This window comes from Indicator indicator, chromosome 23, assembly GCF_027791375.1.
Source record: "Indicator indicator isolate 239-I01 chromosome 23, UM_Iind_1.1, whole genome shotgun sequence".
In the NCBI taxonomy this organism is placed as follows: Eukaryota; Metazoa; Chordata; class Aves; order Piciformes; family Indicatoridae; genus Indicator; species Indicator indicator.
Window position 1 is genome coordinate 6,182,790 of NC_072032.1, and position 115,164 is coordinate 6,297,953.

The 115,164-nt window shown below is 42.4% G+C and overlaps 2 protein-coding genes across 4 annotated transcripts in view; both read right to left on the reverse strand.

Annotated features, from left to right (window-relative positions):
* HGFAC (HGF activator) overlaps positions 1–8,347 on the reverse strand; it is a 43,312-nt gene extending 34,965 nt beyond the window's left edge. The window contains exons 1-4 of the mRNA XM_054391650.1: positions 8,279–8,347; positions 6,514–6,568; positions 4,167–4,263; positions 1,537–1,610 (exon numbers count right to left, since the gene is read on the reverse strand). Coding sequence (XP_054247625.1) covers positions 1,537–1,610; positions 4,167–4,263; positions 6,514–6,568; positions 8,279–8,344 — 292 coding nt within the window. The 5' untranslated portion in view covers positions 8,345–8,347. The remainder of the gene's footprint in view (positions 1–1,536; positions 1,611–4,166; positions 4,264–6,513; positions 6,569–8,278) is intronic.
* A 12,231-nt stretch (positions 8,348–20,578) lies between these two features.
* RGS12 (regulator of G protein signaling 12) lies at positions 20,579–102,037 on the reverse strand. Of its 3 annotated transcripts, XM_054391705.1 has the most exons (18): positions 100,187–102,037; positions 88,211–88,330; positions 67,591–67,612; positions 58,227–58,396; positions 54,820–54,912; positions 53,277–53,420; positions 52,136–52,315; positions 50,075–50,228; positions 48,804–48,880; positions 46,828–47,028; positions 45,629–45,702; positions 43,708–43,834; positions 42,736–42,832; positions 40,231–40,307; positions 39,555–39,708; positions 36,186–36,803; positions 21,094–21,420; positions 20,579–20,643 (listed from the first exon to the last, which is right to left on the reverse strand). In XM_054391705.1, the coding sequence occupies exons 1-18, from the start codon at positions 102,035–102,037 to the stop codon at positions 20,579–20,581; spliced, it is 4,551 nt and encodes a 1,516-aa protein (XP_054247680.1). The 3 variants fall into 3 exon arrangements, with proteins under 3 accessions (XP_054247680.1, XP_054247681.1, XP_054247683.1); XM_054391706.1 differs by lacking the exon at positions 20,579–20,643 and having other exon boundaries at positions 21,040–21,420; positions 36,225–36,803; positions 40,231–40,298; XM_054391708.1 differs by lacking the exons at positions 20,579–20,643; positions 21,094–21,420; positions 39,555–39,708 and having other exon boundaries at positions 36,720–36,803.
* Positions 102,038–115,164: the final 13,127 nt, after the last annotated feature.

A 115,164-nucleotide genomic window follows, 5' to 3' on the forward strand; every position in this document is an offset into this window, starting at 1 on the left:
TCATTAGGCTTGGCAAGCTCCTTCTTTGACTACAGGGAAAGCCTCTTTGACTACAGGGAAAGCCTCTTTGACTCAGCCAGCCACCACCATGGCAGTCAGTGTTTCACTGGAGGACTAAAGCAGCCACAAGTCACAGTTTCCAACCTTTTAAGTTCTGGGAGGGCACTCATGAAGAAGTGCAGCCCTCATCACCTGAGTCTGGTAAGAAGAAAGTGTCTACAAAGTCCATGTTCATGTCTGACATACTTGCATGCCAAAGGCACAGGCATTTGCTCCTTGTTTTGGGCTTAGGTCACTTGTCTCTGATCTGCTCTTAATCTGCTTTAAGGCCAGGCTGGAAAATAAATTTGTTGAGCTCCAAATGATGACTTGTGCACTGCTTCCTTTTAGACCATCAGCATGATTCAGCCAACACTGGCTTTTCAAGCACTCTGGTAGACTGCAGTCAGCTTTGGCCACGAGCCTCCTGACATGGAGGAGAATTCCCTGCAAGGGCACAGTGGAAAATGTCCTTTTTTTAAAAATGGGAAGCAAACATCTAAGAGCATCTGGTTGCACCCTGCAGACTAACCAAGACAGGTGACATTTGAAAGTAGCAAGATGGAGAAGAGGAACATGATCAGCATTTAAGCACAGGTCCAAAAAACCCCCTTGGAGGCATCAAGTCTGATGAGTGCAACACCTGATTTTGTCCCTGTACAATTCTCTCATACACTGAGATTCCCCAACATCCAGCTCATGAAACAAGAGACAAGCACAGGCCAGCCATCAAGGTGCTGCTGAGGACAGGGATGCATGTTCCCCCCTGCCAAACTGCTTGGCACATGGTGCTTTCACCCAGCATGGCAGTTAAATGACTTATATAGAAAGGAGACCTTGCCACAGACCTTGGCTTCCTGTTGTAGACAGACTTCCACTATGAGGTTATTGTAGCACTGGAGTGTGGTGACCACGTGAAGCCCCAGCACTGCTCAGCTCAGTAACCCTTTTGTTGTCCCTCAGTAACTCCTGCAGTGAATGCATCTGCCCTCTGGTCTTGTCTGGCACAACCCAAAGGCCAAGTAAATCTGGTTTGGAAGGTCTGCTCTTCAGCCTGAGGTCTCAAGGAAGGGCAGCTGGAAGTGCTGGTTGTGTGCTGCACAGGGCATGGAATACTTCTGTACCTTCTAAAAAAATAACTGGTCAGACAGAAAGATGTAAGTGCTGAAATGAGGGGACTACTAAAAGGCACATCCAAGCCATGAGAGAGGAGAAGACAAATGCCTCTGTGCTCTGCTCCAGCAGAAGTTCAGTTTTCCATGTTGGCATTACCATAATTTCTCTCCACAGCCTTGTGTTAGTCAAAAAGAGTGAATGAAGGCTGTGTGAATCCCACAACCTGATGCTATGGTCATGCAGAATCACAGAGAGATCCCAAAGACAGTCCATGGGAAGGTTTGCTCTGTGTACACCAAGTGAAAATAACCCTGAAGGCACTGTCCCTCCTTGCTGCAGGGGGCCAGGAGGCTGGAGCAGCCCAGCAGTGGCTCAGCTTACCTGAGTGGTCTTTGGTCAATGAAGTGCAGTGTCCCCATCTTCTGTCCCTGTCATAGTTATGTGTTGTTGAACACCTGGAAAGAATCAAAGGTGTAGTTTAGTGCAGCTTCAGACAACCTGGGTGAACTGCCTGGCCTTTACTCTTTGGCAATCTGGAAATTCTTGCCTTTTTTTTTTTTTTTTTTTTTTTTTTTTTTTTTTTTTGTCCTAATTACCATCTAATTCAAACTCCCTTAACACCAGAGGAATTTTTTTTTTTTTTTTCCAATTAAAGATGCCCTTCCTCATTTCTCTCAAACAAAATACAGATTAGGAAAGAGATGTGGAAGCAGGATCTGAGATCTCCAATGAATCCTCCAGAAAAACCCAACTTTCTATTTCTAAGATTAGAAAATGAAGAACAGAAGTAAAAACCAAAACCAAAGCAAATAAATTATGACTCCCTTATTCATTACAAAACAAGCAAAACAGGACCCAGCCCAAATTTTTTGTGTGCCTGTCAGTTACTTAAATTATCTGTGGAGGTAAGAAACCAGCCACAGAGGGACTTCTCCCTGGCTTTCAGTGGCAAACGTATTTTGCACTCAGTTCCTTTAAACTATTTCTATTTTTTTATCTTGCCAGATAAAAATGAGGAAATCACTGACACAGGGGTGATTTCCAAACCTCTCCTTTTTGCAGAGCAGCAGGCTGAATCCTGCATGCTACACTGCCTGTGGGATCCTTCTGAGGCAAACTCAGGCAGCCCTTTTATCCACACACTCTCCTTGCCCTCATCATTGTGCTAGCTCCAAGCCTCCAGCCTCCCATCATCTCCATCCTAAGTAGCAGCTTGCAGGCAGGACCTTGAAGAGCACAAGCTTTGCCCTCACCTGCTGCTTATCATGTTCCCTGGGATGAGCACCAGCCCAGCAAGGGCAAGTAGCAGTTCACCCAGAAATGTACAAGGTGGCTTTCCTGAGTGCTGTTCTGGGCTCCTTTCCAGACATCTCTGCCTGAAGTCACACGCCAGGTTACTTTTAGCTTATGAAGGAAGAGCAAACACTGGCCAGAAGGTCAGCCACAGGGTGAAATGACCTGTCAAAACCAAACAGCTCCAGCTGTCCTCCTCCTCAGCTCCCCCTTCGTAAATGGCTTTTCAAAAACGGGAAGCATGAGAGCAAGTCGTCCGAGGTCAGCTCTAAAGTGTGCTCTGACCTTGGGTCCCACCCATTCACAGCTTTTTCCATTATTTTTCTTTCCCACTTCTGTGGCCCAACCAGCCAAAGACAAACACACAGAGTGTCAGGTACTAACGAAATCCATCTTAAGCACTGCATGGAGTGATGTGAATCCAAAGGTCAAGCTCTTTCTGGCTGGAGTTCAAAGCCAGGGTTCAGACTAGAACATTAGCCCAGTTCCTTTCCTTTGATTAAGACATTTTTGACTTCTCATTTCCTGGAGGCTTTTCATATTTGGGTTGTATCTGTGGATCTTGGGGAAAATCAGAAGTGGTCTCCTTGCCTGGAGCTGCATCAATTTGTGTAAGAAGAGTTGTGTTGTGTTGCTTACATTCCACCAGCTCTTACACTTCCAACATCAGAAAGATCTTAGAATCATAGAATTCTTGTGGTGATCCTTGAGGTCTTCACCAACCAAGTCCAACAGTCAACCCAACAGTCAACCCTAGCCATTAAACCATGTCCCAAACTTCCATGTCCACACTGCTTTTGGAATGCTTCCAGGGATGGTGACTCAACCACCTCCCTGAGTAGCCTGTTCCAATGCCTGACCACTCTTGCAGGAAAGAAATTCTAATACCCAATCTTAAAATTCTTCAGTCCATCATATATTAAAAAAGAAAGAGAAAGAAAGAGAGAAAGAGTTCTGCCCTGCACGAATGACTAAAACTCCACAAAATATTATCTCCACCCTGAGAAGATGCAAGCTTGAGCCTTCCACACAGCTCACCTGTGCAGGTATTTTCTCATTACTGGTACCTCTCTGTTCCCTGCTTTGCTGCCTTTGATTTCCCTGCACACATGCCCATGCAGTAGGTTTATCTGCAAAGCTGCTCTTGCTTCATCAGTGCTTGCTTCAGCAGGGTTCCCACCTGTCTGTCCCTGCCCCCAGATGAATTCATGAATACTTCTAACAACTTCTGCATTTGTAAAAATAATAACCTTTGCCCAAAAATAAGGAGATCTGGCCTCAAACACTAGTAGAATAAATCATTACCCAACAAAGAGGAGTAATGCCTAACCTATTAATACTGCACTGTCCAAAGGGGACCAAACAGTGCCTTAACCAAGTGTCCTCTCTTACAGATATCTTCATCTCTCTCAGGAGAAGGTTTCTATCAGGTTGTCCCTGCCCTTTCTGTACAAGCTCTTGCCACTCATACACATTGCAATGCCAGTGTGAAGGCCAAAGAGCAAACATTTCTTGAGCTTTCCCTGGCCCTGGAAACCTTTCATCTAAGTTCCCTGCCTCGTGAGCAGGAGCTGACCTCAGAGCCAAGACTCTCAGCAGGACCACTGCATGGCTCTCCATGTGCATGAACGAGCCCAAGTGAATTACCCTAAGGGGAGGACCAAAGCACCAAGGGGATGGCATTATGCTGCTTCCATGTAGGAGCCATGTCAACTTACCATTTCTTTTGGGAAAAGAGGTTTGACAAACAGGAGTGATAAAACCTTCCACCGTACCGGAAAGGAAACCTGCACAGATTTCCATCCTCTGTAAACACTGAAACACAAGGGAAAGAAAGAGTCTCAGCATGCAGCTAAACACCAACCTGTAGATACCTGTGCTATAGCTTATTATTTGAAATTGTGAAGACAGAGATAGAATCATAGAACCCATTGGGAAGGGGCCTTTAAAGGTCATCTAGTCCAACCCCCCTGCAGAGAGCAGAGACATCCCCAACTAGAGCAGGTTGACTCAAGACATTGTTGAACCTGAGCTCAAACATCTCCAGAGATAGGACCTCCACCACCCTCAGATTATGTGTCCAAATAACTTCCTAACATCTTCAAGTTCTTCAGCTGTATTTTGGACCCTGTGTCTCTGCAACTTCTAGTGTGTGAGAAGAGGCTGCAAATCTACATCATGACAGAATCAACAAAGATGAATGGGCTCTGCAGTAGCATAAAGATCACAGAGCACTTCAGCTCAGAAATGTATTGCAGTTTCTGGTACAGCAAATGCCAATTGTCTTCATTAATTGCAATTATCATTTCTAATTATGGAGTATTGCAATAGCATATTAAATTGATTTCTGAAGTAGTATCCTTTCAGGCTCCATATCACATAACATCTGTTTAAAACAATTAAGGCACCAGACAGTACCAACTGAAATAGAAACAGCCCAGGAGGAAGAAGGTTTTAAAGGTTGGGGGAGGTAAAAGACCATTTTGATCATAACACCTCCCCTTTGGGATAAGCAGATTCCTTACAAGTGGGGAGAAACTGATGGGCCTGGTGTCAGAGAAGGGCAAGATTTATGTTCACCCCATCAGTGATGGGCATCTAAGGAAAGGTGGTGGGAGTCTGACAGGAAAAATATCTTTCATGATGAGTCTTGAGAATGAAGGGAAAGGAAGACAAAAATGCAATGACAAACTGTCAGAGCTCAGTTAACCATTAAACTAAAAGCAATCACTTTTGAGAACCAGGGGCAGGAATAGGAAGCAAACCACTGCCTGGAAGAGAAATGGGGCATACAACTGAGCTGGCAGCACAGCCCATTTCCACTTCTCTAGGACAATGTGTGACTGCTCCTTGTCCTGAGCTTACCCCTTCCATGACAGCTGGGGCTCCTGCCCAACGCTAGGGTATCTGTTAACTCTCCCACCCCCAGACTCATTGTCTCAAAGAGCTGCTGAGGCCAGTTACCAGCATTACAGAAAAGAATAACCTGTCCCTGTGGTCCCATCTGTTCCTAAGAGGTTGGCATTGTGGTCACTCTACCTGTCCTAACCGTCCTCTTATCTGTCAGTGTGAAATAGCTACTTCCAGTCCCCCTCCTATCCCTTTTTCAAGCCTGATTCTCATTGTCTGAGCTAAGCAAATGTTCAGATATTTACCTTCTCTGTCTGATACCTCCTGTTATAAGCAGCTAGGGCAGTTGTGAAAACAGACTCCTAGTCATTTCAGACTCACAGAATCATTTCAGTTGTAAAAGACATCCAAGATGACAGAGTCCAACCACCAACATGGTCACTAAACCATGTCCCAAAGTAACATGTTCACGTTTCTTTTTTAACACCTCCAGGGCTGGTGACTTCACCACTTCCATGGGCAACCTGTTCCAAAGCTTTGACCACTCATCATTCAGAGGACATATCACATCCCAAAGCCCATTAAAGACTGTTCTAAGCTATAAGGCACTCCTAATGGCCCGGTTCGTGGAATTCTTGACACCAACAGCAAAGGACAGTAAAAGCTTTAAAAAAAAATGGAAGTCTGCAACACCCATGCACAGCCAAGAGGTCTGTTTGCTTAGGTGACATCACAAAACAACAGCAGTCCAGCAGATTGCATGGTGCTCAAACACTCTCCCACAGAGAGCTGAAGGGCTGTGGCAGAAATGGAACAAGGAGCTTAGATACTTGAAAGTTGCAGGGCAAACACAGCTCTGAGTGAAACAGAGGGAGTTTGTTTCACCTCCAGCCATACCATGTCATGAGTGAACATAAGCCATGCCAGCTGAGCCTAACATCCCATCAGCACCTTCCCATTAATCCACACCTGAAGGAAAATTACCAGAGATTCCTGAAGGAAAATTACCAGAGATTCCTGAACTAATCCCAAATTCCACCACCCCCCCCACCCCCCACCCCCCCCCCCGTGTTGGAATTAATATTGGCATAACCATTCCATAATCCTTTTTTTCATGTTGAAACAAAGACAGGCTTACTGTGGACTTGCACAGCATGGATACAGACAGGCAGATGATTCTTACTGTCATGAAACCTGCGGGGTTTGACTTTGTACCTTGTGGGCGAGTGAACTCATGTTTTGAGCCTCTTCCTGCCCCAGATTTGTAGTGCTACAAAGAGGAAAAAAAAAAAAAAAGAACAAAAGAAAAAAAAAAACAAATGTGGATTGGAAACACAAAATCACTCTGGGAACCATCCTAGAGAGACAAATGTGCTTTGCAGAGTGCCCTGCAGCTGCCTTTCTCCCAGTGTTTCTGCAAGGATCTCTGATGGGACACAGTCTAGGGAGGGAGGGTGGATAAACACTGCCTCATGGAAGGTCTCTGCTAAACCAGGAGAACTCAGCACAGCACACACACAAAAGGCCAGAGCTCTACTCCATGATATCTTTCCATTGCCAAGGGACACAGCCCCTGTTTCTCTCTGCAGGAAGTGTGGAAGCACTCTAGGGCCAGGTCACAGCTACAAAGAGCATCCTGGCTTTTGGCTTTTCCTGTCATGTAGCTGCACCCCCCCAAGGGCATTAGGTAGAAACCACAGCCTCTTGGGGGTTTGCCATTCCCCAGGCTGTGCTGGTTTTAAGCCACAGGAAACAATTTTAAAAACTGGTAAAAGCCATAAAGCTCTGCTACCACCAAAGGTGTGGACAGTTGAACTCCAGTGAAGTACAAATCTCACAGGAACCTAGAGCTGGTGAAGGGACATAACAAGTAAGGGGTGAGACAAAGCTGTTGGTAAGATGAATAGGGAGGGCTGGAGCAGTTCTGAGGAACTACAAAGTGGTGGGGGTTGGAAGGGACCTCTGCAGATCCTCTAGGCCAAGTCTACTGCCAAAGCAGGACCACCTAGAGCAGGTGGCACAGGTTCATGTCCACGCAGGTTTGGAAAGTCTCTAGAGGAGGAGCCTCCACAGCCTCTCTGGGCAGCCTGGGCCAACGCTCTGTCATCCTCAAAGAAGTTTCTCCTTAAGTTCAAGCAAAACCTCCTGTGTTCTAATTTGTACCCATTAGCCCCTGTCCTATCACTGAGCACCAGTGAGAAGAACCCAGCCCCATCCAAGAAAGAGTTTTTGCACCTTTCACTGACTCTGCCAGCACTGAGAAGCCTCCAACAGCTTCAGCAGGGCTGATCTCTTCTTAATCACCACAAATATTGCTCCTGCTCCCACCTGCAGTATCTCAGGAGATACTTCTGTACATCACTGGCATAGTTAGGATCAGAGCATGGTTTAAATACATCTAAAGCTAGTTTTAACTCAGCTGGTGAAATGAGGCTAATCACAAAGGCACACAGCTGGGGACCCAGGCTGTTAGCTGTGCTCTTAGCCTGTGCCATGCCACCACAGCACAGGATGAAAACACTGAAGGGCATGGTATGGAGACAGGGAGAGGTTTGCAAGGAGGTGGTTACCTAGGCTGGCATGTTCAGCTACCAGGCAGCAGCAGTAAAGCCTGGTGGGGTAGCACTTCCCTTCCATGCTGCTGCAGGTACCTGCTTGTGCCAACACATTTCTGAGGTGCATTTTCAATGTGTTTAAATTTCGGTAGTCTTTCCTCCCCTCCTGTTCTTCCTCCCTAGCAAGACACAGATGTAAGCAGTTGCTTTAAATGCAGATATGTATGGGACCAGCCAGCCTACAGGCCCCCTGCTTAGTCAGCACTGCTGTGAGCCTTCATCTAGCAGCTCTCCTTTGGTTTTCATTTGAAGATCTCTTCCTTTTGGTCTGTTGATGACTACACTCATCCAGCCCCAAGGCAACACTGTCCTGCCAGGCAGCACAGAGGTGATCCACCGCTCCAAAACAGAAGAATCAGACTTACCAGCCTTGCACAGTCACTGCTCAGAGCCAGAGCCAAGACAACAGTGAAAGGAGCACAGACTTTCATCTTTGCTCTCCTCTCATGAAGGTTTTGCCTGGCAGAGGGAAAACTTCCAGGGCTGGGCTGAAGCAGGAGGGTGAATCAGACCCAAGCTTTCGCAAGGGACTGGGATTTGCTTGACTTTAGGGGATTTTAGTCTTCTAAGTAAGCAGAGCTTTTATCACTGTTAATCATTAATGTCTTTGTGGGTAGATGGGAATGCCATGGAGCCAGGTACTCTCCCTAAACCACAGAGAGTGAAGAGTTTACCAAGTGCCTGACCCTGTGAGAAGAGCACTGGTGTACTCAGCCAGCATTTAAGAGCACCTGCAGAGGAGCTGAACCAGTGTTGCTTGTAATCAGAAACCATTCACCATCCAGCTGTTTCCCATCTCTCTCTATTCAGGAGCTAATTAAAAGCATGATATAGCAACAACCAGGAGCTCCAAGCAAGCCCACTCAGGAGATGACATGGCATTGCAAAACAGGGCCCAGATCAATGCAGATATCAGACACAAGGATTACTCATTAACAGCTGCTTACCTGCCCAGCTGGGACTTACAACAGCAGGCTTACGACCTTTCAGCAACAGACTGGGAAAATTCAAAGAGAAAGAAAACAGACATTTCTCTGCTAAAACATTTAGGGGACTACAAAGCTGCCTGCTGCATCCAGCTGAGCAAAGCCATCTCTGTCTTCTGGGCACCTGGCTGAGACAGCCACGCTGCAGAAACATTTCTCATAGGGACACAGAGGGTATTGCCAAAACTGAGATTTCACCAGTGGAGTCTGTTTCAGCCCCACCTTGCCCCACAACCAAAATCCACAGGTTTGGCTGGTGTAACTGTGCCTGTGCTTGAGGCTTTTGCCAGCCCTGTCCTGTCAATCAGGGGCCACACCTCTTTCACACCCAAAATCCCCAGAGCCACAACAACAGAAAGAACACCAGAGTTCTGGCTTCAGATGTTCTCTACCCTTTGAAGTTTCACCAGCACAACAATGGAAGGGATGTGATTTTGATTTTTTTTTTTTTTACCCAGCAATACCATGCCAGCATAGCCCATCAGTCCAGTGGAGCTTCCCCAGCACTCTTTTGCCTTGATGGTTTGTAATGTTGGAGAAGATTTCCACTGCCTGTGCCATCACACTGCTCTGTCTGTCGTCACAGCAACAGCTCTTGGTATGGAATCATAGAATTGTTTTAGCTGGTAAAGATCTTTAAGGTTATCCAGTCCCAACCATCAACCCAACACCACCATGCCCACTGAATCCTGTCCCACAGTGCCATGTCTACACATATTTTAAACACCTCCAGGCATGCTGACTCCACCACCTCCCTGGGCATCCTGTTCCAATGCCTGACCACTCTTGCAGTAGCAAAATTGTCCAACCTAAGCCTCCCCTGGTGCAAGTTGAGTCCATTTCCTTTTGTTCTATCACTTAACACTAGGGAAAAGAGACCAAGCCCCACCACACTCCAACCTGCTTTCAGGTGGTTGTGGAGAGGTTAGTACAATTATGAATGTAGGCATTTATGGACACAGCTTTCCTACTGTCAGTGAGCCTTGAAACACCAAGAACCAGGCAAACTTGGAGTTTTCTTTCCAAATTCCAGCAACAAGCAAACAACCAGAAAGAAATTATTTGCCTCTATTCATTATTTGGTTTTGTTGCCTGAAGATTCAAGGCAAATAAAGTTTCAGGATAGACTTGTGGAATAGATCTGTCCTCTCTTCACTCCTTTCAAGCATGGAAATAGGATGTACAGTCTGACCTGCCTGGGGACACCAGGCAAAGTTAGAACACAGATTTCCACTTCCTACCTTCATTCTCAACTTTGGCCATCAGGCTTGCAGCTAGCAATGCCTACACAATGGCTTGTAGGCATTTAGTTATCATCCAGTCTACTGAAACTGGGCAAAAAAAGAAGGCAAGAAAAGAGAAGAAAGAAAAAAAAAAAAAAAGTCAAACAATGAGGTGTTATTCCACCCAGAGTTCCCAAAAGCTCTGTGTAAAGAGAGGAGTGGAGGAGCAAGGACTGGAAAGTGAGGGCAGGGGGAAATTGCTATTTTAAAGCTGTGGAAATATCCTTTTCCATTCATTTCCAGGATAAAAACCACTCACTTCCAAGAGCAGAAGCCTTGTATTTCTGTGGTGACCAAGGCAGGTTGAAGGAAAGCATTTTATCACACCTAAAAGTCAGAAAGATGGCAAGCAAGAGTGCACTCTGTGCCTGTTCCTGGTTTCATAGGCACTGAACTGCCAGCAAGAGTTGCAAAGTGTCCCCTCAGGAGTCACAGCTCTGAGCTTTTAGCTCAACACAAAAGGAAGAAACACCAACAGCAGGGCCCACTTCAGCTGCCAGGACAGCACTGCAGCTGATCCCACCAGGGAAAGCACAGCTGGCCTCTGGTCTACTTTTCTAAGAGAACTCCATTTTTCCTTCCAAAGAAAGGCACATTCTGATCCTTACCTTTGTTGCACACAGTATTGAACACTTCCTGTGGAGTGCACATCATCCAAATGCATTTAGAGCCAGATTCTGCTCCTGCTGAAGTCAATGAAAGCTTTCAAAATAAGACTAGGAACTCTTTATTACATTGGCAGGCTGTAATCTTTCTGTATCAAAGGCTAAAATCCTTCAGTTTCAGCACTTTTTTCCCTTAATATGGACACCAGCATGGGAAAAGGAGAAGGCAAATAAACACTAAATGAGCAGAAAGAGACAGAAGTCCTTGCTGCAGGGGGGCACAGCACATGCTGATAATGCTGCCTCACACATCTGCCTTTTCCTCACTTCCCTCATTGCAATGGCTTTTCATTTCTTTGAATTCAGCAAGAATTAATAAAAGCCCAGATTCTGAATGACTTTGTAGTAACGAAACAACATCCACGACAATCCTAAGTCGTTAAACACCAACAAAAAGTAAATTAACTGAGTCAGCCACCAGTATCAAAGAATAAAATGGTCTTTGTTTTCCTCTCTCACTAGACAGAAGTGGAAAAGACAAGTTTAAACAGACTTGAATCCCTTTGTGTTCACCACTCTGGAGCAGCTCCCAGGAAGGCAGACAGGGGAAAGGCTTGTCCCCTGACTACAACCTCATCTGTTCTCCATTTTCACCTTATTTCACAGAATCACAGATAGCCACAGGTTGGAAAGGACCCTCAAAGGCCATCCAACCACACAGCCATCAGCAGGGACACCTCCAGCTAGATCAGATTGCTCAGAGCCCTATCAAGCCTGACCTTGAATGTCTCCAGGGATGGAGCCTCCACCACCTCTCTGGGCAGCTTGTTCCAGTATTTCACCCTTCTCATTGTGAGAAACTTCCTTCTTCTCTCTAACCTAAACCTACCCTTCCTCTAGTTTCAAGCCACTGCCCCTCCTACAAACTCTTCTAAACAGTCTCTCCCCAGGGTTCTTGTAGGTCCCCTTCAGATCTTGAAAGGCAGCTCTGAGATCCCAGAGCCTTCTTCAGGCTCAACAGCCCAAACTTTCTCAGCCTGTCCCTATAAAGGAAGTGCTCCAGCCCTCTGATGTCTTACAAGGAGCAGCTGAGGGAGATGGGATTAGATGGGAAGAAGAGAAGGCTAAGGGGAGATCTTACTGCTCTCTACAAAAACTTGAAAGGAGGTTGGAATGAGGCTGGTGTTGGTTTCTTCTCCCAAGTAACCAGCAATAGGATGAGAGGAAATGGGTTTAAGTTGTGCCAGGGGAGGTTTAGATTGGTGTCTCCCCCTCCACCTCCTGGAAAGTCCTGAAGGGAAAAAAATATTGACATGGTTTTGGTTTTCAGAGAGGATTGGGGTCCCTGTCCATCCTCTCCTGCCCCAGCTTCCGCTGTTAATTCCTGCAGCCCCCAATTGTGCATAACCTCTCTGGAACTGTAACAGAGCAAGCCAAGCCTTCTCCGAACTGTCCTCCCCTCTCCTGGAGGCAGCAGGGCTGGTGGTAAAAGCCCAGCTGCAAAAGGCTGGTTACTGGGCAGCTGGGATCCAGCAAACATAGATTTGGCACTGCTGAGCCTAGCAGATAATGCTGGGACAGAAAGAAACGCCTGCACCCAAATGTTTCCTCCTCCTCACTCCTTTCACCTCCCACGCTCCTCCAGCACCTCCAGCAGCTCTCCTGGCTTCCCTCACCAGCTCACAGCTCTGGGAGATTCTGCACCAACTTCCTTTCTCTTCTCTCCAGGGATTGAAACTGTTCTCACATCTATTGTGTTATTCATTTCATCTCACTCCCTCATCACCAAGAGGCATGGCCTCTTTGGTCTTGCTCTTCACTGGCATCTTCTCCTGCCACACCACTGGGTCTGCATTCAGGGTTCTTCCTACCTTCAAATAAAAGTATCAGACCATGGGCATCCCTCTCTGGACAGAGGGTTGTTGTATCAATGTTCCTGCCCTAGCCCAGAGCTCCTCAGGCTGTCCTCATCACCTGTGTCCTGCAGCAGCAAGCACAGGACCCCTGAGGATAGAGCTGGACTCTTTTCAGTGGTGCCCAGTGATAGGACAAGGGGCAATGGGTACACCCTAGAACACAGGAGGTTTCACTTGAACCTAAGGTGGAACTTCTTTACTTTGAGGGTGATGGAGCAGTGCCCCAGGCTGCCCAGAGAGGTTGTGGAATCTGCTTCTCTGGAGACTTTCAAAGCCTGCCTGGACACTGTCCTGTGCAACCTGTCCCAGGTGATCAGGCTTTGGCAGGGGGGCTGGACTCAATGATCCCCAGAGGTCCCTTCCAGCCCCCACCCTTCTACAATTCTAAACCACTATGCCTGCAACCCACTGAGGATGTGTTTGCACAGAGAGACTGTTTCTCCTGCTGCATGAATAAGAGTGGAAAGCATTCAGCTGCATTCTCCAGGAGGTTGCTGGGACCCTTTGCTGACAAGCCTGGCTGCAGCAGGCAGCAGGCCTGTGCCCAGAGGCGTGGGATTCTTTTTTAGCCATGTGCTCACTGCAAACTGACAAGAAGAGGTGTAGAGGCACCCACCTTCCAGCGATGCCAACCCGTGTAGGTAACTTCAGCACAGGCTGATTTGCAATTGTTAGGCTTGTACATTTTTAGCTGTGCTCAGATCCCTGCTCTTCCACCCACTTTCCTCATTAGCATATCAGACGCCCCCGTGGCATCCTTACTTAAAAATGGGCTAGAAGTCAGGATGTGAGGAAGGTGGCTCCACTTCTGCAGCTGAAGAAGTCTTACCTTGCCAAGTGGGAAAGAGCACTAGCAGGGAAGAGACAGCCCCATGGGGAGGACAGCAGTGCCACAGCCTGCCTCTGCTTTGGGGTCATTTGCTATGACCCTAAGGTAGGGTGGAGAGCAGAGTTCACCAGCAGTGCAGCCCCAAAAACACCCTGCATGAAAATCAGGGTATGTGTACAGGTATTTTCCATATTTATATGCACGTGTGTGTGGAAAGCAGATGGCTTCTCCAACATTCACCTTCTGCTTTGGATGTAACTCATGCACCTGAAAGCCAGCTGACAGCCCCTGAGCAGCCATTTGGTTGTGGTGACCATGGGAAGCCACAGGGGGAGGTGCCCTCTGCACCCTGCACCCTGTGCTGCCGGGCTCCTGTCACTCTGTGTCACTGCACAGCTGCCCAGGGCAAGCAGAGCTGCTTGGACATTAGATTCTGGAATCTCCCCATCAGGATGCTCACCTTGGATTTACCAGTCTGTGTTGTCCATCTGGTACTCCAGTGTGGGTTTTGCCTAGGCTTTCCCTTGGGTTTTTGCACCACAGATTTAGTGACTATCCTCTAAATGACATCTCCAGCTTCTCTCTTCAGTCTCCTTGCCACCAACCTCTTGTTCCTACACAGGAGCAGGACCCTTGGACATTGGTCCCATGGCCTGGGCTATGTTTGGGAGAGCTGGTAATGGGTAGAGAGAGGGAAGCTTACCTTCTGGAGAGAGGGACATGGATTTTCCTAAGCAGAGCTCCCCTCTCACTGCATATAAAAGGCCTCTACTCATGGTCTCTTCTTCTCTGTCACCTCCCTCTGCTCTCACCTGTCTGTGGTCTCATCCTATTGGAGACTGCTGCACATTTTTTTTTCACCAAATTAGAGATTCCACCCCTGAAAATAACCCAAAGGCCCGTTTTCCTGCACTCCCAAAAGTAAGGTAGGCAGAGATATCCCAGGAAGAACCTTCTGGTGAGCAGCCCTCTCCCAGCTGCACAAGTCCTGACTTCAGAAGTGATTTATGTCCCTCTCACCACCTCACTGCTGTTCAGGAACAGGCTGAAGCTGAAGACTCCACAGCATGACCAGCAGCCCTGCTCTGTTTCCTCCCCTCTCTTTCCCCCCTTTCCCCTGTAGCTCCAGTGCCCCTCCTTGTAATTGCTCAGAAATGTAATTGCTGCTCTGTGTAATTGCTGCAGAAACGATCTGAGCTGTCACTGACTTACATTGTTCACACATCAGGAGGAGCTGGCAGATCAGAGTCACCCCACCTAACTTCAGGGACCTCCTGCATATGTATGTACAGCTGAGGTAGGGATCAAGGTTCCTTCTATAAGCAGCAGAGACCTAGAAATATAGGAGAGCTAAACTCGAGGTACGAGACATGTGTCCAAAAGTGTGTTCCAACTCAAGGATGAAACAAATCATTCCTTAAATCCATGGACTGGAACAGGCTGCCCAGGGAGGTGGTGGAGTCACCATCCCCAGAGGTGTTCAAAAATGTGTGGGCATGGCACCTGGGGACATGGTTTAGTGGCCATGGTGGTGTTGGAATTGATGATCTTAAGAGTTTTTTCCCAACTGAAACAATTCTATGGACTGCATTAAGCAAATAATTCTATGTATATCCATAGACAGCATCAATGATATCTGTGACAAACAGAAAGAGTAACTCCTGTGTTTGGGTACAAAGACAGCTTTGGAGCAGGCATCTAAAGTTAGGCAAGAACATCCTAACTGGGTTCTCCTGAAAGAGAAATCATCAAGTTTTCACACCAGCTCTGTTAAGTTTATTTTTACCTAAACTGGACTTTCTTTCACCCAAGCCTTTAAACTGCACACTTGTCTAGAAAAGAGAATTAAAAGACAAGATCAAAGATCTGTGCCTGCCATCACTGATTAGCTCCTGGTGGCAAACAAGTTTCAGCTAACTGCTTTGTATTGAGAGCTGATCTCAGCCAGGTATTGCTTCACCCTGGCTGTAGAACTAACTTTGGAGATTTCAAAGCATAGAAGAGGTTGAAGTTAATATAGATATTGGAGGTATTTGAGTTCATGTTGTTGCTGGGCACAAAAATCCTGGAAAATGGTTGCAGAAAAGGATGCAAGCCTATAAATGAGGGATAACAGTAATTAAAAGGCAGTTTCTACTTGCCACAGAATCACAGAGTGGTAGGGGTTAGAAGGCACCTCTAGAGATCATGTAGTCCAACTCCCCTACTTAAAGCAGGGTCACCCTCAGCAGATTGCCCAGGATTGCAATGTCCAGGTGAGTTTGGAATCTCTCCAGACAAGGAGACACCACAACCTCTCTGGGCAGCCTACTGCAGGGCTCCAGTACCCTCACACTAAAGTTTCTCCTTAAGTTCAGATGAAACCTCCTGGGTTCTAGTTTGTGTCCATTTCCCTTCTCCTGTCACTGGGCACCACTGAAAAGATTCTGGCTCCATCCTCTTGCCTGGTACCCTTTAGCTGTTGATCACCACCAAGAAGTTCCCCTCCATCTGCTCTTTTCCAGGCTGAACAGATCTGGATTTCTCAGCCTCTCCTCATTAGAGAGGAAAGCTACATGGTTTCATCTTTCCAGGAAGGACTCAGACCATTAAGAAATTCCCCAAGTTATCTCCTGCAGGAATGGCACAAAGACCATGCAGAAGGGAAGCCAGAGGAACATTACATAGTACCTGGAAAACCTTCAGCTACAGCCTCACCTCAGGTTTAGCAATCCCTTTGTGTTGTAGGCATAGAGCAAAAGGAATTAATTAAAGGCTAAAAACCTACCCCACTATTATTAAATTCCAGAGGATGAGTTATTTTTAAGGTATATAAATCTTAGGCAGGGATTCTTAACAGTCCTCTTTTAAAGGAATGTCTTTATGTGAGCTAGGTTTAAGAAGACATCTCTGCAAAAATCTAATCAAATGCAGAAGAGGTTCACATTATCTCATACTTCTGTTGAGCTCTGATGTCCAAGTGGCAGCACTTCTCACAATAACTGAAAAAAAAAAAAAAAAAAAACCAAAACCAAAAACCCAACAACAACAAACCAAAACTTTTCCACATCTTTTCACAGAATCACAAAATGTTAGGGGCTGAAGGGACTTCACAAGATCTTCCAGTCCAACCCCCCTGCCAGAGCAGGATCACGCAGGGCAGGTCACACAGAAATGCATCCAGGTGGGTTTTGATTGTCTCCAGAGAAGGAGGCTCCACAACCTCTCTGGGCAGCCTGCTGCAGGGCTCTGGCACTCTCACAGTGAAAAAGTTTTTCCTTCTGTTCCCATGGAACCTCCTCTGCTCCAGCTTGCCCCCATTGCCCCTTGCCCCTGAGCAGAGCCTGGCTCTGTCCTCCCAGCACTGCCCTGCACATCTTTATGGACATTGAGGTCACCCCTCAGGCTCCTCTGCTCCAAGCTGCAGAGCCCCAGCTCCCTCAGCCTGTCCTCAGCAGGGAGATGTTCCACTGCCTTCAGCATCTTTGTGGCTCTGCTCTGGACTCTTCCAAGCAGTTCCCTGAGGTCTTTCTTGAACTGAGGGGCTCAGAACTGGCCATAATATTCCAGAAATGGCCTCACCAGGGCAGAGTACAGAGGGAGAAGAACCTCTCTCAACCTACTAACCACACCCCTTCTAATACCTACCAGGATGCCATTTTCCCTCTGCTGGAATTAGAAATCAAGGAATCGTTGTCAGTTGCAGTATAAATTATTTACTTACACAATTAACATGTTACATGAGCTCAACACACCTCAGATTCTATAAACTTTTCAGTGCCATACAGGATTTCTCCCTGCTTTGGGGAGAGAGAAATCCACTCTGCATTTCCATATTAGAAAGTCATGACAGAGACATGGAAAGACAAACCCACAAATAAAACAGGAACATGGATCAAATTCTGGACAATGACATTGTAGACTCTACAACAGAATGATCACTTGGGATGGAAACAAAAAATATATATAAACAAGTCCCTTTCCTTCTCTTCCACCCAGACACTTCAGAAAGCATAATGGCTCATGTGCAACACACTGCATCTGCTTACACTGAGCAATGCAGGCAGAACTTGCAGACACCTGACCATAGAATCAAGGTTGGAAAAGGCCTCTAAGATCATTGAGTCCAACCATCAACATACCACCACCATGGCCACTAAATCATGTCCCCAAAGTGCCCTGTCCACAGCTTTCTTGAACACCCCCAGGGACTCCACCACCTCCCTGGGCAGCCTGTTCCAATGCCTGAACACTCTTTCAATAAAGATTTTTTTCCTAATCTCCAACCTCCCCTGGCAAAATTTCAGGCCATTTGCTCTCGTTCTATCACCTCCTAGAGAGAAGAGACCAACTCCCACCTCACTGCAACCTCCTTTCAGGGAGCTGTAGAGTGCAGTGAGGTCTCCCCTCATCCAGCACTTTTCAACAATGGTCTTCTGGAAAAAAAATCAAGACTTAACCCATCTAGAAGTGACAGTTGGTCTACAGCAAAGGAATATTTCCATAAGCTCAATGAAAGCTTTTCCTGTGTTTTAATTGGCATTGGATTTGGGTTCAGTACCCCACCAGGCTCAGCTTGGGGTCCTGCCCCCAGAGCAGAGGCAGAGAGCAGCCCTTGGAAGTGCCACTTGTTTTTGCTGCAGGGCAAACCCCCACACTACCCACAGCCAGCACTGTTGTCACAGGGCTTTGCTGAGATCCCACAGAGCTTGGAAAGCTGCCTGCTGATGCAGAAAATATCCCTGCTTCTAAACCCAACACAATGAGCTGTGCTTGAGACGTAAGGAGGAGCAGCTTGGACCCGCAACGGTTTTGGCTTCTCTCACCTCTTGATAAGGACCTGCCGTTGGGCTGTGGCCTTTGACTAACTGAGCCCTTGGAAACTGTTCAAAACCTCTGAGAAACTGTGAGAAGGTGCTTCAGGGTGTGTTTGCAGCTCAGACACCACAGCCCACTACCACCCACCCACTCAACCTCCTACCTCCCAATACCTCAGGAGAGAGCAGTTTAAATGGCAGCATTCATTGCTGGTGCTCTGCTGGGAAGGTCTGGGACGAGCAGCAGCACCACTGCTGAGAAACAGCTGCAGCAAGGGTTGTACCTTTGTGTCAAAAATCTTGGCTGCTTCCAAACATTCAAAATGAGCTCTTAGCTCCAGGTTATAGAATCATGGAATCGTTTTTCTTGGAAAAGACCTTTAAGACCCTTGAGTCCAACCACAGACCTAAACATTTCTTTACTGAGAGAGTGGTCAGGGATTGGAACAGGCTGCCTGGGAGATGGTGGAGTCACCATTCCTGGAGGTGTTCAAGAAATGTGTGGCCATGGCACCTGGGAACATGGTTTAGTGGCTATGGTGGTGCTGGGTTGATGGTTGGACTCAATGATCTTAGAGGTCTTTTTCAGCCTTAAGCACCCTATGAATGCTGCAAGGTTTTCTCAGTGTTGAGCTTGAGCATTTTTTCTCTCCCTGGCTGTTCCAGTTTCAGCTTTGAACACTGATACAGGTCAGTGGGGCCTCTCCTTTCCATGTAAGAAGATGGGGGAGACTGAAGTCCCCTTTCATTTATCATCATGGGATTAAGGAGACATAAGAGCAACTCTCTGTACAAGCTGAGTTTCAACAGGGGAAAACTGGGAAAGGTAGAGGAGAAATAAAGCCACATAAAATCTGATCATCTTTACAAACTGGCTGGCAAGATAAAGGATGAAGCCATCAAGCAGTGCTTCAGCTGGGCTGCTTTTTTAATTGCAAGTAGATTTCATTAGTAGTGGAAGTCACAGCACAATGAGGCAACTTAAAATCATATTATAATGTGGAAGTCATGCAGCAATTAAAACTGGACAACATCCTTAGTAAAATCTTGGGAAACATCAACCAGAGACAGGATGTCCACATTCATTCTTATTAATTCCATCATCTGTGGCAACTGATTCCAGCAGGTTTAGCTTTTGTATTCTGCCAGAGACTGCAAAGGAGAGCTAGTAGTATTCATTATTTCCAGGTCTAAGGAATGAATTTCCACAAGTCCTAGCTAAGAAGTCATTCTTTAAAACAATATAACTGGGGAAACAGTGCAGCATGGGGAGGAACTGTGTTTGCCATGTCCTTTGGGTTACAGCATTTCCAGGCATTGTGCCAACATTTTTCCCTAGACAATCAGAGAATGGTTTGGGTTGGAAGGGACCTCCAAAGGTCATCCAGCCCAACCCCCCACTGTGGTCCCCAGGGACATCCTCCACTGGAACAGGTTGCTCAAAGCCTTGTCAAGCCTGATCTTGAATGTCTCCAGGGATGGGGCCTCAACTACCTCCTTGGGTGTTCCACCACCCTCATGGTGCAGAACTTGTTCCTAACATTCAAGCTAAATCTTCTCTCATTTCAAACCATTGCCCCTTGTCCTGTCACTGCAGGCCTTTGCAAACAGTCCCTCTGCAGCCTTCTTGTAGCCCCCTTCAGGTACTGGAAGGTTGTTCCAAGGTCTCCCTGGAGCCCTTTCTTTTCCAGGCTGAACAATCCCAGCTCCCTCAGCTGCTCCACACAAGACCTGTTCTCCAGACCCTTCACCAGCTGTCATTTCTTCATGCACCTTCCTGCATGTCCAGGCTCATCACCTCATCTAATGGGCAAGGAGCAAAAGGAGTGAGTGGCAAAAGCAGCAGGTTCAGTAGTCTTCAGCATCTTTCCTCTCTCAAAACTCCACCCAAGGCTAGAATTAACAACCAGAAAAATGAGGGACACTTAACCACTCGTTGAAAGAGCAATCACCCACCTTTGCCCAAAGCTAAAAGACACCACCTTGAGGAGGAACCCCAACAAGCCTTCCACCACTCTGTAATTAGTGGATACATTTCTGGTATGGAGATGTCACCAGCGTTGGCTACAAGAGCAGCTCTTCTTCCCAGCACAGGAAAGCCACAGCTTCTTTTTCCCTTCTTACAGCTTGTACAACAATGGTCTCATTGCATGCATCCACCCAGGCAATGCAGCAGACAACACTGAAATCCTGCCTGGATCTCTTCCCAAATCTTGCAAGACAGATAGGAAGCTATTAAGAAAATAATCCTCATCTTTTTACACCAGTAACTGATTTTACTTCCACTTCAAAACTCTGCTGACACACAGGGAATCCTGCAGGCCAGGAAGAAAATACCCAAACCATTAGAAGATTAAAGGGAAATTATCTTAAATAAAAAGGTTGGATGGGGGGAATTTAAAGAGAGTTTTGTCTTTATTAAAGACAAGAAGGGTGGAGGTGGAAATCATCATTTTAATTGCACTGTGCAATGGAATCATCCCAGGGAAAACAATACAGCAACAGTAGAAGAACAGAACCAAAGAGCCCAACACTTCTGCTGAAATACTATTTTTTTTCATTCTACAGGTTCTAACTGCTATCAAAAGAGATGGCCTGGCAGGCTGACTGACAGCAGCTGGGTACTGAAGACCATTTCTAACTCGCAGAAACATGTCTCTAAGGCTTATCTCCACTGCTGCTGGTGCCAAGCAGAAATATCAGAACTCTGAAGGAAAAGCCTCTTTACACAAAAGTAGCTTTATACTGATTCTCAGTGCCCTTGTTCTTCTCACTCTTGACATTAATCAGAGATGGAAGGTCTGATGTCCTATACACTCCAGTCCTCATCCTTCCTTGGCAAGACCTCAGTTCAGAGATGTAACCTTCAAAGCTGAGGTTGCCCTCAGAATCCTCACAGCAGCGTGTGCCAGGGTCCTCCAGCTTGACTCCATCCACATCAATTATTCTGTTTACTGGGAGCTCTGTCCCAGGGTTCTGTCTCACACCAGGATGATGAAAGCTTCTGCTGCTCTTCACTCTGTGAGAGGAGGCCTGCTCACAGGAGTTTCCTGAAGTCCCTTGTGAATCTTTTTTCTTTCTGTGGTTCACACCTAACAGAAGAATTAAAAACAAAAGAACACAAAACAGGAGAGTTATGTAGCTTCTGCTTTTAGTAATTTTCAGTATTTGACCCTCCTCTGAGGTCCTGATGGTAGCGAGTCAACTGGGGTATTCCTCCAGTCCATCAAGGACACTTTCTGATGTACCAACCAGGGAACTAAGCAGTAGATCTCAAAGATAAATGTAAAATATTAAGATGCATCTGCCTTAATTTAGCATTTTTCAGAGTTTTTAAAAAGCTTCCACTAAAACCAACTCCTTGGTGTGGATGTGTGCACCCCCAGAACAAAACATCTCACACCAGAGGGGAAGAAGAGCACAGAGCTTCTACTGGGGCAGAATGGGACCCATTCCTTAAGTTGAACTGGCTTCCAATACCAGATCCCTGCTGAGGTATCCTTTTCACTTGGCTAGGGAGTAACTCCCCAGCAGACCACAAAAGGATGATTTGAAATTGCAGTTCACTGTCCTGAAGCAGAGCCCTTATGGACTTACAGGACAAGAGCAGAAATCATTTACACCTGCTGAAGAGCTTTAACCATTCCAGAAACACCTGAGTTGCATCTCAGTTTCTATAAACTTTCAAGTTCCTTTTTGGTAGAGTGCTTCTAAAATCACCATTGTTAGGTATTCTCCAGAGCTACTCATACAAAGCCATTGCTATCCCAAATCATCTCCAGATTATAAACCCCTGAGCTCTCAGAAAAGCTCCTTGTGCCTTAGGTGGGACACTGCAACCTGCAGGCACTTGTGAAAGCAAATGCAGGGGATCATAGAATCACTAAGGTTGGAAAAGACCTCTAAGATCATCCAGTCCAACCTTCAACCCAACACCACCATGGCCATTAAACCATGTCCCAAAGTGCCATGGCCACATGGGTTTTGAAAGCCTCCAGCCATGGTGGCTCCACCACTTCCCTGGGCAGCCTGCTCCAATGCCTGACCAATGCTGCTTTGCCTGTCTCTGTAGGCAACAAGAGAAGGATGAAGACTGAGATGACTTCATAATTCACACCACGTTTATTAACATAACTTCTGGAGCTGAGGTGGCCCCAGCATTATGACTTAAAAAAGGGGGTTTTATTAGACCAACTGGAGAGAAGGAGAGAGGGAAGGGAAGAGAGGGAAGGGAAGAGAGGGAAGGGAAGAGAGGGAAGGGAAGAGAGGGAAGGGAAGAGAGGGAAGGGAAGAGAGGGAAGGGAAGAGAGGGAAGGGAAGAGAGGGAAGGGAAGAGAGGGAAGGGAAGAGAGGGAAGGGAAGAGAGAAAGAGAGAAAGAAAGAGAGAAAGAGAGAAAGAGAGAGAGAGAGAAAGAGAGAAAGAGAGAAAGAGAGAAAGAGAGAAAGAGAGAAAGAGAGAAAGAGAGAAAGAGAGAAAGAGAGAGAGAGAGAGAGAGAGAGGAAAGAGAGAAAGAGAGAAGAGAGAAAGAGAGAAAGAGAGAGAGAGAAAGAGAGAAGAGAGAAAGAGAAAGAGAGAAAGAGAAGAGAGAAAGAGAGAAAGAGAGAAAGAGAGAAGAGAGAAAGAGAGAAAGAGGAAAGAGAGAGAGAAAGAGAGAAGAAGAGAGAAAGAGAGAAAGAGAGAGAGAAAGAGAGAAGAGAAAGAGAGAAAGAGAGAAAGAGAGAAAGAGAGAAGAGAAAGAGAGAAAGAGAGAAAGAGAGAAAGAAAGAGAGAGAAAGAAAGAGAGAAAGAGAAAGAAAGAGAGAAAGAGAGAAAGAAGAAGAGAAAGAGAGAAAGAGAGAAAGAAGAGAAAGAGAGAAAGAAGAAAGAGAGAAAGAGAGGAAAGAAGAGAGAAAGAGAGAAAGAGAGAAAGAGGAGAAAGAGAGAAAGAGGGAAAGAGAGAAAGAGAGAAAGAGGAAAGAGAGAAAGAGAGAAAGAGAGAAAGAGAGAAAGAGAAAGAGAGAAAGAGAGAAAGAGAGAAGAGAGAAGAGAGAAAGAGAGAGAAAGAGAGAGAGAGAGAGAAAGAGAAAGAGAGAAAGAGAGAAAGAGAGAAAGAGAAAGAGAGAAAGAGGAGAAAGAGAGAGAGAAGAGAGAAAGAGAGAAAGAAAGAGAGAAGAGAGAGAGAAAGAGAGAAGAAAGAGAGAAAGAGAGAAAGAGAGAAAGGAGAAAGAAGAGAAAGAGAGAAAGAGAGAAAGAAAGAAGAAAGAGAGAAAGAGAGAAAGAAAGAAGAAAGAAGAAAGAAAGAAAGAGAAAGAAAGAAAGAAGAAAGAGAAGAAAGAAAGAAAGAAAGAAAGAAAGAAAGAAAGAAAGAAGAAAGAAAGAAAGAAAGAAAGAAAGAGAAAGAAAGAAAGAAAGAAGAAAGAAAGAAAGAAAGAAGAAAGAAGAAAGAAGAGAAAGAAAGAAAGAAAGAAAGAAGAAAGAAAGAAAGACAGAAATAAAGAAAGAAACAACTAAAGAAAGAAAGAAAGAAAGAAAGAAAGAAAGAGAAAGAAAGAAAAAAAGAAAAAGAAAGAAAGAAAGAAAGAAACAAACTTTCAAGGCACAGAGGCAGACCTGAATAAGGGCTTCTGTTTCATGGAATGGTTTGGGTTGGGAGGGACCTTTCAAGGTCATGCAGTCCAAGCCCCAGCAGTGAGCAGGGACATCTTCAACTGTCTCATGTGGAAGGTCTTTTTCCCACATGTACCAGCTGGTATCCATCTTAATCCAACGTGCCACAACCAAAACATGTTTAGACTCCCTAGCACAGTACACACACAGGCCTCACCAGCATATTTAGCCACACAAACCCCATGAGACTTCTGTGGCTAAGTCCCACAGCTGGCTTTAAAACCCTTTGTCTGTGTTCCACAAAGTTATCTGCACAAGAAAATTAAATTTCAATTTATAATCATTGTAATCAGGATGTTTTTGATATGGAGAAGGGGAAAGATGCAAATTAAAAAGACAAAAGAAAAAAAAAAGAAAAAGGCAATTTCCTACTGTTTCAATCAAATCACTCCAGGGGCTTCTCAAGGTTAAAGCTTTCTATTTAATGGAAATAAGTTTAAATCCTAGGTAGTGCAATACCTTGTTAGTGCTTCAGCTCCACAATAACAATGTGGATATTCCACATCACTACCATTTACTTGCCTTTTTTAACATCCAGGGGAATTAGCTCCAACTCCAAACCAACCAGCTGAGCAAGAGCAGAGGGAAGGCAGAGAGCTTTCTCAGCACAGCTCCAGCCTTCTGAATCACAGCTAACATTTAATGGGGCTCTATTACACCTCATGTCTACATCTTCCCACTGCAGCTGAATATTAGCCTCCTTTTTTAAGTGCTGTTTGCATGGCTGTGGTGTAAAATGCTGCTCTGCTATTCTGAAGTGTTTATCTTAACATGAACCTACTCAAGTATTTATAGCCTGTATTTCTGGGTCCTCCTGTTCCAGGCAGATGAAAAGTAGTAGGATGGAGACTCCCTTTTCACAAGGAGCCACTGGGAAAAGACAAGGGGTGATGGGGACGAGTTACTGCTGGGGAGATTCCAACTGGACTCCAGAACAAAATGTTTCCCCATGAGAACAGCTGGACATTGGAACCATCTCCCAAGGGAAGCAGTGAATTCCCCTCCATTGGACAGTTTTAAGACTCAGCTTGGCAGGGAGCTGGGCCAGCTCCTTTCAGCTGCACCATCACCTAGAAAGGTTGGACCAGATGGTCCTTTTGGTCCCTTGCAACCTGGCATTCTGTGATTCTGTGAAACATACTCATGATCTGCTTAACACACTACTCTATGCCCTCGGAGGAAGATCTCTGATTCTCCTTTCAAGTTGGTTTAAAAGAGAGACTCATTTCTAAATGAGAAACCACCCCAAATCAATTGCACAGAGTCACCCAGCTGGCCTAGGATTGAGAATCCATCCTTCTGCTAAATGTACTGTAAAGAAACAACTTTGATGGTGGCCTAAGGTCTCCTGGCTCTGCTGACTTGAACTAAGCTGAAATGCTTTCCTGGGTCCAAGGATTCAGCCTGCATTAGTAGGGCACAACAGATGAAAGAGCTGGAAACTCCTGCTGAGGAACGCTCTGGAAGGTGGAAGTGCTGCTGTATTTATTTGGTTGCTAAGCCTTTCTCCAGCTAAATATAAGAAATGTCATTAAGTCTTGGAATGATGCTGACACTGAGTCACCACTCCAAGCAACTGGGCTTGCAAGTTCTAACAGGAGCAAAGCAAAAAAAAGGTCAAGGTTAGCTCTTGAGCTTCACAAGACATGAGCCCAGCTGATGAGGCTTTTCTGTTAAAGCCTTTTCCAGGAGCAATCCCTCTGAAGCATCTAATGTATTTCTCCTAGAGGCAGGGCAGTAGCAGAGAAAGTCTTATCTAAAACACTGGTCCAGAAGAATATGGAAAATACTAAAGGACGACAGTGTGAAGATGATTTCTCTTCACCTGGCAGGATAGAAAAGACCTTGGCTCACCTACCCCAGAGAAGGATGATGTCAAGATTAGCACTACACAAAAAAAAAAAAAAAAAAAAAAAAAAGAAAAGAAAAGGAAATAAAATCATTTTAATGTGCCTTTTTCCCCCTTGTTTTCAAATCCAAAGCATTTATGCAGCAAGGCTATTTAGCATAATTAATAGGGAAGAATAGCTGGTGTACAAATGTAGCTAAGGAGGTTTAAAATAGACTCCAGATTTCCATGTACTCAGTGGAGCTTTATAATGAGGATTAGATGATGCCTACAGCACTCCTGCACTGCTCTCCTCATATTCTCTGAGTAACAAACACTGGGCTATGCTGGGCACCAGCTAAGGTGCAGAGAGCTTCCTCAGATACCATTTCTCTTCCCAGCGCCTTGCAGTGAAGTGAGGAGAAGCTCTGTGGACACCTCTGTGCATTCTTTGCCTTGCACAAAGCACGTCAGGCATCATCTTACAGTGTCCTGCATCCAATCTGTCCAACGTCCTACCTGACTTCAGAGGGGCAGGGAAGCCAGTGCTCCCAGCAGGAGCTGCACAGATTGATTTCCAAACAGACTGGAATAGCATCACCATGCCTGCTGTCATCTGCACCTCCCCTGCTAAGCATTCCATGCAGCTCTAAGGGAATTTGCTTGGGTGTCTGATCCCCTTAATATGTTCCAGCTGGTTAAAGATGGGCTGATACAGGTCATCTTCTGTCTTTAAACTGGAGAGCTGCTCCACTACAGACTTGCAGCTAAATGCCTGCTTAGAAGATTAAGGGCACTGGTCTGCATTGTCCAACAGCTGAAGGATCAGGCACTGTTTGGGCTGATCTCCTGACTGCCTTTCCCAACATTTCTCTTTTTCTGATACTTTGGGTTTGTGTATTCTCAAGCTCCCTGACTTACACATTATGGTATGCAGAAGTGTCTTCACAGGAAGACAAAGGGAATCCTTCTTCTCCTGTATAAAATACTCACAGAATGCCAGGTTGGGAGGGACCTCAAGGATCATCTGGTCCAACCTCTAAGTCAGATCTAAGCCAGATCTCAGGAGTCATTGTCTTCCTAGTTTTGGACCAAGGGAGTGTTTGGCCACATTCCAGCCAAAATGAGCTCACAAACTTCCCCTGGCAATTTCAGAAACATCGTTAACTGTCAAATGCAGATGATAGGACCAAATAATCATAACTCCAATGCAGATGTTTGGGATTTAGAGCTCCACCCGCAACACCTTGCCAGGACACTGTTTCTATAACCATAATTCCTAGATCCATTGTGCCAAATTTTAGTTGTGTTTCACTTCTGTAGGCATAACTCAGATCTGAAATCCAGCACATGCAGACTGCTCTGAGCAATCAATACTCAGAACCATTCCACTCACCTCTTATTTATCTTTTTTTTTTTTTTTTAATAAAGGCAGGTAGACATTTGCTAAGCTTCACTGTAAGAGATGAGCTTACACTTCGAAGTCCATCTTGAGTGGATTTCATATACAGCAGAATCCTAAACTGTGCTCCATAATTAACCCAACACTATTTCATGGACCAATACATAAAAAGTGGCTACTAAGAACATGGAGACTCCCTCTTTACAAGGAGTCCCATGGAAAAGACAAGGAGTGATGGGTACAAGTAACTGCTGGGAAGATTCCCATTGGACTTTTCCCCCATAGTTTTCCCAGTAAGAACAGTTGAACATTGGAATGATTCATTCATAGATTCATAGAATGGTTTAGGTTGGGAAGGACCTTGAAGATCATCTAGTTTCAACCCCACCTGCCATGGGCAGGGGCACCTTCCACTAGACCACACTGCTCAAGGCCTCACCCAGCCTGGCCATGAACACCTCCAGGGAGGGATCCCAGGGGAAGCAGTAGATTCCTGAATCTCCATGGGACAGTTTTAAGGCTCAGCTTGACAGGGTGCTGGGCCAGCTCCTTTCAACTCTACTATTACCTAGGAAGGTTGGACCAGATGATCCTTGGGGTCCCTTCCAACCTGGCATTCTGTGATTCCATACAGTCAGACACCTCTTCCATGCAGGTTCAGCATTTCCTTCAACATTCTGCCCTTGCTAAAATCCTGCTGTTCTCATCCACATCACTCACTGTTGGAGAAAGCTCTCAGCTCTGCTGGAAGCTAACATCACTGCTCTGCTGGAAGCTAACATCACTGCTCTGCTGAGTTCCATACCACTGATCCCAGGAGTTCAATGTCTGATGTCAGAGAGGCTCAGATACTCAGCTGAAGACAACGACCTCTGCTTTAACGATTTTGTGCTGACTTGGAGCAGATAAGAATCTGTTTGAAGTATTTCCTAATACCTGTAACTCTCAGGACAAGAAACCACTGACATGTGCAGGAACAGTTCCTGGAATCAGTCATTTACTGGCATAAAGAGCATCCCCAAACCTCATCAGGCATTGTCATCCTCCAAATTAATCCGACTCTGGTGTGTCTTTCAGGCGGGAGATCAAGCAAACACTGCTCTCATCTCTGATTCCATACAACAACTGCCTCAAGGTGGGAACCCAATCCTAGAATGGCTCAGGTTAGAAGGGACCTCAAACATCATCTCCTCCAACCTCCCCACCATGGGCAGGCAAACCTCTCAACTAGACTCAGCTGCTCAAGGACTCATGCAACCTGGCATTCAACACCCCCAGCACAAGGCATTCACAGCCTCCCTGGGCAGCCTATTCCAGAGTCTCACCACCGTTGTACTGAAGAGCTTCTTCCTCAGATCCAGTCTAACCCTGCTCTCCCTCTTTTCTTGTCTCTAGACACCCTCATGGAAAGTCCCTCTGCAGCCTTCCTGTAGGATCCCTTCAGGTACTGGAAGGCAGCTCTATGGTCCCTCCAGAGCCTCCTCTTCTCCAGGCTGAACACCCCCAGCTCCCTCAGCCTGTCCTCATAGCAGAGGTGCTCCAGCCCTTGGATCATCTTTGTGGCCTCTTCTGGACTTGCTCTATCAGGGTCAAAAAAGGAAATACCAAAGGGTGATTGCTGTGGACAGTGCCCTCCTCTATATACATGGCTACAATGACTGCTGAAGGGAATTGCACCCAGCAGCATCTAAAAGCCAGGAACAGTCCAAAAATAAATAAAAATTAAAGTTCTAAATTTTGATTCAGACTCACACAGACTCAGGGAATCGTTTTGCTTGGAAAAGCTAAGATCAAGTCCAACCATTCCCTAACTCTACCAAGGCTGGTGCTAAACCGTGACCCTCAGCACCACATCTTTGCCTCTTTGAAACATCTCCAGGGATGGATGAATCCACCACCTCCCTGGGCAGCCTGTTCGAGGCTTTTAGAGCCCTTTCACTGAAGAAGTTTCTTCTAATAGCCAACCTAGCCCTCCCCTGGGGCAACTCGAGGCCACTTCCCCTCATGCCATCACTTGGTACTAAGGGGAAGAGACCAAGGTCCCCCTGGCTGCAGCCTCTCTCAGGTAGCTGCAGACAGTGTAAGTCTTCCTAGAGGCTGTACCTCCCTGCTTGACTGAGAGGAGCTCACATTTTAAACCAGCATCCCTCCAGGCCTTCCTCTCTTCCTGCTTGTCTGCTCTTAACACAACCCTCCTCCTCTCCTTGTTATTGATCTCAGCCATGTACTAGATGTAATTCTCCCACTTAATCAGGCTCTGATTAAAAGAGGATTAACAGATCTGGGCCTCAGTACTGCTGGATCCCCACGAGTGCTTCTTTATATTGATCCAGAATCCAATTAGCTTCTCTAAAATTCCACAGCAACAGTAAGGATGCAATTAGCTGCAGGACAACAACCTTTGTTAAAAACAATTGTTTACATTCTTATTGCATCTTTTAAATCATAATCCTTTCCTTTTCTTAAATTCCTGTTTCAATTAGCTTTTTCTGTGGCTATCTTGATTCCCATAGGGAGCACAGCTGGACAGCCTCTAAAAAAGACAAAGATGATCAGAGGGCTGGAGAGTCTCAGCATCTCAGCACCTCTCTCCTACAGGCAGAGAGTTGGGGCTGTTCAGCCTGGAGAAGAGAAAGCTCCAGAGCAGCCTTCCAGTACATGAAGGGGGGTGCAGGAGAGCAGTGGAGGGACTTTTAACAAGGGTTTGTAGACACAAGATGAGGGGCAATGGTTTTAAACTAGAGCAGGGTAGATTTACTTGGACATTAGGACAAAGTACTATGGGGGTGGTGAGACACTGGAACAGGTTGCCCAGAGAGGTTGTGGATGCCCCCTCCTTGGAAGTGTTTAAGACCAGGCTGGATGAGGCTGTGAGCAACCTGCTCTAGTGGGACTTTGTCCCTGCCCATGGCAGGGAGGTTGGAACTAGATGATCTTTAAGGTCCCTTCCAATTCAAGCCCTGCTAGGATTCCATGCCATGGATATTAAGGCATTAGGTCAAACATCACATAAAATACTCTAGAATTTATGGCAAAAACAAAGGTTTCTTTGGACTTTTTGAAGATCTATGAAGAATCATTTTTAATCTCCTTAACTATCACATAGGTTATTGAACTTGGAGTTCATTACCCCTGTAAGTGAGGGTCACAGAACTGCCCCTGAAGTTACCTGATCTCCGCTGCTCAGTGGGAGCTTACTGCAGCCTGGCTGTGAATAACAAAGAGGAGCAGTTGGCAGTTTTGGTTTTGTCTTTGAGAACAATGGCCAGCTCCAGGCTCTGAGAGCCCACTCTGCATTTAATTTCTGCATCATTTCTCTTTCAAAGCAAAACCATCCCAGAACTGCTGCTAACCCTCCCATTTCTGAAAGAATGCTTTCCAACAAGAAAGGAAGCAAGTTTATTTTGAGGAGACAATTACCCATCTATTCCTGAAACAAAGCAGTGTCTCCAAAAAAGTAACTGTTTATAGAGTCTAAATTCACTCCTTATCTCCCACAGCCATAGAACCGTAGAATGGCTGAGGCTGAAAGGGACCTCAAATATCATCTCCTCCAACCTCCCTGCCATTGGCAGGGACACCTCTCAAACTGGACTCAGCTGTTCAAAGCCTTATCCTGCCTGGCTCTGAACACCCCCAGGGAGGAGGCAGCCACGACTTCCCTAGGCAGCCTACTCCAGAGTCTGAGAGCTTGTACTGAAGAATTTCTTCCCAAGATCCAGTCTAACCCTGCCCTCCCTCAGCTTCAAATCATTCTCCCTTGTCCTATCTCTAGACACTCTTGTGTAAAGTCCCTCTGCAGCCTTCCTGTAAGATCCCTGAAGTCTTCTCTTCTGCAGGCTGAAGAACCGCAGCTCCCTCAGCCTATCCCCATAGCAGAGGTGCTCCAGCCCTTGATCATCTTTGTGGCCCTCCTCTGGACTCACTCCTGTGTGTCCTTCTCATGCTGGGGACATGTTGGGGGGGGTGGAATTTCAGGACACCAGAGCTGGATGCAGAGCTGGGGTCTCAGCAGAGCAGAGTCAAAGGGCAGAATCCCCTCTCCTGCCCTGCTGCCAACACTCCTCTGGCTGCAGCCCAGCACACAGCTGCTTTCTGGGCTGCAGGAGGGCACTGCTGGCTCCTGGGGAGCTTCTCAGCAACCAACACCCCTAAGGCACTCTCTTCAGGGCTGTTCTCAACCCACTCTACACCCAGCCTGCATTTGTGCCTGGTGTTGGCCTGTTACTGAGGCATCATTCCAGAGTTCACCATGCTTTGCTTTCCCCTGGCTGGCTCTCTATCTTAAACCAATGACCTACACACCTAGCATCAAAAGAGAGCTTTGAATAAACTCTTTATTCAGCTGAATCAATAGATCCAGTCTGTGCATGTACTCCTTACTTGGTTAGAGACATACTCAATTCCATTGAATTCCACAATTCAATTCCATTGAATGCCACAAAAATATTTCTTATCCCTAATGCAAAACAAACAAGCAAAATAAATAAAACAACCAGCAAAAAGCCCCACCAAACAGCAACAAACATTTTTTTTTTTCTGACAGAAGAAAGAAATAAATTGGTGGAATCAGATCTACACTCTGTGCACCTTCAGCCTAGACTGCTGCAAGTTGTCCTATCTGAGGACGAGGTGGCACTGTCTGAAGAAGCCTAATTGCTGCCAAGACTAAATGCCCACCTAATTTGTAGCAGAGGCAACAATTACAATGAACAACTCACTGGCCTCAGTGGAATAGCATTCAATAAATTATGTAATGCAAGGCTTCTGGCTCGATAGCCACAGCTCTGGGGAGGACTCAAGGCTTGAAAGCCTCCCTCCTCCCATGGCAGCTATTTTTCACTTGGGTAATGACCCTAGGAGAACTGGACAACATTCAAAGCACCTAGATTATACCATGCAATGATAAAAAAACACAACAAAAACCCCACTCAATCCAAACCAACCAACAACCCAAAGAGATTAAATCCCTATTTTAACACTTTCGAAAATGAAAAGCATCACTTCAAGCCCATTACACCACACAATAATGAAGTTCTCTCTTCCACAGATGGGTACAAGCACCATGATATGCAGAGACACACAGGAAGCACTTTCCACAACTGGTTGTCAGATTCCAGAAATCCCCAATTTCTGAAGTGGGGAATCTGCCAGAAGTGGCAGGCTTGTTACAAAGATCAACCTTTTCCCTGCTGAGTAATGCAGCTAGAGTCAGTGCTGATTCTTGTCTTGCAGCCTCACTTGGTAATTGCTTCAGAGCTTAACGTTACTGCAGGACAAACACATTTCACCTCTCGAAGGAAGATCTAGAACTGCCTGGATGCTGACCTGTGCAACCTGCTCTAGGTGGTCCTGCTCTGGCAGGGGGTTGGACAAGGTGATCTCCAGAGGTCCCTTCCAACTCCTGTGTTCTGTTACCTGTCTAACAAATGCTTCTTGGAAGCTCTAAGCAACACAAACCTCACTTTGCTGTTTTCCACCACTCAGGTTTTGCTATCTAGGTCTTCAAATGAAAAAAAAAATCCTCCCAAGTTATCCATGACTGGGATGGATATTAGCCTGGCTTTGCTGCAAGAGTCTGTGGCTGGTGAATTGCCAGTGAGGGATTGCTTGGAATCACAGAATCATTTCAATTGGAAAAGACCTTTCATTTCCTCCCCCTCAGCCTTTTTCCCTTCATATATAAACCCAAAGTCCAGCTCATGCCATAAGCAGACATCACTTCACAGCGAGGGTGGTGAGACACTGGAACAGGTTGGCCAGAGAGGTTGTAGATGCCCCCTCCCTGGAGGTGTTCAAGGCCAGGCTGGATGAGGCCTTGGGGGAGGCGTCCCAGACCATGACATGGGGGTTGGAACTGGATGACCTCTGAGGTCCCTCCCAACCCAAACCGATCTATGAATTTCATTTGCCTTCATACCAACCTGAAAGCAGGACTACAGCCCACATTACATGATGCAGTCATCACTTTTCTTTTTACCCCATTATTTTGAGTCCAGTAACCCAATCAGAAATGCATTTTTCCCATTGATAGGATTCTGATTGTGAATGGAGAACCATTAAAGCACTTCAAAAGGCAACCATTATAAATGATTTAGTCCTTTGCAGTATTGATTCTTAACCGGAGATAGTTTCCAGCATCCTTTATTAGAATCGCTGCACATCACTGAAAAGTCTTTCCATGCAAACTCCATGGAATTATGAAAATAGAAAAAGGTTTGTTTCAGCCCACACTTCTTTTTCCCCCCATTAAAATCACCATTCTTTTGTAGAAGGCAGTTCCCATGCAGTGCACTCTGAGAGGAGTGTGGAGTAGCTAGTGAATGCAGCAAGGCTGTAAGCAAAACAAGAAGGCATTTTACACCTTTCCTTCAGACTGTTCTTGTTCCTCCAAAAAAAAAAAAATAGATTTTGGGTTGTCACACAGCTAAGGAAAGCTAAAGATTGTTCTGGAATGATCTGTTTGTTTCATTACTTCAAGGTCTCTCATAGGTGATTAGGACAGAAAAGCAAACCACAATCACCAGTGAAAGCAGAATAGAGCAGCTGGAAAATGTGAAGATTAAAATCTGCAAATTAAAAATAAATAATTCAATGTGTAGGGCAGCAAATTATTTGTTGTGGCAAAGTCTGAATAATTTTCAAAGGGGAACTGCTGCAGGACTTTTTCAGCTGCTTCATTTCCTTCCATGGAGTCCCATGACCACGTGGGAGCACAGTGACTTCTGGAAAACCTCCCTTTTCAGCCCCCTGAGCACAAGGAGCCCTAGGTAACAGCATGAGAAGCCTCTCTGCAGTATTTTTGCTGGTTTTAATTGGGCTTCACAGTACTGTTACGTAGGACCCATGAGAATGGAAAGGGTAGTGTGGTCTCCAGCACCCATCCAACCCTTCATTTCTTACCCAAGCACCAAATCAAGAGGTGGTTATGTTGGTTACTTCACATCAGATGAACCAAGATCACCAGCTCACTTCTTAAAGAGCAGGGAAGAATTGCTTTAGTTTCAAATAAGAAGGAAAGTAGTGAATACAGAGTTTAGCCCAAGAACCCAGAGATGGAAGAGGTTCTCCTTTCAGGAGTTCTTGTTCTGACTCATTTAAAAGAATTTCTTGTCTTATCTGCCTTCTGGTGCACATGTCAAGTGCTATGGATTCCACATGTGACCCAGGAGCATCTCAAGACAGCATCTGCTCTTTGGTCCCTAGATAATTAACAAATATCAAATGCCAGCTTTGCCTCACAGTAATTGTTGGTTCACATCTATTGATCTGTTTGTTACAAGAAGATAATTTCAATCAGAATTCAGAATCCAGGACTGAAAGAACTGTTGTTGTTTGTTTGTTTTGCTTGTTTTAATAACAAAATCAAAAGCTTAAAACCAGTTTGCTTAACTAGGTCTAGAATTTATTACTCCTGAGAGAACAAAGATACAAAATACATGTGAAAACTACACAAAGATTTCTACAAAGTAAAAAGTAGAAAGTGGGAAAAAGGGGGGAAAAGCTACAGCTCAGTGGTTACACAGAAATGTATGGCATGCATTAAAATACTGTCAATTCATGAAGGTTTGGTTTGTTTTGTTTTAAGTGCAAATGGTCTTTTTTTAAACAGTTCCCACTGAAAAAAAAAATGCAAATCAATAGCTAGGGGTTGTACACTTGTCATAGGATCAGAAAGACACCAACACCAATCTATGCATACACACATCAACATGTCTGAAGTACATCTGGTGGCTTTGTCAGTCGTAGGCACTGGGTACAAGTCTGTCCAATACTCAGCTTCAGGAATTAAGTGGTAGAGCATATAGAACATTTCTCAAATACTACTAATAGAAGGAATTCTGCTTTTCAAAATTACCAAGAGGCTGAAATTCGTTTGCATTGCCATTTATAAGCATCCAACAGCCAAAGGAATATTTACAGATCATCAGCCATACAGATCAAGAACAGTATCAAATACTCTGTGTAAAAAGATAAATAACTCCAATGGATATTCCCACGGCACAAAGAAATGTGATCATACAAATCATGGCACCGTATGCTTGTGAAACATCAAAAAATAAATGTAGCACATAGATACCTCTTCTCCTATTTTACAGTAAAATGTACAGTGCAATGACTGGAAAATGTCAATGTCCCAACACCCATTGTCCTCAAACTCTTTGTTTCTGGTAATAGCAATGACTTTTGGAGTCCGTGTCTAGAAAGAAATTCCACACTTCAGCCTCAGGCTAATATTGCTCTGTGATATTGCTAGACCATGACACTTACATCCTTTAAAAAACAACTTGCACATTGTCTTTAAAATTACCTATTTCACATCTGACTACTCTGGGAGAGGCAATTCCTCTGTATAGCAAAGCATAGGTTAAAAAAAAAAACCAAACATAAAACTAACATTTTTATTTTTAGCCACTAAGACCTAATTTATTAGAGAAATGCTTTCTTTTTTTTTTTAATGAAAGCTTCTCCATTTCCAATTTTAATCATAAACACCACTACAATTTTCAACACATAATTAGGGCTCCTGCTAAAGCACTTAAAAAACTTCCAAACCCTAATCACGTATCTCATTACGACAAATGGATCAGAGAATCTGGGATGCAGCAGAGCTATTGAGCTCCAACTGCTGATATCCTGTTTTGTACTCCTAGGGTAAAGAATGAGATAATTACAGCATATGGATGTGTTTTAAAGGTTTGTCTGCACGTGTCCATTTCTGGCCACGTGCCAAAGCCAAACAAAAGGACATTGTTAAAGGCAACCAGAAATCTTACAGTTAGCACAGACTAAGGCATTGAATTTTATTATTATTATTATTATTCTCTCTTTTTTTGTTGTTGTTTGTAAAAAAAAAAAAATTAAGGTGCAGAGAGAATTTTTTTTTCCCCCTTATTTTAATGGGTGCCAAATACTGATTAACAGTGCTAAGGAAAAGTAGTTCTACAGAAAAGGAAAGACTATTAAAATCTAGAAATACCTGAATTGGATCTTTGATATCCAGATTTTTCCTGATTACCTGCCAAAGGAGTTGGGGGTGGATAGTTGGCTTCTGTGAGTTTACTGCTGTCTGACGGTGGGGTGGTTGGTGGCGGCGGTAGCAAAGTGCTGTTAGGGCTGCTAATATCTCCTTCAGCCACAAGAGTCAAGTCTGCCACGTTCTCATCATCTACCATCTGTATGCCTTCAGCCTGCAGTTCTCTTGATTGCCTTTTCCATATTGTTGCACTGCTTTCCTGGGCATGCGGAATCGGAGACAACGCGGGGCTAAAAGGAGCACTGAAAGTCTTCTGGCTGTGGAGGGCTGTCAAAGCTGATTTATGTTTTTCTGAGTAGCTCATTTTCTTAACTGAACTCTCACTTGAGTTTTGGATGGACTCCTGCTTCCCACTCGGTGATGTGCATCCATCCTTGCCATCGTGTTTTGAAACTCGCCTGTTGAGGCCCTTGGGGCCTGCAGGAGTAGATGAGCATGGTTCTGGTGGTCCAGTGGGTGGTAAACGAAGAAAGTCGGGAAGAACAAGGTCTTCTTTCCTTAGCAGTCCACGTTGGTCATCTGCTCTGTTACTTTGTGCTTTGGATATGAGTTCAAAAAATTCTATTGGGGAAAAACCCAAAATTGACAAGTTTTTGTCAGAAAGTGCAATGCCATTACAACGCAAATTTTCAGCACATTTATTTTTCCATGAAGATCTTCAATTCTCTCAATGCTGCCTTGAAAGAAGATCCCATGGTAATGAGGAACTTTTTCAATGGCAGCAGTGCTCGCTAGCATCACTATAATTAAGACCATCAGGACTGCTATTGTCAGAGGTTTGCAGTGTAGAACAGCTGCAGCTCACTGAGCCTTGAGCACATCTTCTATTTTATGCACTTATTAAATCTGTACACACACAAAGGACGTTTGAATTCTTTGCACAAGACAAAGCTCTGCTCTTACTGACACTGGGTGCACATTTCTATATTCTGGATGTTTTGTTGTTTGTTTTTTTTTACCCATCTTAACTCAAAAACAGCCATGCCACATGAAAGTTCAAAGATGCAAAAAGTTGCAAACTTCCTCCTTATATTGAATTGCTCTCAGCTTAGTAATAGTTTATCACAGTTTAACTCCATGGTGTGGTTTTAACCCAGGATGCTGTCATCACAGGGCATGATCAGATGATGATTTAAAGTAACCCCTCTTTACTTTGTGCTGCAGTGAATCAGTAGCATGCAGGCAGTCAACAGCCATCAAAGGAGCCATTCTTAAATGCCATGGGGCAGCTTCTTTATAGAGTCTTTAGCACAACTAGAAGTGATTTTCTGATCATGTCCTTAATGATGTCAAATGGTTTAATATGCTTTTATATATAATAAATAATAGTCATCATCAATCACCACTGTTCTAGAAAGTCTCAAAACTTGGCAACAAGAAACTTAGCAATCAGAAGCCAAGAATAATACCACTCCTCAAAACAGAAGTGTTGCAACAAATCAACAAACTCTTTGGTACTAAAACACCGAAATAGAAAAATATTTCATTCTCCAGCACAGAGAGGCTCTGCATGGCCTCAGGTTTCCAGAAGAAAGCATTGAAACTACAGGATATTAAAAATGCTTTAAAACGGCCATCTCCAACAGATGACTTTGAAATCAAATAGTTTCATCCCAGCTTATAAATACTGTTTGAAGCAGAAGCCGTTGCAAAATGAAGCACAGAACCTTAGTGGCAGCTCTAATTTAGCACAAGATGCACTTGTATGACCTTATCCCTACACCTCTATTTATATTTGGCAGCCTTTGCATTTCTATTTCTAAAAATTTCTTATTTTTCTTTTTTTTTTTTTCTTTTCTCTTATTTAACATGCTTCATCAAATGTCATAAAACCTGAACACAGCCAAGGTGGAAGCTTCAAAATGCTTCTTATTGCCAAAGTTTTGCAAGATGGCAGTATGCATATTAAAACATGCAACATTTCTCATGTGCATCATACAACCAAAAAAAAAAAAAAAAAAAAAGAAAATAAAATAATATGTTCCATTGAAATGTCAGACTTCATAGAACAGTTGTTGGTTGTGAGGTTTGGTTTGTTTTGTTTTTCATTAAAAAACAGTCTATAATATTTGGCAGGGATTTCCCAAACGTGGACAAATGTCACAAAATTCAAAATAAATTTAAAAAAAAAAAAGAAAAGAAAAAAATAAGTGAAAGCCTTGAATTCTGAAGTTTTCAAATTATGTTAATGTTTTACTCAGCCCTAGGAAGAAAAATGAAAATATTAAAATACGGAAAACAAGTTAACAAAATATTAAGCAACAGAAAATAATCTTAAAATGCACTAATAGTTTGTCATAACACTTCAATTAGCAAACATCTATCAAGCAATTAAAGCTTCGGCCACAGCACCTTTTTCAGTTCCCATCAGTGGGCATTTAGTCACAGATGAATACTCAATTTGCTGTGTGGCTGTGCATAACCAGGTGATGGATATGCCCTTTAGGTAACATCAGCAGCAAATTTTAATCTGTGGGGGAAAATCTATCCTCAGATTTCTTTTTTCTACTTGGGAAAATAGGGAGGAACATGCAGGACTAGTAAGCCAGGTAATTGCTTCAGTTAATGCCCTGGGGCAGAGGGGGCCATGTCAAGATTTCTACTTGCTACATCATTTTCATTCCTTCTTTCTCCCATGGACATCATTCTATAAGAATACAAATTCTCCTAGAAGTTTTTTTCCACTGATGTCACCAAATCTATTCAGATGCAATTAAAGGTAAAAAAGGGATTCTGAATATACAAAATTATCAAGAAGCTTTTGCTTACTTTTAATCACCAGAGCAGTTACTGAATGGAAACTAAGCTTTTATTCATGCCCACCACAGCTCCTCATAGCCATCAGCTTGTACTGCCCTGACTGTCAGAGACTTTAGCAGATAATTTTCAAAACTTCTTACCTGAGAAAGTTAGGGTCTACACCCTTTTTGCAGAATGCCTTTCAGTGACTTGAAGACTTATCTAAAGGTGAAGAGAAAGGCAAGCTTCTACATGGCTTGCAAAGGGTATCAAATGGGACATTCAACTGCAATTGAGTAACCCTAATTCCTTCTTACTTTACCTGAATCAGGCAGCTTTCACTTTGCAAAACCCCACCAGGCACCTACATCTGTCTGCAGCTATCCTGAACATTTGTCCCTCAACTTCAGCAGTGGCACAATTCAAACACAGCACCGAACAAAAACAGAAGGATCATGACCATGATTTTCACAGCGCAGCATTAAACACACAGCACCTTTTGCTACACAGACACAAAATCTCATTGCTCTAAGGCTACTTTATGTTAATATGGAAGCTATAAAGTTCACATACCCTCTGCTTCATCCAAATTTATTTTCTGACATTTTTTTTTCCCAATCTTTGCAATAGAGTCTTCTCTCTTTGACAGCCGGACTTCCCTAGCATTTTTTCCATTTTCTCCTTTCATTTTGATAGAATTAGACTTTCCTAGAGTTCTTCCCTCTCCCTGCATTAGAAGGAAAGTTAAGGTACCACTTACATTTAAGCTGTATCATTCTGTACATAATCATATGGTCTAAGTGAATAAACAAAAGTTATTTGGAAAACACAATTGTCTAAGCACCACTACAACAAATGTTTGAGTTTAAACTGGAGTATGGCACAGAACATTTGCCATAGCAGTTCCCCCAAAAGGAATCAACAAATGGAATACTGTTTACTCTGAAGAATTCACATTACAGAAAGGGCCTTTGAATTTCAGACTAATTCAGCTGCTTTCAAATATAGATAAGCCCATGAGACATGACACAACAAAGACAACACAGCCAAAGAGCTTTTTGACTCATAGTCATGAAGACAAAGTTCTCACAAAGAAATGCTGTTGACAGTGGGGAAAATGTCAGATGAATTACAGCTACCCTCAGTCTAGTTACAGCATTTGGCTGATGCATAAGGCAGCTTTTAGGATAGAATTCCAGAAGGAAACAAAAGGTGATCCAAGGGACAAAAATCATTGCAGAAGACTTACGGTGGACACTTGACTTCTTGAAGTGGTTACAGTTGCAGTCGGTTTGCCTGATGCACCTTTCTGTTTATCTGTAAACGCTGAAGAGAAACACACCTTCCATAACTACAAACACATCACTTCCCAGTGAAGTTATATTTAAGCAACAATGATGCACAAACCAGATATTTTTCTTTGAAAAAACCTCAGCACTTTGGCTTGAAAATTAAAGGTGTACTCAGAAAATAAAGAGTGAGCGCAGTTGATATCCCTCTCGCTTTTCACTTCAAACCTACCAGGATCTCCCCTCCATCTTCACATTTTCCTAATGCTGGTAAGAAAAAAGTTGGAGTTTACAGTAAGAGTTAAAGATGCTGATGTTTCACTTTGGTTCTCCTAAATTTTCACTTGATTTAAATCAAACAGCTAATGCTTCATTTTGTAATTCTACAAAGCAGAATTTAAAGGAGAAACAAAAAAACATTCAGCAAAAAAGTCCACTGAAAGGTCATGGTGAATCTTTCCCAATCCGTTCTATCAATCAATTATTTTCCAGACATTGCCATATCCTCCTGGTCAGATTCTAACTGCGGTCATTCAGCCAAGAGAGAAAAGACTCCGGGGGACCTCAGAGCTGCCTTCCAATACCTGAAGGGATCCCATAGGAAGGCTGCAGAGGGACTTTTCATAAGGGTGTCTGGAGACAGGACAGGGGGAATGGTTTGAAGCTGAGGTACAGCAGGGTGAGACTGGATCTTAGGAAGAAGTTCTTCAGTACAAGGGTGGTGAGACTCTGGAAGAGGCTGCCCAGGATGCCTCCTCCCTGGGGGTGTTGAAGGCCAGGTTGGATGAGGCCTTGGGCAGCTGAGTCTAGTCGAGAGGTGTCCCTGCCCATGGTGGGGAGGTTGGAGTAGATGATCTCTAGGGTCCCTTTCCAACCTCAAGCATTCTATCATTCTACAGTTTCTATCATTCTGTGTTATGACAAATAGCTCCTTCAAATTCCATCATCCTACAAGAAATACACTAATTGAAGACTGAGATGCAAACAGAATTATGGCTTTTTTCACTGCCATACAACCACAAACTCAGGCTACTGCTAGAATGCTCCTCTGTGATTTAGACTTTTACAGCAGCTGGCAGCACACAGATTCCAGAGTCTTGTAATACTCTCATCTGTGAGAGTATTTAGATTGATTTCTGTTTTCAATATGACAATTTCTTCTCTTTCCCAAAAAAATGACAAATCTGATTCTCCTCAATAAACCTCCTTCTTTAATAGTCTTACTTCTTTCCCAGAGAGGATCTCTGTTCTTCTACAATTTAATTTAACCACATCTAACTTCATTTTTAAAACCAAGTGTTCTGTGTCTATAAAAAGGTCCCCTAATGAAATCAAACCTTTACTCTCAAGGCTGCTTATATTAAACGAGCATGTTAATTGTGTCAAAAGCTGTTCAGCTGATCAACTTCCATTTTTCAAATTATTTTGTCCAGGGAAATCATAAATAACTTGGTTTTTAGTATTAGCTCCAAAAATCATCACTGAGAACTCGAGATGTAAGCTCTGCTACTTTCCCATACTAAACAAGGGAGTTCTGATAGCAGTAGAGAGAGCTGCTGCACAGACTGCATCTCTTTTACTTACACAGAATGTTTCTTATTAATTAATTAATTGCCAGATTTAGAGAAGCTATGTGGCATTTCATTCTCATTACTATTCCTAGGCACTACATCCCTGAATGTGTGTGAATCTATGGCTGAGTGCAAGTCAAATATTCAAGTATAGCCAGGGTAAAATTTCCCACAGCAACAGTGAAGTGCTTGCTATCAACAAGCTCTGGTGTCCCCATCATGAGAAGGACACAGAGCTCTTGGAGTGAGTCCAGAGAAAGGCCACAAAGATGATCCAAGGACTGGAGCATCTCTGCTATGAGGATAGGCTGAGGGAGGTGGAGTTGTTCAGCCTGGGGAAGAGAAGGCTCCAGGGAGACCTTAGAGCTGCCTTCCAATTACCTGAAGGGATCCTACAGGAAGGCTGCAGAGGGACTTCTCAGAAGGGCGTCTAGAGACAGGACAAAGAGGAATGGTTTGAAGCAGGATTAGACTGGATCTTAGGAAGAAGTTCTTCAGTACGAGGGTGGTGAGACTTTGGAACAGGCTGGCTGCCCAGGGAGGTTGTGGATGCCTGGATGTGGAACATCAAGGGTGTTGAAGGCTGGGTTGGATGAGGCCTTGAGCAGCTGAGTCTAGTTGAGAGGTGTCCCTGCCCATGGCAGGGAGGTTGAAGCAGATGATCTCTGAGGTCCTTTCCAACCTAAGCAGTTCTAGGGTTCTATGAACAGATGGATTTCATCTTCAATCCTTACCAACTGCACTCATATTTAGTTAAAAAGAATATATGCTCCACGTGACACATCTAAATTTCATCACATGTACCTCACTATCTCATCAGGAGAAGAAACTGATTGAAGTAAGACTTATGAAACTGACTGTACATCAGAAATAAAAGTCTTTATGTCAACTTACCTCTACCCTTGGTTGGCTCTTTTTCATCCAGAACCACCCGCTGCCCATCCAGATTAGATATAGGGACACCAAGATCAAGTGGTTCCTGCTCACCATTCTAAAGTCGGATCACAGTTTGTATATAATAGAGAAAAAGCTGTTTTCAGAACAAATTTATGCAGTCTGACATTTTTTGGAGGAGAAAAAAAGCAAAGCATTTTTATATTTTGGTGTAGCCTCAGTATCTTTCTTCTACTATTCTAAAAATATTTATTCAATTTCATTTTTTTGGGGGCAGGGGAAGAATCCACATGGAGAGAAAAAAAAAAAAGATTATCTAGTTTATGAGGGTGCACAAATACTCAACACTGTGTATGTTCAGCAAATCATGTTTTTTGGAGGAAGTCTGAGATGATTTTATATTCTCAGTTGGGTGTGTGTTGGTCATTTTATCATTTTCTTCAATGAAGTGATCTTCATATTTATGTGTTTACCAGTTATTTTATGAAATACGGACAGGTTCAGCCAAGACACTCTAGAAATTCACCAAGAAAGTACCTTTCCATTCCTTGATACTCCATCACAATGGAATCACAGACAAAATGTTGGCCAAGGATTTAGTGGAGCAGACTGCTTTGAGGCCTTTAGTGATTCCCAGGATAATGAAACAATATCTTTAACTAATCTTCATCAATTTTCCCTGGCTGATAATGGGAAAAGTTGCACTCTGGAAGAAGTTAGGTTCAGGTACTATTATTTAGGATGTTTAATTTATTCTGAAGGATAACAGAAACCAGATGCAGACTAAAGCTGTGAGTTAGTTACTATTAAGCACAATAGTTATAGACCAGTATGCATTTTCATCTCAACATGTAGTTATAAATACAGATTACAATGTCTAATTGGAATGATAGGAGTAATTGCATGGACTATCATATGACCTTCTCCAGATAAAAAAAGACTTCAGCTTGAATTACATCAAAAGATACTTACTAGTCTTGCCACAAGTTCATTTAGATTTAAACCATATTTTGCAACCACAGGCCTTAGGACCTCTGTTACAGGTTTGGTGGGTTTAGCCTTCAGCCCAACTGATCGATTGATTGGAACAAGATCCAGCCTGAAACACACCAATCATGATATTAATGAAATACTCCAATAAACAAAATGTGTCTCCTCCCTGGAACTGTTGAAGGCCAGGAGGGATGAGGCTTTGAGCAACCTGGACTAGAGGAAGGGCGTCCCTGCCCATGGCAGGGGCTTGGAACTAATTATCTTGAAGGTTCCTTCCAACCAAAACCATTCTATGACTTTTCCCTTCCACAAGAAACTTAAATAACTGAAATCTGTCTTCCTTGTTTTCTTTGAATTCATCAGCAACTAAACAGAAATGATCCACTTCAGTCATTAGCTGGTAATTGGCACAGAAGTGGCAGACGTTCAGGTAACCAAGCGTATCCACAAAGTAGTCATCTTCTGTCTGAAAACACTCCAAATATTTGAGTGGCTTTGCTTACACATTGTCTACCCACAGAAGGAAACCACCTAGAACATTTCTACATCTTAATTAACACACAAGTAACATATGGCACAGCCCACTTAGAGTTCCTTTTTAATTTGGAATCTCAACAAACTCACACCTCATAAGAGATTGCTCAATCTCCATTTGGAAATCAAATATGCTATACCACAGTCAGTATGAAGAACCTTAAACAGGAACCAGCCCTGCTTCCTAAAGAAAAGCAATATAAAGCCAAAATGAAGAATGCCTGACAAAATACATTTGATCACTCCAAAAGCATCACTCAGTGATGTAATACAAACATTCTACCTCATGAGTTTGTCCTGAACTAATTATTTCAGGAGTTTTCACAGCACTAGTTTGTATTTCTAGAATTTCGGAACATTAAAACATTTTCTGGCATTTTGGGGGAAAAAAAAAAAAACCAAAACATCAAATATAGTACTTTGAAAAATCTGGATAAGAGAAAACAATATTGCACAGCACTGAACATCTACTGAAGTACATTATAGCCATATTAATTATAATATTAAACATTGACTTGGTTAAGATTCAGACCCTACAGCAATCTTTGAATACCTGAAGAAAGCCTACAAGAAAGCTGGTAAGGGACTTCTTACAAGGACTTGTAGTGATAGGACAGGAGGGGATGGATTTAAACTGGAAGAGAGATTTAGACTGCAGATTAGGAAAAAATTCTTTCCAGTGAAGGTGGGGAGACACTGGAACAGGTTGCCCAGGGAGGTTGTAGAGGTAGTAGTAGAGCTGAAATAAGCTGGCCCAGCACCATGTTAGGCTGAATCTTAAAATTGTCCAGTGTGGGGCAATCCACTGTTTCCCTTGGGAGATCCTTCCCTGGAGGTGTTCAAGGCCAGGCTGAATGGGGCCTTGAGCAAGCTGGTCTAATGCAAGTTGTCTCTGCCCACAGCAGGGGGGTTGGAGCTAGATGATCTTTAAGGTCCTTTCCAAGCCAAACCAGTCTAGGATTCTACAATTAAATGTCTCTCTCTTGCACAAGTGTTATTGCAAGCTAAAGTAAAAATGGGGCCTCTACTGTAATAGAAACTCAAACGGTGACTTAACCGCCAGACAGAGAAGTCAGTCATGTTCAGTTACAAATATCAGGTCACCTTCTTTCTTCACATGAAATTCTTTGCTTGATACTAAGGCCTGTTTCTCCTATAGCCTGCATAATGAATGGGAACCTTACGGTCCCTAATGCATCCTAGATTACGATCTAAGATGTTGCATTGCATGGCTAACTGGAATTTTTTTTTTTTTTTACAGGATCCAGACAAATTCTTCTGTGCATTAACAACTGTTTTCTGCACAGGTAATTGACAAAATATTTCAGTGCACTGACAAAGAATGGGGTGGCCAAAGCCCTCTTACCGAAATAAAGTGCGCTTTTCCAACCGTAGGTCCCGAGACTCCAGGATGCTACTGTCTTGGTGCAATACAAGTGGCTACAGAGCACATGTCAGGAACAAAAGGAAAGAGCAAAATAATTTTTAAATGTGTGTAATTACTGCTCAGTGGCTAACTGTGCTGTTTTGTTTTGTTTTTTTTCAGATAACTCAGAAAATGATTCCTATAGTTTGCATGCGTTGAAGTGGATATTCATTTACAACATGCAACGTGATTAAAACGTGGTTTACTTCTGTTTATTTGTGGTTTATTTTATTTATTTCCCTGGAGGTGTTCAAGGCCAGGTTGGATGAGGCCTTGAGCAGCTGAGTCTAGTTGAGAGGCATCCCTGACCATAGCAGGGAGGTTGGAGCGCATAATCTCTGAGCCCCCTTCCAACCTGAGCCGTTCTAGGATTCTATGATTTTTGTCTAGTTGTGAGACAATGACCAAGCTTGAACTTCCACTGCAGCCAGCAGGTATTCTGGAACTCAGTGTTTTAAAACAAGCCTAGGCCCTTCAATTTAAATAAATTATTAGATTGATGCATTAGAAAATATGGCAAGTTAAAAGGCTTTAAAAGAGCAAGCACAACCATGGCCATTCACTGGGTTTTGTCATTGTCATCACCTAGATTGATCACAAGCACAAATTTGAGACAATAAATGTGTCACATCCACAGCTTCTCTTTGGTTTGGAGACACTTCTGTTGGAATAAGAGCCATCACCCTCCCTCTCCCAACAATGCAGATACCTGCCTTGGAAATTTTTCTCAGTATTAAAACATGTACCTTCATTTCAGCATAAATTCATCCCATTCACCTTTGAACAACCGACTGACTTCATGCCTCTTTGCTTTAATGAAGAAACCTATTGCAATACATTTGTTTTCTTCATGGATAATTTCAATTATGTAAAAGCTAACCATTCCCCTGGGTAAATTACATGGACTAGATACCTAAATGAAATTATCATTACAAGGAAATCCTTGTCATAAGCTCTCCTCTGCTTTCTGTCATGCAGACATCACAATACTCCACCACTAAAACACTCCTTCAGTTAACTAGGATTGTAAAGCTATGGATAGAACCAGGAGCTCTCTATTACTACTGAGAGGACAGAATTCCTTATTTAGTAAAATGGCTAAGAAAATGGTTTAAAAAGAGGCAGAGGATATGAAATACCTTATCACCTCCAACCAAAAAAAGGTCCACTGCAGCTATGTTAATGCCATGTTTCTCACAGACCCCAGATAGCACCTCTTTGATGGAGAATCCAGATTTAACAGCCATTTTGCTGGATGAACCATCTGGAAGGTTTACACAGCAGTATTTGGGTGATTTTTCTTTATCTGGTGCAAATGCAGGCAATCTTGAGGGTTCAGACTTGACAGGAAGAAAAACCAAAATATACAAAAAGATGCAAAGTCAGTGTCCCATGTGAAAACTAGGAATATGCATAAACCAAAGAGTCTGTACAAATTAAACCAAGCCAAGAAGCACACTTCTGACCATGATTACAGTTCAGAAACCCTTCCAAATATCATCAATATCTGATAGATTTAAATCTTGAGGGTGAGGGGGGGGAAATCTATTCAGATAAAGACAACAGCACAGCAAAAAATCTGTGAGATGAAGAGATGAAGTTTTAGATAGCAAAACAAAATTCTCAAACTACAGAACCCCTAATCAAAAAGTGTAATAAGTAAATAAAATCTTCTTTAGCTTCCAAATAGTTCAATTAGATAATTGAACTCAATAATGATCTCAATAATGATACTCAATAATGATCTGCTGCTGTAAAAACTACCACTGGCATATTAGGGATCAATCTAAGTGATGAGGAACACCTTTAAATATCAAGTTCCTCAAACAAAATTTCCTCCTTTTTTAACCCAACCTGAATGCTCCACATGCAAATATATCACAGAGAAACTAAACATCTGAAGTAATTAACTCCATAACTGTGCCTTTTCTTTTATGGGAGAGAACAAGAAGTATAATGTTATGGGTTAAGGCCAAAGGACACAGCATTAACCTTCATTCTAGAGTAACACCACTATAAAATATCAAAAGCAGCTCTGAGAATTCAACAAAAAGCTAACTTACAACAAAAATGACACTACAAAAATACTGTTTGCAGCATTTTGTAGGATGTTCAATGTGATTTTTTTCTCTTTCACTTGCTGCTTCTCATCTAAGCCACAGTGACTTTCTGCCTTACTCAGTTGGAGAGGGAGAGAAAAGAGGAGTGTTGCTTTAGGAAAGCTTTGTGTTTTCTGATATTTAAGCTAAGGCTTTTCTGCAACAGAAATTACTTCCTGATCAATATTTGCAGCACAGGAAAAATCACACAGTTGCTAGAATCCAGTCTAGTAGAGTTGCTAGAATCCAGTCTAGTAGAGGGATACCAAGAGCACCAAAAGAACCTGAAATTTTCTTTTCTTATTCTTCTTCCTCCATATCAATGCAGCTAAACTAAATTTGGAGCATTACATTTTTGTTCTATTGTTAATGCTGTTCTAATGTTGTGTTTCATTACTTTTACACTGTGAAGGTAGAACTTGAAGAACAGAAATCATAGTAACTTCACTGATTCTTTTTTCTACATGCTATGACAAAAATCAGTCTTTGCAATAAAATTCCCTACGTCTCCTTTCTCAGATTTTAAGAGCAGAGTTAAGTCAAAATGGCAAGAAGAAAAACTCCCAGTTTTAAAAGAGACAGAAGAATGAAGCAGGACAGACACTGGTATCACAGAAACCAGCCCCACACAACTTGCATGCAGGACAGACAGAGGGAAAGCTTTAAAATGTGGTTGCTCAGAACAGAACCTCAAAGGTGTGGTAGGTGGAAGATGATGTTTTTAAAGAGCTACAATAGCTCCCTTTGTTCTGGAAGTTTACTGGTGGTCTGAAGTCAAGACAGACAAGTTGCAAAGGACACCTCCCTGTTACAAGAACAAAATAAGAAGCAGGAGATGAACACAACCTTAGTTACATTTCTAGTATTTGAGAACTGCTTAATATCATATCTTGCCCTCTAACTGTATCACCTGAAGAGCCTTTCTCAAAGGATTATTTCAAAGAAATTGCTTCACACTACTTGGAAAATCAGTAATTCACTGCTTCCCCACTTCATTAGTAAGAGCCAGCCATTACCAGGTCAAGACTAGCAGTTGATGACATGGAGCCTTGTGATTCCCTCCTGTATGATAATCCATTGGACTGAATAGAATCTGTTTGTGGAAAGAATCAGCAATCAGTATAAAAGAAAGCTTATTTTTATTATCTATTATAATACAGAAAGTTATTTCATTTGTTAGCTCCTCTGGTCAGAAAACAATAATGTTGTTGTTTTGTTTTTAATTGAAGGATAAACACCAACCCTCCATACTTTGCACTGAAGCATGGAAAACCAAAACAACAAGTATTTCTTGGTTATGTAACCCTTGAGTAACCCTTGCTTTTATACTTTAAAGAAATAATAAATTAAGGCTCTTTTTAAAAAGAAATCTTTACATGTTTTTAAAGATTTGAAAATTATTCTCCCTCTTGAGATATTTTGAAGGGAGATAAATGTTTTTAAAATAAGGATGGTGTTAGAAAACTAAACTCCAAGCCAACCTCTGGTCATATTCAGAAGTTTGATTCTATGATCTTTGCAAATGTCTCTGATGAATTTTCACACATAATGAGAACACTTAAACTACCCAGAGGTATCTTGTGGGTCTGGGCTTCAACTAATAAAAATAGAGAAGATGAAGCCACAGTAATTTGAATTTGGTGCTTCTGTGGAATTTCTCTGTTATTTCTAACTCAGTGGAATGAGTTAATGCAAAACTTTCAGCTCTTCCTCCAGAGGCCACAGCCAGGTGCTTTCATAAGGGTACTCTTCCTTAAACTCTCAACATCAGTTCAGTCACAAAGCAGCAGAGTTTAAGAGTTTTCACAGCTCTGAATATTCTTTTTTTGCATTTTAGTCAGAGAAGTGGGAATTATGTAGTAAGTGTGGTCAAAAGTGACCAAAGCTGTGTGGTACTAGTAAAAGAAAGAAAGGCAGGACAATGCAGAGAGAGGCATTTTTCATTAGCTGGAACTATAGCACTATTGGCACACACAGTTCCTCAACTTTTCTGTAAAGGGCTGAAATTCTCTTCTTATAAACAGTAGCTCTCTGCTGGCAAAAGCAAATGCCAGCACATGGAAATGCAGAGCCTACTGCAAAGGAGAAAACGTCTCTTGGAAGACAATAAAAACAAATTTAAATATTTTCAGGCTTTAACCAATTTATTTGCACATTGATACTAGCTCCCCTTTGACCTTCTGACAGTTTCACACCCAAGGAGACATGTAGATACAAACTAAACAGCATGAGATTAGTCACCTTACTGCTGAAACAACTTTGCAAGTGCTGGGATGAGGATACTCACCGTTTGGATAATCACCATTTTCTTTCCTCTTCTGTGATTTTCCCAAACTCTTACTTCTTGACCATGAGAAAAACGTTCCCCTTTTCTTCTTCTCAGTGTCTTCTTCTCCTGACTCTTCATTTAAAGATCTTCCTGACTTTGATTTACCACTTAACTATCACCAAAACACAACGACATGATTGCTTGGATCACACTTGCAAGTGTATTATCGAAAATAAACCATCCCACGCTGCTTCCCAAAACACAAGTGTGATCCTCAGGTTAGCTGTCTCCTTTACCCCACCCACAAGTGTATTTGCCAGCATGTCCTTCAGTAGCAATCAAAAAAAACCCCAAAACCCAGTGGAAACAAAAAGAAATATATAGAGGAAAATGGGCTACTTTGTAAGGAGTACAAAAGGGTAGCTGGAAATAAGCCATAGAGAGCTCCTGAAAACATCAAAAAACTTTCAGCAGCTCACCAGAAATCACAGAATGGTTTAGGTTGGAAGGGACCTGCAAAGCTCATCTAATCCAACCCTTCTGCACTCAGCAGGGACATCCACCACTAGATCAGGCTGCTCAGAGCCTTGCTGAGCTTAAACTTGAACATCTCCAGGGACGGGGCTTCAACCATCTCCCTAGGCAACCTGTCCCAGTGTTCCATCACCCTCATGGTGCTGAACTTGTTCCTAAGATCCAATCTAAACCTGCTCTTCCCTCATTTCAAACCATTGCCCCTCATCCTATCACTCCAGGCCTTTGCAAACAGTCCCTCTGCAGCCTTTTTGTAGCCCCCTTCAGGTACTGGAAGGTTGCTATTAGGTTTCCCTGGAGCCTTCTCCCCTCCAGGCTGACCAACCCCAGCTCCCTCAGCCTGTCCTAATACCAGAACTGCTCCAGCTCCTCACCCCCCCCCAATCATCTTCATGGCCCTAACCTAAGGTAATATGGAGAGGCCCCCTGCCCTGCTACCAAAACACACAATTTCATTGCAGGTATTTTCCCTAGGCTAGGCTTGACCATGACCTACATTTTGAAGCCAGTGATGAAGTACTGCTTAACATTTACAAGCATGATCAAAGTATTTATTAGAGCTGAAGAACACAAACATCAGGAATGTCTGAGATTAAACTAAAGCTGATTTTCACAAGCTACTGCTCCTCTTATATTGTTAGAGGATTCCTTAAAATGCCACTATTAAAAAGGTTCCTAGTCATAAAAATACTTAATAGCAGATGGGCTAATGTGTAGTGATTGACATGGAAAATGCAAAGTTATAATTTACCCAGAGTTATGTAATAGCATGGTGGTGTTATCTACATGACAAAAAAATAAAGTCTAAATAAAGTGTCGAGATCAGCATGAGTAGAGGTCTAATTTTTAAGCAACTGACTCTCTTTTAGACAGAATTATCTTAGAAAACTACCCTCTGTAAAGATGAGTTAGAGTAAGTTCAGCCTTCTCTGATAACTTTTGCTAAAACATCTGCACTCAGCACAGGTTAAAATATCACAGCTTCATTCCAGCACTCAAGCAGAGTGAGCTTCTGAACTGATGCACTGAAATAATCTTTTTTTTTCATCTGTACACATATAATAATACACAAATGCTTGTACACATATAAAAATAACAAAGACTTACAGTTATATTCAGGAAGTCAATAAAAAGCCAGAATCCTGAGTCAAATGCATGGTTTGGAAAAAAAAATTACTGCATATAGATAGATTTTGTAATGATTTTTTGCCTGCACCACTGAACAAGCATTCTAATTGGGTTTTATATAGTATCTTAGACTGGATCTTAGGAAGAAGTTCTTTAGTATGAGGGTGGTGGAACTCTGGAACAGGTTGCCCAGGGAGGTTGTGGCTGCCTCCTCCCTGAGGTACTTCAAGGCCCGGCTGGATGAGGCCTTGAGCAGCTGAGTCTAGTTGAGAGGTGTCCCTGCCCAAGGCAGAGAGCTTGAAGTAGATGATCTCTGAGATCCCTTCCAACCTGAGCCATTCTATGACCTTTGACCTTCTAAAGAACATGAAAATCACTAAGAACACAGTCTTCAGATAATAAGAATACAAAGGTAACCTTTTTTGGCGTTGAGATGTTAGACTTCTCTGAACTGATACTGTGTTTAGAGGTGGGGCTGCTGGGAACACGCTGAGGATCAGGGAGAGCACGACCTTCTACTTCAGATAAGATGCATTCTTGGTACAGGGGGGACTTGAGAAAGCGAGTGTAGCTATCAAACTTCATCAAGTTAAATATCTGAAAATAAAATGCAATGGAGAATGGTTACATAAGCTTAAAACCACACATCAAGAAAATGAAGCAATTTGGCAACAGCCAACTGTCACAAAACTTGGGACTTAACCTGTAAACAGCAGTTGGCATGATTTTTGTTGAGACCTGGTTCAATACACTGCATCAGATGGAGGAAGATACTGCACTAGCTCACACTGCCTCAAAAGCATGACCTGAGGTTGCACGAAGACAGAGATTGTGACCTGTTCATTTATGCAGTCAAGGCTGTATCCTTGATTTCTAAATAGTATTTCTGCTAATAAACTGTTAGGGTAGGAGAGTTACCAAAGAGATTACTTGGGGGGGGGAAAAGAAGGAAATTAACCTCTAGAGAAAAAGATAAAGTGCATCCTTTTGTTACATCACAACATCCTGTTTTTGTGTTCTGAACATCAATAAATATTGAAAATACATCCACTGTAGAGCTCTCCAGACACCAAAAGCTTTAACAAGCTCTCTGTCTGACACTTCTGTTAAAGCATAGACCCTTTAAACTCACCACCCATATTTGACAAGCCATTGTAACTAAAATTAGACACTATTTGTGTAGGCAATTTGTCCACTAAAGAAGAGAATAGGCAACCACATGCACATGCCCTATGCAGACACCATATGCAATGCTGCTGCAACACATGGAGTGATGCATTTGACTTAAGTCTTCCTTTCAATAACAGCATTTTTCAGATTTTTTTTTTAGTTCATGGCAATTCTCTACACATATGCAAACATACAGGAAACCAGCCAAGCAGCCTCCCATCACACAGCTTTTTGTATCATTTGCTAACAGTCTATATGATCTTGCCCTCAATGCCTTTTTATACATAATAAAACATACACCATCTGAAATATTTTTATGAGATTTTAAAGTATTCAAAAGAAAATATTACAGACATATATGTGCAGCAGTCATGCTTGCTATGGTTACCTGAAGCTGCTGTTCCTTGAACATATCTGGATGTGGGGAATTGAGAATATCATCTGCCAGCTGTGCCTGGCTATCAATATTAACTGGGGTTGTAGCTTTGCTACACAAGAACTTGCTGAAGATCTCCCGAGCTCTGTAAGAAAGCTACAGAAAAGAAATGTTAAACACGTGGTTGCTTTAAAACCATGTTTATAGACAGGCACACCACCCCAAACCACACAGCCATTCCACTTTCCTCACTAGATCAGCATTTTTCATTTAACAGCTTTTGTTACTTTCATGCCCCCAAATAAGGGTTACCCTTTCATATTGCAAATATTCATCAAAGATTTCTTAAAGTTGTCATCGAAATAAAAGTGCAAATAAAGTATGAAAGCAGTAAAACTGAAGAAAATCAAATGCTGTCTTACAAAGGACACTAGTTTTTTTTAGATTTTAGACCTTTTACATGACAATCACTGTTTAAATAACTCCTCTAATCTTCTTCTTCTAGAAGCTAGGAAGATTGATGATTATTAACAGTCAAACCCATTCATGCTTTCCTATTAGCTTGTTTGCTCTGCAACACCCACATTCTGGAAATAATGAAGAAACCACCAAACTGTGCTCAGAGCCCTTAAAGGGTGGTGCTCAGAAAACACATTGTTCAAAGACAGAAGGAAGTGAGGGGGAAAAAAACCCCTCAGTGGTCCAGAAAAGAATAAAGAGGGGTTGGGAGATGAAGCTGTTTCCATGGGGTACAGTTGATTCGATTTGTCTGGGGTGTAGACAGAGCTGTTGCCAATCTGCACAGCATTCAAAACTCACAAGTGTAGGACCACAGAGATGGAGATTCTCATCATTTGTGAGCAAATATGATTCCACTTACAAAGGCAGACATAGCTAAGTTAGCTATAAAAACATTACATTGGCTATTGGAGGCAGCCTGGCCAGAAGAACAGAGAGGATAATTGTTACCTTTCCTTGACATGTTAAATTAACTCATTCTGAACTCCCTTGCACTGGGCTACTGCACCTATACTTCTCATCATCCAGCATAACTTAGCTCCTTACTACCACTTCAGCCCAGTTTAGATATATCTAGCATCTTAAACTTGGGACAGTGCTGTCAGGGGACTGAGAAAACTACACCAAGGTTCCAACCCAATTTACTGAAGTCTCATTGCAAAAAGGAAGCACAGCTCCAATAATTGAAGAAGTAACCATTTCTGAAGACCCAACACTGTACCTGAAGTGGACCTACAAGAAGGCTGCAGAGGGACAGTTTGCAAAGGCCTGCAGTGATAGGATGAGAGGCAATGGTTGGAAACTGGACAAGAGGAGATTTAGATTGGATGTTAGGAACAAGTTCTGCACCATGAGGGTGGTGGAACACTGGAAGAGGTTGCCCAAGGAGGTAGTTGAGGCCTCATCCCTAGAGATATTCAAGGTTAAGCTCAACAAGGCTCTGAGCAACCTGATCTAGTGGAGGATGTTCCTGCTAACTGGAGGGATGACCCTTGGTAGTCCCTTCCAACCCAAAGCATTCTATGATTCCACTTACCTCTTTTTTATCATGTGCAGGTACATGGTTAAAATATTCACAGGCTTGCCAAAATAGAATATTTTCTTCGCTAAATTCCTTCCGCAGAAATTCCTAGGGGGGGAATAAAAGAAAAGAAAGAAAGAAGTCTGAAAGAAAAGAAGTTACTTGTTTCAAACAACACTTTTATGATGCTTAATAAGTTTGGATAATGGTAACATTTCAATCCCAGAGGTCAGTTTTCCTCTGAAGTAAATATGCACATCTAATATGCACCTAGTGTTCCTCCTTGTTATCATTCAACATACCTGCAGTGCTTCTGCTCTTTCTCTCCAATTCAGAGGCATCCATGAAGCTACAATCAAACCATTTGCATGTACAAAGATCAAGTTTGAAAACTCATGTTAAGTAGAATAGAAATTAGTGGATGCCCCAAGGGCTGGCACACATCTACTACGAGGATAGGCTGAGAGAGCTCGGGATGTTCAGTCTGGAGAAAAGAAGACTCCAGGGGGACCTCAGAGCTGCCTTCCAACACCTGAAGGGATCCTACAGGAAGGCTGCAGAGGGACTTTTCATGAGGGTGTTCAGAGACAGGACAAGGGGGAATGGTTTGAAGCTGAGGGAGAGCAGGGTTAGACTGGAGCTTAGGAAGAAGTTCTGCAGTACAAAGGTGGTGAGACTCTGGAATAGGCTGCCCAGGGAGGTTGTGGCTGCCTCCTCCCTGGGGGTGCTGAAGGCCAGGTTGGATGAGGCCTTGAGCAGCTGAGTATAGTTTAGAGGCATCCCTGCCCATGGTGAGAAGGTTGGAGCAGATGATCTCTAGGGTTCCCTCCAACCTGAGCCATTTTATGATAATGATTTATATCTGCATTTAAAACTCATCCTGTAAACCAGCTGTCTTTAATTGCAGTTCTACCACTATAATAGACTAGATGTCTGTTGGGCAGTGCCTGTAATTAATTCTATACTCATTACAGCATCTTTCTGCATCAAATAACAACTTGACAACATCTTTTATCACTACTTGCTGATGTGGTTCTCCTTGGAAAATACATTCTTAGAGGAAAATAAAAAGTCCCCCAGTACAACACACAAGAATGAGGACATTTCTCTTAGAGCATCTAAAAATCCAGATGAAGACTGGCACCCCATTCAGTTGGGAAACTGAACAGCCACAAACTGGCCCTGATTCAGATTTGTGGAATACAATGTTCTCTCAGCATGTATATTTTTTTTAAAGCATTTTAACCAAGGAGGAGGAGATAGAAAAAAATAATTAGCTCAGTCCTCTGAACAATGAGGCACTGATATCATTGGAACAATGCTTGTTCATACTTTAGAGCCTTAGGTAGCAGTGTTTAATTGGAAATTTTATTTTAAGTCATCCTCCAAGCCACAACTTAGACTCAAAGGTCACACTGATATCACTCAATCTTCCTTAGCATACACAGCAGTGGCAGAAAGCAGTGTAAGAGGAACCTTCACAGAAATTCCCCAAACTTCACTTTGTGGGTTTAACACTTAGATAGTGTTTAGGGAGTCCTGCTTAAGAAAGAAATGGAGTTAAACTACCATACAGGCAGTCTAAATACACTAGCAAGCTCTCAACTGAAACTAAAAGTTCTTCAGACACCTAACCTGAGACACCAAACATGTAAAAGACACAATCCAGAGAGCAGTCAAGGGACATTTCTACATTTTACATATAATTACAGATTAAAAGAGAATCAAATTAGTGAGCAGGAACCACTCATTGCCTTCACTACGAATCTACAATCAGTCTCCTGCTTCCTTTCTGGACATGCAGTTTGGGCACAGCTGGCTGTACACTGCTTCAGCTTCAGCAGGAGGACTGAGTGGTGCCCCAGTTGGGATATGATGTAGCCTAGCAGCTGTCAAGCATGGCTGGGAAGATGGAGATATTGGCTTGAACCACTTGAGGAGGCAACTTGCAATCAGGTCTCTCATTTCCTGGATGACTGCTCTCTAATCAGTGACTATTTGCACAACATGCAAAATCTTTTCCTTTCAGAGTCATTCCCGCCCTGTGACAAAGCTGTCCTCAGGAAAGGCCTCTGCATGCTGAATTCCACAGGCATGAGGATGCTTTATTATGTAATCATGAATTAAATGTGGATACTTCAATGCTTGAATACTGCACAAATTAGTAACTGCACAGTGTGGTGACAGCCAGCTTGCAAGTAATGGCTGCGGAGATGTGGTGCACACAATAAACCTCAGCACTCTCCAGTTGTTCTTTAAATTGGCTTTCTTTAACACATGCACTTGTGCAATGTTTATTTTAAAAAACACCTCCAGGGAGGGGGCATCCACAATCTTCCTGGGCAGCCAGTGTCTCACCACCCTCACCCTAAAGAATTTCTTGCTAATCTCCAGTCTAAGTATGTCCTCCTCAAGCTTCAATCCATTCCCTCTCGTCCCATCACTACAAGCCCTTGTAAAAAGTCCCTTCCTAGCTTTCTTGTAGCCCCCTTCAGGTACTAGAAGACTGCCCTAAGGTCTCCCTGGAAGAAAAGCTGCTGTATCACTGAAAAAAATCTTCCATGCGGCTTCCAACATCCCAGTGGGTAAATGTAAACAGATGATCAGACCTTAGGAAGCTGTTGTCTTGTACAAACAGAACAAAATGGAATTGGTTTACAAAACAGGGAAGCTTTTGAAAAGTTCAGATACAAAGCACAATGGAGGCTCCACTTTCAGCTGAAACTTTGCTCACCAGCAATGCACAGCAGTGTGTGTGTTACTATCAACTCTTCCTCAGCTGTGAAGCAGTTTAAGCTTAGAAAGGTGCTCAGAGAACAACTGTGTAAGAGTGATCTCCTGTCTCTTGTCCTGTGTAAGGAGAGTGATGAAAATGACCTAACAATACAGGAAAATGACTGAAGCAGTGTAAGGTATTTTGGAAGGTCTCTGACTCTGCCCTGGTGAGACCACACCTGGAATGCTGTGTCCAGTTTTGGGAACTCCAATTCAAGAGAGACAGGGATCTGCCGGAGAGATGTTTGGGGGACTTGAACATCTCTTCTATGAAAAAAGACTGAGAGACCTGGGGTTGTCTGTAAATATCTGAGGGGTCTGTGTCAAGATGAAGGTGCCAGCCTCTTTTCAGTGGTGCCCAGTGACAGGACAAGAAACAATGGGTGCAAGCTGGAACACAGGAGGGTCCATCTCAACACGAGGGGATGCTCCTGTATGGTGGGGGTGACAGAGCTCTGGTGCAAGCTGCCCAGAGAGGTTGTGGAGTCTCCTCCTCTGGAGACTTTCGAAACCTGCCTGGATGCGTCCCTGCGTGACTTGCCCTACCCTAGGTGATCCTGCTCTGACAAGGGGTTGGACTTGATCTCTGGAGATCTTTTCCAACCCCTACCTTTCTGTGATTCTGTGACTACCCCCCCAAAACTTACCGAAAAATATTTAACACCAAGAGGATCCTGAAGAAGACGCTCAAAGGAGACAGCCCAGCTTGCAACTCTCCTTTCTCGAAGGCGTCGGCAGCTCTGGACGCTGGGAAGGCTGGCATTGCTGCTGAGGCTGTTCTCACTGATGCAGTCTTTTAAATCAGTACTATTCAGCTCTGGTAAAGAACAAAGACAAACAAATGATCATTAAGGAATCATTCCCTTTCACCCTTCAGCATCATTTCCTCAGTTTAATTACACCTCCTGCTCAAGATGACAGAAGTGCGGACTTCAAGATCATAGAATCACCGAATGCGTTGGGTTAGAAAAGACCCTCAAAGGTCATCTTGTCCAACCACCCTTCCCCATTTTTATTAGGAGCACCTGCATAGGAAAATCAACCCCAAACATCTCTGAATTTTGTTCTCTTCCATTGCAAAGAAAATTAAATAAGCATCTTAAAAGCAATCCCCTGCCAGCAGCAAAAGGGGCAGGCACAAATCTTTCCTTCTTGCTCTACAACGTGAACTGTTGTTGAGGAAATTTTCTGCTTACGTTCTTCACCTCATGGACTGCACTCCCTCATAAGATTATCCAAGGAAGGTAGACCTTCAAGACCCCCCTTCCCCCCTTGCTCACTAGAAATTGGGCAAAACCCTATTTGGTGATAGGAGACAGGAAAATTTCCTATCCACTTAAAGCAATAAAGACAGGGACTCTGCAAATTTTTTCATGGAAATGAAGATTCCTGTTGGATACTGCAAATTTAGGAATGGAGTCAACTGAGGAAAAGAATACTAAAGAAAATGAGCCAGTAATGGATGGCTTCCTCATCCATGGCAAGCAGAGGTATCAAGCCACAGATCCTCAATTTATCATGGTTTGTGATAAAATCAGGTATCCATGACTCCTTTCCTGACTTGAGCCAACACCATGCAATGCTCTAGGGACTCCAAGCTGAGTAATGACCAGAATCTTTGGATCTGGAGTAAATAAAAGTGCTTGTGGTACTGTGAGAAACACATTAACAGAGAGAACTGAGGAAAACACAACCTTGTGGAGCAGCCTAGCTAATCATTTCAAGCATTAACCTCACCTTATCAGAAAACAGAATACACACCAAAAAGGTGACACTGGTTCAGGGAGGTATAAAAGTGAAAAAAATTGCTCCTCTAAGTAGAAGAGGGAGTTGATCAGCAGGTTCCTACTCATGAACTTCTCATTTATGTGTTCCATGCTGTCTCACAAACCACCACTGTCCCCATCTCTCCATTAACACTAATTTTGTACTCACACACTTCACAGAGGTGATCTGAGGTTTAATTAACTCTGAAGACACAACTAAATAAAGCCCTGAGCTACCTGCTCTGATCCCATAACAGACCCTGCTTTGAGCAGAAGGGATTGCACTAGATAGATGCCAAACTGAATGAGAATCTGTGATGAAGAGATGGAAAAATAGAAGATATTCCATTCTTTGAAAAATCAGCAGTAACAGATAAAAAATAAAATAGATGCTATCTTCAATAATTCCATGCCAAAAGGAAAAGCAAATATACAGCTCACTATAAATGTTAACTAATTGAGAACACTGAATTCACAACCAGAAAGAAATGGCCTGCTCTTCACAGTGGCATTTTTATTGTTCTTTATTTGCCTTAGTTCATCACCTGGACTAACTAAAGCCAGGAGTAATTTCACTAAATTTACTACATAAGATCACCCAAGGTTTCTTTTTCTGTTATATATTTCAAAGCACTTTGCATTTCCAATTACTATGTTGCAAAACATTACTGCTTCTCCATGGAACCATGAACTTTTGGGGGGAAAGGATCATTCAAAGATAGTTACAACCATAAGAAAACATAGATTCAGAGAATTCAAAGAATGGTTTAGGTTGGAAGGGACCTTGAAGATCATTTAGTTTCAACAGCCCCTGCCATGGGCAGGGACACCTTCCACTAGAACAGGTTACTCAAGGCCACATCCCACCTGGCCTGTATCAATTCTTTCAATAAACTGGCAGTTATTTCAGGAATATTATTGCATGAATTTGCTACATTTCATTTGCAGACTATTTTAATAGGTCAATAAGTCAACGTGACACTTTGTGAACAATACTTTAAGCTCTAGAAACTGCGCATGCAGAGTGGTTAGTTTTTAAGGCTTATTCCAGTAAAGTTTGACTTTGCAACAAAACAGAGCACAGGAATTAAACAAGGCTGCTGCAACTCTAAGATGTAAGCTCACATCCATTAATTGCATTTCAAGAACCATCACTGCAAGCTCACAAACTTCAGTGAGGTTGCTTGAAGAGGAAGGGCTGCAGCAGACAAGAGGAGCCTGCTGAGGCTCAGCACTCACTAATCACTTGCCAGTCTACTTGGTCTTGAAAAAATACCAACATTCCACACACAAAAGGACAAAACATAACATTCTGTGATTCTCTCTGTGTGTGAAAAGTTATAAAGATAGCTCTAAAGAAAACAATTTTAAAGTATATATGTAAATATAGTTTTGAAACTATTTTAAATGTATTCTGCAGCTCAGAAATATTTACTAAGATGTAACAGTTAAACACTGTGAATTTCTGTAAGCAAAGCTATTGCTTAAGACAAAATAAGACCAAAATACAGAATTAGATTGGGGAAGAATAAAAATCTAGCAATATTTTCAACAAGGATAATATCTGAGGGCTGAAATAACACATCAGGTAGAGGAATATTTTTCTTTGCCTTACCATTGTATTTATCAAAGCTTATTAAAAATACTCAGCAAATAATGCCAAATTTTCTTCCAACAAGTATTGATTTGTTTTTTTTTCTTTAAGATACATGAAAAAGCATAGCCAAGTCAACTGTTGGCTTCATTAGAGAATACCTGTCACCACAGTGAAACTACTGTGAAAGAAGCTAATGTGAATCTGAGGAGAATGATACCTGAATTTAATATCTGAAGTATTTTACTTTAATTCTGCAGGTGGATACATTTTATTTCACAGGCCAGGATATAAATAGACACCCACTGCTTGATAGATCTGGAACAGTTTCAGATCCTGCCTCACTCCTAGAAGGTTCAGTCCCCAGTGTTCTCCTGTGACGAATGATCAAAACTTCCTAGTTCCTTTCAGACAAAATCAGAAAGGTAAACTCAGCCCACAGAGCAAACCATTTAAACCTGTTTGGCTGACAAGAGGGAAATTAGGGAGCAGCCACCAGTGCTCAACTCTAAATCCACAAGTCACAGTGCCCCAGGACTCAAATGGATTGCAAAAAGGTAGGCAGAGCTGTCATTAGCAGGTCAGCTTCACTTTCCTCCCTACAACTGGTGGCTGCTCAGCATCCCCATGGCAGGCAGGAAACCCAACCTGCATTTACAGTCCCCAGGTGTTCACCCCAGTGGGTGACTGCCACCTCCCCATAACTGCCAGCAGCTGCCTGCTCCCTACAGCTTGTTGGAGTTAGATTTGCTCTAAACTACACTGGCAGAGGGGTTGGACTAGATGATATCCAGAGGTCCCTTCTAGCCCCTACCATTCTGTGAATCTCCTTCCTCTGGAGGTCCCATAAAAACAAATGAACCACAAGACTCTCAAACTACTTTGAGAGGTTCTGGTACAGGTCCTCCAATGTGTTAAAGAAGCATTAAGGGATCACTCATTCACAGTAAACTGTTCCTGTGATGGTGGATTTTATGTAGCTAATTGAGGTTTTTCTCAGAAAGAACTCTGTGAATTTATACTGAACCCTGACACTGCTTTGTTTTCCCTTCAGGGAAAAATACAGTCAGCTTGCTTTTAAAATCTCTACAGATTCCTGCCAGAATACCTGAAAAACCAAGCAGAACAAGGCTGTTTCCCAGAAAAGGCTTGATCATTCTAGTTTCTTTTACCACATAGATCAACAGTTGCAATTAAACTAGTGCAGGTACACCAGTTAGAAACAGCCAAAAAGAAGAAAGGGTCAGACAGGAAGTAAAACCCTCACAAACTAGAACAGTAGTACAGAATGTATCCAAGTCAAGCTTAAATGATGACTGTGTAAGCCCTAACTCCTGCTCCACTCCCCTTGCAGAGGAATGTTTCCAGTGTAAGACTTCAGGGTCAGGTTTCCTGACTCCCACAGCTCCTGCACTCGGAGCAGAGCACACCTTGGAAAGTAGCAAGGGGCAAACTTTCCAGCCCAGTCACACATCTGGTCTCATGGTCACTCTGTGATGATCACCAGAGGCTGCTGTGCAAAGTGGCCTCCGCCTTCTTGGTAAGTGTTTAATAAAAAGAAAACTAAATATTGGGAATCTCAGAATGCCAGAGGAGTCTACTGTGGGAATCCCAACTCAATTGCATGGACAACTCAGCAGTGCTGTGATGTTTCCTCATGCCTGCTGCCTTTCTTTCTCCTCACTGTGTAGAACACTGACCCATCCTGTAAAAGGAGGCTCCCTGCTCAAGCATCCCAAATCCTGAGGACCTAAATTTATTTATTCTGTTCTGTTCAAGGGCCATCATACCTAACCAGGAAGTACCACCTTCTCTGCAAGCTTTCAGTTTTATTTATCACCTCCTTCAAACACAGAACTGGCAGTAGAAGACATTCTATAAATCCTCAAACCCCAATATTTTACACCTTTTGTGTTTATACAGTCTATGGAGGGTCTTGGTTTTATCTGCTTTACAAAACCAGCATTATATAAGCAACACCAGGTATTTAATCAACTGAAATCTTGAAAGCTGTCAGGATAAGATGGCTTTAAAAGTTTTGATTTAAAATCACATAAAGCAGTGAGTAATACAATTAATTAAGGATGGGTTTGTATGCATTGGTTTATAAAATCCATAAACAGTACCTGAACCTCCAAATACATTTTATTGCTACACCTATTCCTTGCAATCATCAGAATGCATGCATTTAGATAATTAAGGTATTTCAGTTAATCACTAAATATATTACCTGGATAGAGCTGATAAGAACCACTGTGATGCCACTTAATCAAATACTTCAAGGCATTCACTGAAAGCCATCCTTCTGAATCCATACCAAGTTCAGCTGTAATGTCCTGGAACCCATTGGGTGCAGATTAGTCTTACTGTAGGACACATTGTTCCTCTGCAAGGTTGGGATGAAGGAAGCTCAAACATTTCTCCTCTGTGAGGTTGAGATGAAGGAAGCTAAGGCATTTCTCCTCTGCAAGGTTGAGATGAAGGAAGCCAAAGCATTTCTCCTCTGTGAAGCTGAGATGAGGGAAACTAAAGCATTTCTCCTCTGCAAGGTTGAGATGAAGGAAGCCAAAGCATTTCTCCTCTGTGAAGCTGAGATGAGGGAAACTAAAGCATTTCTCCTCTGCAAGGTTGAGATGAAGGAAGCTAAAGCATTTCTCCTCTGTGAAGCTGGGATGAGGGAAGCTAAAGCATTTCCCTCCAGACACTCCTGGTAGCCCCTAAAACTATTCTAAACGAACTGATTCTTCAGCTGCATGGCTCCAAGCAGAGGAAAGCAATAGCATACTTAGCAGAGAGCATTATAAAATGCTGCATAAATAATTTATAGACAAGACCTTTGGCCACTGCTGCTAAAGGAACTTGAATTATTGATGTTACAGAGGAACACAGCTACAGCAAGCGCCCACTGCCAACGCAGCTCACAAACAAGCCATATACCTGTGGGAGGAAATAATTCACCTGGGTTTATAGTGTAAAAAGTGTAAACAGTGGTTTGCTTTATTTTGGATTTCATTGTGGATTTCTTTTTTTTCTACCTTCTTCAGTTACTCTGCAAAAATATAGCTTTACATTATTTATTATTGTAAACATCAGATTCTGTTCCAAAAAAATGTCTTTGAGAATGCTTTTCCTAGGGAATTTTCTTCCAGGTGATAAACACTAAACCCCCAAATCAGCAGAAGCTACAGCAAGGTGGTACCTCGGGAAAAAGACATGCAAATGGGATCTGTTACGCTTAAGTATTTGGAAATAATAGACTTCAGCTCCAGGGAACTGATCTCTGCAGGGAACAGCAGGCAAGAACTGACTTGGACATTCTCAATAGCTCAGATACCTAGCACCTGCATACCTGGAGATGGATGATGAAATATTTCTATTATACATCCTCCACTTTAAGGTTTTCCTGTTGTAAAGTGGCATCTAAGCATCCATAGCCAAAGCCATACATAAGCTAAGGACTCTAGGATCACAGAGTCATAGAATAGTTGGAAGGGATCTCCAAAGGTCATCTAGTCCGAAGCCCCTGCATTCAACAGGGACATCCTCCTCCATTAGATCAGGTTGCCCAGAGCCTTGTCCAGCCTGACCTTGAACATTTCCAGGGATGGGGCCTCAAATACCTCCCTAGGCATCCTGTCGCAGCATTCCACCACCCTCATGGTGCAGAACTTGTTTCTAACATCCAACCTAAATCTTCTCTCATTTCAAACCAGTGCCCCTTGTCCTATCACTGCAGGCATTCAGAAGCAGTCACAGTCTCACAGTATATCAGAGGTTGGAAGGGAGCTCAAGAGATCATCAGGTCCAACTCCCCTGCCAAAGCAGGATCACCTAGGATAGTCCGCAGAGGAATGCATCCAGGTGGGTTTTGAAAGTCTCTAGAGAAGGAGACTCCACAACCCCCCTGGGGAGCCTGTTCCAGGGCTCTGTCACCCTCACTGTAAAGAAGTTTCTCCTTATGTTGAGGTGAAATCCCTCAACATGAGGAGAACAGTCCCTCTGCAGCCTTCTTGTAGCCCACTTCAGGTACCGGAAGGCCACTGTTAGGTCTGCCTGAAGCCTTCTCTTCCCCAGGCTAAACAACCCCAGCTCCCTCAGCCTGTCCTCATAGCAGAGGTGCTCCAGCCTCCTGATCATCTTTGTGGCCTCCTCTGGACCCATTCCATCAGGTTCACATCCTTCTTGGAGTGAGGGCTTTTGACCATCCCTGTGATGCTGCCTTGGATGGCAAAACGCTTGCAACATCAGCCACAGCCTGCACGCTGTGCACACACTCCCTGTTCCCACAGTCAGCAGGAGCAGACAGATTCCACAATGGGAAGTAGGAGAAGTCTGCTAATTACAGCTCATTGTACTAAGAAAAAATGGATTCTGTTATTCTAGGGCATAGGTCCTGCAGATTAATAGATCCACAGCAGTAATCTTGCATCCAAGAATTATCATAGTTTGCATTGTGACTGTCTGCAATTCACTGAAGCAAATCAATTACAGTTAAAGAGTTGCTACTGGCCAGCATCTCTGGCAACACCACCACTAACTAAAGTAGCTCTGTATTTTACACACTGCCTATCTTGCAAAGCCCAAGTGCACTGTTTTGGCTGATGAACACATCCCAGCTTTGCACAAGCTGAGTTATCATGTAAAATAAATGCAACAAGAGGTAGATGGCTTTCAGTGCCTGTCTCTGGTGTACTAAAAGCCATATCACATGAAGCTTCATCGACCTTGGAATGAAAATGTACAGAGAGCTGTCATGCCTCCTACTGTACTGAAGGGATGTATATAAACACATAATAATGACTCTTTACAGATGTACTTCACTCCCTAGACTAAAGTTTACAGCAGTATCTAGTTATATGTACAAAGACTGCTATTAAGGTTTAGCCTGGGAAGGGAAGCATGCACTGCTACACTGATGGTTACAGCACTGAAAAAACATCTCTAATCTAGATGTGCTCTAAAACGTGTAAATCTGTTGCTCTATCAGGGAAATGGGTTAGAGAAGATGGGAAAAAAAAAAAATCAGTGCTGTGACATAATAAAAGTGAAAGCCTGAAAATGTAATTCAGATATGAACCAGAGCTTTTACTCAATTCAGCCCTAAATTAAATGAATTGGGATTTTATTTCATTTCACTTTTTCTGCTTACAGTCTCTCTGGCTCCTAGTTTTCCAATCCACTTTCTAGGTATTTAAGCACTGATTCAGTATTTCTCAGTATAGTTTAGCTACTGCTTTTTACTCAAATTAAACCCTCCCTCTTAAGGAGCATTTAACATTGAAGAGGGAGTCCATGTTAAATCTTCAACACTAGCTGAAAAAACAGGTCACACAACCCAGCAGAAAAATGCATTTATCTTATTGCCTCTTCTTTCACCTTGGCAATCTACATGGATGGCCCTTTAATTTCCTGACTTCACAAAACTGTATAGAATTAATTGTGAAAACACAATTACCTATGAAACTGGAACGAAACACAGAAGTCATATTGGAAAAACTGAAAGTAAGTCAGATGTTTAAAATAAACTTTCAGCTGCAGGCATAAAAGCTTGCAATAACTATCACAGGAGTGCTACCACAGTGATCTCCAAGCCTGAGTAGGCAACAGAAGTAAATAATTTTCATTAAAATGGAAAAAGAACCCTTGGGGAGAGACAAGATAAAAGTACAGTTTTTAGATTTAGAAAACAAACCAAAAAAGTAATAATTTTTTCGCCCCTCAGCACCTGGAACTTTGTTCACCCTCATACACCAACAAAAAAGGTCTGTGTTTTGTCTTTGGTTTTTACAGCCAACAGGTAACACCAGGGGAATACAAGCACATTTTCTCCACAAAAAGAGAGGCTACATTTTAGAAATAGAAAACTCTTCCCAATGAATAGCATATGGAATAATATGTATGCAAGTGAGTTTCTCTGCAGGATCAAGTGAAGCAACTCCTGCCAAGCAAGACAAGTGAGAAAAGCCACCTCTAAACTATACAAATCCCTTTATTCCATTAAGGAAGCATGCTTAAATTGTTTCAATTAACTTCAAAGGTCAGAGAAATCACCTTCTAATGTGGACATCCCTTAAAACATTAAAGCTACATTAAAATCAAAACAAACAAGCTTAGGTGACGCAAAGGACTTGGCTTAGAAGTACTCCAGAACTGCAAAAGCTCCACACTGGGATTTTACATATATCAAACTACTTACCCCCTTCTCACAATGCATCACACTGTAAAGAAATGTCAACCTCAACAAATGCACCAGTACAGTTTACAGCTTAGGAGCTAGAGCATCTCTCTTCAAAAGCAAACAAGGTATGGAGATGACAATACAGAGAACAAGATTTTATCTACCATTCAATTACACAGAAGTCTACCAGCTCTGCCTCTTTATTGTTAAGGATGAAGAAGCCCAGTTGTAATAAAAATGTGCATACAGATAGAGATGTGCCACCAAAAAAATGATGCAAATAAACCAGTGGAAGTATGGTAATGTGATCCTGCAGTATTGTCACTGGCACAGTTCCCAGAGAAGTCACAGAGTTCTGCACCACTTCAGACTCACATCTTGGAATATGTCACCTTATTTACCAGGCATTATATTGCTTCATGTGGAAAATTGATTCTTTTTCATTAGAAAAGTAAAAACAAGCTTCAGCTTACCTCCATCAGAAACAGTTGCTGACTGCAATAAGAAAGAGAAAAAGAAGTGTTACTTAAGTTTCATGGTTAAGTATTAAGAAATCTCTGAGCTTCACATAACATCTGAAGTGTTAGCTGCTATTAGCATCTTATTAACAACAGATAACATGATAGAAGAAAATCTGAAGAGAGCAGCCATTGGTTTCTCACAGCTGTTTCCTCCCCACCCTGAAATTCACCCCAGGCCTTTAACCACTATCCTGGAACTTAATCCCACTAGGATGTACTGGATGAAGTACATCCTGCCTGCTTCCAACAGTCCTTCTTAGGTAGTCAGTGGGATAGGTGAGAAAGCAGCTGCCTTACATGCAAAGACTCAAACTGAAAACACCACCTCATAGACCTTATTTTGCTGCACTACCTGGAGAGAAAAAACTTAAATTCTGTATCTTGTCAGCCAGGTAACTCTGAAAACTTTCCCTGTCTATCACTTCTGACTTCTACAGAGACAAAAGGATGTTAAGAATGCTTCCAAGAAGTTAGGTAAGAGCTCCTCACCATCATCCAATCTAATGAAACACTGAAGTTTGTGAGCTTATCTACCCTAAACTTCTCATCTTTGATCACAAATTACCCCAAGGAAGTTAACATTTCTGTAAAACCAAGAAGGTGACCATTTCACTGCTGGCAATTTGACACTCAGCTGAGTGACAGACTGGAAGGGCAGTTGATATTTAAAGTTTCTGTTCATTTTTAACAACCACTAAAAACTATTAGTATTTTAGCTTAGGGATTATTTTCTTGATCATTGAAAAAGTATCCTAAAGCTTTTAGCTTTCTAAATAGTTAAAAAGGAATGTTCTTATTTTGTACTGCTCTATAAAAAGCTAAAGGATATGTTATAATATCTACAATTTCTTCAAGATGGAAACACACAGGAGACAAAACCATACACACAAACATACACACGAGGCAAGAGAAAAGCCATCGTTTGTCTGTATTTGCCAACCTTGAGAACAAACATTCCCTTTCCCCTTCAAAAATCTACAAAATCCTTAAAACAATGGAGTATTGTCTCCAGTTCTGGGGCCTCAGTTGAAGAAAGACCTCAGGGAACTGCTTGAAAGAGTCCAGCACAGAGCTATAAAGATGCTGAAGGCAGTGGAACTTCTCCCTGCCGAGGACAGGCTGAGGGAGCTGGGGCTCTGCAGCTTGGAGCAGAGGAGCCTGAGGGGTGACCTGATTCATGTTGATAAAGATGGGAAGGGCAGTGTTGGGAGGATGGAGCCAGGCTCTGTTGTGATATCCAAGGATAGGGCACAGGGCAGTGGGTGCAAGCTGGAGCAGAGGAGGTTCCATGGGAACAGAAGGAGAAACTTTCACTGTGAGGGTACTGGAGCCCTAGGAGCAGGCTGCCCAGAGAGGTTGTGGAGTCTCCTTCTCTAGAGATTTTCAAAACCCACCTGAATGCATTCCTATGTGACCTGCCCTGGGTGATCCTGCTCTGGCAAGGGGATTGGACTGGATGATTGTCTGAGGTCCCTTCCAACCCCTAACATTCTGTGATTCTGTGATCTTCTCCTTTCTCTCTGTTCCTCTGCAGGATCTACTGCTGCCAACACTATCTAAAGAACACCACTTGTCCCAAACTGTTGTGGCCTCTCCATTCACAGAGAACCTGATCTAGATTTCAACACAAGTTTTCTGGACCTTTCAAAGCCTAAACTGGGCTCCACTGACATCACTCCTCTGGTGCCAGTTCAGATGAACACAAACATGGAAAGCTCAAGGATGGCATTTCTTGTTTGACTACACAAAAATAAATGCTTGTGATTTGTGAAGCACAATAACAGCATCAAAAAGCTATCCAGGCCTCTCACTTTTTTTTTAAAGCATTATATCAGGGTATCAAAAAAGTACTTCTGGCTTGGGTACAGCTCTTCAGTGAGGCTTAGGACGTCCTTTCTACTTCTACTCTGCACCTGAATCTAGCCAGCATATTGTGATTTCAGAAGCTGTAACGTAATTCATGCTTGTAATTAAGAAAATTTCATTTACATTACTGAAATCTGGTTTATAAATATGATTGCCTTGAATTTCTTATTCACATACTGTACAGAACAGCTGATGAATAATTTCCATGTCACTTCTCAAGGAATGAAGAAGGGGATGACTCAAAGTAAACTAACAGTATCAGTTTACACACAAGACAAGAAAACAATAAAAATACTTTCAAAATGTATGCATTTGAGGGTCATTACTTTGGCAGCCTGCAGGAATCCAGATTCAAACACCAAGTTGCTTAGTTGGATTTGAAAGACAGCAAGTAAAATGAATAGGATTCTCATGATAGTAAAAAGAATTTTACTTGGTCAAAACCTGGGAAGTAAGCCATTGTAAAATGCAATTTTACAGGAAAAACAGTGTGATTTCAGAGGAAAGCTCAAACATTACAGTAATGATACCACATAATGAAGTTCTGTGGACAATGAGAGGAGTTTTACCTCAATCCATTTAGCAGAAGTTAATGCATTAAGCTCTCACACCATGGCTTTGTGTGTTTATTTTAAATGCTTTGGCTAATTAACCATCTTAAGTTACATGTACCAACATCTTAAATTCTCTCCAAACAAGGTCTTAGTAATTATTGTTTAAACATTAAAAAAAAAAAAAAATAGCATCCATAGCAAGAACAGAATTTCTCATCTAAATGTCAACCATCTCCCTCTGTGCTATTAAGGTATTACACATTTTCCTTTGGTTTTGATATACTCCAGCTACATGGTATTTTTTTTTTTTAAACATTATAGAATCACTAAAACTCCCCATGATGTTCCAAGGATTAACAGTTTCCTCCTGTAGATCACAGAATAAAATTAATTTTACAAGGGCTGCAGCACCTCTGCTATGAGGACAGGCTGAGGGAGCTGGGGTTGTTCAGCCTAATGAAGAGAGGATGCTGGGGGGACCTTAGAGATGCCTTCCTGAAAGAACCCTACAGAAAGGCTGCAGACAGCAGGACAAGGGGGAATGGTTTGAAGCTGAAGAAAAGTATGGTTAGACTGGATCTTAGGAAAAAGTTCTTCAGTACAAGGGTAGTGAGATATTGGAATAGGCTGCCCAGGGAGGCTTGGCTGCCTCCTCCCTGGGAGTATTCAGCACCAGGTAGGATGAGGCCTTGAGCAGCTGAGTCTAGTTGAGAGGTGTCCCTGCCCACGGCAGGGAAGTTGGAGTAGATGATCTCTGAGATCCCTTCCAGCCTGAGCCAGTCTGTGATTCTATGATTTGCTTAAACACATCTATAAAACTGAACTAAATCCACTCAACAAAACCAGCTGGAAACTAAAGCTTGTAATTATTGTGTAAGGATTCACAGTACTATGTTCAAAACATGTTTGTGAGTATTTAGAAATCTCAATATAATAAAACCTGTCAGAAACTGTGCGCAATCCACATTTAGACAAAGCAGTTTCTCTTCTAAACTGTTGAGCTGAAACTTGTCTAGATTTGTCCAAAGGTGTAAGTTGCAAGACCAGATTTTTTTAAATAGTATGATGATCTCATTTTACAAATTCACTATGTGTTGGGGGCTGGTTTTTATTCTTCACACTTCCCACCACTGGAGGCTCTTCAGGACAAAATTGGATCTAATATGCATAGAAAGTTTGATTATTTGATGAAATATTTATGTGCTAAGTGTTAAATTAAGCACTGCCTATTAAAAACCACATGTATTGAACAGCTCTAAAATTGAACAGTTCCTGTGTGCCCCCATTTCTGAATGATGAGGCTGCAAAGGGCATGACTCCCCCACCCACCCACCACCAGTTAGGGCTAATGTGAGGATTTTTAAGTATTTAGGTATTTCATTCCACATGACAGGACCTAGAGCTGTTCATTTTGTGAGTGTAACATGATCTATCACCCAGAGATAACATCAAATTGCATTCAACCCTCCAATCTTTCACTGCCAGATAAGAACTGAAATTAGTTCTTCAAATTACCCTGAGTTCCCAACTGATTTAGGAAAGAACCCATGGGATATGCCAGGAGTCTGATGGTAACAGGAATTTTAGTTTAAGAAAGCTACAATGTCTTGGTGTGTCTCTTCATGGGAACTCTGCTTGCTCATCTCACTGGATTAGCACCTAAGACATACAGACACACACCAAAAAGGTGGAGGATGCAACTCTCTTCCTTAGACTTCAGGGCAAGATCTTGATCCCTGGGATCCAAGTGAGGAGCTCTGTGCCAGGGCCAGGAACCTGAACAGTGGCTTCCCAGTTATCAGCCACCATAAAAGATATTTCAGGTCTCTGTAAACTGGCAAATGCTTCAGCATACATTAGACAGCACCAAGTCCTGATGAAAAGAAAGCATGTAAAATTTTTCTTCCTATCATCTCACTTTGCTAAGTGGAAAAACCAGAAGGGCCCATGAAGTTTTTGATGTCATGTTAACAATCTGCTTGCAACAAACCTAAAAGAGCATTACCTTACAATAATTAACAGGGAGAAAACTGCTTTGAAAGTAAATATTTTTTTCCCAAGAACAGAATTAGACAACATAGTATTTTGCAACAATGAGGTTAAAAAAAGAGAGAGGACATAAAGGAGAAGAATTCATAAGGTTCACATAGCCTCTATCTTTTAGCTTTTATTGTCTATAACCTGCTAGATTTGTGCACCACTGCATCAAACTGGTCTGATGAAATCTTGCAGTTGATTCAAACTCTTATCTAGAAAATCCACCTAGTTCCATCTTACATGGATGAAACTAAAGAAACTAAGGAAACTAAGCAAACTAAAGAAACTAAGGAAACTAAGCAATGTCAAAGTCTGCCGTAACACCATGATGTAGGACACCCCCAAACACCCATATCCCAGGCATTACACTGCACAAATAAATCCATGTGCACCCAGATACCACAATACAAAAATGTCCCTTTTCCTCCACCCCAAGATTTGTCATGCAAGTCAAAGTCATGCTCAAATACTTGAGCAGAACAAAGGGGAAGACAGGGATACCAGGAGAGGTGACACATCCTGGGAAATGCCAGGCCCTAGCAGTAAAATGGGAGCAACATGAAGTCATCTGTGCTAATGGAATGTGGGTGAGTGCCTTCCTGAGTCAAAAAAGACATGTCTATTTCCAAATCCTGAGATGCAGAGAGAAAAAAAAAAAAAAATCTATAAGGAGAGCACAGACAGATTCCTCTCTCTAACAATCTGAAGCTAAACAGAAACATCACTTTATTTTCAGAGCATCCAGAAAGATTCAGAGAATAAAGGGATTGAAAATTACCTCTCCCTGAGTCCTTTCTAAAGTACACTTTTTTCCAGTACAGGCATTGACTTTTTACTGCACCCAAGGAATTCTCTGACTGCTGCCTTCAGAACCTGTTAGACTTACCTCATGCAATATTCTACCTCACACTATTTTACAAAAGCCCCTCTATAATGAAGCCTTCCACCCTGCTCCACCAACCTTCCAAACTGATTTTCTCATATGACTTCAAGACACAAAACAAGTTTGGGAAACTTGTCATGCTCTTTTAGAGATGAAGCCCTGAAGATTTACAGACTGAATCCAAACAGCCAACTTCCAAACATTCTGTGACTTAGCTCATGGAAAGCTCATCACTCAGCTGGACTGTCTGCCCGCACCTAGCTTTGCTCAAACTCCTCATTAAATCACCTGAAGCAACTTCTCCTTTTGCCAAGGTATGAATTATGAGCTGGTGCCCAGACCTTCAGTCACATTACTCCAGGACTTACATTACATACAGGTATTTTTATCTTTCTAAATACATCAGAGCATTAACATTGTATAAATGCCACGAACTCCAGTGATCTCTGGAAGGGAGATCACGTCTCAAAACATGGTTTATATTTTGTAACATTTCAAATAAAACTATAAAACCATATGATTTATAAATTATTGCTAGATTTTCCTTCTAAAGAGGAATCTGAAAGGTACTTCTCACCTAAATATTAGAGTAGTAGAACAGTATTTTCATCTTCATTTCAAAACATTGTTGCAATTAAGTCATGATTTAGAATTCTATGAGGATGCCCCTTCAGAAAGCCACTTAACAGGGGACTGTTACATAATTTATCTTCTCAATTCTCTATCACCAAAGAAGTGCATTTACAATAGTTAATGCAAAAGCATTACAGATCTAAGAATTCCCAAGGATAAAACAAAAACTACTGCACAATAATTTTACTGAAAACATTCTTCTCTGAAGGTTAAGCATTGTTAGGGATTTCAGTCTATAAAAGTAACCTATGAACAGTAAATGATGTGACATTTGAAATCCCTTTCAGAAATAAATGTTTTACCTTTGTACATCAAATAAAACAAATCTCATCACATATAAACACAGAGCCTTAAATGCCAAAGTCATCCCTAAAATAACTTGACAAAGATACGTACAAAATCTATACAGTTTTACCTGAAGATACAACATTGCTACAATGGCACAAAAAGCATATACAAAATACGTTGCACAGGATTAAAGAGAAAACCCTAAATCACAAACATGCTGATTTTTTAGCTCTGGGCAATGTTCACAACACATCTCAAAATCTGGATGTTAGTTGGTACAAGAAGATTCCCTTTACTCTGATTCAGTAAGATTCCCTTTAGTCTGATGATAAAGCCCAATGCTGGCATTTACACAGGAATTTGAACCCAAACACTTTAAAGTTAAAAAGCTAAGCACACAGCATTCTGAAGCTGGCAACATTCTTCTCTAATTTCTTGCCAATAACAATAGCCTCTTCTAATTTCTAACTGCAACGATGCCTTGCCTCAGCTAAATATAATTCAGATCACTTACCCGCTCCTCGTAAGAAACAGCAGTTATTTTTCCTAACAGCACTCTTCCTAAATTCATCTTCACTTAATATGGAAAAAGCATTTCCTTAACACATCAGCTTCTCAAAGACTACACTAAAAAAATTCACCTCTGTTCCATGCCTGTACATGCCAGTAAAGTTTAAAGGCATTTCGTATGAAGTTCTATTTTACTCCCTTGATGTTACCCATAGCAACAGGCCAATGCAGGAAGCTGTGGTTCGTCAGGGATTCTGATTAGATCTCAATTATCTCTCACCAGCAAAGCTAGATCATTTTATATAAATCCTGTTGATTGCATTCCAAAACGCTTCCTCTAACAAATCAGGAGAAGAAAACGACGTTGAGTTGTGTTCAATAAAACAGATTCCCAGGACAGCTCTCAGAAAAAACACCAATTCATCACCTTCACATTAGTTACAGAAACATTTGCAGAGTAAACCACTATTTTCAGAGGTTTACATAATGCAAGCCAGAATAAAGTAGGACCTCAGACGGTCTTTTCTGCTTAACTTTGCCGTGGTTAAGACCATAAATTGCATGCAAAAATCTGCAGTACAAGGAAACTTGGCATATTTGGTTAAGCCTAGGAGCAGCCTGCTGTCCCTAGAGACAAATTTCCCCTTCCAGAAACCGACTGATAATTCTGCCCTTCCTTCTTTCCTCACTACCCAAGCCTGTGCTCAGCTGATGTCAAGACAGTTCTGTGCACAGCCCCTTCAGAACAGAGAGCAAAATAGGCTACTTGTAATGAAGAGGGAAGTGCTATTAACTTGCCTGTGACAGCAGTGTCTTCAAGAGACTCTATATGGGAAGCACAGGATTCCTGCCAGCTTGCTGCTGCAGAGAGACAGCACCCAAACCATTCTTGGTTGTTAGTTTTTAAGCAAGCAGAATACAATTTTCTGCTAAAATAAGCACCAGAATTGCAAACTAGGGATGATTAGTGGGCATCTTTCTGCTGGTGGCATGTCCTTAAAACAAAGGTGGACTTACTATCAGTAGTCTAAGAAGGAGGAATCTTCTCCCTAGTTGAACGTGGAATCGCCACATCTATGCAGTTCCTAGGTCGAGCCCCTAATATAAAAACAACCTTATGAAGAAGGCAAATATACAGAGAGGAAATGAGGGGAGAAGAAGTTAAGAGTTTTTGCTCAAGATCTCACGCAGTAAAGATTGGCTTGCAAAGGACAGTCCAAGTCTGCACAACTTCCCATTTGGGGATTTAGGATGAAGAGACTTGGCCAACGGAAAAACCTCAATCTTCTCAATTCTTCTCAATTTAATTTAGAGTGATCAGAGAAGAAATCTGAAGCTAACTGCAGATGAAATTGGAGGAAGCATACTTTAGCAAGCACTCCAGGGACATGAGCAAATTGCTGCAATGGACAAAGTTAATTTTATGATTGATGACTTGTTTGAACAGGCACACCACTGCACTTCTGAGTGCTGCCTTCTCCAAGCATTTAATACCAGGAAGACATGCAATGGACACAAACAGGTGGGCAGACAGGAAGGAAATGTGTTCTATAAATTACACCCTCCATTATTTTAGAGATTAAGAAGCAAATGCCCAGGTGATACTTACAAGAAGACCAGTTTAGCTATATGGATAAGTATTTTTAAAAAAATCGTTCTTCTATTAAGAAAATAGTTTGAATATTGTATTTTGCACAACATGAAACCCAGTGGGATGCAGAATGTATTTACACTGTCAATATCTTAACCAAACAGCAACATCACTATAAATATGCACGTGATCAAGTGTATAACAATCCTTACACTCCATAAGTAAAAAGCACAAATACTGAGAAATGCCTAGAGGGCTTTCCTAGTGAGGATCCCTTTGGAGTAACATCATAAAAAGGACTTTTATCAATAGTACTTACTTCATGCACAACCTAAGTCCTCCAGGAAACACCTAGAAAAAGCCAGTGTCCCAGCAGGGTTTTAACAGGTGAAGATGATGTTACCCACAAGGACACAAGAATGATTAGCAGACCAACAACCCCACATCCAGTGGGATGTTGCAGCAAGGCTAGCAAGTCAGCAGAGCAACCAGAGTAGGAACACTGTGTGTGGGCAATGTTTTATCCATTCTAGGCACTGATATTTGGCGTTTAAGTTCAATAATCCCCTTAGTTTAAACAGCCCTTCAGAACTGTTGATTTTATTTCATTGAACTAAGCACTGCACAGCCACGTTTCTTCCACACAGTAACCCTACCAGCAGCACAAATAAGCTGTACCAATTAGACAGTACCAGTTAATGCTAATGGCTGGAAAATGTTCTGTGGCTGAAAGCCCTGGGAAAGGAAAAAAAAAAAAAACAAAACCCTGCTATCCCTCTACACTTTCACAGGTTACTTCAGCAGGTGCTAGATTCAAAGTCTTGTGATTTTTCTGTACCATATCTGTAAATCAGGCAGGCAACTCAAAGTTCAAAGGTCAAAAGCAGAAGGAATGTCAGTTTGCAAAGCTATTAATAGCAAGTGTTAAAATATGACACAACAGCTTTAAAAACCTTATTCAGATCCACCAAAGACGACATTTGCAAACCCACATCCATCTGCTTAGAAGCTAAACTGTGGGAAGGGGTAGAGACCCCAGATATGGTTGATCTGTTTTTCTCTTCTACCCTCCCTCCACTTCCCGCTCATACTTTCTTTTGTACATTTGTTTTCAGAGGAGAAAAAGCCTAAGAAAAAGGCAGAATGACAGTAAGCCTGAATAAGTTTAAACTTGTCAAAAGATGAATAGGATTTAATAGATCTCTGACTCCTAAAAGAAGACAACACACTCAAAAACCACCAGGCAACTAGGAAGAGGCAATCCCCTGGACCAGCTCCTAGTCACACAAATGCCTAAAGTCAATTTTAACACTGACAGAATGCACCATGAAAAAAAAAAAAAACCTTCAATCTCATCAAGTATTTTTTTATCTCATATGAAATAAAATAACAACAGAGGGGGGGCCAGGAATCTCTGTTAAGAATATGATTTAGCTCACTGACCTTAGTTATTGAAATAAAAAGCAAGAGTATCACACAGCCTGCTCACAAATTAAGGAAGCTTTGCTATAAAATAAGTTTCTTTTGCCTAGTTCTCAAAACTTACTATAGACTGTTTAGATATATTTTTTTGCCAGTGATTTATCTTCTACTCAACAACAGACCCTATGCTGCTGATCACAGGAGGGGAGATTTTCTTTATAACACTGCCGTTTCCCTCTCAGTTTTAAAGATAAAACTCTCATCTATCCCACAAAAAAAAAAAAAAAAAAAAAAAAACACCAAAACATTCTGCAAGCCAAACTATTTGGAATTTGTTCATGTACAAATAACTGAAACACAAGCTGCCTCCTCAAATCCCAAGACTTTCCATAAAATAAACTCAGTGAAGGGAAGGGGCTGGCTGCAAACTGCTGCTCCAAGTGCCCTCTGCTGACTGCCTGCACTGCTCAGCCTCATGCACTCATTTCCCAGGGTGAAGTTCTGCAAGATTTGCCATCCAGAAATCGGCTCTAAAAACAAATACTTGGTTTTGAATGTGTTGCAACCTTTAAAAAACACATCCCTAAAGCCTGACTGTAAACTGATAATGCAGAGTACACTTCACGGGCTTTACATACTTAATTTTTCTTTTCCTTCAGTGGATGCACATTTTAAAGACAACTGAATTCTCCCCACTAATGAAAATGGGCAGAAACAGCGTAACTTGCACATCCAGATGGAAGGTGACTCGCAGCCCAAGAGTAAATTAAAATTAAATTACATATTAAGGAGGATATGATTAAGTGACACACCACCAAAACACATTAAGCCGCCTCTAAATTTCCTACTACCGCACATGAAGCCTCTGAGAATCTACAGATTTTGAGGAAATCAATGTAAAACTGAGTGTGAAAACCACTCATTTTTAAATAAACAATGCTAATGTCTCTTCCTAAGCCTTGCAATTGTTTGTTTCCCTTTTTTCTTTTCAAAACTGCTAGTTTTGCTGCGATACTTTTAGCATTAACAACAATTATACTCTGAGCTATATAGACATAAAGAACCAGATTATAATGTCAAAAACTGGCAACAGAGCTAGGACCTTTACTTTCAAAATACGAGTTTTCTGAGCAACAAGAAGCAAAAACTGTTCTGAAGTCTCTACACCTCAGAAATTTTCTGTTCTGTGAATACTTTTCATTTACTTTCAGCTATTTTAATAACTCACACCATCTGGATTCTGTTTTATTGGATAAAAATCCATCTGGGGGAAAAAAAAAAATATATAAATCCCTTCAGCTGTACCCCATAAAAACACACTGCAACAACTGGAAGGTAACATAATAAGATGATACTCTTGCCACACATGTGCTAGCATAGTGAAAATTAAGTGAAAGATTTACAACCAACTTAATTCAGAGAAGTATCTGCTATGCTCACTCCACATGTGAAAAAACAACACAAAGATTTCAAACAGGTCTATAGAAAGGCTGTATTGTTAAATTTCATAACAGAGCTTATAGAGAAAGTCAACTGAAAGGCTCATACTTACGAACTTTGTCTCTTTCAAACCTCATTGAATCCTTAGAAGCATTATTTATCACACTGCACTGCAAGATTTCTTAGCTCGGAAGACCACTCATTAAACCTGATTTCTGCTCGCTTTAGACAAACAAAACTTTATACTTACAGACACTTGACTATCAGTAAAAGTTTTCTCCATGTATATAAACAGGTTAAGAGCTCATTGTTAAGAATCCCTTCCACTTTATTATTATTATGCTTTTTCTGAAGACATATTTAGGTCTTCCAGAGTCCAGCAAAAAAATGAAGCTTCTCTGTCTGTTGCCCTATCAACACCTCTCCCATTCTCCTCCCTCCCCAGCACATTCTCCGCCCTCCAGACTGGTTCTGTATCTTCTCATCAAAAGGAACAGGCAGCTTTTAAAATGGTGTTTAGGCAGGTCCTGTGTAACAATAAAGCTTCTGTCAAGACAACAGCGTGCTGCTGAGGAATCTGCTCATGGAAAATGCCCTCAGTAAAGGCCTGCAGGACTCTCTCTTAAAGGTTTGTCCAAACTTGTTGAGGCACTGAGTCAACATCGTTTTCTCCTCCAAAGGGTTCTCATTTTTCACACATTGCCCTTCCATGCATGTGTTCCCTGAATGAACTGGGTCATCATTAACAGCAAAGCACTTAAAGTATAACCTCAAAAATACTTTTTGAAAAGAATAATTGTTAAAACTTGTAAGACTTGAAGGAAATTTCTTTCAGTTTCTGGCATGTAGCTGCATGTCTCAGAACGATTACAATCACATGCATGCATATTATGCAACCTATCTCATCCTACCTAAACGTGTTCTTTGGAGTAAGCAGGGCATGGGCCTTTACAAGGATCCCATTTCAAGTGAAACATGATGCTCCTCACCTTCAATACCACACCTACTCTCCAGAAAGACCAGCAATATCTCTGTATTTTCAGAATGAAACGCAAACGCTTTCTACCCAACAATTAATGGTTAAAAGCTGTCCTTCTGCAGTTCCTCGGTCCAGAGAGGAGTGGAGGATGGGATTTTCCCTGTGTTTCTTTAAGCATCAGAAGAGCAGATTAAATATTTTGATTTAATATTGAATGAAAAGCAGTAGTTCATCTAGTTAAAGCTCCACAGGTGACTCCTCTTTCTGTATTTTAATTTCACTGAACTGCTAAATCCATGAGGAGAGTGAAAATTAAATAGTACCAACTCCCAGCCAAAATCCCAGCAGATTAAGCACGGAGGCAGGATCAGAAACAATCCACAGACAGCTCCACTACTATCACTTGTACCTTACGTATTCTGTGTTTATATTCTAGAAACACCAATTCAGTACATTCAAAAAGGCCTTAATTTATTCCCTAACTTTAACCAGGTCTCACAGAGCAAAAACCCTTCCTCACCCCCACTAGCATGTAGCACAACCAAAAGACATACCAGGTAACAGGAAGAGCAGCCAAGGGAGGGCAGGAACAGAGAGGCATGAAACCAGTCACCCAGTTCCTCATTCCCACCAGGGACCGGCATGGGCAGGCTGCTCTGCAGCAGCAGCTCTAACCAGGAGAGCTGCAGGTGCCCTCTCCCTCAGACAGCTGCAGCACCAGCATCAAATGCTCCCAGAGTCCTGGGCAGTTCTCCTGTGCTAGGAGATCCTATGGGAGACGAGCACTTTACTTTACAAACAAACAACTTTCCTCCAGGTGAAAGCTAACACAGCTTCCTGTGCCCAGAGTACAATCCACAATCCCACAGCTAAAGGGGAGCACTGCTCATCCTTGGCTCTGAGAATACTTCAGCTCCTGGGTGGATCAAACCCAGTACTGTTTCCAGTAGTGGCCACACACAGGTGCCTTCCAAGGAGCAGCACACAGGACATTTCCCTGATTTCATTCTCCTGAACTAAAAATACCTGGAGTCTGGTGTGGCTTGTCTCCCTAATAATCCCCAGTGGCTCTCTTTTCCAAATCCTTGTCCACTTTCCCCCCAGGACATGCAAATTTCTTGCAATCCACAGCACTCAGTGGTGAGCAATCCCACAGCCCGACTCACCTCCTGCATGAACAATCGTGTTCTGTTTGTTTTGCTCCTGGCTCCAGCTACCTTTAATTAATAGTGCTGACTTCTTGTCCTGAAGGAGACAGTGAGCAGCCAATCCCAGATACTTTTTCTATGCCACCCATGATTTTGTACTCTTTCTTACACCTTTCTGAACCTTTTCTACTTCTAACAGGTGTGGGCAAATCACAGGTGTATACAATGGAATCATTATGAGGTTTCTTTTTCTCTCTGTTCCTTCCCTAACAATTCATAATGCAGGATTTTGTTTCATTGCTACTCTTCTGTGCTTATGTTTTCACGCAGCAATCCCTTGTAACTCAAAATCCACAGTTAAGAGAAGAAACAGCTCAGAAACATATCTATCATTTGGTGTAGGAAGCTAGGACTATTTTGCCTCATTTGCATTGCTTTACATTTATCTGCATAAATTTTCATCTGTCATTTTCTTGTCCAGTCATTCAGTCTCATAAAAGCAGCCTGCTCTCATCTTCACAGACTGCTCCTGTCCTTATTACCTTGAGTGACTTCACCTCCCTGCTTGCCTTCTTGGGAGGAGCCTTAACAGATGCTTTTGAATCAATGACTGTAACGTAAGAAACTGAAGCAAGGGCCAGTCTCAAGCAGCAAACAATTCTGGGTTTCAGTAGCACACCTCAGGGCAGTGAGCTGTGATTCTGCTTAGTATCACATGCCTCATGGGTTAGACACTGAAGAATGAACAGTTTCAGTTCAAAGAAAGTAAGCCAAATTTTTAATAGACACTAGGTACCCGAAGGGTATGGAGAAAGACACCCCTGAGAAGTTGTCCACCTACCAAAAGTCCCAGTTGGCTGTTTTGTCACTGCTCAACGAAACCAGAACCAAAACGGAGCCAAAACCAAGGTCTGACATATTACAGAACTAAGAGATATGACCCCTCTACAGCTTCAGGTGGTTACTTTAACTTGCTCATCCTAGGCTGATGTGTAGTTCCACAAATACGACTGCATCTAAGATGTTGAGAGCTGATGAATTCACCTGCATCCATCTGATCACACATCTTGAGAACAGTGGGGCTGCTTACTGACAAGAAGTAAGGTCTGCTGTGGGAGGCTTTATGCAGGATACAAGTCCATATCTGGTCCCTGAAAGCATAAACTGCCTCTGGTTCTGTGACAGAATCTGGCTTGTGTTGGAGGGTAAAAGCCCAGAGGCTAAAAGGCTTGGACAGCACTTGAGTGGCAGGATCAGACAATGTACTGATGGCTTCCTCCAGAAGAAATTTCTCTATACAGTGCCAACTGACTTTGCACATAGACAAGGACTGAATTCCCTATGGAATCCATCCTAGGCAACACCGCTGGCTTCTCCTCTGGCAGTGAACTATGGGCTGAGCACTGTGTGATAAGCACTGCCATATGCACCTCATAAAGAAAGCAGAGATGAGATCCAGCTCTCAGCACACTCTCTGACTGCTTGGCTTTTCACATGCAAATTTACATGGCAAATTTCTCCAGAATCCGAAATAAAGAAAACAGCCCAAAAAGCAGGAGAAAACAGTAAACAGGCAAACTATCAAAATATGGTCATTTTACCAACTGCAATAACAGAAAACAAACCTCATTAATATCAGTGTGGGGGAAACACTGACATTAATTGGGTGGTGTAACACCGAAACAGGTTGCTCAGGGAGGTGGTTGATGCCCCTTCCCTGGAGATATTCAAGGTCAGGCTCAACAAGGCTTTGGGCAACCTGATCTAGTTGAAGATGTCCCTGCTGACTGCAGAGGGCGTTGGACTAGATGACCTTTGGAGGTCCCTTCCGGCCCAGACCATCCAGTGACAGAAAAAAAAAAAAATAATAAATCACAGAGTTTAACATTCTGGATGGCATCTAGAAATAAATATCTCCAATTCATGATAAAGATGTTCCACATAACTGTGCTCATCTGGTGACCAGCCAACCTTTCACAGAATCATGAAATGGGTTGGGTTGGAAGGAACCTTAAAGATCATCTAGTTCCAACCCCCTGCCATGGGTCCAGCAGAACCGACTGCTCAAGGGCTCATCCAGCCTGGTATTGAACACCTCCAGGGTGTCAGATACTCTCCTAAGTAAGCCTATAAATGAAAGAAAAACTTAAAAAATACATAGGCAATCTTTTAAGTATTGGGGTATATGACACTGTGTCCTGCTGGCACAATCCATGGAATGGGATCTGTCATTCACTGCTGCACCACCAAGCCAGACCAGACAGGTTCTAGCAAAGGGAAAAGAGAGACAAAGAAGCCAGGATGTGGTGGCAGAGCCACGAGGCTTCCAAAACAGCAGTCTTAGGGGCTGGACTGTGGCAGCATTTGAACTTCAGAATATCCATAAAAGAGAGAACAGTTGACCTTTAAGAAGTCTACCATCAGGATGCCAAAAATACACAGGTTTTACATATAAAAACAAAACAAAAACAAAAAAAGAGAGAGATTTTATTGTTGCATGCAGTTTTATTTCACAATTTGCCCTGTTCTTCACCTTCCTGAAAGCAAGAGAGCAAAACTGTCAATTGGTCAGTTACACCTTGGAGAAAATTGAGGACAAAACAGATGTAAAAGATGCAGTATTAAAGTCAGCAAGCACCCAGGAAAACCTATGTATACTGGCAGCCCACAGCAAATTAGCACAGAATGACAGGTTCCTAGAATGGTTTGGAAGGGACCTAAAAGATCCTCTAGTTCCAACTAGCCTGCCATGGGTAGGGACAGCTCCTTCTAGACCAGCTTGCTCAAAGCTCCATCCAACCTGCCTTTAAGTCACTATAGCTTAAAAAAAAAAAAAAGTGCTGAAACCCCAGACAAAAATACACATTCTTTTCAAATTGGAAATTCACAGTTATAAGCTGAGAATGAAGAGGCCTCTTGATTTAAACCATGTCATTATATTGGCCATAGTGGTAGCTTGGTGGCCACAGTGATGATCTAAAAATGTGCATAGAGCAAGCTCTGCAGGAAGAGTTAATGTTTTTTATTAGATCAAGTGACAGGGTGGGAAAAGTTTGGGGCATGTTTAGCTCTTTTTTGTCTGATCTTCCTAGTATACTAGTTGGTCTAATACAAGCTATTATCTCCCTGTGTAAGCTTTGTCTGATTATTTGAATCAGTCAAACAAAGACAGGTACCCACTTAAAAACTCATTATTAAGTCAAATGAGCATTTAGAGGTTTTTGCCACCCACAGATGCCAAAGCTAATATCCAGCAGAGGCATGTCATTCATTAGGATAAAAACCTCATACCAAAGAGATGTGTTGTGTGCTTTCAATTAGCAGATAAAATGCAAAAAAATAAAAAAAAAATTAAAATTGCTTCAGTGGAATTAACAAAACAGGGAAAAATGTATCAAGCATTATTATCTATAATAACAGCTAATAATAATACATTATTAATGGTTATAATTAAGAGAGAACATTCTAACAAAATTCCTCAAGCTGATTTTTGAAAGGAATAGATTCCAACTTTAAAAACATTACTGAACTCTAGAAATCTGATCCAAGAAATGTTCTTGTTCATAAAGGACATAGCTTTAAGGTCTCAAAAATAGAATGAGAAGAAAAACTGCTGCAGCCATCTTCTTTTGTCCTGATATTTAGTTAAAAGAATTAACTGAGGTAGCAGAGATCAGCATCTGGAGCCAAACCTCCCTCACTGCAGTTCAGCAGAGCTCAAAGGATAGGGTCTTCTTTTTTTCCCCAAAGACATGGTTCATAGATTCACAGAATGGTTGAGGATCACTCAGTTCCAATCCTCCTGTCATGGGCAGGGACACTTTCCACTAGACCAGGTTGCTCAAGGCCTCATCCAACCTGGCCTTGACCACCTCCAGGGAGGAGGCATCCATGACCTCCCTGGGCAACTGTTCCAGAGACTCACCACCCTCACTCCAAAGAATTTCTTCCTTATCCCCAATATAAACCTGCCCTGCTCAAGCTTCAATTAATTCCCTCCTGTCCTATCACTACCAGCCCTTGTATAAAGTCCCTTCCTGGCTTTCTTGGAGGCACCTTTCAGGTACTGGAAGGCTGCTCTAAGGTCTCGCTGGAGCCTTCTCTCCTCTAGGCTCCCAACTCTCTCAGCCTGTCCCCATAGAGGAGGTTCTCCAGCCCTCTGATCATCTTCATGGTCTTTATCTGGACCTGCTCCAGCAGCTCCAAGTCCCTCTTATCCCAGGGGCACCAGAACTGGACATTGCTGCAGGTGTGCTCTCAGCAGAGCAGAGGGGCAGAATCCCACTGCTTTGGATACAGCCCAGCACATGGTTGCCTTCTGGGCTACCAGTGACCACTGCTGGCTCATGGGGAGTTTTTTTATCAGCTGACACCCCCAAGTTCCTCTCCTCACACCACTCTCAAGCCACTCCTCACCCAGCCTGTATTTGTGCTTAGGTTAATGCTACAAACTTGTCTGTCTTCTCCTCTGTACAATACAGTTTCTACAGGTAAGAGGAAAATGGTGGGGGTGGAGCGGGGCAAATGTATCATTACAGCTAATTTTAACCTTCTCATATTGTCTATTGTATATAGCCAGCCATAATCTAACACAAGAACAAGTGAAATATTCTCTTGCAATCATTGCTATTATTAAATAAAATATATACAAAAATGAGTTGTGTTCTTGGATAGATTCAAAAATCCAAACCAAACTGCAAAGATCTCATGCCACCTTATGGCAGAAGAAAGTAAAGCTGCTCATTCACACACTGCAGCTCCAAAACAAGAGGAGCAAGTTCAAGCTTTCACCAAAAAAAAAAAAAAAATCCAAATGCAGCCTTCTTCAGATCCATAAGCAAAGGAACAGTGTTCAGTATATGGCCATAAAAGAAACTGCATGGAACATACTTAAAACTGCTCAGTTTAGAAGACCAAGTTAGATGCCTGCAGGAATCAATCCCACAGGCTCAAAGCAGGAAGTTAATTTTTCAACTTCATGTTTGAGTTAGTAGCTTCTCCATTCTGCTGAGGTAATGGGAGAGAACACAAAAGCCATCACGCAGCCTGTGTAATATGCTCATATAGTATCATCATTATTCCAAAGGTGGAGTCTCTAAGAATTTCCTGGTATTGTTATTTCCTCTTCCAGCAACTCTAAATAGATGGCCTGAAATAATCTAAACACATGCTAACAACATTGTGTTCTACTACCCCTAGTGTAACAGTACTTGGGGAAAGCACTGCAGTAGCAAAGTTGAACTTAGAACCCCTCAACACCACTTTGCCTCAGCAAGGTTTTGAAATTCCTCTCTGGGTTGGTATTTCTCCTGGTGGCTATGATAGTATTCCCTTATGGCATGGAGGAGGGGAAGAAAAAAAACAAAAAAAAAGAGAGAGAGAGATTTCAAAGTGAAAAGAACCAACTGAGATCATTCCACACCCAAACAGCTCCCTGTGGTGAGAGCATTCAACCAAACACAGACTTTAATACAGATGTCCAGTTCATATCATAACCTACAATGTAAGTTGACCCCTCCAAAGCAACAGCTTTAAGTCAGGTAACACAAAAAGCCTCTCAATCCCTCCTGTTGTTGCTACTCAATTTATATACCACTAAGACATAATGAGAGAAAAATTGACTTTTTAGGCCAGTAGCTACATAGTCTTTCTGAGATTAATGGAAAATACCAAGTCACTATTTTAATGAAGGTTTATGCAATGTAAAATGACTCTAACAAAAGAAATTATTCTTTGTGGGTAAAACTCTCACTGAAAATCTGAGATGTACACATAGTCTAGATGAAGTTTGTGCCTGGAAGAATATGGTGTGAACAATATTTTTTTTCCTGCTGCATATGAATTACCAGCATTGGGCAGGCTAGCATATAGAGAGGATTCACTCTACCTGTGACCAGAAATTGTCTAAACTGGTAATATAAATTATAAAAGCTTACTACTATATAAGAATCAGCACTTTCTGATTAAGAATGATGTAGCTAAAGAGTACCCAAAAGGCTTTATCCAGAAGATCTTGCTCTGATTGTTAAAGTTATGCACTTAACTGTATTAAAATTCTGAGTGCAAAGAAATTAAAAAGTATTTTCCAAGACTAGAAAAAAGGCAAGACACTTAACAGCTTCAGACAAAAACACAGAGATAGTTCACAGTGAAAACTGTCCTTTAAAACACCTGAGAAATAAGTAACTGCAGTTCCTACCTGCATTCCCTAAGCACACCAGAAGCTCCTTCCACATACTCTGTTCCCTAAAAATCCAGTGCACTGAGCTCCCCTCTCCTTTGGTTCAGACTCAGTGAAATGCCATTCTTCCTACTTTTTTCCACAGCAAGAAACTCAGAATATCTCCTTCTTTCCTCCTCCCATCTCAAATGCTTTGCAAACACCTCCTTCCCATTTAGAGGAGTCAGTGTGCCACATTCCCACCCATGCTGAAGAGTGGTTCCTGTGCCAAGAGCTCTGCACAGAGCTTTGTTTCTCCCCAACAAACCCTTCTTCCATACAAGCAGGATAAAGGAGCAAGGAAAAATCTTTCCATTCACCTTCCCATCACTATGGGTCAGCTTTTCCCAAGGAAGCACACTAGAAGAGAAGTATTTCTCCAGCTGGTTGAAGGAAGCTCTCAGCAGAGCAGGAGAAGCAACTTTTTAAATTTGGATGGCTTCTCATTCCTTGTTTTTACCAAAATCAATGAGGTTTGGCTACTGAGGCCTAGGCATCAGCAGATGTTATACCAGATGTGAAACAGCACTATTATATTACACACAAAGACCCAAAATCACCACAACCAATGTCCAACACCAACACCTGCTGACATATAAGGGGAAAAAAAAAAAAAAAAGAACTATTTAAGTATTTTTAAAGACTCTGCCATACTTGGAAAGCTACAATCCTTAGGAAGTTATGTAAAGAGCCTGGTCCAGCAACAAATTTAACCCCCCCAAACTTTTCTCAATACAATGACCATCAGCTGAATGAAACAATGATGATGACAGAATGGTATCTAACATGACTAACATTCTGATCAGCCAAACCATATTTTTTTGTATGTGAACTATTGAAGAAACACCGAAAAAGTCAGGAGATACCTGAAATCTGTATTCCCCTCACCTAACTGTCACATGATGATTAGTAACTTTATTCCACCACAGATATTACTTTATTTCATTAATGTAAGTTCCTCTCTAGAACTCAATTTCAAGTTTTAAGTGGAAATTGATTACCTCCAGGTCATCCAGAGAACGAGTAATACTAAATCGCTTGGATCTTCCAAAGGATCTTCGCACAGAAGAACGTGGAGGAGGAGCCTGATTCAATCCCATGGGATGTCCAAATTTTGCACCCTAAACAAAAGAGAAAATTATGTATTGTCATTATCTTACCTCTGTAATCTTAGTACATTGCTCATCACAGTGACAGCAGCTGAATTTCATAGAATCATAGAGTGGTTTGGAGGAGAACTTTTAAGTCATCTAGTCCAACCCCCCCTGCTGTAAGCAAGGACATCCCCAACAAGGTGTCCTTGTTCAGAGCCCCAGCAAGCCTGACCTTGAATGTCTCCAGGACCTCCACCACTTCCCTGGGCAACCTGTTCCAGTGTCCCACTACCCTCAGAGTAAAGAACTTCTTTGGACAAAAGCCTGTGAGAGTGGGACTTTCTCTATGTCTATTTCCTGAGCTGTCTCTTTGCTGCAAACCAGTTTGTTCCTTAGGAAAACCCAGCAGTAGAGGCTGCAAAATGAGTGACAGTGGGGATGTGGAACTCCCTTTCTTCATTTCTGGTACCCATGACTGCCAATCTCAGGACCACTTTTTCATCCACTCTGCAACAGAACTAAGACATAACATTATTCCACTGCCAAAAGCAATGTGAAAGCAGCAAAGGTACCTCAGAAGAAAATTATTCCCAGTCAGGAGACTAGTTATGATTTACATATAGTCAGTTTAAGCATTTATAAGCAATTAACTGCAATTTATTTGGTAAAATAACCTTTTAAAATTATTATGTCAGATGCTTAATACATGGCTGGACTTCTAATGGATGAAGGGTGGCTGCTGGAATAGATACATTAAAAAAAGTCTCCCTAGGTACAGAATTCCAAGGAGTCAGATTTGCAAACCTCTAACAGGACTACAACTTCAACATAAGTTGGTCATTTGTGATGCCCCTGTAAAACTGTGTAGAAAAATCATTCAAGTTCTGACTTTTCCCAGTCTCAAGTCACACATCCTAAATATTCAGCATTGTTACTGTACAAACATGTGCCATCAGTTCAGGTTGTTGCAGTGCACACATGCTAGGTGCCAGTATTAGTTGACAGAGCTTAATTAAAAGCAAGACAGCCCCAGCTCTTTACTGTGCTAACTGCAAAATATTTACAGTGACAAATATTTGCTCTTTCTATCAGAATTTACCATCCTTGAAACCACCTCACCCAGCTGCTGCTGGAATCTTTCCCCACACTTTTAAAGACCTATCTCTCACTACTCTTTTTCTTTCTCAGGCTTGCTACTGTGAAGCCCAACATTTTAAACCACACTGTACAAACTGCAGGAAATTTTGTTCCCAGGCAAGTACCTCACTTGGATGTTCAATGGCTAAAACTGGTGCTGCAACAATTAAATCTAATGGGTTTCTCTTTTCCCCAAAATCATATTCTTTCTCCTGAGAAAGGCCCCAGATGTCAGTTAAGCTGCATCAGCTCAGCCTGCACGTATCTACCTGATGCCAAATGGCAAAGTGTAAGCTTAAACCTAAGAGTAGGCACACAGGCAGCAACTGGTGCTAAGCAGATGTATAAACTCACTGCATCATGAAAACTTGTGATTATGTGCTTCAAATTTTGGATTCTTTTCACTGTAACATTCAATGTGGAGAAAATTCCTCCCTGTCTTCTGATGCTTTTTCACTTTAGAAAAACAGCAGTGTAATTTAGAGTGAATTTGCTCCTATTTCATCTCAGAATCTTTCCTCGTCACAGTAAGCTTCAAAATGTATTTATCAGTACTTTAAGCATTTCTTATTGGCAGCTTTTTAATATTTATTACATTTTATATTCCTGTTTGGTTTGGCCTTGTGCAGACTGCTGTGCTCTCGATGGTAAAATATTTTTGCATCCCCTGGATTGTTTGTTTGAACACATACAACACCACTACCCAAAAGAACAATCATCAGTTTCACATCCTTGTAACTTCATGCTAAAAACCACTTACCAAAGTAGAGTATCGAGGACATTATGCAGCCTCCTTTTTCTGAACTAAAAGATAAGTATGCAACAGACCATGTCTGTCTGTTTGCTTATTCCCATGGAATCAACACATTCTTTATCAACAGGACTCTGACTGTCACTGGTACTCACAACAAGGCTCTGTTTACAAGCTCACGGAAATGTCAAGACATAACAAAGCATACAGGAATCTGGATCCAAACTGTGCAGCAGGATTCATCACTGTTAACAAGCTGAGACTCCCAACTTCTTCATTCAGCATCAAAAGTGATCCATTTTTATAGGAAATTTCCTTCCTTCCTAATTTTCAGTTTACTAAGGTCCGTTGTTTTGTTTTGGGGTTTATTATTATTATTATTGGCTAAGAAGAAAATTGGGCAGGTTCTGCCATGGAAAACTGGATTTCTGGCAACTGCAGATTAGTTCCTAAGGATTTTTAAGGGCACAGTTAAAAGTACAGTATCAACCAGCTAAGATGGACTCTATTCCAGACATTCACACTATGAAGGCAGATCTTCTACAGATCAGTTAATTGCCTTGCACACACACACACACAGACAGACAAATAAAGACATAGCTTAACCAAAAAGCAGCAATATTTGGGCAAATCCACAGCATTTGAGCAAAGAAAGATTAGAATCAGAGAATGCAGGGTTTGCAAGGAACCTCAGAAGATCATCCAGTCCAACCCCCCTGCCAAAGCAGGATCACCTGGGGCAGGTCACACAGGAACACATCCAGAAAATGACTGAAATTAAGGTAAATTTTACTGAGATAGCCATAAAGAACTGATGATCCTTCTAAAAATCTTTATTACACTATTAAACTGATATTTAAAAAACATTAAAACAACCTAAAAAAAAAAAAAAATCAAAACAGTGCACTGTATGGCAAACAAAAATGTTCCATTCACTGGCAGCTGCCACACTGAAACAAGGTCATTTGCTACACAAACACTGGGCTGCAGTTCTTTTAAATACAGATTGCCTGCAAGCCCTAGAACTATTTACTATCAGCTCTTAAAGATTCTCTTCTGAAAACGTTGTATTGCTGAATCTGCAAAAGAAAACAAAAAATATCTAAATGTTCAGGAAAATCTTAAGAAATCAATTCACAGACAGGATTAGAAACTAAAGTCCACCTGATAACTGATTTTAGGGATCCAAAAGCAATCAGAAAAGCACAGACATTTGTGAAAAGAGGCTGATTAGTGAAAAGCATGAGTTACAGCAACACATACTCTGTAGTTTGCAATACAGAGACTTACAACCCTGCTACTACTGTCTATCATGGTGAAAGCACAAAAGAACATATCTCTGAAAGCCTTTATCCTGTTATGATTTGGCAGATGGAGAGGAAAAAACAACCAAGGCTTAAAGGAATTAGCACAATGATGCTCTAAAGAAGCCCACTCCTTTTTCTATTCTTCTTACAAAGTAAAAATGGTGAACCAGCAGAGAGTGAAATACCAGTTACACATGTAATCATCAAACTAGGACAATGAATAGGGCTGCTTTCTTTTTTTTCATTTTATAACTAGATCATCCCTTTTCCTTCATCTAAGTGCAAACAGCAAGTGCAAATGCATTCCCCTGAAATCACTGACCAAACTACAATCTGTCTTTCCCTTAAAATACAACTTTTTTTACATTTCACTTTTAACCTGTTTCTTTGACCTCCTAGGTGAGCAGCCTCCTAATCTACTTTAAAAAGTAAAGCATTCAAAAGTAAAGTCATCAGAGGATTGATAAGATAGCAGTTTGCAAACGTGGCCAAGTGAGAACAGTTTCTCTCTGATAACAAGAAAAGTAGAAACGAGAAAGTGGAAAATGTTGTACTTGATGTATTAGCAAGACACAGGGAGTGAGAAAGCACATGGCTTATGTCAGACTGCAAACAGAGGGGCAGAAAGAACCAAAATGATCCAATCCAAGGTGAGTTGCACAGATCCAGTTATTTAAAACAGAGAGGATGGGCTCATAGAAAGACATTTAAGTGATAAACAAGTCCAGCAGTAGTTACATATAACATTATTTTCAGCAGCTGTGCTAGCTTAAAGGACTTTGCATGTACCTCTGACCACTCATGTCAGCTCCCAAATTGCAGCAGGCTGCCCCCTCATCCCCAGTGACAATAAACCACAGGTTACAAAACGAAATAATCCTGTTTCTAGCACGGACCCACACAACTGCCAACACAACTGATGATGCTCACTGCCAACTCTTTAAGGAACTCTTGAAGCTGGTACTCCCAAAGAAATGCAATGTGACCCTGGGACAGTCAATATGATACTTTAACCTGGAGCTTCAGTGCACAGAAGCAGGTTGGTGAAACCTTATCAATTATTCAGAGCACAAAGAAACCAAATACCTTTAGAAAACATCTTCCACTACCTTAGAGAAATTCCCAGCCATAGCATGAGCTGCATCATGCTCTCTCATATTCTAGCAAATGCATTTAGCAAGTATTATAGGAGGTGTCCTTGTCCATGGCAGGGGGGTTGGAACTACATGATTTTTCAAGTCCCTTCCAACCTAAACCACTCTATAGCTTTCTAACAAACTAGAATAACTAACAACCTGGAGTTTCCATTTGGTACAACACAGTCTTTGTGTTTCTCTCCAGTTAAACATATATTGTCCTCTCATCCAAATATAAAATAAAGTGAGGGTCTGTGGGACCTGGCTAGGGGATGGATTGAAATACGGGGTATATTGGGTTAGGGTTCTCATACCCTAAGAAAATAAAAGGATCTGGGAGGGAAATAGGAAGAGAGCTTCCTGTGGTCCAGTTCTCTGGATACATCAGGAACAGAAGTAGTAAATAAGGAATGTCAGTAGAGAGGTCTCTATATGCTATGAAACAAAAAAAGGGAACTAATAACTCCTTCCAGGCTGCCCTGTGCTGCTGCCATCATCATGGACTGACATCACCTCACAAAATTGGATTAGGTGAGGGAGGGTTAATTAAAAAAGGTTTAGCATCATTCAAGCTTTACTGACAGCTTTTCCACAGGCTTTAATTACACTGCACTTCCTGTAAGCATTTCTGGGGTTGTTTTGGCACCATTAGGAAGAAGGATTCAAATGGCATCGTTCACCATTACTGGTCAATGGATTTGCTAGCTTTCAAGAATACCTCTTCACTAATCAGATGATAATGACATGCCTGACTGCCTTCTAACTGCATTTTTAATGGCACTTGGTCCATCATTTAGTAAAGATCAAGGTAAAATTTCATGTAAGATAACTGTACACTCTAGGAAGACATAGAAAAGAGGCTGCCCTGTCACATTGGACATCCAAGTAAATGAAATGTATGGCTTGTCTCCTGTACTAAGGATACAAGGCACAAACTGACCATCTATGCTTCACCACTATCCCAAACCCTTTTCTAACAAAAGCCCACACATGTGGATGGTATTAATGCAGATGGGACACTCTCAGACAGTAGATAATAGTATCTTGAAGGGAATGGAAGCCTATTAGTTGAAAATTGCAGATGACCAGAAAGACCAGAGCACACGAGGGGGAAATGGGGAGAAAATGACAAGCACACACATAACAACTGGTTCCAAATCATCTGGAACATTAGGTAGGCATTAGCTGGGAACATTAAGTCAGTATAGCCCAATAATCAGTAACAAACCAAAAAAGCAAATGAAGAAGTATTAAGAATAGAGACAGAAAAATGTATTCTACAATTATACAAAAGCTTGACCAGGAAATCAGCATCAAATTTTGGTCACTCATCTCCAAGAACAAAGAATTTAAACCAGAATAGTTTCAGAAAAGGGCCACTGAAGATATCTGGCGAACAAACAACTTCATTTCCCAGAAGATCAAGTGCTTTTGTATCAAAGCAAATGAAAGCTAACAGACAGTATGATTTCTATGCATAAACAAAAATGTAAACACTGAAGAAAGAGCCACACTCATGAAAGAGGACATGAGCAGCAGAAGAAATTGGTATAAGGTGGCCATCTCTAGATCTCAGGCTGGAAAATAAGTTTCTAAGATCATAATAGTGACAGAATACTGTTCCTGTAGAAGGCAGGGGATGGAAAGGAAGGCAGGATGCAAACATTTCTTTCAAAGGTACAGCTGTTAAGTGCATGGCAGGCATGAGAATACAGCATTGCCTCTAAGAGCTACCATTTGGTTTGATGATGCAGAATATCCTTTTCTGAACATCAGAATATCTTTCCCTTATTTCTGAATATCCTTCTCATAATAAGGACACAGAGCTGTTGGAGTGAGTCCACAAGAAGGCCACAAAGATGATCCAAGGGCTGAAGCATCTTTTCTATGAGGATAGGCTGAGGGGGCTGGAGGTATTCAGCCTAGAGACTCTGACCATTTATAAAAATCATTATTTTAGAAGATTACAATAGCCGTGAAAAGGCTGCAGAAAATTACGCAACACCAAATTGCTTTTCATTTTCTCCTAGCAAAACGTTCCAGAGGACCTATTTCCTATAAATGCCTCTCCAGATTAACTCACATAAACACATTCCCAGATCTAGCTTTGTGTTTGGGATTTCAGTTGAGTTGTCTTTAAGGTACACATATCCATCTCAATCAGATCAAAGCCTCTAATTCCAAAGGTTAACATTAAATTCTACTGTGTAAGAATAGGAATCCAGCTGTCATTAATTCTGCTTTATAAACAGCTGGGGTGGAACAATTTAAGCTAGGGAGCAAACAGAATTGTAGAGGGAAGGGAAAGAAACCATGTAATTATACAACAAAACACAAATATGGGAACCACAGAGCTTTGCCAACATTGTGCATCTAAATCAGTCAGTAACCATTCACTGAAACACTGAAAACTCCACTTCTTCCCTTTGAAGCAAATCATGAATTTCCACACAAATAACTACTATTCCATTTTTAACTTGATCTTTTTTTCAGTAATACAGACAACTCTGCTGAAGCAGCTAGACTTCTGATCCAACCAGGAACAGTAATCCAGAAAATCCATCAGCAAGGGAAGGTTCATTAGTGAAGCTCACAGCATGGCTCACCTGTCCGCTTTACAGTATTTTCAACAGCTTAAATCATGCAGACTACAAAGCAACTGACACATTTTGGGGATTGAAAACCCCTGTGTTTGCAATACTGCTGGCTAGTGAGTTTCAGACAATGGGATTATCTGGTAGCCTGGGCTGCAGCAAGAGGAGTGTGGCCAGCAGCTCAAGAGGCGATTCTGCCCTTTGACTCTGAGACCCCACCCCCAATACTGCCTCCAGTTCTGCTGTCCCCAGCGTAAGAAGGACACAGAACTGTTGGAGAGAGTCCAGAAGAGGGCCAACAAAGATTATTCAAGGGCTGGAGCACCTCTGCTGTGAGGATAGGCTGAGGGAGCTGGTGTTGAACAGCCTGGAGAAGACTCTGAGGTGACCTCAGAGCTGCCTTCCAATACCTGAAGGGATCCTACAGGAAGGCTGCAGAGGGACTTTTCATGAAGGTGGCTAGAGACAGGACAGGGGGAATGGTTTGAAGCTGAGGAAAAGTAGGGTTAGACTGGATCTTAGGAAGAAGTTCTTCACGATAAAAGTGGTGAGACTACGGAATAGGTTGCCCAGGGAGGTTGTGGCTGCCTCCTCCCTGGGGTTGTTGAAGGCTAGGTTGGATGATGCCTTGAACAGCTGAGTCTAGTTGAGAGGTGTCCCTGCCCATGGCAGGGAGGTTGGAGCAGATGATCTCTGAGGTCCCTTCCAACCTGAGCCATTCTAGGATCCTTCCTCTAAGATCTATGAATAGGACTCATGTAAACTTCACACTCTTTATGAGCACAAACAGTAACATGGTCAAGATGGAAACCTTACAACAAACGTGAAGCAGAAAAAGGTTTCTAAAAAATCAATGTCCCACATTTTGAATAGCTTTTTAATTACTGTTTAATAGATTTGGCACATTCACTTGGAGTGAACCCAGTACCCAAATACTGAGCTATTGAGCTTGTAAAAGCTCTTGTGATCTTAAATGTTATACTGGCCTCTACAATATTAAAACAGATTTTCTCCTTCAGGAAAAAGGATGGTGAGAGGTCAATGCCCAGGATTCTGTCCTCATAGAAGGAAAACTCCAGGACTGTACTGAAGCTTTCCAGTGAAAAAAAGGAGTATTTTCCCAGTAGAAGTTAATTTAAAACAGTAATGGGTAGACATATTTTTGGCCAGATGCCAGCCTGAACACAGAGAGTGAGGGTAGACCAAAATCAAATGTATTCTATTCATTTAGTCTAGAGAGAAAGGAATGCTACCCTGTTCAGCAATTTCTCAAGTCCCTTGCCAATCCTAACATCCCCTGGTGTTTTCATATCACTTATGGTACTTTGCTTTTGTGTAATCCAAAGTCATGCAAAGGATGAGTAGGTAAAGTGACTGCAACTTAGTGGGGTGCTGAAGCATTTGGAAATACCAGTGTAGCAGCAAAGGTAGCACAGTGCAAAAGGAATAACAAACAAAAACGCAGGAATGATTCCATTCCCCTCAAAACCATAACCAGACTCCTCATCTGCTAGTTTCATACACCTCAAGAGACCACACACCCTGACTCCTTATCAGTCTTACAGCAAATCAGAAGCTTCTCTCCACCAGAAAGCTTCCTCAGCCATTCTGTGATTGAAAGCCACCCTACTTTCCAGGATCTGCCTTTTCAGCAAATTTCAGCCTACAGAAGTCAGAGATTTCCAAAGATGCTTCAGTACAAACCTGTTCACATTTAACTTTTAAGAAACATGAAGTTCTGCACAGGAAATCATTTTAGAGGTGCAGAGGAACAGAGGTACCTTCTAGTAAATCTCAGCCAGAAGAAGTAGAATAGAAGCAAACTTTCCCTGATTTAGTTTCTCTCTCCCCACATACAACAACCATTTTAAAAGCCAAAGATTAAAAAAACCCAAAATACACCAACCGTGGAAGTATGAATTCAGTAATTTAGGAGCAAAATCCTTAAAATGTTTTAAAGCAAAACAAACCCCCTCCTGCTATCCAGTCACATTTAATCAAAACAGGTAGCTTTAATTTTTTTAAACTATTCACACTTATATTGAACCTCAAAATGCTTTGTAGCAGTGTAAAGAGTGTTATTTTTAAAGGGGAGTTTTCACAAATGAATTACAATTCTAACTTGTGAGCTGACAGCATCACCACTAAAGGGAAAACAAGCTCAGAAAACATGTTTTCTGCAACCTGAAGCCTGTAATGCCATTCTTGTACCTCCCAGGTCCAGTTCTGGAAGTGCAGTTTTAAATAGATAAATGTTCACCAGCACTGTCTCACACATGCTCCCGTGCTCTGTACAATTCAAAAATGTTTTATTGGAGCAGTTGTAAAATCAGGAAAGAGTTCCTGCCCCTCTTACCCCCCACCAGCACTGTGCAGCACAGTCTATTTTCCTGATTTACATGCTGTTTAACTGCAGAGCTCTGCTAAATCAGAACTGCACCCAGGAACTCAGGCCCTTGCCCCAGTGTGCACTGAAAGTTCCAAGGAAAACAGTACATCACATGGGTGTGCAGAGTCCATCAGAACCCACTCTAGCTTTGGAAACCTTTTCTTCCTCTGGTGGCTTCCTGCACCTTCCCACTCGCAGGATATATTACCCTGCAGTATTAATGTAAAAGACAAAAAAAACCCTCACACCTTAATTACAAAGCAATCTAAGGACTGCTCTGCCAAATGAAGCATTAGACCCAGCCACGAGGCTGTACAAATACAAATGTAATCCCATGTGGCCACTTAACTTTATTCCACGACTGGAATGTGCCTGAGCACACTGTGTAAAAATCAGTCTTCCCCACTTAAAAAGGTCATAAGAAGCTGAGGACGGAGTTTTGTAGAGAGCAGCATCTAACCCCTCTGAATAATGTTTTGGAACAGACAACCCTACCTTTAACCAGGAAAAAAGTCTGAATTTCTGCATATCATTCTCTTATGAAAGCAAATTAGTGCTCCAATATGTAAAAGACCCACAAATTTTCTCTCTTTCTGCAGCACCCAAAGAAGTCATCACTGCTGACATCCCATGACTATTTGCATTAAAGCTTTAAGATGAGAGCACAGCTTTAGGAAGTACTCTGAACAATGCTAAGTGCTTACAACTCCAGCTTGCAAACGACTTTAAGACTTCCCTGAGCTGCTCTCATCAGTTACAATGGCCTTCAATAATAGTGAAAAACAAAATGAAAATGCAAAAGAGGTTCTGCAGCCTTAATGAGGAGACTAAATGCTAAAGGCCTGTAGGAACAGTTTAAATATGTCTTGCAAGTTTTTATTAATCAAAGAACAGAAATGCCAATTTTATTAGCAAAGATTTAAAGAGGAAGATTAATTGAGATACTTAGTGCTGGAACACACATACTGGTGATACAGTAGGGGAAATATTATTAGTATTTACCCACACATAGAATACCTTTCATCTTCAGGTGTAAATTTTCCTATGAGATTTTCATTAGTAGTTCCTTGATTTCCATTAACCTTCACAGAGAAGAATTTCTTCCTCATGTCTAATTGAAATGTCTAATTGAAATCCAGCTTCTTCAGTTGGAAGCCATTACCCCTTGTCCTATCACTCCATGCCTTTGGAAAAAGTCCTTCTCCGGCTCTCCGGGAGGCTCCCTTTAAACCCTAAAGGCTATTCTAAGGCCTCCCTGGAGCTTTCTCTTCTCCAGGCTGAACAACCCCAATTCTCCCAGCCTGCCTTCACAACAGAGGTGCTCCAGCCCTCTGATCATCTGGGTGGCCTCCTTTGGACCCACTCTAACAGTTCCATGGAAGGACAATGATTCTCAAAGACTAATTTACAGTACAAGGTTCTGACTTTCCCTGGAGTCAGCAAATGTTTTGGATGCAACTCTTGCTGATAACTATTTCAGAGTAGGATCAATGACTTCCACTTTACTAGAATCCCAGTTATCAACAACAGACTCCCAAGAGATTAGTTCCCTCAACAGCAAGACATGCATGTGACAAAGGAACAGACTGCGAGGCTGCTGGATACCCCTCCCACGCTTCCTTTTGTTTAAATCTTCTCACTTTGGTTTATAGAAGCCTCATCGTAGTCAAAACAAGTAGATGAAGTTTGGAATAAAATCTGAATTTACTGGCAGATGTCAGATTGCTGACCAAATGGTGGCCACTGCAATCACCACTAACAACTCTCCTTTGATGTAGGTTTAATGCTGCTTGGTATTGAGAGGTTTAAGGAGGTGAAGTTTTCTAGCACAATTCTCTTACTCAGTTAAGGTACATAACACAAGTTTTTGACTAACAGTCATATTACACCTCTGTAAAAAGGAGGTATCACTAAAATACTGACATCTGCAAGCCAGCTTTCTAATAAAGGAACCAGATTGAGGGCCCAGGCTGCTTCTACTCCTTTGCTGCTGGAGGTCAGAAGGAACTGAAGCTGCTAGAATGTCATGTCTGCTTTCATTGCAATGCCACTGAAACATTTGGAAACAATGAAGAGACAAGAGAAAGCTCTAATGGACATCATTTCCAGCAGAAGAACAATTCCAGAGCTGCACTCAATTAAACAGGAATAGGCAAAGCTTTTGCAAGGGAGAAAAAATCATATTGTTTTTCATCTGAAATTTCCTAAATGATATGGCTTCAAACTGGGAGAAGCTCAACTTAGATGAGACACGAGGAAGAAATTCTTCCCCAGGAGGGTGGGGAGGTACTGGAACAGGTTGCCCACAAGAGCTGTGGAGGCCTCAAACGTGGCAATGTTCAGAGGCAGGTTGGATGGGGCCTTGAGCAAGCTGGTATAGTAGAAGGTGTCCCCTGCCTATGGCAGGTGGGGGCTGGAACTAGATGATCTTGATTTCCCTTCAGACCCAAACCATTCCATGACTCTAGGATACATTTTTTATTTCAGTATGCAAACATGATGGTGTAAAACACCATGGGCTGTTGGGGGCTTTGGGTTGTTTTATGAACCAGCATCAATGCATTCTTACCTTTTTGTCCTCTTTAGACTTCCTAATACTGTGCGAAGGGCCAAATTTGTTCTGCATGCAAAACACCTTCTTGGACCATTCACTTTTGTGAGATTTTAGCTGTGGTTGGCCAAAGCTGCCATCGACTCTGTACCTGTCAGCTGGAATCTTGCTCATTGGTGGGGGAAGAGTCGCACAGTTCACGCTTGACCAGCCGTCCGTGGAATCCGTGTAGGACTCCTGGTCACTTGCATTTCCATGCTGCCATTCCTGCAGGACATGCACAGGCAGCCACCTCTGATTGCCTAAGCCTGCAGCATTTTTCTTGGATGGGGGTACTGAATTTCGGGAGGAGACCAGTGGAACTTCGATCCGAGCAGAAGGACTTAGGTGTTTGCTTACATTCTGGGACTTCTCACTCGGAATTGCTTCCAAAGGAACGTTTCCTTCTTGTTCATGACAGAAGCCATTCCAATGGGAAGGAGGCTGATTTTGTCCCCTTCCTACTGGATTTTCCCATATGCTGTTAGGAATGTGTTTAGTTGGATTGCTCCCCAAATCAACCACCAGAACTCTATTATTCTTTTCTTCTTGGTTAAAATTCCCAATTCCACTGTCACTGTTACTGCTTGTGCTGTTATTCTGATGAGCATCTGCATCACCATCAAGAAAAGCCCTGGCGCGCATTCCCTCAATCAATTCCCCCATATCCCTGTACAGGACAGAAATAAACTGCAGGACTGGTAGAGATGAGGTTGGAAACTCCAGACAGCCATTTGTGTCTGGATCCGCTGTACATTCCAGTCCAAAACGCCTTGCTACGCCCTGATGAATTTTATGATGAAATAGTTCGGGATCCACCATAAAAACATGGCAAGATGTCCTCAGAACCCCTTCATCTTCCTGAGCCAAGCTTGCATCATCATTTGTCTGCATTGTAACTAGTCCAAAGAACCTTCTGTCATCCGGGCAAACAGCGCTGAACGCCAGTTTCTCCGCAGGATATTCTGCCACGACCCCCGATTTGTCACTGCAGAGCTGAATGCAGTCGTGCATTATCTTCATCATCACCAGGGAATGGATTTTCTGCTCTGCCCGCAGACGCCTCATGCATCCACGGATAGCCTGCAAACTCTCAGTTTCCAAATTGGAGGTTGTGGAAGGTAGTTCAATGGATCCTAGGTAACCTACAATCATGGCAACGTTTAATATGCTTGCGTCTAATCCAAAGTCTTCCGCACCCTCCAGTCCAATTCTAAAAACAGAATCATCATTTAGGACTTTGGATATTTCTTCCTTTGACAGTAGGTTTGGATTGCTTTCATTGCCACTTTCAAATCTAATAGCAGCAGAAGCTGAAAATGATCTTTGCTTTGGTGCAGAATGATCTGAGTTAGCAGCACAAAGAGTAGGGTTCTCAAAGATCATGTTGAAAATGCCACCAGACTGCATTTCTTCAACAACTTTCTCTGCTCTGTTTATACCCAGAGCTTTAGAGTCAGGTTTGGGTTTCAGCCATCCCTTCCCATCATAAAAACCGACTTCTTCATCACTTGAACATGAATCCATGTGACTAATCCCTTCAGCAATGACCATGTGCAGGACTCCAGAACATTTTCCTATAAGTTTCACAACATCTTCATGAGAGGCTTTTTTCACATTGATTTCATTAACTGCAAATATCTGATCTCCTGCTTTAAGCCCCACGTAATCTGCAGGGCTTCCCTTCATAACACAACTAAGAACACAAGGAGCTTGCCCAGAAAGGGTGAATCCATAACCTGCTCTTCCTCTAGCAACTTCCACGTTTCTTATCCGAGGAGGAGCATGCATGTTGAGTCGACGTTTGACTGTTTCTCCTGGCCTATACATTTTGAGGTTGTTTGGTTTATTCCCTGAAACAGGAAAACTTTTAATTAGTCCTTTTTTTGTTCATGGTTCAAGAGTATCACTCCTTCATCTGATGAAGCTCTAAAGAAAGAAAAGAAAAAAAAGAAAAAGCCATTTTAATTCTCAATCAGATTTCAGGTTTTTAGTACCCAATATTCCCTTTACTCTTGAGAAACACTGCTGTGGACTCTACTAAAAACTCTTGCTAAAGAAAGAACACAACACTCAAAACAATTTGAAAAGAACAGGTACCATGGTCTTAATTTTACTGATGAGAGAGTAGTAGCACATCACATGAAGTGGCTGTCCAAAATGACAAAGCAACTAAATGTCAAAGCAAAGAGCAGAATCTAAGTCAATGTGTTTATACTATAGCAGGTTACACCTTCCCCAACCTTACCTACCGTTTGGTTAACTTCTGGCTTACTGCATCATTTCAATGCCACCACATTTTACAACAGAGTGAAAATCCTGGGTGAAGCTCATCCATCCTTTCCCAGCAACACAAAAATTAGAGCTCAGGTGTATCTACACAGCTATAGTCCATCCTCTTTTATACTCAATATACAGGGACCAAATTTATCTATGTAAATTAACCCTAGAGTCACCTGTAACTCTCCCCTGATTGACTGCAAAGGCAGCTGTAAAGAAGTCTCTCAAACTTCAGCTTTCACACAAATTTCAGTTACAAGTGCAACAAAAGGGCATTCGGTCATGTTAAACCAAAAGGATCCAAAATTAGATTTACTGTTACACCAGTCAATTGAACTAGTTAAAAAAAAAAAAAAAATCACTTGTCACAAAGCAAACACTATTTAAAAAAATGCCTTTCAGTCAGTAATTCCTACACCCATGTGTTTTAGTTTAGCTTAAAAATTAACAAAAAAAGAGGAAAAAAGAAGGAATTCCACAGGCTGCTAGTATTAATCTAGTAATGACTTTAAAATTGAGATAAAGCAGTTTTATATGAATAGCAACACACAGCTGAGTAATAGGGCACAGAATACAGCTTAATGACCACGTAACACTTCACAAGATATTTCAGACCAATAGATACAAATTAAGAGTTGTTCAAGAATGTGAAATAACATAATTTACCCATATCTATCAGCTTTGTCCCCAAACTGCAAAACAAAAAGAAACCTTTCAGCTTTCTGCCAGCATGCATTCTGGTCTACCATTTAAGACACCAAAAATACCAGTTATGGTTGAATCGTACTTTACCCCACAAATGCTGCCTTTCTTCATGGACTGTTTTTACATACCTATGCTTGCTTTTCATGTAATTTTCAAGCCCTCTACTCCTAGACAATAATCCTTATTTGCTTACTTCCAAGGGAGAGAGGTGGTTTGTTTCCTGCTTCTGCTCATTAACTCATAGCAACAAAAAGAGCAAACACGAACAGGACACTGACTCCTGTTATAGTCTGTTAGACTCTAACCTTCAGAGTTGCAGGGTGCAGTGAGGGATCATGTGAAGTTTAAATCTACACCACTGACCACAAGTTCATTTTGAAAAGCCTTTGGAAACAAGCTGATACTCAGCAGGACAGTATCCATGTTAATATGTTCTTTTATTATTTGGTGAAAAACACAGAACTGGTTGAGTACTTTTTGTTTTTCAATAGTGAGACTGTAAGAGGATAAAGCATGCAAACTAGAAGCACAAAAACTGCTCCCTCATCCCTCACACAGGTCTTGGAAGTATTGTGAGAAGCCTCTCCAGCATGGGTGCCACTCATTAAGGCAGAACTTTCACAAACGGTGCCACTACAAAGCTGCAAATGAAGTTAAGAAATTTGAATTCCACTCACTATTCAAATGCAGTCCATGTTTATAGACAAGTTACACAAGAAATATAACAGCACAACCTGTAGGAGACAGCTACCATTTGTTTGAGAACTTGAGCAGGGTAATATTTTAATTAAAACATCTTATCAGCATTTCACAATTGGCAAAACACACCACTATGTTTGCTGGATAAGCAGCAATTGCTTTGCCAGAAAACAATTAGGTGTACCTAGCGTGATCATTCAGAAACGACCGACTTTAATTAGTAACAGCAGGTTTAAAACTAGTTGTTAAAAACTCCTCTCACACCGAAGCCAGTGTACAAAGTGTAAAGAACACAACCAGGACATTTGCTGGTTTGACTGACAAGTATCATGCGACCAAGGACCACGTTTTCTCAAGCTATTTGTATAAACAATCACGCGTTTACAATTCGGATTAATTTATTTGCTATACTTAAGAAGGTGACGAGGTTTTGTTGGCAGTTAAGCACTTCTTTCACCCCCAGTTTTTTTTTTTGCAAACACGTTCCAAAGCTGTTGGGACACCGAGCAGAGAGGCAGCATTTCAGGCTGAAGCAGCCACATACAAAATGAGGAATAAAAGCAGTCGGGAAAAGACTCAGGATGGTTTTGAACTCCCGGAGCTTCCAGTGAAAGGACAGAACCAGGAGGGGCACGTCTGGCTCCCGGTTTAACGCTCTAAAAGTTATGCTGCCGGCTTCCCGGGCGGCACAAGGCGGCCAGCCTCTGCCCACCTCCCGAGGAGGGCTGCTGGCCCCAGAAGCGGAGGGGCTGTGCCCGCGGCGGGACGCGGGACGGGAGGGTGACCCGGCAGGCCGCGAAGCGGATCGGAGCGGCGGGCGGCGGGTCCCCGCCTCGAGCAACGGTCCGCGGGGTTACACATTAACCGTCCCGCGGGGCAGCAGCTTCCCGGGAGGGTGGAGCTGTGGAGAGGGTAGAAGCGGCACCTGAGCCCGCAGGGACGGTTTGAAAAATCAAGCGGTAAAAAGAGGGGAGGACAAGAGAACCCGCGACCCCCCCGCCCTATCTCTGCCCGCCGCGGGTCGCGAGCAGTGCCACAGCCCGAGGGGCGCGCCCAGGCGCTGCCCTCCCCTCGGCTCCCCCCGCCGCGCTCCCCTCCCCCTCAGCCCCCTCCCACCGCCCATCTGCTACCCCGAGCGAGGTCCCGGGTCGGGCGCTCGGCGGCGACAGGGTGTTGGGAGAGTCGGGTCGGCGCTTCCCCGCTCAGACCCACTCACCTCCGTTCTCCCGGGACTCCGGCTTCTCTGTTGAGGCACCAGTTCTCCCCGGTCACCGAGGAGACGGGCGCCGGGCTCCGCCACACAGCGCTCCGGCCACTGGCTGTAAGGAGCTGTCAGTCACCGCACTCACCCGGCAGGGGTGGCGGTCGGGTTCCCGGACAGAGAAAGGGGAGAGACAATACCCGGCGCCAAAGAACTACAATTCCCGGCGTGCCTTGCGAGATGCTCACTCCCTTCGGCCGTGCGGAGCGGGTCTCGTGGGGCATGCCGGGACACGTAGTTCTTTTGCCTCCGCAAGCCGCCCCGCCAGGGTGCGGTGGGCAGCGGGCAAGCGGAGTGCGCAGGCGCGGGGGCTGCCGGCGCTCTTTCGAACGGGGTTTCGCCGGCAGCCGCGGAGGGAGGGAGTGAGCGAGTGAAATGGGGGAGAAGTTAAATGAGCCGCATCGCAGAGGAGTGACAACTTGATCGGCTCTCTCGGAGTGGGGAGAACAGAGTGGAGCCAGTCTTCTTGTTCATAGCATGACGGCGTTAGCTGGCGGCGGAGGGACTCGTTAGAAAACCCGCAGCGCTGCAGTGGAGCCGAGGAGAATCACTGAGTGGTGGGGGTTGGAAGGGACCTCTGAAAAAAACATTGAGTCCAAGCCCTCTGATAGAGCAGGCTCACCCATAGTAAGTCATCCAGGCACACGTCCAGGCGGGTTTTGAATGCCTCCAGAGATGGAGACTCCACCAGCTCTCTGGGCAGGTTGGTCAGGGAGGACAGGCCGGGAGGTACACTCCAGAAGTGTATCAGACAGGTGTGCCCTGCCTTTGAAGCCGGGGAAGAAAGGTAAAGATGAGAGTGGGAGGGAGCAGGGTGGCATTAGGTTTAACTATTAAGCCACCCGATGACGGTGAGGAGGCAGGTGAGGCATTTTTTTATAGTAGTTAAGCACCCAAAGGGCAAGAGTGTAGGTAATGGGGAAGTCTTGCCACCCAAATGGAGCAGGGCACAGGCAATAGGTTCTCAGGATATGTTAGGGACAGCTCTTTACTTCAAAAGGGCAATAGTAGAAAACCTGGTTTCAGAATGGGAGGAGGGGAAGATGGTACACATAAAAGTAAACATCAGTTAAGAGATTCCTGAGATCCAGGAAAAGGGAAGAGTTAACCAAATCCACTGGATTTTCCTACAGAACCTGAAAAGTTTTTGTGATCTTTGCAGAAGACTATGATCATTAATTATTAACAAGGACTTGTAGAAGTCATTTGTAGGTGAGGGCTTTCTTCATTTCATTGCCCTTCTTTATGCACTAGAAACCTGAAATGGAACTGAACCTACCAGTCTCAAGGTGAAGAAAAATGGTTGCTTTTGGTTTGGTTTTTTTGAGTCTCCAGTGCAGGATGCCTATCCCACAGCTCAGTATTGCTGTTTTGTCTGTAAGATAACCAATAAAATTTAAAACAATGGCTTGAGGGTTTAGCTTTGTCTTCTTTTTTTTTTTTTTTTTTCCCCAGTCTAGGAAATTGTTCCTTAACATCTCCTTCCCCTTCTGAAATGCTCACAGTGTGCTGGAAAAAAACAAAAACACGGGTCAAAAGAAAAAGCTCATCGGAGAAACAGAGGATCCTTATCCTTTACTCTGAATATATGCCTCCTTGTTCCATTGGTTTTTACTTTGTCAGTCCATCCCAAGGAGATTTCTACTGACATGAAACATTTCAGATAAACATAGATTTCAGTTTTATTATTATCAGTCTCACCAGGTGTTATGATAAAAGCATCTGAGGGTGAAAGTAACTGAATAAAATCAGCATTATTTCTTTTCCTTATCCTCAGAGATGACAACTTGATAGATCGGTGCAAAATGACAAAGGGATAAACTAGCTAACTTCTCCAGACATACAGCACCCTATAAAAGCAATTATTGAACTTTTAGGGAGGCTAAACGTTTAAAAAGAAAATTGGCTGGCCTCCCATGATTGATTCTTCCAGGTGTGGTACAATCTTTTTTAAAAGTGCTTTAGAAATCTAAAATTTGCTGAAAGAGGAAATAGTTCTTCATCCATTTGGGGAGATGGCAGTGGGACAAGAGTTGCGTTCCACAAACAAAAGGTGGTGTTTTAGTTTGTCATCCCTTTTTAGTCCAATTATTTCCAGCTTTCTTAGCAGGTTGTCAAGATTGTCTTTTGCCACTATTACTGTTGCCTTTGCTACCCCAACAGATGTGGCACTGACTTGGACTATGCCTTTGCCTGCATAAGATAAGATTGGGCAGCCCTGTATTTCAGTCTGACCTTGTAAAGAGCTGTAATAAGAGAGTGACAAGTAACAGAATAAAGTGGAATTGTAACCGTTTTGCAGAGGTACCTGGAGGTCTCCCGCTGAGTCTTTATGGAGTTAATACAAAGACATTATGCTTTGTTTGGTTTGGAAGAGGAGGGATTCTAAAAGTTGTACCAATATCTACTGACTATGGAATAATTACTCCATGGCAGGTTCAGATTTCCTCCTCTGAAGATGCTGAACCTGTTCTATTTGTGTTAACCGGCACGATTGATTGGCCTTTTGTAATCGCACAGGAGTGTGTAATTAGCCTGACTTCACAGGAGGCTTTTCTGTGGCAGAGTAGAATTCCCTACCTGAGTATTGCTCAGCAAGGAGGAAATGAACCCCGGAGACTGGCAATGGAAACAGGTGTGCTCACACAGCCTGCCTGCAGGCAAAAATATCCAGCTCATCCTGAACGAATTCAGGGCTTTTTTTTTTCAGCGTTTTGGGAACTGGTGATAAAGACTTCATGTTAGAATCTGAAGCGAGGTGATTAACGGCTCCTCAGAAATCCACACAAGGTCTCAGCTGTGACTTCTCTTGCTGTTTTCACCACTGTTGGAGACAATAAAGGAAAGGGTGTGAAACAAAGTGATAAGGATTTGTGGCTTTGGGGCTGTAAAAGCTTTGGCTTACAAGATTAAGTAGCTTAATGCTGGGTGCACGGACATCTCAATCACAGCAAGGGTGGCTGTCACAAAACAGCTTGTCAGATTTGATCTGGTGAGGTTTACAATGCATCCTTCAAGGAAGTGTGATTACTGCTGTCACACACGCCAGATGAGAAGTCAGAAAATCAGCTTGGTCCAGCATCTGATGCACAGTCTATGGTTCTAATTGCCGTTGTTTAATTACGGTGCTTAAAGGAACGGGAGTGTTGGTTGCTCTGAAAAGGTTTTGGTTTAGACACTCAGAAGGATCTTCACATAAATGTCAGTTTTCTCATGGATATTAACTGATGTGAACCAGCTCTAAATCAACTGAAATCCTTGGATACAGATGAGATGCAGATTTAAGCCCTATGTGGACAGTTGTATTTTTGTGGGAGATTTAACAGTGGTGTATTTCACCTTCAACTAGACATGTTCCGAGTCAAGCTAAGTGAAAAAGAACTTTATCAAATCATTCATATAAGATTAAAAGAAGTTTAGCATTATAAGTCCCACCACACGAGTTCCTGTGGGCAGGTTTTATACATCCATAAGGGAGATTGCATTGGCTCTAATTATATTGAATTAAATATAAATTACAGGTGAATCTGTAGGGGGGACAATGAGGATCATGGAGCATTTTTAAAGTAGTTTTAATTAATTTTCTAAATATGTTTACTTTGCAGTGCATAGAAAATTGCTGTTCCTATAGGTTCCCTCAGTGAAACAAGCTTTCCTCAAGCTGTGATAAGTACTTCTCAACACTGAAGTATGTAGCAGATTTTATACCTTTAATAATATGCACCAACTCTTTCTTTTTTTCTTGCAATGCATAGCAATCCAGAACTCACCCCTAAGATAACAACACAGTCAGGAAGTTACTTTTGTTGAAAACGTTCCCAACACCTTTTACAAGCCCAAACTCAAAAATAAGTCTTGTGATATCTTAAATATTCAAAGACTTGTTTGCCAAATTCTTAGAATCTGAGGGAAGAAGCACAATTTAAGAAAACAGGATTGTAAAAGGATTCATTTTCAGACGTCTGAGGGCAGCTACTTTGAAGGATTCTCATACAAGCTACTTCAAAAATGTTTTTGCATTGAACAAGAGGTTTGGAAGAGAAGCAACACCCTTCACCATACTGCAAATGTCATACAGAGGCAGGGTTCTTGTGGGTGACCTGAACAACCCAGACATTTGTTTGAAGAACAATACAATACCTCACCTGTCATCCATCAGGTTCCTGGAATGCAGAGGACTGCTTCCTCATACACGTTAGATATGCCAACCAGGAATGAGGCACTGCTGGACTTGCTAATCACAAACCAAGCAAACCTGCTTTGGAGCATCTCAGGGGTAGCCTGGGCTGCAGTGATCACAGTACTGTGGAGTTTGAGATCCTGCTGAGCACGCTGGAGGTTAGTATGAGGACAACAGTTCTAAGATTGCCCCCAGGGATCAATACTGGGCCCAAGACTGTTTAGTAGTTTCATAAGTGATGGTGGGATCAAGTGCACCCTGAGAAGCTGTAGAGAGGCTCCAAGCCTGGAAGTGTTAAAAGGCAGGTTGGATGGGGCTCTGACCAACCTGGTCTGGTAGGAGGTGTCCTTGCCCATGGCAAAGGGCTTGGAACTAGATGAACTTTAAGGTCCCTTCCCACCCAAACTATTCTATGATCCTATGAAGTTTGCTGATGATACCAAACTGAGTGGGGAAGTGGACAGGTGGGAAAGGAGAGCCACCCTGCAGGAAGACCTGGATAGGCTGGAAGTGGCCTAACAATATCCTTATCAAGTATAATAAGGACAAATGTCTTGCACTAAGGAACATAATTTGAGAATGCAGCTCAAACTTAGGGAGCAGCTCTGTGGAAAGAGGCATGGGGGTCCTGGTGGACAACAAGCTCAGCACAAGTGACCTGTGTGCTGCTGCAGCAAAGCAAGCCAACAGGATGCTGGGTTGCATTAACAAGGGCATCACCAGCACAGATAAAGTCATTATCCCACTCTAGTCAGCACTGGTCAGACCACACCTGGAATCCTGTCTTTGATTTTGGTCCTCACTATGCAGAATGGCATGGACAGGCTGGAGAGGTTCCAGGGACAGGCCACACAGATTATCAGAGGACTAGGAAACTGCCTTATGAGGAAAGGAGAGAACAAGGTTTGTTCAGCTTGGAGAAAAGAGAGCTCATAGAAGACCTTTCCATTATGTTTCAGCAGTTAAAGGGTGGCCACAAAGAAGATGGAGAGTCCCTTTTAACAGGGAGCTACATGGAAGAGACAAGGGGCAATGGGTTTAAGTTATTGCTGGGGAAATCCTGATTTGACACAAGAGGAACTTTCACCATGAGAACAATAAGCCATTGGAATCATCTCCTCAGGGAAGAGGTGGATTCCCCAACATTGGACACTTCAAAGATTCAGCTGGACAGGGTGCTGGATCATCTTATCTAGACTGTACTTTTGCCAAGAAAGATTGGACCAGGTGATCCTTGAGCTCGCTTCCAACCTGGGATTCTATGAGATACTTTTCATCCAGGCTCAAACTGAAATCTTACCTGTAGTAGTTACTCAGCTCTAGGTAGCTGGATATAAGTTTTCAAAGAACATACCTGCAATTATTCATCATTATTAGAAGTGTGCTTCAATAAAACCCCTTAAAATAAACTACAGGAGAAGGCAAAATTTCTGACCAGAAAAATCATGCATAAGAACAACATTTCACCTCCAAAATGGCCAAGTAATTTAAATGTTGCTGTTAAAACACTGAAAAAAAAGATCAACACAAAAGTTTAATGATGCAGTCTCAAGCTTGCACACACAAGAAGTATGCTACCCATGAAATCAGGGAAAATAGATTAGCAATCTAGAGAGCAGATGGTGAGTATTTACTTGCTGACTTAACAGCACCAAATGTTACTAAATTTCCTTTTCAAATTTGCCTTTCATGTTACATTATCAGTGTAGGAGCTTCTCCTGCAAACATGCACATACAGGGTTCAATACATTTACTCCTTTGAGTAATCCCCCTGACTTCAGTATGGGAGGCTGTTCACAGAACCAGGCTGTCAGCACAGGGTGACTCTCCAGGGCTGTGAACTCTTTTTGCCCACACTGAATTGGGCAGATTAGGTCTGAAAAAATAATTTTTAAATAATTTTTAAATTCTCTGTGGTTTTTTCTTTTTCACCTGTTTTTTGTGCTTTGCAAAAGAGCTAGACTTTTATGGAGAAAATGATGAATGGCTTTCCATGGCCATCAATATATTGCCTGGGTTTGTGGATAACTCTTAAACTTGGCAAGGTTTGAAATGAACTGAAATCTTAAAATGCTTCTCCAATTTGAAGTCAAGGAGTAAATAAAAAAAAAAAAATACAGAGAGAGAGTTACAAACTATTTATCCAGCAAATTGTTAACATCAACACGAGAAAAAGCTGTTTAATAATAATAGAATCCTGCAAATTACTTAACCTCTCTAGTTTGTGAAAAATCCACTAGACCAGGTTGCTTAAAGTCTCCTCCAACCTGGTCTTGAACACCTCCGGGAAAGGGACATCCACAGCCTCCCTGGGTAACCTGTTCCACCCCACCCCCACTGAAAAGAATTTCTTCCTAATATCCAGTCTAAATTTCCCCTCTTCCAGCTTCAGTCCATTCCCTTTGTCCTATCACAACAAGCCCTTGTAAAAAGTCCCTCCCCAAATATTTTGGTTCCTTAGTATTTTTCCACAGACTTCTTTCTCTTTGGTGGGAAAACAATGTCATGACATTCATACTTTGCCTAAGTTATCTGCAGGAGCTGTCTATTCAAGCCATACAGAATTTCACTAGTGATAGTTCTCATAGGCATACTGTCACTTTTCTCCTTCAACATTATCTTCTTTCTTCTGTTTTCATTTCCCTGTTTTTCAAAACATTGCATTCCTTCTCATCCCTCTCATGGCTTGAATTGGAGACATTTGCTTTGCCCATTTGCCCAACATATTTCCCCATCTTTCCTTTCACCACAACCCACTTCTCAATTGCTTGCATGTTTCTCACTGCTTCATTTTCTCATCTGCCCCCTCAGGTTCCTTTTCACTCTATTTTCACATCACTTATAAAGTCACCTGCCTCCAGGCAGTCTATTTCCTACCCTATTTATTTTTTCCATTTGCACCATCTGTGTAGATGTGCAACACAGGCCCTTCATTCAGAGGCAGTGACACCATACTGTGCTGACCCCATTACAGCCCTGGAAATCAGAAATTTGTTTTCCTGTGCTACATTTGATTTGTTGATCATGCTTCTGGAAGCCATCAGGGCAGAGATCAGCCTCCAAGGTCAGCATCTGTAGCCACACCATCCCCATTGCAGTTTGGCAGTTCTTGGTGGACAAGGTCTTTTTATTCCCAGAGGTGACTGGAGCAAGCCCCTCACCAAGCCAGGATACCTGTGGTGAGTGGAGCAACCCCCTCACCAAACCAGGATACAGCTGGAGAGTGGAGCACACCCCTCACCGAGATGAGAAACACCTGGAGAGTGGAACAAGCCCCTCACTGAGCTGGGATATACCTGGAGAGTGGAGCAACCCCCTCACTGAACGGGGATCCCTGTGGTGAGCAGAGCAAGCCCCCTCACTGAGCTGGGATACACCTGGAGAGTGGAACAATTCCCTCACTGAGCTGGGATACACCTGGAGAGTGGAGCAAGCCCCTCACTGAGCTGGGATACACCTGGAGAGTGGAGCAAGCCCCTCACTGAGTTGGGATATACCTGGAGAGTGGAGCAAGCCCCTCACTGAGCTGGGATACACCTGGAGAGTGGAGCAAGCCCCTCACTGAGTTGGGATATACCTGGAGAGTGGAGCAAGCCCCTCACTGAGCCAGGATACCCATGGGAGCAGAGCAAGCCCCACACGGAGCCAGCCGCTCTCACAAGAGCAGTGGGCAAGGCGAGGGCACAGCCTCAGCAGGCTCTTTAACAGCCTCAGGAGCACAGGGTTCCCCTGCATACCAAGCAAGGCCGACTAGGAGGGGCTGTGGGGAGCTATCCCTGGCAGTCTGAGGGGCTACTCACATGGGCAGGAGCAGTGATGGCTGCAACCCAGGCAAAAGCTGATAGCAAAAGCAACGTGGCGACCCCGCCAGTGGTCCCACGTAAACAGGTAGGTGTGCAGGCCTCTGGCTGCAGGGAGTGCCAGAGCCTTGCACTTGCAGGAGAGGACTGCAGAGACAGCCCCTGTGCTCACTGTGAGCAGGGACATGATCTGCTCAGCCTGCTGGCTCAGCTGCAAGAGGAGGTCAAAAGGCTGAGGACTGTAAGGGAGGGTGAGAGGGAGATATACTGGTGAGGGGACACTCTGCTCAGTGATGTCCAAGGATAGGACAAGAGGCAGTGGGTGCAAGGTGCTTCCATGTGAACATAAGGGAAAAAAAAAACACCTCACTGTGAGGGTGCTGGAACAGGCTGCCCAGAGACCTTGGGGAATCTCCTTCTCTAGAGACATTCAAAACCCACCTGGATGTGTTCTTGTGTGACCTGCCCTGGGTGATCCTACTCTGGCAGGGGATTGGACTCGATGATCTCTGTAAGTGCCTTCCAACTCCTAACATTCTATGATTGTGTGACCCTGGAAGCAGTCCTGCTTTCAGCAGTAGTTCTGCAGGCAGAGATCTAACAAGGTTTCATGATTCTCTTTCAGACAGGACTAGTTCAATTCACACGTATTTGGAATTTCACGTTTGCTAAATGTCAGCTGTCACCCTATCTTTGCAGTCAAACCAGACACTTGCCCTTTTCCCAGGCACCCACTGTAGTAAAGGTGGAGTGAAGTTACTTCATTTATTCTTCAGCAGCCACCATCTTCTGCAGGTTCAATCTTCTACCCCATTTGCATTATCTCATTATCATGAATTAAGTTCTGTAGGAATGGGCCACATTTCCATACCTAATCATTCTTAATCTTGGTACCTGCAGGATCCTCTAAGAAATATTTCCACATATGGCTAATTTGGTTGGTGAGTATAACCCTCATCCTGTTCACCAAGCATAATTACAGATTAATTGGTTGGGTCTGGGTTTTAAAATAACTTAGCTGACATTACCTTAAGCAACAATATATTAAATTATATAAGAAAATGTAAACACCTTCAAAAACAAAGTTTCAAGAGGGAACATTATTTAACAGTAGGAATGGAAAATGGCCTGAGTTGCTAGTGTGAATATCTACATTTCTGCATTTGAATCCAACCCTCAGTCTTGCAAACACAGTGAAAAGAGCAGAAAAGTGTTTTTCAAGGAGAATGAGAAGAGAAACAGCAGCTAGGAAATGCAGTGAGAGGTTATTTCAATGTCACATCTCACTGCAGAACCAAACGCTCCCTGGGACCCCATCTTCTCCACTTCCATACAAACCTTTAAGCCTCCGGCTCCCTCTTGTGGTCCCTCAGCGTTGATCTGCCCTGCCGACCTCACCTTGAAACCTCGAATTCCACCCCGAAGCGGTGCCACCAGAAAACGCTGTTGGAGAGAGGTTGAATGTTCTCCGTGGCTTCCATCTCTATATTTTGGGCATCAGTACAGGAGATCTTTGCACTACAATTAGCAATTAAAAACCTCTGACTGTTATAAGCCCCAGGATTTTCCCATGTCCCAAAGCATGCTATGTGCCCAACACTAATAAATAAGTTTCTTGGTTTTCTTTATTTCATTTGATAGATTATATATATATATATCTATATATGTATATACACACAGTACAATATTCTTCTTTTGTGATAGAGAATAAATGAGAGATTTCACTGCTGGTTGTTCATTAAAGTCAACAGATTCCAGTTAATAATGAAAAAAATTAAACATTTAATATCAAAAGCAACTTCAAGTATCTTCTATACATTTTAGTATTCAGTATATAGTAAGGTGGTCTGGGGAGGGTTCTTTTTATATCAAAAGTGTATTTGAATAGACTATTTTTACCCTAATCCTTTAGAGTACTATTCATATCAGGCATGGAGTTTTAAATGATGGATCTCACGCTCCCAATTAGCTCTTCACAAGAACCATATTCCACTTATACAATCAGGGTGTGTGTCTCAAAACAGGGTTTAAC

Bases quoted from the DNA above. Each gene is read 5' to 3' on its own strand.
- RGS12 (XM_054391705.1), bottom strand. From the start codon at position 102,037: ATGTATAGGCCAGGAGAAACAGTCAAACGTCGACTCAACATGCATGCT. The intron at 67,613-88,210 runs GTAATCAATTTC...TTCTTATTGCAG, and splicing joins GTTCTCTGGATGACCTGGAG to TCAGCAACTGTTTCTGATGG. The intron at 58,397-67,590 runs GTAAGCTGAAGC...GTTCTTTACCAG, and splicing joins AGCAACTGTTTCTGATGGAG to AGCTGAATAGTACTGATTTA.